The 144,179-nt window shown below is 38.5% G+C and overlaps 3 protein-coding genes and 1 non-coding gene across 11 annotated transcripts in view; 2 read left to right on the top strand and 2 right to left on the bottom strand.

Annotated features, from left to right (window-relative positions):
• SPAST (spastin) overlaps positions 1-33,490 on the bottom strand; it is a 46,898-nt gene extending 13,408 nt beyond the window's left edge. The window contains exons 1-13 of one of the 4 annotated variants that reach the window (XM_070428954.1): positions 32,811-33,490; positions 22,086-22,172; positions 17,669-17,752; positions 14,470-14,565; positions 12,132-12,319; positions 11,176-11,309; positions 10,800-10,893; positions 8,495-8,569; positions 7,317-7,388; positions 4,586-4,661; positions 4,250-4,341; positions 4,015-4,094; positions 1,038-1,080 (exon numbers count right to left, since the gene is read on the bottom strand). In XM_070428954.1, coding sequence (XP_070285055.1) covers positions 1,038-1,080; positions 4,015-4,094; positions 4,250-4,341; positions 4,586-4,661; positions 7,317-7,388; positions 8,495-8,569; positions 10,800-10,893; positions 11,176-11,309; positions 12,132-12,319; positions 14,470-14,565; positions 17,669-17,752; positions 22,086-22,172; positions 32,811-33,225 — 1,536 coding nt within the window. In that variant the 5' untranslated portion in view covers positions 33,226-33,490. The remainder of the gene's footprint in view (positions 1-1,037; positions 1,081-4,014; positions 4,095-4,249; positions 4,342-4,585; positions 4,662-7,316; positions 7,389-8,494; positions 8,570-10,799; positions 10,894-11,175; positions 11,310-12,131; positions 12,320-14,469; positions 14,566-17,668; positions 17,753-22,085; positions 22,173-32,810) is intronic. The other 3 variants (XM_070428955.1, XM_070428956.1, XM_070428957.1) reach the window with 3 other exon arrangements.
• A 7,229-nt stretch (positions 33,491-40,719) lies between these two features.
• On the top strand, positions 40,720-53,478 carry DPY30 (dpy-30 histone methyltransferase complex regulatory subunit). 2 transcript variants are annotated; one of them, XM_070428406.1, is made up of 5 exons: positions 40,720-40,815; positions 41,051-41,121; positions 41,199-41,246; positions 48,687-48,829; positions 53,137-53,478. In XM_070428406.1, exons 2-5 carry the CDS (start codon positions 41,086-41,088, stop codon positions 53,207-53,209), a joined length of 300 nt encoding a protein of 99 aa, XP_070284507.1. In that variant the 5' UTR covers positions 40,720-40,815; positions 41,051-41,085; the 3' UTR covers positions 53,210-53,478. The 2 variants fall into 2 exon arrangements, with proteins under 2 accessions (XP_070284507.1, XP_070284508.1); XM_070428407.1 differs by lacking the exon at positions 40,720-40,815 and adding an exon at positions 40,853-40,951.
• A 2,506-nt stretch (positions 53,479-55,984) lies between these two features.
• Positions 55,985-140,739, top strand: MEMO1 (mediator of cell motility 1). 4 transcript variants are annotated; one of them, XM_070428950.1, is made up of 9 exons: positions 55,985-56,140; positions 89,210-89,291; positions 99,915-99,983; positions 108,402-108,514; positions 110,849-110,960; positions 119,075-119,217; positions 128,017-128,093; positions 138,525-138,629; positions 140,078-140,739. In XM_070428950.1, exons 1-9 carry the CDS (start codon positions 56,080-56,082, stop codon positions 140,207-140,209), a joined length of 894 nt encoding a protein of 297 aa, XP_070285051.1. In that variant the 5' UTR covers positions 55,985-56,079; the 3' UTR covers positions 140,210-140,739. The 4 variants fall into 4 exon arrangements, with proteins under 4 accessions (XP_070285051.1, XP_070285053.1, XP_070285052.1 ...); XM_070428951.1 differs by lacking the exons at positions 55,985-56,140; positions 89,210-89,291 and adding an exon at positions 89,894-89,985; XM_070428952.1 differs by lacking the exons at positions 55,985-56,140; positions 119,075-119,217 and having other exon boundaries at positions 89,212-89,291.
• LOC139020304 (U6 spliceosomal RNA) lies at positions 139,452-139,562 on the bottom strand. The gene has a single exon (XR_011473295.1). It is a non-coding gene; the product is annotated as a U6 spliceosomal RNA (small nuclear RNA).
• Positions 140,740-144,179: the final 3,440 nt, after the last annotated feature.

The raw sequence follows: 144,179 nt of genomic DNA, 5'->3' as shown, positions 1-144,179 counted from the left end.
GCAGGAGCTGCCCCTGGTGGTCAGTGCGCTCCCACAGGGGGAGCACCGCTCAGCCAGAAGCCAGTCACATGGCTAGCAAGCGCAGCGGGGGTGGCAGGAGCCTCTCTCGCCTCTGAGGCAATGCTAAGGACCCTTTGGAAGATGTCTGACTGCTGGACCTAAGCAGGCAGTTAGACATCCCCTGAGGGGTGCTGGACTCTGAGAGGGCGCAGGCCAGGCTGAGGGGACCTCCCCGCCCCACAGTGCACAAATGTCATGCACTGGGCCTCTAGTTTCATATAAATGGAATCATGATGTGTAATATTTTACATCCGGTGTCTTTCACTTAGTGTAATGTGTTTGAGGTTCATCCACATTATCCTATATAATAAAAGCCTAATATGCAAATCGACCTAATGGCGGAACTACGGGCAGAACGACTGGTTGCTATGACACGCACTGACCACCAGGGTTCAGACACTCAATGCAGGAGCTACCCCGTGGTGGTCAGTGCGCTCAGCCAGAAGCAGGGCTCACGTTGGTGAGTGCAGCTGCTGTGGAGGGAGCTTCTCCCACTTCCATGGCAGCGCTAAGGAGCAACGAGCCAAGTGGTAAGGAGCGAGGGGTCCCGGGCTGTGAGAGGGTGCAGGCCGGGCTGAGGGACTGGGCCTCTAATATTGTGCACTGGGCCTCTAATAGCACATAAAAGTAGCTCATTCCTTTTGTTACTAAATATTATTCCATTAAGTAGATATACCTCATTTATCTACCTATTCACCAATTGATAAACATCTTAGATTCTTTGCAGTTCCTGGCTATTATTTATAATGCTGCCATAAAAATTCTTGCACATGTCTTTTTATAGATATATGTTTTAATTTATCTTGGGTAGATTGGTGGATCTTATGATAAGTTTATGTTTATCTTTTTAAGAAACTGCCAAACTGTTTCCCAAGTGGTTGTACCATGGGTTGGAAGACTCAATGTTGTCAAGGTGGTAGTTCTTGCTTCTGCTTAAAAAAAAAAAAAAATCAAAAAAAAAAATCACAGATACATACCTCCTCATTTGGCAAAGACACATATACCCGTTTGGTGAAACGCCTAAAAGAAGGATTCAGAAATAGAATTTTGAATTTAAAGGTACCTCAGTTTAAGTAGTCAATGATAAGAAAAAAGCTTTAAGTATAATGCTCAAGGCATGTGAATGCATTTTAGTCATCAATGTAAAAAATTATTTTTAGAGTTACTCTTTTAAAACTCTCCAGTTAATATTTTAAATATATATTTTGATTGATTTCTGAGAGGGAGGGAGAGGAAGAAAGAGAGAAACATCAATGATGAGAGAGAATCATTGATCGGCTGCCTCCTGCACGCCTCACACTGGGGATTGAGCCCACAACCTGGGCATGTGCCCTTGACCAGAATTGAACCCAGGACCCTTCAGTCCACAGGCCAACTCTCTATCCACTGAACTAAACCAGCTACTGCTCTAGTTAATATTTTAAAGTCCTTAATTCAATACCGTCAGAATCAAGTTAACCATCTAGGTATGTGCATGTTTTTTGGGTTTTTTTAATTTATTTTTTTATTGATTTCAAAGAGGAAGGGAGAGAGAGAGAGACAGAAGCATCAATGATGAGAGAGAATCACTGATCAGCTGCCTCCTGCACGCCCCCTACTGGGGATCAAGCCCACAACCGGGGCATGTGCCCTTGACCGGAATCGAACCCGGGACCCTTCAGTCCACAGGCAGATGCTTTATCCACTAAGCCAAACCAACTAGGGCGGTATGTGCATGTTTTTAACATGCAATATCACTTTAGAAGAAAGTATCTGATATAAGATTTTAATAAAAACATCTTTGCTGTCTTTATGAAAATAAAAACAACTAAAACCAAGGACAACAAAAACAGAAAAGTAAATTTCATCATAAAGAAACTAGGTAACAGGCTGGCTGGTGTGGCTCAATTGGTTGAGCATTGTCCCATGCACCAGGAGGTCACAGGTTCAATTCCCAGTCAGGGCACATGCCCGGATTGTAGGCTCCATCTCCAGAGGGTGGGTGTGCAGGAGGCAGCCGATCAATGTTTCTCTCTCATCATGTTACTATTTGTTTCTTTCCCTTTCCCTTCCTCTCTCTGAAAGAAAAATACATATTCATATATTTTTAAATAGGTAACATTTACATAACTTAAATGTATGAAAAAGGGCTGCATAGGGCAGTGAAAATTACAGTGAGAAAGGAGGATACACACTGCAGATTACAGACAGATGTCAGAGAATAGAGTTTTCCAAAGGAAAGAGACAGAGCATATCCTGAGGGGTAATAAAACCAAACTCCCGACATTTAAAGAAGCATATTAAGACTGGCTCCGTAGATCTTGTGAACCTTGGCCAATAACAGGGCAATGGCAAGGAAGGCGAAGTTGACAAAGAGACTCAAAAACATATCATCTTTGTAAGATATCAGTCTGTCTGGCAAGATGACAAACTGCCTTTATTAGCTGAAGAAGACTAAATCAACCCAATGTCTTATTTACACACAAACACTTGTTTATCAGATATAGCTTTACTACTGAATTAGTGAGACTACCTGTCAGTCCAGGGTATTCATGGGACAACTCAAAATACTTGTTCGGTATCTTAATTTTCTAGCTCTCCTCCTATAATATCCTTCCAAAATTGGGTTTTTTTAAAAAACTCCCCTTATTCAGGGGGAATGAGGACACATTTGTAATTCCTTAACTAATAAAGAATTTAAATATAACAAAAAAGAAAAAAGAAAGAAAAAACTCCCCTTATTCAAACAAAAATAAAGCAAAACAGGCAAAAGACAATTTTTTAAAAAATAATGTCAAAATAGGAGCAAAGAATACAATAAATAAAACACAGATAAAATGGAGAACATGTACAACAGGATTCTGCCATAGAGTGAATTAAAATTGTAACCAAATAGTTTTCCATGAAATATAATAATTTAATGGGAAAAAATCTATGAAACAAGAGTTCACAGAGATACAAGGGCTCATGAAAATGAATATACAAAGGCTCAAGAAAATGAGACAATGGGAGATGAAAAAATGGACCACAAAGATAAGGAAAGCAATAAAAAAGAAAACAAAAACCACCAGAGAAACGAAGGTTACCAAAGTAGTAGCAGAAAGGAGATAAGAAATAAGGACAACAAACTGGAAAACAGACAAATCAAAACAAAAAGACCTAAACGTTTAAAATGATTATGGAAATTACAGAGATGAAAGAAAAAAAGATGCAACATAACGCATAAGTTGTGTGTAGAAAAAAAATTAGTAGAAAAATGAATTAGGAAAAAAAAAAATCAAAGATAGTATTCAAAATAACTTTCCCAAAACAAAGGAGATTCCAAACTATCAATTTAAACGAACATCAAATCCCAGGAAAAATAAACACAGATCAATCAACATATTTTTCAAATAACTAGATTTCAATAGTTGGAAACTGTATCCAGTACGAAGAAAAAAATGAAATTAATCATAAATATTAATAAAAGTAGGCTGGCTTCAGATTTTTATACTGCAACATCCAACCCCAAAAACAATGGGACAATGCTATAGATTCCTCAGGAAAAGAAAGGAAGGCTCAATGATTTCATGCCGAATCAAACTGTCTTCCCAGTACGAAGGGGATAAATTTGTTCTAACACATAAGAACAGAGAACATGACATAACTCCCATGAAACCTGTTTTTATCAGCTTCTCATGAAGCCCAGTAAAAGAAGGTAAGAATCAATTTTGAAGTTGTAGGATAATTTAATCCCACCCAGAAGAAATAAGCAGTTTGCCTAAAGCCATAAAATGAAGAGCAGTTTACCTGATACCCTGCTGGCCCTGTCCTCAAAAACTTCAGCTGATAACAAGAGGCCAGAGGATGAATATAAGGTGGAAAAGACTGAATTTAGTTTTCAAATTGAGAGTGAAGGAAATAAGAAATACGTGAGATGAACACAAGACTAAATATATCTGTCATAAATGTGTGTTTCTACATAAATCTTCCTACCTGAGAACAGCCTCATCAAGCTCTTGTGGTCTATTAGTTGCACCCATTACAAGTACTCTGTCATCTCCAGCAGACTGTACCTATAAGCCAAAAATACTGTTTTCAGGACTTTTAGAGAAAGTAATAACGAAGTAAAACATAATAAAGATATCTGTATCTCTAATTTGGATCATTTAATAGGAAAATATATACATTGAAATGTTACCACATTAAAAATATCATAACTAATACTTACACCATCAAATTCTATTAGAAATTCAGTTTTTAGGCGTCTACTAGCATCATGTTCTCCTTCTCTTCTTTCACACAAAAGGCTATCAACTTCATCTAGAGGAAATACAAGGATAAGACTTGAATTAAAAGCCAACCTATATGAGTTATCTGAGATTTATCTAGTTTACTACTTCAATTATTAATACAGTGGGTCCTACTCAACTCATTAGATAGTCTTTAACGTTGTTTTTCTTGAAAACTTTTTCCTTTTGAATAAGCTTTCCTATAATACCCCTTGTATATGGAGAGGGAAATTTCACAAAGGGTCAACTAACTTAGTAGGTAAACATGTTCTTACCTATAAAAATTATTGAAGGTTGAAGTTCTCGAGCCACAGCAAAAAGAGCTCTCACCAACTTCTCTCCTTCTCCCACCTAAAAGAAAGCATTACACATTATCACATCATACAATGTAACATTATTCCAGCTTTTAAAGTTTCATGATTGAAAGTCTAGAACCTAGGAATTTAATTTCCTTTCTTTACAATAACCAAAGATTTGGTTTAAGGAATTGGGAAAAGGGTACCGGAGTTTACTGAAATATCCCTTATAATTTTACAAAATAGGTCATTTATTTATTATTTAATACAGTCTGGTAAGTACTATAAAAATAAAATATATGTTTTGCTTGAAACTGCATTCCTAAAACTTGAGAATGAAATAGCTTTTAGTCAAAGGTTAAACATGAGGGAAGAAAAAGTAAGAGAGGAGAGAAGATGCTGTACATATTCCTTTAACCCTAGATTGCAGGCCATGCATCTATCTACACATATAAAGAGGAAATATGCAAAATAGGCCAGGACGCCAGGACCCGTCACGACCTGACAGGAGGAGGTTGCGTGTGCAGGTGAGGCCCAGAGCGGAGGCGGAGACAGAGACAGGGTGCCCTGGCTCAGGCGGGCCTCCCGGAGCCGGAGCAGACATGGACAGGGATGGGGGGCCGGCCCGTAGCCTCTGTGGCCGAACGCAGGCACAGAGAGCAGACGGTGGGCCCACCTCACAGGGAAGCAGTGCGGTTCCCTCCCGCCTCCCGCGGAATCGGCGTGGGTCCCTCCCGGCTCCCGCAGTAGCGGCGCGGCTCCTTCCTGGCTCCCATGGGCGCCGGCGGCTCGCTTCCGCCTCCCGTGGAAGCAGCTCAGATCCCGGTGGCGGCCGCGTGCTCTGGTTCCCGCCTGCTCCCGCAGAAGTGGCGGGCGGCCTACTGCGCGCGATATTGCGTGATGGGCTACTGGTATTTATATAAAAGCAGGTAAATTAGAAAGTGCTCTACTGAACAAAACTTGCTCTATTAAGAACATCTTGAAAACTTATTCTCACAATATCACTGTCAATTAGTATCAAAATATTTCTAGGTAGTCCAGGAGGTCTATGTACACCTCTTAAGAAACCATACTAAAACCACTTTATTCACCAAAGCATCTAACAAAAGGATCATGAGATCTGGGGTAATCTGTAAAAACTATCCTGTCCTAGGTGGCATCTATTCTCTTTATTGAAAATTTCATTAAGAAGAAATAGAAAAAAGATCTGGCCCCAGATTGGAATTATCAAAACAAATATTCTTGTCCTGTTCTCAGGTGTAGGGTCTCCGAGGTTCTCCAGGGCTCCCCTGCGGGCCAGGCTTCTTCCTTGAACAGAAGCCTGAATTTTGGGGTCCAGCTGTGTAAGCTATTCTCCTTTGCTAGCAATTGGTGTTGGGGTGTCATGTGATCCGGTTCTGGCTAATAAGACCTATGGGAAGTCTCTCTGGCAAAGTTTCCATTTGTTAAGGGGGAAGAGAACGAGGGGAAATTCCTTCCTGCTTGGGATGCTGTGGTGGAAGGTGTGATACTCGGCACCCAGCAGCCTCGCTGCCACTGAGGGGAGACAGGGTCAACTCTTGAAAGATGACAGTGGAGGTATTGACAGCACCAGGCTTTTCACACACTACTGAGTCACCAAGGGAAGCTTGGGAGTTCCTGTTCCAAGATCTTGTTAAGGTGAAATAATTAATGCTTTAATTAATGGCACTGCCTTTTTTTTTTTTGGCCAAAAGTCACCTAAATGATACACAGACACTTTTATTCTTTCTTGCTCTAGAAATAGTTTTGTTCTTTGTTTTGTTTTGTGTTTTTTTGGGGGGTGGGTGGGCAGGGGGAAGTTGTTGTTTTTTAACAAGGCAAAAATTAGCCAGACTCTACTCATCCTGGTGTTTGTTTTCCAAACATCACTGTGAAGGATTGCTTTTCCTGAGTAACAAAGGTCTCAGCACTCGGTGGCCATGGGTTCCAATCCATTTCCTCCTCCGCTAATCCCAAGGTGTGAAGATGCACTGAAAATGACAGCTATAGTTCTGCTGAGTGATTCCCTGTGCCGGCGAGGGCTGACTGCTCCCACTCACTCCTTATTTGTCAGGCCCCCCTATCAAGTATGTGACATTACTGTCCCCATTTTACAAGAGAAACTGAGGCTCAGAGCTTCAACGGTGCAGGCTGAGAGATCACCTCTTATGACATTAACACTTTATGAATGAAGTAAGGCCTGAAGTGATACTTTAAGGCCTGCTCTGAATGTAAAAGCTAGATTGGAATCCCATTCTTCCAGCTTCCAAGACAGTGTTTATAAGGTGGATAAACCTACGTTAATAACAATTTTACTAACAGAATTTCACATAGGAAACAAAATGTAACCAGGAAAAGAGGTATTGTTTTATAGTTACTTTTAATTACTTTACATAATTGAGAACCCTGCCAATATCTGATCTTGGATTTCTAGCCTCCAAAACTGTAAGACAATAAATTTCTGTTGTTTAAGTCAACCAGTTTATGGTACTTTGTTATACAGCCCTAGTATTTAACAGAACAATTCTAATTTTAAAAGAATTTAATAAAATGTACACGATTTACTACTATGAAGAGTGATATTCATCATCTCTGAATAATAGGTATAAACTCACAGACAAGTATTTTGGTGTATGGTATTACCATTTACATTTAACATTAACATTTAGACAATAACTTAAAACATGAAAATACTGGAAAAAATACTCACATATTTTGAAGTTAAGCTTGCAGCACTTATATTAAAGAAGGTTGCATTCGATTCTGCAGCTACTGCTTTAGCCTTTAAAAATCACAAGGGCAAATATTATATTAGTTCCATAACTTGCTTTAAAATGATAAATACATCTGATCAACTTAAGTACAAGAAAAGAATTTTTAAAAATATAAGGCATGACACAGTCCCCAGTACTAGTATATGGCAATGTGTTCCCTTCTCAACAATGAGCAAAAAAATCTATGAAGGGCTGTGTTTCTTTCCACTCCCTTCTTTTCCTAAGGGAAAACAGATAAGGAGAGGTAAAAAATAAAAAAAATAAAGGGGGTGTTATTCTCTTCCTAGTTATAGAAAGATAACGAGAGAAAGATAAACAGCTAAGAAAAAAGTTACTCTTTCCTTATTTACTTTTTCCCTCTAGAATATCTAGCTATGCAGAAGAAAGAGATATCCACATCCTAGTAACTTTTGGCAAAAGGATATTAGGAAAAAAAAATCTGTTGTGTGTCAATTATACTTCAATTAAAAAAAAGGAAAAAAGTCTATATCATGTTGATTATTTAAATAAAGCTGTTAAGATAAAAAAATCAAGGATTAGGAAGATGCTCAATATAGTAAGCTCTTCTAAGGTAAAAATGTTATTTAAATTGGGAAAATAATAAAAATTACACTGTTAAATTTAATTTGCCCAAACATATTACTGAAAATAATATGTATGGTTTTCCATCTATTTTGTCATTGAAAACTAGTTTAAAATTTAGAAAAGTATATTTTAACAAAAATCAAGTCATAGCCCTAGCCAGTTTGGCTCAGTGGATACAGCGTTGGCCTGTGGACCGAAGGATCCTGGGTTCAATTCTGGCCAAGGACACATGCCCGAGTTGCAGGCTTAATCCCCTGTGGGGGCGTGCAGGAGGCAGTCAATCAATGATTCCCTCTCACCATTGATGTTCTTATCTGTCTCTCCCTCTCCCTTCTTCTCTGAAATCAATAAAAATATATTTTTAAAAAAGCAAGTCATAAATAGTAGACTTGGGTGACATTTATAATACTTCCAATAATAAAGATAAATTTTTAAAAAATCATAATAGATTTAGGGACAATGTAAAATTATTTAAAATTATTAGCCCTAATATCTTAATAGAACATTCAAATTTAAAAAGAATTCTTACCAGCATTGTTTTCCCATTTCCAGGTGGACCAAAGAGTAACAATCCTCTGGCAGGAGCTCTAAGCCCTGTAAACAACTTAAACATATACACACAATTATGATTCTGAAGATACTTTTTTCAGGCATTTTAAAAATTATTTGTCATCTAAAAAGGACTATTTTCAGTAACATCCTCCAAAACAGAGCTGCCCAGAGCTCTAAAGAGAACACAATAAACTAATATAATTATTAAAAACAGAAGAAAACAAAATAAAACCAAATCCTCATTGATCAAAATGAAAGCTAACTTGTTGAACAAGCCATATTATTGAACATAGGTATGCTTCTTTACTTCCTTTAGAAATCTCACCAAAATAATAGTAAATGAGTAAAAAGGAAAAAAAATCTTCAAAAGAAAAAGAATAGAAGGAATAGGAAAGGAGACAACACAGGACACAACAAATGTTAGCAGATGGAAAATTGATAAAGTGTGGTAAGTTATTTAGCAGAGCTGAGAGAGCTAAAATCTAAGTGCCTGCTTATGGAGGGATAGCTAGATACAAGGAGCAAGCTGATCCCATATAATAAAAGCCTAATATGCAAATCGACTGGCAGAATGACAGGTTGCTATGATGCGCACTGACCACCAGGGGGCAGACGCTCAATGCAGGAGCTGCCACCTGGTGGTCAGTGCACTTCCATATGGGGAGTGCCACTCAGCCAGAAGCTGGCTCATGGCTGGCCAGCGCAGAGGTGGTGGCAGGAGCCTCTCCCACCTCCGTGGCAGCACTAAGAATGTCCAACTGCCCTAACTGGTTTGGCTCAGTGGATAGAGCATCGGCCTGTGGACTGAAGGGTCCCAGGTTCGATTCAAGTCAAGAGCATGTACCTTGGTTGTGGGCACATCCCCAGTGGGGGGGGGGGGGGGGGGTGTGCAGGAGGCAGCTGATGGATGTTTCTCTCTCATCGATGTTTCTAACTCTCTATCCCTCTCCCTTCCGCTCTGTAAAAAACCAATAAAATATACATTTAAAAAAAAAAAAGAATGTCCAACTAATGGTTTAGACCCGATCCCTTGGGGGCCTAAGCCTTTAGTTGGACATCCCCCGAGGGCTCCCTGGCTGCCCCCTGGTGGTCAGTGCGCTCCTACAGGGGGAGCGCCACTCAGCCAGAAGCTGGGCTCATGGCTGGTGAGCGCAGCAGCGGTAGTGGGAGCCTCTCCTGCCTCCAGGGTAGCGCTAAGGAGCAGCGAGGAGGCAGGCGGTAAGGAGCGAGGGGTCCCAGACTGCGAGAGGGATCCCAGACTGCGAGAGGGCGCAGGCCTGCCTGAGGGACCACCCCCCACCCCAGTGCATGAATTTCATGCACTGGGCCTCTAGTATGAACAAAAAAACCTGGAAAAGCTCAGGAAGTGGAGGCATCGGGTACCAGAGAAAGCATCAGTAAGGTAGGCAGCCCAAAACAGAAATGATCAAAATTTTGTATGAAGAACTGAACATATGTTCCTGTAAGCCTTTCCCCAGCCCCACCAACAGCACTTAGGCAAGTATTCCTCTTCCATAACCAAAGCAGGTAGAAGTTTTATTCTAGAGAAATTAAACCAGAGTCTCCAGACTCAGGGACATTGGGTTTAGCAAGAGTCAATGGTGAATCACCAGGCTGATAACACTTCAATTAATAGTAAAGGTGTATGAACTCCCCCCCCCCCCCCAAAAAAATGTTTTTATTAATTCTAAAGAGAGAGAGAGAGATAGAAACATTGATGAGAGAGAAACACCATTAGCTGACTCCTACACTCCCCTACTGAGGATCCAGCTGTCAACTGGGGAATGTGCCCTGACCAGCAATCGAACCGGCAACCTCTTTGTGCATGGAATGATGCTCAACCAATATGAGCCATCCCAGCCAGGCAAGGTGTTGAACCATTTGAAGTGGGTGATACTCAACCTTCTTTAAAAATTATATATTTTTTAGAGGTTTTAGGCTTACAGAAAATTGAATGGAAAAGTACAGAGTTCCCATATAACTCCTAACCTCCCATTTCTCCCATTATTAACATCTTGCATTAGTGTGGTACACTTATTTTAAGTAATGAACCAATATTGATTGATACATTATTATTAACTAAAGTCCATAGTTTACATTAGGGTTCACTGTTTGTATCATGTAATCCACTATTACAGTATCATACATAATCATTTCCCTGCCCTAAAAATATCTACTGTGATATGAATTAATCATTCTAGCATAGCCCAAACATTTCTTTAATGCTACTACAGATTCAGTAATAGATGATGTTACAGAAAATAATAATATATAATCCTTACCTCAGGCCTCAGAGAAGGAAGAATGACAATTTCTTGTAATGCTTGTTTTGCTAATTCTTGACCAGCTACATCATCAAATTTAACAGCCGTTCCACTAAGAAACAGAATTTCAATTATCTCCACAATAGAAATATGCTTCAGTTATTATAAAATACAGTTTATGGTCTATGAAACAAGGTCATTTTTATGTTAATGTGAAAACTATAGGTAATCAGTAAAACAATCATTTTCTACATGTACCATATAGTAATTAAAAACCATTATAAGAACTAAATATGTAAATTAGACAAGTATTTATTTCACTCATGACACATTTTATAAATAAGATTCAAAAATAGAAACTGTAAAACAAAATAGTTCAGATTGCAAAACTTACTTGTCTACAATTTCATTCATTATAAGATTAGCGAGGTTACTGTCCACGTTCCTAAAATTCTTCAAGTCTTTCTTTTTACGAGCAGCAGTCGTAGGGGTTGAAGGTTTATTTGTTCGATTTGTTTTTGGTGTACTCTTAAAGGACACAAGTTTTAACGTGAAAATACAACCTAACATTTACACATTTCACAAGTGAATTAACTTTAAAGTTCACAGAGATTCAAAAATATAAAAAATATAAAAAATTTTTAAATGTATATTTACTCCAAGGTAAAATGGTATTCACTAAAGAAGTACATTTGGCATGCAGTAGGTTAATAGAGGATTTTATACAGAGATTTAGTTACTAAAAGGTAAAAAGGCTCTATATCAATGCAATCATGTAATTTTGATCCTTGTTAGAACTGTATGTATGTTTGATGTCACAAAACATTTATATAGGTTTAAATAATTAAAAGAATAACAAAATTAAAATGAACTACATAGCATTATATAAAACTGGAAAAGCAAACTAACTATAAATAAAGCCTAATTAGGATCAAAAGGAGGTAAAATAAGATATGCTTTTTAACAGCAAGTTGCCCTGATTTGTGTTTTTTTAAAGAAAAATTATATTCAATTTTATGGAAACTTATCAATCCTTTAAGGCAGCGGTTCTCAACCTGTGGGTCGCGATCCCTTTGGGGGTCAAACGACCCTTTCCCAGGGGTTGCCTAAGACCATCGGAAAACACATATATAATTACATATTGTTTTGTGATTAATCACTATGCTTTAATTATGTTCAATTTGTAACAATGAAATTGGGGGTCACCACAACATGAGGAACTGTATTAAAGGGTCGCGGCATTAGGAAGGTTGAGAACCACTGCTTTAAGGTATTATAAAGTACTTGTAATAAACTGAAGCAAGCACATCATGTTGAAATTTTTCTATTTGCAATTCTATCTCCAAATACCTTATGAGTGGCAGTTGCAGGACCAGGGCCCTGTCTCACTCCAGAAACCATGGATAAGCCACTGCAACTGGGTGCTCTGTGGTGGCCTGAAAGACCTGTGGATCCAGCTTTCATAACTGTCTTTGAACGAGGCAGCGAATTACTAGGGTGTGTTAAGGGATCTTTTCTTTTTGGAACTGCTCCACTTTCTATTAAGGAAATAGTAAAATCGCTATGGTTAGAAAATTGTGGTTTAACATTATAAAAGTAATAATAAAAACTAAGTAGCTCAGTTGGTTAGAGCATAATACCCATATGCAAAGGTTGTAGGTTCAATCCCTGGTCAGGTCACGAACAAGAATCAAGCAATGGGCCCAGCTGGGAGGTCACGGTTTGATTCCCAGTCAGAGCATATATACTCAGGTTGTGGGCTCTATCTCCAGAGTGGGGCCTGCAGGAGGCAGCAAATCAATGATTCTCTCTAATCACTGATATTTCCATCTCTCTCCCTCTCCAAAACCAATAAAAAACATTTATTTATTTATTTACTTATTTATTTATTTATTAATTAAATATTTTTATTGATTTCAGAGTGGAAGGGAGAGGGATAGAGAGATAGAAACATCAATGATGAGAGAGAATCATTGATTGGTTGCCTCCTGCACGCCCCACACTGGGGATCAAGCCCGCAACCTGGGCATGTGCCCTTGGCTGGAATCTTACCTGGGACACTTTAGTCTGCAGGCCGAAGCTCTATCCACTGAGCCAAACCAGCTGGGGCAAAAAATATTTTTTAAAAAAATCAACCAGCCCTAGCTGGTTTGGCTCAGTGGATAGAGCATCAAACTGCAGACTGAAGGATCTCAGGTTCGATTCTGGTCAAGGGCACATGCCCAGGTTGTGGGCTTGAACCCCAGTAGGGGACGTGCAGGAGGCAGCCAATCAATGATTCTCTCTCATCATTGATGTTTCTATCTTTCTCTCTCTTCTTCTCTAAAATATATGTATATATATATATATATATATATATATATATATACCTATATATACATATATATATATATATATAAAAATATAAGTAATTTATTTAAGAAATAAATAAAAATTTTGCTTGGCAGAAAAATATAAGGGGACCACGCACGTGGAATGAAGTAAAGAGAATCTAGAAACAACGGGAATGCATATAAGCTTTTCAAGGCTAGGAAATTTTTGCCGTTTATCCTGGTAGGATTATTAGGATCTCAAATCTGTACTTTGGAAGCTTAACTATTTATATGTGGTAAATTCTTACATTTCTTTCTTTTCAAAAAGTTCCTTATGAAAATGTCGGCGTTTCACAGCAGTGCTAAGAGAAACAGATAAAATATTTATCTCTATACTTGAAATGTTATTTTAAGTCAGGTACAGGAAGAAATGAGAAGAGAAATATAGCTACTGATGCAGAGCTCTGAACTGGAAACCAAACCTAAGTGAAAAATCTAAGGGATCACTGAAACCACAGGGAAAGATTTCGTTAATGACCAACTGTCTCTTTCATCTATAGAAATCCACTTACACTAACTTTTCTCTATTGAAATCTTGTAAGTTTTGTATTACATATGACTAAAGAAGGCAGTGGTCTTACAGTCTGGACTAAGGGTGTTTCTTCCTTTTTTTTAAAATTTACTACAATTTAAACAAAGCAATATTTACATCAATAAAATTTAAGCTCTGGACATGAAACTAATGTTGAATAAGTCACCAATAAAACTGACCAAGATGTCAGAGAACCTAGGAAAGGAAGATTCTTCCCACCAAAACAAAATTTAAAAAGCATTTAATGTTCTGTAAGAGTTCATACCTGAAAGTTCATGAAAAACAAATTTAACCCATAATAAAAAATAGTACTCCAGTGTTTCTCCTCACTTTGTGAATTCAGCTTCAAATTTTTTCTAGCAGGTATTATGATAAAACATTCATGTATAGCATACATGAAAACTGATTTGTAAGAAAAATAAAAATTTATCTTACAAAAACACCTCTTCATAAAAACCTGGTTTAGCTACCCATGGAAAAAACCACAAAAGCTAAAAATACAATAGAAACAAAAGAATAATTTAAACTTAGAAAAATGAGTCTTTGTATTTTATAATTTCAAAAATTAGAGGTTGCAAAAAAGCACATTGAGAATGGCTATATCTTATTTGTTACATGTTTATATACTATGAATGATAGGGATACTGTATTTTCAACATAGCCCTGTGCAAACAAAAACAATCAAAACTACCACTATAAAATCAAATCAACATTATCAGGTTAAGTGGGACTTTACTTTGCATGCAAACTTTATTATTTTACATGTTAGTTAACCTAAACCCACCTGACTGGAGCTGTCCATTGCGGCATGTCAAGTTAGTACTGTCATTATAGACGTCTGTTTGTGATTTGGAAAATTGCAAAACTGGTTGCAGCTTCTCTATGCAACAGAGGGGGGTAAGAAAGAACAAAATAAACAAAAATAAAAAATACAGAATGAACATAATGATACATGTGAAAATGAAAAATGAGTTAAAAGTGTTACAAGATTGTTACATGATGAAGGGTCTTGCATTTTTATAAAATTCTCCTAAAAATATAATTAGTAAAAACTCAGACATTAAAATAGCAACAGAAATTAACAAATGAATGGCTATGTCAAAAATATGCCTTATTCAGGTTTGGTAACCTGAGGCAGTTCCATATCACTATTGTCACCAGCAAATATTTTCTGAAAATCTAGTATGTCCAAGTCATTGGGTAGAAAGAGCAGCATGGAGATAAATAAATGAATATGGTTTATACCATCCATATATTTATTAAATACTAGAGGCCCGGTGCACAAAATTCATGCACGAGAGGGGGGTTCCTCAGCCCGGGTTCCTGAACCTTCTTGCAATCTGGGACCCCTCGGGGGATGTCCAACTGCCAGTTTAGGCCCGATGGCTTCTAACTGCTTGCCTGCCTGCCTGATTGCCCCTAACGACTGCCAGTTTAGGCTCACTGGCTCCTAACCACTCGCCTGCTTGCCTGATCATCCCTAACTGCTCGCCTGCCTGCCTGATCACCCCTAACCCCTCTGCCTGCCTGCCTGATCACCCCTAACTGCTCGCCTGCCTGCCTGTTCACCCCTAACCACTCTGCCTGCCTGATCGCCCCTAACCACTCGCCTGCCTGCCTGATTGCCCCTTCCTCTTTATAAAATCAATAAAAAGGATACAGAGAGCCAAACCGGATTAAATAAAATCCTATATAATAAAAGCCTAATATGCTAAGTGTCCAGTCGTCCGTTCAACCAATCAAAGCATAATATGCTAATGATATGCTAAGGCTGCTCAACCACTCACTATGACGTGCACTAACCCCCAGGGGGCAGACAGTCGACTGGTAAACCAGTTGCTATGATGTGCACTGACCACCAGGGGGCAGATGCTCCAACTGTTAGGTTAGCCTGCTGCTGGGGCCCGGCTGATCGGTGAGCGAGACTGGCCGGACACGTCCTGGAGCTCTCCTGAGGTCCCTCCCTGGCTGGTCAACCTCCCATATTCCTCCAACGTGCACCGGTGGGGTCCCTTGGCCTGGCTTGCACCCTCTTGCAATCCGCGACCCCATGGGGAATGTCGAAGAGCTGGTTTCAGCCCGATCACACAGGCCAGGCTGAGGGACCCCACTGGTGCATGAATTCACTGAGTATATACATATATACATAAAGTACCTACCCTATGCGTCAGTCACAACAGGGGCTCAATTTTTACATTAATATTGTTGAAACATTCCAAGTTATCATAACTGATATTTTCTTCAATACTAGAAAGTCAATGAATACATGCAAAAATATACCACATATATACTAACTCTCCAAAACTTCCATTTCTATGGTTAGACAAGTAGGCATCATGCTTGGTTTATGGTATACCACACATGCTTTTGGGACAGGTTAAATAGCAGCTACCCTTTTTGCACAAAGTACTGCACAGCTTTTGTATCCTAGAACCGGCTGATAGAATATACCTCAGAGCTGGGGTTTTTGTTGTTCTTGTTAGTTAACAGGTAGGTCATCTGATTTTTCTCAATGATAACACTGTTCAAATCACCATACTGAGAAAGAACCTTTTGTGTTGGCAAAAGATATAAATTAGAGCCTGGCCAGCATGGCTCAGCAGTTGAGGGTCAACTCAGGAATCAAGAGGTCAGAGGTTCAATTTCTGGTGGGCTCAATCCCCAGTAGAGAGCGTGCAGGAGACAGCCAATCGATGATATTCCTCTCTCATCAATGTTTCTCTCTATCCCTCTCCATTCCTCTCTCTAAAAGTCAATTTAAAAAATAATATAAATTAGAAAAAACACTGATTTGTAAATGTCTTCTTTATTAACACTCTCTTCAATGGAATGTAACAAAAGTTCACATAAACATTCATTATACAGTAAAAATAATCAGAAATTAAATCCTTAGCTTTGATAATAACTAGGACGGGGGATATTTTTCCATTACTTTTCAAAGAGACTGGGAGAGAGAGGGAATGACAAAGAGAAACATTGATGTGAGAGAAACACATCAATTGGTTGCCTCCTGCCCAAGCCCCAACCAGGGCCCAGGCCGGGGAGGAGCCTGCAACCAAGGTATGCGCCTTTGACCGGAATCGAATCCAGGACCCTTTAAATGCATGGAAACACACACGTACATAGTAGCAGTACACTGCTAATGTGAACCTGTTCTTATTCATTTTTGTTCAAGAATGTAAACTTAGTTTAATGCTTCTTTTTAGAATGACTAAACATTGTGCAATCAATAATTTAAAATAAAACGGTAATCTTGCTTCTTGATCCTTTCACTTGCAATCCCCATACAATCATCTACTTAAAAGGAAAATTTGCCCTGGCCGGTGTGGCTTAGTTGGTTGATTTCCAGTCAGGGCATATATCTGTATTGCGGGCTTGATCCCCAGTGTGGGACGTGCAGAAGGCAGCCGATCAATGATTCTTTCTCATCATTGATGTTTCTATTTCTCTCTCCCTTAATCTCTGAAATCAATAAAAATATATATTTTTTAAAAAGCTACATCTTGTCTTTGAGAGTCATATGATCTTTGTATCAACTATTTAACTCTGTCACTGTAGCATGAAAGCAGCCAGACAGTGTATAAAGAAATGAGAGTAGCTGTGTGCCAATTCATAAAAATGGGCAGTGAACTGGGATTATTAGCTCATGGGCTGTAATTTACAAGCCTTTGGTATAGATAAATCAAGACTGACTATGGGTTAAACTAAGAAAAACTTTAACTATGTACTTATTAATGCATTGAAAAATAGCAATAAAATACTCATCACGTTAGCAAAACAAAAAAAGACTATGGGCTCATAGTTATTAAAGCTAAGTGATGGATAATTATTATACTCTTCTATTTTGCATGTTAGAACTTTTCTGTAAGAAAAAAGCCTAGATCACATTATCAAGATCATTCATCTATTTCCATCTACATTAAACGTTTCAATGAACACACATTTCAGATACAATTCATTCCAATTATAAAATTCATTGATACCTAGAAGTTGTAAACGGTCCTTGGCCATAACCAAATTAGTCATCATTTTAGCTTGAAGGCGTCTAGCTCTTTCACATTGTTCACCTGAAAGAAAAGAAAAGAAAAAAAAAAGAATGAAAATACCTATGTTTCCTTACTAATATTGCTTCAAGATAAAATATTAGCCCAACTAATCTCATGTGGAGTCAGAGTCTTTATAAAAAGAATTTAGAAAAGTCTGGCCAGTGTGGCTCAGTGGTTGAGCATCCACCCATGAACCAAGAGGTCACTGGTTCGATTCCCAGTCGGGGCACAGGCATAGGTTTAGGGCTTAATCCCCAGTGGGGATGTGCAGGAGAAAAAAACATCAGTGATATTTTTCTCTCATTGATGTTTCTATCTCTCTATCTCTCTCCCTTTCTCTCTCTGTAAAAATCAATAAAAACATATATACTTTTTAATATATTTTTATTGATTTCAAAGAAGAAGTAAGGAGGAGAGGGGGACAGAAACACCCATGATAAGAATCATTGATTGGCTTCCTCCTGCACACCCCCGACTGGGGATCAAGCCTGCAACCCAGGCATGTGCCCTTGACTGGAATTGAACCCGAGACCCTTCAGTCCACAGTCCGATGCTCTATCCACTGAGCCAAACCAGCTAGTAAAAACATATCTTAAAAATTAATAGCTTTCAAAAAATAAGCTACAGTTTCTATATGCTGGTTTCAGATCTACTGTGGTATTCCATGAATTTTGAAACTTATTTCTTACCCTATGTTTTAAAATCTTTGAAATTCGGATGTTTTACCCATACCAACTTTCTACTGCTATCAGCCAGTCATAACATAGTTTGTCACTGCCTGTGCATGACCACTTTGATCACAGATATTAATATTATTGTCATAGCTATGTCTAAATAAGATAGGACAGCAAATTCGATATGGTTTAAAATTCAAATTCTAAGTGATAAGAAGATAATGCGTCAGTTTACTTGACATTGTTTTTTCTCTTAGTGGTAGATTTTAAGGCATTTTTGGTTAAGTGAAATACCATTCTCTTTTTTAGTATGTTTTTATTGATTTCAGAGAGGGAGAGATAAAAACCTCCTGCAGACTCCCTGCTGAGGATCTAGCCCGCAACCTCAGGCATGTGCCCTTGACAAGAATCAAACTTGGGCCCTGACCGGTTTGGCTCAGTGGATAGAGCGTCGGCCTACGGACTGAAGGGTCCCAGGTTCGATTCTGGTCAAGGGCATGTACCTTGGTTGCGGGCACATCCCCAGTAGGGAGTGTGCAGGAAGCAACTGAATCGATGTTTCTCTCTCATCGATGTTTCTAACTCTCTATTCCTCTCTTTCTCCCTTCCTCTCTGTAAAAAATCAATAAAAAAAAGAAAGAATCGAACTCGGAACCCTTCAGTCCGTAGGCCGACACTCTATCCACTGAGCCAAACCAGCTAGGGCTGAAATACCATTCTTATAACCAAATCATTTTCTTCAAACTCTTCTATGCAACTGATAAAGAACAGCAAATATATTTTGTATATAATTCATTGTCATGCTCATAAACTCATGAGTGTCTCAAATGCCCAACCACCTATATTTACTTGTTCTATTCTGCTCTTTTATACAGAAGACCAGTAGCTAGAGAAGTAGTCAAGATAAAAAGGGACAGAAAAAAAAAACAACCATGGCAAATAAAGGATACATTGTAATTACTGGAAGTTAGGTGATATAAGTATTAGCCAGCGACAGAACGAACATCCACTGGGTAGACTGATCCCCTAAAATTCTTAGCTTGCATGGTATAATTATTATTTTTGCTTCTGATTTTATTTTAGTTATGATAAATGGAAGTACTTTACTTATTTAATAGTGGTACCCATGTACTATACAATAGTCACAGTATAGTATTTAAGAATTCAGGCTCTGAAGTCAAGACTGCCTAGATTCAAATCCTGACCCCACCACTTGCTAGCTATGAGGCCTTAAGGAAGTTACTTCTTTGTACTTAAAATTATCCATCTGAAAAATAATGGTAACAGCAAGCAGCCTCAGAGTGTAGGGTTGTGGTGAAAATTAAGAGATCCTACATATGAAGCATGTCAATGATGCTTAGGCACATATTAAATGTGCAATAAATGTTAACTATATATTGAAAGATAATATTAGACTCCAATTTTTTAATTTAGATGATAGGAAAGTAAAGATATGACATAACTACTTTGGTTTTAAAAAGACAAATGTGAATCAAAGTAAAACACTTATAGTGCATATTCTAACATGCAGTCAAGCAATACTCACAAGTGCAAAGGGGAGTCTGTAGATTAACCACTCCCTGCTGCCTCAACAATGTAGAAAGATTTCAAAAATATGACTATAGATTAATATTTTGGGTGGGAAGAAAGGTATCACACTTGGAGGCAGGTTAAGATCAAAGACACCCGGTATATCGTATCAAATTTATTTTAATAAAAAGAAAAAAGAAACACACGTGTGTGTACCTGCACACAGCACCCAGGTATAATTACAGTTAACCCTTTTCTTATTGTAGGAAAGGAAACTGTTATAGTGAGAATTGGTACCAAAAAAAAAAAAATATGGCTAAACATAAGGCTAAAACATCACTAACAGTAGGTCCAAGGACACAAGTAATACACTGTTTTTTTTGCCAGACTACTACAGGCAATCAATCAAGTTTGAGCATTTCTGGTTATAACTTTACTAGAGGCCTGGTGCACAAAAATTTGTGCACTCGGGGGCGGGGGAGGAGGGGTCCCTCAGCCTGGCCTGTGCCCTCTCGCAGTCTGGGACCCCTCGGGAGATAACGACCTGCTGGCTTAGGCCTGCTCCCGGGTGGCAGAGGGCAGGCCCAATTCCTAGATGCAGCCCCTGGTCGGGCTCAGAGCAGGGCCGATTGGTGAGTTGGGGCGCCGCCCCCTGTCATGCACAGAGCAGGGTGGATCGGGAGGTTGCGATGCCACCCCTAGTCACGCTCAGGGTAGGGCCGATTGGGGGGTTGGGGCACCGCCCCATGTCACACTCAAGGCAGGGTCGATAGGGAGGTTGCGGCGCCACCCCCTGTCATGCACAGAGCAGGGCTGATCAGGGGGTTGAGGCGCTGCCCCCTGTCAAGCACAGAGCAGGGCCCATCAGGGGGGTTGGGGCTCCGTACCCTGTCGAGCACAGAGCAGGGTCGATCAGGGGGTTGGGGCACCGCCCCCTGTCACACACAGAGCAGGGCAGATCAGGGGGTTGGGGCGCTGCACCCTGTCACACTCAGGGCAGGGCCGATGGGGAGGTTATGGCTCTACCCCGTCACACACAGAGCAGGGCCCATGGGGGGGGGGGGGGGGGTTGGGGCGCCGCACCCTGTCACACACAGAGCAGGGCCGATCAGCGGGTTGGGGCGCCACACCCTGTCACACACAGAGCCACAGGGCGATCAGGGGGTTGGGGAGCTCCCCCCTATCAGGCACAGAGCAGGGTTGATCAGGGGGTTGGGGCGCCTTCCCCTGTCACGAACAGAGCAGGGTGGATAGGGAGGTTGTGGCCCCGCCCCCTGTCACACACAGAGCCGCAGGGCGATCAGGGGGTTTGGGCGCTGCCCCGTCACACTGATCCCGGTGCCGGGAGGCCTCGCGGCTCCGCTGATTCAGGTGCTGGGAGGCATATTACCCTTTTACTATATAGGATAGAGGCCTGGTGCACTGGTGGGGGCTGGCTGGTTTGCCCTGAAGGGTGTCCTGGATCAGGGTGGGGGTCCCGCTTGGGTGCCTGGCCAGTCTGGGCGAGGGGCTGAGGGCTGTTTTCAGGCTGGCGGGTGACTGAAGCTCCCAACCGCTCCTTTTTTTCTTTTTTTTTATTCTGGGCCAGCTTTAGCTCTGAGGCTTGGCTCCAGCTCTGAGGCCTCGGCTACTGAAAGCAGGTGTCTGGTTTGTTTGGGTTCTATAATCGAAACACTGTTTCAACTCCAGCTCTGAGATCCCGGCTGGCTGAAAGCAGGTTACTGGGGTTTTGTTTAGCTTCTATATTTGTAACAATGTTTCAAACTGCAAGCTCAGAGGCCGGCAGCAGCAGGCGGGGAACGTTGGCTTCCTCTGTCACTGGAGCAAGCAAGCCTCCTGTTAGCTTCAAGCTGCCTGGCTGCCGGCCGCCATCTTGGCTGGCAGTTAATTTGCATATCGCCCTGATTAGCCAATGGGAAGGGTGGCAGAGGTACGGCTAATTACCATGTTTCTCTTTTATTAGATAGGATTTCTGCCTAGATAAAAACACATGAACTTTAAGTCTACACACATTAAAATAGGCTGATTACATTTAAAAATTACATTTTCAAAAACGTTTATATACTTTTATTAAGACAAATGGATCTAAAATCAAGGCAATTGTGAATAAAATCTGGATGGCTCCTAAACAAATGTAAATATAACCTTACCTTGTCCTGTAACTATGACAGCTATTCCTTTTTCTAGTTCTTCAATACCTTTCTTATACCATTCCACAGCTTGCTCCTTTTGTCCTGCTTTAAAAGAGAAATAATTATTTGTATATATCACAAGTATAAAGAATACACTAAGCCCTGACTGGTTTGGCTCAGTGGATAGAGCGTCGGCCTGCGGACTGAAAGGTCCCAGGTTCGATTCCAGTCAAGGGCATGTACCTTGGTTGCGGGCACATCCCCAGTAGGAGGGTGTGCAAGAGGCAGCTGATCGATGTTTCTCTCTCATCGATGTTTCTAACTCTCTATCCCTCTCCCTTCCTCTCTGTAAAAAAATCAATAAAATATATTAAAAAAAAAAAAAGAATACACTAAATATCTCCCAAAGCATGCTGTTATTAGGTATACATGAAAAAGAGGCTTGTGATAAAATAAATTTGAAAACTATTACTATATGACTTCTCAGTATCATTAGCATCTTAACATATTTGTGAATCTACAAGAGGTGGACATAGACTTCAATGAAGGAAGTCTTATGAGGAAAGGAGGCCAATGTAAATGACCTGAATTTAATCTCCCCCACTTTCATCTTTAAAAAAAAAAAAGTATTTTTATTGATTTCAGAGAGGAAAGGAGAAGGAGAGAGAGATAGTATCATCAATGATGAAAGCGAATCATCGATCGGCTGCTTCCTGCACATCCCCTACTAGGGATCAAGCCACAAACCCAGGCATGTGCCCTGATCTGGAATTGAACCATGACCTCCTGGTTCAGAGGTCAATGCAACCTTCTGATGTATGGTATGACACTCAACCAACTAGGCCACACCAGTCGGCGCTGCATTGTTTGAGATCTTATCTGCTATATATAGACTTAATTCATTCTTTTTGACTTCTGTATAGTATCCTATATCATCCTATAATTTATTCAACAACCTAAATAAAAGATACTTAGGTTGTTTCCAGTGTTTCAACATCTCAAATAAGGCTGCAATAAATGTTCTTGTGCCTGTCCCCTTATGCATATGTGCCAGTTTCTCCAGGGTATCTGATTAAGAAATAGAATTGATGGATCACAGCTCATCACTTATTCTCTATTCATGAGAAACCTACAAACTGCTTTTTGAGTGCTTGTACCAATTTATACTTTTTTTTTTTTAAATATATTTTTATTGATTTTTTACAGAGAGAAAGCGGGAGAGACAGAGTCAGAAACATCAATGAGAGAGAAACATCAACCAGCTGTCTCCTGCACACCTCCCACTGGGGATGTGCCTGCAACCGAGGTACATGCCCTTGACCGGAATCGAACCTGGGACCTTTCAGTCCGCAGGCCGACGCTCTATCCACTGAGCCAAACCGGTCTTGGCCCAATTTATACTTCTAATAGCTGCGTATGACAGTTCTCATTGGTTACATCTGAACAAAATGTTCTCAGTTTTAGTGCATTACCATAGGCAAATGAAAGGACTGATTACAAATAAATTCACAGCTCAATAATTATTCAATTACCTAATATTCTTTGGTAACAGGTAGTTGATTACTGCATTATTTAAATCTCATAAGTCAGCACAATATGAAATACATATAGATATTTCTTACCTAAAAGTAGAAGACTACAGGAGAAAGGATAGACATATAGGTCAATTGAACAGAAAAGAATGTCTGACGTACACATATATTATTGGCTGACTCTGACAAAGACAACTATGTAATTCAATGGAGAAAGAACAGCCTTCTCAAAAAATGATGTTGGGGGGAGAACCAAGATAGCGGCATAAGGTATAAACCTGTACATGCTGCCCCCACACAACCACATTAAAACTACAACTAAAAGACAAAACAACTATCATCCAGAACCACGGGAAAGCTGGCCGAGTGGAAGTTCTACAACTAGAGGGAAAGAAAAAAATGCATTGAGACTGGGTAGGAGGTGCAGAGGTGCCAAGAGCAGAGGTACGGAGGCACGAGCGAGGCGGGCTGCACCTGGGTGCATGGTTTTTTTCAATCGGAAGGGGATACAAGCTTTTGAATGCACTGGACTCATTTACGGCGAGACTCTGGGACCCAGACTCCTACGGGGAGAAACTGGACTGTCTTGCACCGGGTAGGAAAGCGAGGGTGGCTTTCTCACAGAGCTACTCGCAGGGATCATTGTTACTGTGAGGGTGCGGGACTCAGGGATGCAGGGACTCGGAGACGTGAGGAGTTGCGGAGAGGGCTGATGACAGCCCTTGCTGTTTGCTCTGCCCCACTCAATTTACATCCCCACCCAAGCAGGGCAAAGGAACCGCCTGCCCTTTTGCAGCCTAACCTAACAAACTGCAGCTGGGTCAGAGAGCTCCAAAACTTCCAAACCCCAAACAAAGAGGAGAAATTTGCTGATATCACTGTAGCTCCTGCTGGGTGAACTCACACAGTGGTTGACTTGGAGATCCAGGAGCCAGGGTACCCAGTGGTCACATACCAGATTTCAACTCCTCACATTCATAACGGACACACTCAAGAGGCAGACTCAGTGAGCACCAAAGCCCCATTGAAGCAAGTCCTACCCCATAAGGGTGTCTCCAGCACAGCAGTTCTTCCACTATAGACACAGCAAGTCCTCGCAGTCAGCCAAAATGTGGAGACAAAGAAACATATCACAAATGAAAGAAATGGAGGAAAGCAAACTACTGGACATAGAGTTCAAAACCACAGTTATAAGGTTACTCAAGAATCTTCTATGAACCTCCGAGGAATTTAGTGAGACCTTCACGGATATTAATGACAATGCCAAAAAAATGGAAAAGGACCAGTCAGAAATTAAATATACACTGACTGAAATTAAGATTAATATACAGAGCCGAAACCGGTTTGGCTCAGTGGATAGAGCGTCGGCCTGTGGACTGGAAGGTCCCAGGTTTGATTCCGGTCAAGGGCATGTGCCTGGGTTGCGGGCACATCCCCAGTAGGAGGTGTGCAGGAGGCGGCTGATCGATGTTTCTCTCTCATCGATGTTTCTGACTCTCTATCTCTCTCCCTTCCTCTCTGTAAAAAATCAATAAAATATATTTTAAAAAAAAAGAATAATATAGAGAGATCCAACAGCTGACTAGAGGATCCCAAGAATCAAGTCAAAGATTTGAAATACGAGAAAGCGAAAAACACCCATCCTGAAAAGCAAAAAGAATCCAAAAATATGAAGAATAGTGTAAGGAGCCTCTGGGACAACTTCAAACGTACCAATATCCGAATTATGGGGGTGCCAGAAGAAGAGAGAGAGCAAGATACTGAAAGCCTATTAGAAGAAATCATGACAGAAAACTTCCCCTACCTGATGAAAGAAATAGATTTACAAGTCCAAGAAGCAAAGAGAACCCCAAATAAGAGGAATTCAAAGAGGACCACATCAAGACACATCATAATTAAAATGCCAAGGGTTAAAGACAAAGAGAGAATCTTAAAAGCAGCAAGAGAAAAACAGTTAGTTACCTACAAGGGAGTACCCATACGACTATCAGCTGATTTCTCAACAGAAACCATGCAGGCCAGAAGGGAGTGGCAAGAAATATTCAAAGTGATGAATGCCAAGAACCTACAACCAAGATTACTCTACCCAGCAAAGCTATCATGTAGAATTGAAGGTCAGATAAAGAGCTTCACAGACAAGAAAAAGCTAAAGGAGTTCATCACCACCAAACCAGGATTATATGAAATGCTGAAGGATATTCTTTAAGAAGAGGAAGAAGAAGAAAAAGGTAAAGATAAAAATTATAAACAACAAAGTGACAACAAATAAATATCTATCAACAAGTGAATCTAAAAATTAAGTCAGAACAAACGGGTGAATATAATAGAAGCAGGGCATAGAAAGGGAGTGGACTGACAATTCTCAGGGGGAAAGGGGTGTGGAGGGTGCGGGAAGAGATTGGACAAAAATCTTACACCTATGGATGAGGACAGTGGCGGGGGGGGGGGGGTGTTAAGGGCATGGGGTGGGGTGGGAACCAGGTGGAGGGGGGCTATGGGGGAAAAAAAGAGGAACATCTGTAATAATCTGAACAATAAAGATTTATTTTTAAAAAAAATGATGTTGGGCCCTGGCTGGTGTGGCTCAGTTTTGCCAGGAGCTGGTCCATCCTTGCTGCTTGACATAGTTGCTGCAGGGAAGAAACATCTGCACAGCGTATGTTTCAAGGGACGTGGCGTATATGGCATACTGTTCTTACTATGTTTGCTCCCCTTAGCGCTATGTGTTTTAACCAAGGTCACCTCTCCGAGAAAGGTTGTTTCCCCAGGTAGGGATTTTTTCCTGAAGTTAGAGAGGAGATAAAACCCCTTAACTAAGAGCCAGGCGGGTAGTTAATCACTTTAACTACAAACAATCATGCTTAAGCTACATAATCTTTACTCCCTGGAATGGAGATAAACACCCTAACCTTTGGAATAGAAGTTGATAGGATTAAAATCAACTGGTATAAATACAGATGTAACAAGACAACAGAACCTAGAAACAGAACCTAGCGAAAGAACCTGGCTGAAGAACCTAGAGACAGAACCTAGAGACAGGACTTGGCTGGAGATCCTAGACAGAAGCTAGATACAGAACCTAGCAAGAGAATATGGCAAAGGGATCCTGGACAGAACCTGGCTACAGAACTTTGCTGGAGAACCTAGACAGAACATGGCAAAAGAACCTGGACAGAACCTGGCTGGAGATCCTGGCTAGAGAACCTGGCTAGGCTGCTGATCAACTGAATGCTACCTTCGTGTCCTTCCTTCTTCGCCGACTCCATCCACACCTTTGGGGACCCCTGGACCTGCTGGGGTTGGACCCCAGCACAGTTTGTTGAGTGTCATCCGTGCACCAAAAGATTGCCAGTTTGATTCCCAGTCAGGGCACATGACCGGATTGCACGGCAGTGGATGTGCAGGAGGCAGCCAATTGATGTTTCATTCTCACACTGATGTTTCTCTCTCTCTCTCTCTTTTCTTCTCCCTTCAAAAAAATTGATAAAAGTTTTTTTTAAAAAAAGATGATGTTGATGCCGAAACCGGTTTGGCTCAGTGGATAGAGCGTCGGGCTGCGGACTGAAGGGTCCCAGGTTCGATTCCAGTCAAGGGCATGTACCTTGGTTGCGGGCATATCCCCAGTAGATGTGCAGGAAGCAGCTGATCGATGTTTCTCTCTCATTGATGTTTCTAACTCTCTCTCTCCCTTCTTCTCTGTAAAAAATCAATAAAATATATTTTTTAAAAAAAAGATGATGTTGAAATAATGGATGTAGATATGAAAAAAAAGCCACTTTCATGTGACATGCAAAAATTAACTTCAAATAGACCTTAATGTAAAACCTAAGAATATAAAATTTATATAAAAGAAAATATAGACAAAATCCTTTGTAATCTTGGCTTAGAAAGAGACTTGTTAAACAGAACATAAAAATCACAAACCTTAGGAGAAAAAAACTAGACTTTCCTAAAATTAAAAGCTCCTGCTCTTCAAAACACAGAGTTAAGATGATGAGAAGCCACAGATTTACTGGGAGAAAATATTTGCAAAACAACATGCCTAATAAAGGACTTATAACCAGGATATATAAAGGTCTCTTAAATACAATGATAAAAACACACAAGTAACCCATTAAAAAAAACAGTGGTCAAAGATCAAAACATACAGTTTACTAAAGAAGAGACATAAATGGCAAAGCACAAGAAAAGATGTGCTCGTTAGTTGTTAGTGAAATACAAATTAAAACCACATGGTACCACTAGGTGCCTAATTAAAAAAATAAATCCTCATCCGAGGAGTGAGGATACTTTTTCTATTGATTTTTAGAGAGATTGGAAGAGAGGGGGAAGGGGAGGAAAGGGGAAAGGGAGATGGAAAAGGAGTGGGAGAAAGAACATCAATATGAAAGAGAAATGTCTATCAGTTGCCTCCCATATGGGATTTGAACCCACAACCAAGGTTATGTAGCCTGACACACAAACAAGATATGGGGCCTGAGGAAATCAAACCAACAACCTTTTTGGTGCACAGTTCAATGCTCAACCAACGGAGCCACCTGCTGGGCTGGAAATTTATTTTTTTTATTTTTATTTGTTTTATTTTTTTAAAATATATTTTATTGATTTTACAGAGAGGGAGAGAGATAGAGAGTTAGAAACATCGATGAGGGAGAAACATCAATCAGCTGCCTCCTGCACATCTCCCACTGGGGATGTGCCCGCAACCCAGGTACATGCCCTTGACCGGAATCGAACCTGGGACCTCTCAGTCCACAGGCCGACGCTCTATCCACTGAGCCAAACCGGTTACGGCTGGAAATTTATTTTTTATAAAACCTGACATATAAGTATATATATTTTTTAGGACACAAAGTTTTCTTTAATTATTCGTTGAGGGGAAGGGATGCCACACCTGCACACAATTAAGAGAAACATTTTCTAAAATATTTTTTTTGTTGATTTCAGAGAGGAAAGGAGAGAGAGAGAGAGAGAAACATTAATGATGAGAGAATCATTGATCAGCTGCCTCCTGCACACCCCCTACTGGGGATGAGCCTGCAACCCGGGCATGTGCCTTTGATTGGAACCTGGGACCCTTCAGTCCGCAGACCGATGCTCTATCCACTGAGCCAAACCAGCTAGGGCAAGAGAAACACTTTTATCAACACAGAAGTCTTTTTTATTTTTTCCCCAGTTATCATGCCATGAATTCATAGGGAATGGGTTCCAGCAGCTCAGGCTCCTTTCCATTGGTTCTCACAGTGTGCTTCTCTGGGAGCAGGCTGACGCTTCAGTTGAACCTTTCTCTTTGGCTTCCTTCTTTTTCTGATCATTTTCCTTCACACGTTTCAGGAAGCTATCTCGACTCATAGAGTGTTTAATATGCTCAATATATAAAATTCTCTTGGCAAGAACCTTGCCCTTAACTTGCTTGTTCACAATAATGCCAAATGCATGCTGGGTGACATTGTAGACGCTTTCAGTTTTGCCATGGTAACATTTCTGGGGCATTCCTTTTTAAACAGTGCCCATTCCCTTGATGTCCACAGTATCACCTTTCTTGTAGATTTGCATGTATGTGGCCAAAGGAACAACTCCATGTTTTCTAAAACGCATATAACGGGTGCCTCTCCTCTTTCCCTTTGTGTTAGTCATTTTGGCGAATTAATTGGAAGATGGCGGTTCCGGCCAAAATTAAAAAACCTGATATTTTTAATACAAACTGACTAGAAATAATTAGAAAAATATTTTATTTAAACAATTTCTGTCCTTGATATTAGATTCTTCAGCCCCACAACATCCTGAGAAACGGGAGTTCTCTCTTTGTTACAACCTTACTGTCAACTCCTACATATTGGAACCACACCTAGACATCCTGCAGCATTGTATTGTCCAGGAAATCTCAGGCTAGTCTACTTGCAGGAGCCATGTGAAACATGATAGGTCATGTTCTGGTTAATCCAAAGAACCACTATTACAACTTCCTCTTTTATCCCAAGTATCCAAGGCGTCCTATATCTATATCTATACCTATACCTATAAAAGGCTAATATGCAAAGTGTCCCCTCGGGAGTTTGACCAGACCAGGAGTTTGACTGCTTGCTATGATGTGCGCTGACCACCAGGGGATGGCACGGAACAAAGAAAGGCCCCAGCCAGCAACCAGCAGCCAGCAGCCAGCAGCTGGGGAAGGAAGGCCTTGGCTGGCAGCCAGAAGAAGACCCTGGCCGGCAGCTGGAAGGCCCCGATCGGCCCTGATCACAGGCCAGGCCTAGGGACCCTACCCATGCACAAATATTGTGCACCGGGCCTCTAGTTACCATTATAAACAGAGCCTCCTTAGAATGAAACAAAACGTATAAAATTATGAATCCGTTCAACTAAACTCTGTTCTTGGTTCTGCTATGGTTAGTTTACTCTTTAAATTTCAGTTTCTCCATATATAGATATCATAGGTTGTCAGTTTTCCAAATTTGTTCAACAATTTAAAAAAAAAGTAATTTAGAAGCTAAGTCAAGTTGCTAAGGGGAATGGCAGTGCATGACATTACAAGCCCCTTAATGGTTTACCACAGAGTTAGAAAACCTTTAAAGACTGCATATTGCACTAGCTGGTTTGGCTCAGTGGGTAGAGCGTTGGCCTGCAGACTGAAGGGTCCCGGGTTTGTGCAGGAGGCAACCAATCGATGTGTTTCTCTCACGTGGATATTTCTCTGTCTTTCCCTCTCTTTCTCTCTCTCTCTAAAAAGCCAATGGAAAGATCCTCTGCTGAGGACTAAAAATAAAAAAAAAGACTGCATATCAAATTCATTTCTATTTGTACATATATATTTTTAATGCAGTGGGGAAAGAGGGAGAATGAAATTCTCTTGGAATTAAGTTTCGTTCTGTCTAGGATAGCTGAGAGGCAAATAGACTTGAAATGTGAACTCTTACAACTACTGGATTATGGCTCAAATACAAAAACTTCCCATATGCAAAGGAAAAACTTTAGATAGAAAAAAAACTATGACAATATAAACTCAGTTTTACTTCATTTTTAAAGGAAAAGGAATATATAACTAGTTTGTTTCAGTTTTAACTAATTTATTTTAGCCTATGATGCATTGGTTGTAGAATTCAAACTAAGGAGTTATCATAGACCATTCTGATGTCCTCTTTAGAAACTAAAGCATAAATAAAGCAAAAATCTTTGAATAGAAACATCATCAGTAGAAAAAAGGTAAACTATGGGGTACATAGATTGCTGAACCTATTTATACTTAAACTATTTAAGATGATTTAAATACAATAGATATATGCATATACATAATACTCAAAGAAAAATCACCAGCATGAAACCCAAGGTCTGAATTCTACTTCTGTCACTTATCCCTCACACAGAAATGATTTCTCTTTAAATCTGAAAGCCCATGTTCCTTTCTTTCATATTTAGGTTTTCGTTGACCTCTCCTCTTATTGTATCTCAAACTCCCATCACCCAGCGTTAAGCTAAAATTTCCTTGTATTTTCTGGCATTCTCCTCCTAAACACAACAACTAACCTACCTTTAAACATATTTCCTCTATTCTACAATATCTTTGGCCTACATTAGTAAACTTCAGAGGACCCTGTAAGAATAGACTACTACAATAAAACAGTGCTTCTCTAGGAAGGATTGATGGTACCCTTCTTCATCCTCCCCAAGAGATCCTTGGATGTTCCTAAGAGGTGGTAAAGAACGAAGCAGTTAACAAAACACTTCCTTCCACAAATAGCTGGCATTCTTTTCTTAAATGTCTCGCCTTTCTTGAACTCTCTTAACCTTTGCTCTGTCCTTACACTCCAAAACGATGAATATCTGTCTCTATCCTTACATCCTACTTCTCACTCTCAGACCCCACAAAGGAAATAGGTTTCAACAAAACAGAAATTCTAGAACAGTTTCTGGAGTTGGCAGTGGAGCGATAGACTATAAATGAAGTGCAGAGTGTTTAAAAAATAAATAAATAAAGGACAGTTCCCCCGTGTGGCTCAGTGGTTGAGTGTCAACCAATGAACCAGGAGGTCATAGGTTGCAAGGCCCAATCCCCAGTGGGGGGCGTCCAGAGGGCAGTTGGTAGATGATTCTCTCTCACCATTGATGTTTCTATATCTTATCCCTTTCCCTTCCTCTCTGAAATCAATAAAAATATATATATATTTTTTTACAAAAAGGACAATGCAAGTGAGTACTTAATTGAGGTGTGGTGGAAAAGTGTTCTTTGGTAGTTAGAGGGAAGAGAAGATCTCAGCATTTATTTATCACTTTCCATAAAAAATTTTACATTACCAATTAGCAAAGGTTTGGAATCACTGAGGTTGGAGCCTCAATCTGTTCATCTGTGAAATGATGACACTAACAGTACCTTCACCTCACAGGGTAATTGAGAGAATTAAAGAGATGACACATGCAAAGAGCTAAGAGCACAGTACCTGGCACACAGAAAGACTAAGATACATTATCTTAAAATCTTCACGTTTTATTGTAAAATGATATGTATAAGTTATCCTACTCATTCACTTAACATTTCAATGTAGAAACTTAGAGCTACCTCGGAATACTGACTTAGATAACATTCAATTAACCAGGGGCAAAAGTTTTATGCTAAAGTAGAACTTTCCTGAAAAATACTCAGTAGTCATTACATTGATACAGTGACCGTCGTTAAACTTTACAAAATGCAAATTCAGCTGTAATCATATGCAGCTGTTCCTTTCAAAATTCAGTCATCATTTGTTCTCTCTCCTCCCCGCCACCCCCCAGTACTACAGTACTCTGCTTTCATTAAAAGCCTTTTAACAAGTCGCAGCTTCTTCGATATCAAAGCCTTTTGGAAACCTGGCTCGGAGGAAGCCGCACGCTGTTTGCAGCGCTAGAAAGGATCCGTGTGGTCACCCTAGGACAACTGTCAGCTGTCACCAGCACGTCTGGATGTCCAATAGGGACTTGGGTCAGGAGGAGCGTAAGAACAGGCAGGTGTCTGAAACAGAGTCGACAGCTAGGGTGCCCCGAAAAGGAAGAGGTTCTAACTGAGAATCGCGGAGGATGCAGGTCTGGCTGCGGGGAGCAGTCTCGCGCGGAGGGAGGATCAATTCTAAGGGGTGCACCGCCGGCACCCGCAGGACAGGGCCGCAGGTGTGGCCCTCCCTCGGCGACCCCAAGGCTTTCTCCCCGGCGCCGCCGCCCCTTCCCCCGGCCCTCCCGTTACCTTTCTCGTCCTCGTCGATGCGCAGGGCGACGGAGATGTACTCGAAGGCCTGTTTGTGGAAGGCTCGGACGAGCTCGGCCTCCGCGCCCGGCACCGGCACCGGCAGCGGGGGCGAGGCCGCGGCCGGCGCGGTCGGGGAGCTCCTCTTGGCGGCCATGAGGGCGCGAGAGAAGCGCTGGCAGAGCCACGCGAAGAGGAGCCCCAGGTGGAAGGCGACTAAACGCAGCAGCGCGAAGCCGACGAACAGCGGGTAGGAGAAGTAGTACAGGTTTCGCTTATGCGGCGACTCCGGCGGAGGGGCCGGCCTGGGGGCGGGCCGGGCGGGGGCCGGGCAGGGGGGCGGAGGCCTGGGAGGCACCGGGCTGCTGGGGCCGCCGGAGCCTTTCTTCTTCCGTCGTCCACCCGGAGAATTCATCCACAGCTCCCACTGCCGCCGCCGCCATAACCCGCCTCCCGCACACCGACGACGACCAAATGACGGCAGCGGCCACTGGGACGGCGAGGGCCGCAGAGCCCCGCGCGCCGGCCGGTCCCGGGAGCTCGGCACCTTCGCGCCCCGCCCGCCGGCCCCGCCCCTTTCTCTGCGTGCGGCCAAGAGCACAACCCCTTCTCCCTTCCTGAGGTCGGTGGCTTCTGCCCCTCCCTCTCTCTGTCCTCTCGGCCGCCTCTAGGAGCTCAGAGCCGCGGCCGCGCGTGCACGCCCGCCCGTCTCTTTCTCCGGCGCGCGCGCGCACGCCGGCGTCTTTGTTGCCCAGAGCTCCTCGTGCGCGTGTGCGGCGTTCTCCCCTCGGTCCTTTCTGCGTGGAACTACAGTTCCCAACGTGCAGTTCGGCTCTACGTCGTCGTCGTCAAGGGCCGCCGCTCGGCCGACTTCGCTGCGCCTGGGAGCTCCTTGGCTGGCGACCTTGTTCCCCGAGTCCCAGAGAAGGACCGCTGAGGTTTGAGGTCGTTCTGCTTGCTCGCAGGGCTCCTTTCTCCGAGTGTTATCGTTTTAATGATTTCTTCCAGTATTGTCTCAAAGGATGATTAATCTGAGTCCCGTCTCAGAAGCAGTGGGTACCAATCTAGGAATTACCTGAAAGGGAAACAATTGCAGAGACGTACAAATTTTAGGGTCACCAAAACGAAAATGCTAGCTCGATGGGATGAAGTCAACGATTCCAGAGGTTTAACTAAATTAATACGTGCTTAGATGAAGAATTAATTTATTTGAGTTAAGGGAGTTACTAATTTTTGCACAGTAATTGTCCCATAGTTTACCAATGAATCCACACTGTTACCCCCTCCACCCCCACCCCCCCTTTTTAATCTACATACTCACCGAACCCTCCTTTGGGGATCTACCTACTCACCTCTGCTGCCTGTATTCTAATGAACTGCAAGCACAGAACCCCAACTCCCAGATCACAGAAATGGAAATGCTAGGTCAGTCAATTATATCTCCTAGGAATCTTGGATGGAGATCCACTAGCATAGAAGATAGTAGGAACTGAGTAAGCGCTGGTCTCTCAGTTGATCTCACCGAGAGCCCCAGAGATGCCAGGTTCCTAAACTGGTCACTTGATGATGTAACCTAGCCAATAAACTATTCAATCTGTTTCTCTATTTCTGTTTCTCTCTGTATCTCGCAATATATTTTTATTGATTTCAGAGGAGAAGGGACAGGGAGAGGAGAAACATCAACGATGAGAGAGTCCCATTGACTGGCTGCCTCCTGCACACCCCACATTGGGGATCGAGCCTGTGCCCTGAACAGGAATCAAAATGTGACCACCTGGGCCCAGGCCGGTTTGGCTCAGTGGATAGAGCGTCGGCCTGCGGACTCAAGGGTTCCGGGCTCGATTCCGGTCAGGGGCATGTACCTTGGTTGTGGGCACATCCCCGGTGGGGAGTGTGCAGGAGGCGGCTGATCAGTGTTCCTCTCTCATTGATGTTTCTAACTCTCTATCCCTCTCCCTTCCTCTCTGTAAAAAATCAATAAAATATATTTTTTTTAAATGTGACCACCTGGTTCATAGATCAACACTTAACCACTGAGCCATGCCCCGGCTGGGCACCACCATGGGTTCTGAATCCAAACACAAAGATGAGACCTGGTGTAGTCTTACACATTTTGGCTAGTTTTTTCTGGAATTTCTGTCTTGGGTACTATTGCCTTCCGGGATGAAGGACATCAGTGACAATCGGTTTCAGCTGAAGTAGTCTGCTGATCATGGACTTCCTGCTCTGGATAGTTACTGTGTCATTCACGGTAAAGGTTGATCCTCAAGCAGCCAGAGAGGAAAAGAGACGCACTCTTCTCTGGCCAATCATATCAACTCAAACTGGTATTAAGCTTCTTGATTAATCCTTCCCTTATCACCTCCAGCAGACACTATCCTATTTTTTTCCTTTTTATTGAATTGGGAAGGAATTTGAGGCTCTAAAAGTCTGTTACTGCCCAACATAACGTATTAATGACACACACTAGGAATTTTGCACAGTAATTGTCCCATAGTTTAATTTTTCTCTTCAGGGTCTTAAGAGAAAAATCTAGGCTTCCAGAGAAAAACAATTTTATGTGGTCTGTTTATATCTTATTAATTATGACAAATATATTTTTAGCCCCTGACGGATGAGTTATTTTTCATTCCTGGTCATACAGGTGTTGAGTTTCCAGCCTCTGGCTTCCCATTTGCTAACTCTCTGCTAGTTGTGCTTAATATTGACTGCTTTTCTGTACCTTGGCCATTTTTTTTGGTATGGTAAAAGTATGTATTAGAGTCAGGAAGACTGCCCAGCCAGTGTGGCTCAATGGTTGACCATTGACCCATGAACCAGGAGGTCATGCTTCGATTCCCAGTCAGGGAATATGCCTGGGTTGTAGGCTTGATCCCCAGTGGGGGCCATGCAGGAGACAGCCAATCAGTGAGTCTCTGTCATATTGATGTTTCTATCTCTCTCTCTCCCTTCCTCTCTCTAATATCAATAAAAACATTTATTTTTTTCTTTATTGATTAAGGTATTACATATGTGTCCTTATCCCCTCATTACCTCCCCACCCACCCCCCACTCATGCCCTCACCCCCCTGGTGTCTGTGTCCATTGGTTAGGCTTATATGCATGCATACAAGTCCTTTGGTTGATCTCTCCTCTTTACCCCCACCCTCCCCTACCTTCCCTCTGAGGTTTTAAGGTCTGATCGATGCTTCTCTGTCTCTGGATCTGTTTTTGTTCATCAGTTTATGTTGTTCATTAAATAAAAACATTTTTTTAAAAAAAGAGTCAGGGCTTAGCTGGTTTGGCTCAGTGGATAGAGCATTGGCTTCTGGATTGAAGGGTCCAGGGTTTGATTCTGGTCAGGGGCACCTGCCCAGGTTGTGGGCTCGATCCCCAGTAGGGATGTGTAGGAGGCAGCCAATCAGAGTCTCTCTCATCATTGACGTTTCTATCTCTCCCTCTCCCTTCCTCTCTGAAATCAATAAAAATATATGTAAATTAAATAGATAAATAAAAAATAAAGAGTCAGAAAGACTGAGGTTGGTATTCTGGTCCTGTCACTTATTAGTTGCTCAGAGAGAGACATCAATGAAACAGGTTCTTTAACTAGTTAACTCCTTTGTGAAATGGGTGGAATAAAAATTAGATTACAAAATGAAAGAATACATCTAAAACCTCCAGCATAATACCCATAACATAAGAGGGCTCAATAAATTTTGGTTTTGTCTCTTACAACTACAAAGCCATTCCAGAATTCAGACTCTACTGGGGTCTCTATTTTTAGTAATTTCAGTCCAAGTTTTCTGCCTCTTGGAATTGCATCCCAGTCAAACCAATTTTCTTAATTAACATCATCCTAAATTTGTCTCAAGGAAAATAGTGCCTGGATTTTACCCTGGCCTTATAATCTGCCTGGACCGAAGATCCTAACCTTCTCAGCCATTTAACCTACAGTTTGACAGCCTCCCTGTTTTCAGATGGTGAGAACTTAGAGAACACTTAATCTTGAGCGGAATCTGGGCCAGTTTCACCAGAACAAAAAGGAGGAGCAGAGCACTGTGCTAACTAATTCAGGACATTCGGTCACTTTATCACTTTAATCCATTAATCTAATTACAAAGTGACTACCACCAAATAGTTTTTTGGATATTTTAGCTCTTCTTCTCTTCTAAGGCACCCTTTAAACCTTCAGCTTGAAAGATTCTGGATTATTTGAAGTAGATATTAAAGACTTCTTTTAAATTGCCCTAGCCGGTTTGGCTCAGTGGATGGAGCGTCGGCCTGCGGACTCAGGGGTCCCAGGTTCGATTCCGGTCAAGGGCATGTACCTTGGTTGTGAGCACATCCCCAGTAGGAAATGTGCAGGAGGCAGCTGATCGATGTTTCTCTCTCATCGATGTTTCTGACTCTCTATCCCTCTCCCTTCCTCTTTGTAAAAAATCAATAAAATATATTTTTTAAAAAAAATAAAGACTTCTTTTAAATTAAAAGAAGAATAAAATAAAATGGCAAACCTAGAACCAATAGAGGAGATGACTGATCCTGCAAAAAGGCAGAAAACTTGAAAGAAAAACAAATTAAAAGACATAGTTGAAGGCAAGGGATGGGAAGAGTAGAGTAACAATTAGATGATTATTATCCTGTATATGTGTTAATAAGCAAAAAACACAACTATGGACAGTTATTTCCCTGTATTGAGTCTACATTGTGGTGCATATTATTGATTTACTTGTTCAACAAATAGGTATTATGCATCGACAACATGACTGGCAATGAGTAAGGTGCCAGGATTATAATAAGGAATAAAATCAAGTTTATAGTCTATTGCAGTGGCCAAAAAACTCAAATAGGAACTAGCAACAGTGGTCACACATAGCATATGAGTTCCATGTATGGGTGTGAAATTCAAAAATCCAAAAATGATGGGAATGATGAAGCTGAAGGAGTAGCATCTCTGTATTAGATGGGACAGCTATTACTCAGCTCCATCTGATTTTTGCCTTTTAGGGATGTGTGGTCTCCTGTTGCCAGATTTAAAAAAATTTTTTTTTTAATTTTTCAATTACTTTACATTCAACATTATTTGCATTAGTTTCAGGTGTGCAGCCTAATGGTGCTCCTTTCTTAAAGTGTGTTTTAAAACATTTTTAAAACAGATTTTTAAAACATTTCAAGAGAAACCAGAATTCTGATTTTTATGTGAATCTATTGCTTAATTGATATTGGCTCAAAATTTAAAAACAAACAAAACAGACACTAGTTTGAAATTCTCTAGTTACAGAGGATTTGTTACTGGTGAAAGTATGAATGAGCTCATAGTTTTGAAATAGTAGTAGGTGTAAGAGTAGAAATTGTTACTTAACCTGTTCAACTTGATTTTTAAAGTTATGATTCTGTGGAAGCATAAGCAGAGTCAGTTGATACAGAATTATAAATGAATATCCTAAAATGGCAACTTAGATTATCAGAGGCTGTACACTCTAAACAAAGTACTTGGATATATAAATATAATTTTTCAGTTCTATATTTATGGTGGGCATGATTACTCTAGTGCACATGAAAAGCAGAGTAATGGGAACTGTTAGCACAGGGTGAATATTGGAAACATAAAAGGAGTTGTCTGTTTTCAAGCATGGTTTCTATCAGCTGCAGCAGTTTCAGAAAGTTTTCTTTGTCCTTGAGACCCTCCTCCACATCTTAGTTCCTATATTCTGAGACCCTCCTCCACATCTCAGTTCCTATATTCTGGCAAGGAAGCCTGAGTTTCTTAATTTGTCTTCATTACGGTGTCAGTCTATGTTATGTTCACCCTGATCCTCTTAGCTTTGCTTAAATATTTATTCTTTGTGCAACATCACTCTAGATATACCTACTTACATTTTTCTCAATCTCATCTGGACTCCTCCTAACCTTTTAAAAATTATTTATTTTTCACTTTAAATATATTTTTATTGACTTCAGAGAGGAAGGGAGAGGGAGAGATAGAAACATCAATGATGGGAGAGCATCATTAACTGGGTACCTTCTGCACATCCCACACTTGGGATCAAGCCCACAACCAGGGCACATGCCCTGGCCAGGAATTGAACCTCGACCTCCTGGTTCATAGGAGCCACACCATCTTAACCTTTAATAAGTCATTATCTACTATTGTCATTTATACGTATCACTTATATGTCTGATCTTTTTTGAACAAGAGTAAAAATGTATGAGGGTAGGCACTGTAATTTTTATATATCTCCAGGTTTGATTTGCCAGGAGGACTTACAGGATTCAGAATATAGTCATACTCACAGCTTGATTTATTACAGCAAAAAGATATAAAGTGAAATCAGCCAAGGGAAAAACACACGGGGCAAAATCTGGGGGAAATAAAGCACCAGCTTCTGAGTCTTCTCTCACTGGACTCACACAGGACACACTTAATTCCTCCAGCAATAAGTTCTGACAACACATGTGAAATGTTGTCAACCAGGGGCACTCATCAGAAACTCAGTGCCTGGGTTTTTGTTGCGGTTGATCATGTAAGCAACCTCTGCCTAAGACTTACCCAAATTCCAGACTCCTAGAAGGAATATTCAGGTGCTTGGCATAAATCATATTGTTTGCAGAAACAGTTTAGGCACAGTCAGCCACTCATTATTTAGGGAAAGTTTATATCAGTGTAGGGAACTGTTTATTATTCAAATATGAGTTCAGAAGAGCTAAACTATTTGCTTAATTTCACATGGCCAACATGTGAAGGAACCACGTTTTAATATTTATTCCCAAATCAGGTGTTTCTCTACCGAACATATTGTATTCTTCCTAAATAGGTATTGCCTGTCTAATAGGTTAATGTTTTATAAATGGAATTTGCACCAAGTATGTAAAAAGGAGGTCGAGCAGTAGATTTTCTTTATGATTCTATCTAGATCCTAGAATTCTAGTTCTAGAATTTCTAATTTCTAGCTTAAGACCCCAAGAAAGACCGGAAGTCTCAGAGAGTAGAACTTTGGCACCAGTGCTTGCTTTCCGTTTATATTCACTCCTTTTGAAAGTGTATTTATCAAATATAACAAACGAATATAAAAATGATCTTTGCCTCTGAAGAGCTCACAATCTAATTGTGTTTAACTGTAAAGAAAATATAAGGCAGAGTGAGGTAAATACCATAACAGAAGTACATAATAGAAGCAAATGAGAAGAGTCCAGAGCAGTTTGATACAAGTCAAAAGAAGAGTTAAATGATGTTGTCATTCTTTTAATATACTGTTCTCTAGACAGTACATATTGAAAGTTGCATATTGCTAATTTTGATACAAACGTAAGGTAGCATTAACACGGCATATTCATAGATTTAAGGACTGGAATAAAAGCTTACTATACTGCTGCTTCGTTTGGCTTTAGACTCGCGGTGGTTCTCAACCTTCCTAATGCCGCGACCCTTTAATACAGTTCCTCATGTTGTGGTGACCCCCAATTTCATTGTTACAAATTGAACATAATTTAAGCATAGTGATTAATCACAAAAACAATATGTAATTATATGCTTTTCGATGGTCTTAGGCGACCCCTGTGAAAGGGTCTTTCGACCCCCAGGTTGAGAACCGCTGCTTTAGAGTTTAAAAAAATGCTGACATTATTTCGCAGACTGTTGAGCTTGGGTCTGAGATTTCCTAGGAACTACCCAGCAAGTGGTTTCGGTTCCGCGAGGAAAAGCTCGGGCAGAAGCTTTCTGGCAGCACCGAGGGCTGGCCGGCCGAGCCCCTGCCCGCGGGGCTGGCGGGTGGGTCTGCAGGTGGGGCGGTGCTCGCCGCGGCCGGCAGGCTGCGCCCCGGAGGCCAGACCTTGCCCAGGACACTCGGCGGACCCGGGAGCGCAAGGTAGACTCGGGAGCGGGAAGGCAGCTTCCTGGCCCCAGGCCCGCTGGGGAGTTCTGCGCAAGCGCGTTAGTCGTGCGACAACCGTCACTTACGGCCGAAACGGTTTGTGCGGGGAGTTGGCGGCGCGCTGCAGCTCTTAGGGACGGACGGCTCGGGCGCGGGTAATCAGCTCCCTTTCCCCCTTTCTCCACTCCTTGTAGGATCTGGGGATCGTGGAGCTTCCGGACCTGATGCGGGCGCCCGGTCGTGGACTGCCTCTCCCTGCTCCGCTACCGCTCGGGGTGATCCCGCGCCCAGGTGGGGGTGAGGGGCGGGGTCGGGGGCTTGTCTGGACTCCATCCTGGCGTCTCCGCGTTGCGCTCTCCTGGGTAACTCGTGCTTGCTCTTGTTTTCCAGGACTGGTATCCGGGGACTGACTCGCAGGGTCCGCCATGGAGCCAGAGCAGATGCTGGAGGGACAGACGCAGGTACCCGGAGGCCCTGGGTTCATGGTGGCGGTGTGCAAAGGGTGGCCGAGGTCTCTGACCTGTGTTTTGTTTTCTAGGTTGCAGAAAATCCTCACTCCGAGTACGGTCTCACAGATAACGTCGAGGTAACTCGCCCAGTTCCTATGCCATTTCTGTACGTCTCTTAAGAGCTGGAAAATACAAAACAAAAAACACCTTGGGATCTGTTTTTACTAGGTTGCTTTGCACAAGGGAAACTTGATCATCACGAAGCAAATACTGTCACATTATGGGTAGCTTGTTCTATTAGCGGTCCTAACACTTCGTGGTATACAGACATACAAATTAATTTTTAGTCAAGAGGTTGAACTTGTGAAGAAACATGCATACATTGCTAGTGGAGACTTATAATCGTTTGGCTGTCTATTGGGATATTGCTTTGGAAAAACGGCACATTAAAATTAAGAAACCCATTGTCTTTATAGCAGGATTGTGTTGGTGTCGTCAGCATTTAATACATGTTGATTTCTTTGCAGAGTTCAGTAGGCAGGTGCCATTGGAAACTGTAATATACACAGTAGATACTGTTTTTGCTTTACATGGTTAAGTCTGAATTCAGAGAGTACATGTGAAAAAACACACACATGAAAAAGAAGGTAACTTTTATAGAGTTTTCTATATCAGTCCCTGAGAGGTTGTTGTCTAAAAGTAGAAGTTACTTTGTAAATGAATAAGGAAGTGCTGGAACAAATGAATTACCAAGAGCTGGGTGGAATTGGTTAGGAAAACAGAGGCTTCCTTTCCTGTAGGAGATGTGTACGTTTTACTAGGAAAGGAAAGACATTACCGGTGATTAAGTTTGGATAAATGAGGGCAGAAGCATTTCTGAGGAGAATAATAATTGTAACAGCGGCTAATATTTCTTTAGCCCTTTTACTATGGGCCAGGCACACCCTAAATAATGGGCATATATCCTCAGCCCTATAAGACCCACAAGTTGAGTAATTTGTTAAAGGTTACCAAGAGGTAAGTGGAGAGCTGTGCGTTAAACCTAGGCAGGTTGACATTTTAAAAGTACAATTAAATTGTGTTGCTGATCTTGACCAAACTCCTAGAGTTTGCTGGCATGTGGAGTGAGTACTCTGTGCCTATAAAATTGCTAGGCATTTTTATTGCTTTGATATCAATACGGATAGAGAATCTTTTCTTTCTAATGGGTTTTTAGTTGAACTTCTGCCGAATCAGGTGAAGACTCTTTACACCACTTTGTTTTCTAGCTATTTAAGAGACCTTTTTAAGGCATCAGTGGTCTTTTCTTGATGGTGCTTGTATATGATGCTGGAGCCATGCTGCTGTAGAGCAGTGATAACAACATGCTTTTTCCCAAACCCTCAGTCCAATTTCCATGGTAAAATGAGAAAAAAAAGTGGAGTGAGTGTTTAATGATGATACATTACTGTATTTGGTGATTGGTCTTCCTGCTTCTATAATTTTAAACTGCTTGTTCTTTTTTTGAATTAATGGTGATGGTAAACTAATTATGTTTGTAATTTTTTTACTTGGCAAAATAGAATTAACCCTATGTTATTTCTTCATTTATTGTATTAGTTTATTTCTAATTGTTTGCAATATATGAAAGTCTGGAAACCACAGTTCTACAGCTGCTGTTGCCGCTTTTTCTCTTATGGTTTTCTTCTTATTGGTTTGTTAAAATTATTTTTAGGTGTTGGCTTTAGAGTTTATAGTATGCAAATTTAACTTACCACAATTAACCTTCGAAGTGGTAGTATATATTTTCATTTATAGTATAAGAATTTTACAACAGCAGTCTTTCATTCATTTACTCTCTCCTGGACTTTGTACTATTGCTATCATATGTTTTACTTCTACATATGTTATAACTTCTACACTTCATTATTTTTATTTTTTCTTTAAAAATTCAGTGATCTTTAGAGAGATTTAAACAGTAAGAAAAAGGAGTATTTCACGTTTACCTGCACATTTACCATTTCTGGGCTCTTCATTAAAAAAATTATATATATATATAAAATATATATATTTGTATTGATTTCAGATTTCAGGAGAGGGAGAGAGACATAGAAACATCAATGATGAGAGAGAACCATGGATCTCCCCGCCCCCCTCTGCCCCCCACCGCCCCAGACCTCCTCCCAATCCAACCGGGATGGAACTGTGACCTCCTGGTTCATAGATTGAAGCTCAACCTCTGAACCACACCATTTGGGCAGCTCTTCATTCTTTTGTGTAGATCCAGACTTCTGTCTGTTATCATTTTCCTTCCACCTGAAGTGTTTCCTTTAACATTTCTTGTAGTTCAGGTCTGCTGGTAAGGGATTCTTTAAGTTTCAGAATGTGTGAAAATGTCATTTATTTTGACTTCATTTTTTGAGATATCTTTGCTGGGAGTAGATTTATTCCACTGTCTTCTGGCTGATATTGCTTCTGACAAGAAGTCTGCTATCATTCCTATTTTTGCTCCTTCATACTTTTTTTTTTATGATATTAATCCACATTTATTATTGGCTAAATATTAACATTTAAAAACAAAAAGGAAAATCCACCTGAATTATACATTTTGAAGTGTTCAACATTACCAAATTAATATAATTTCTTTCTTTTTTTTTAATTAAATCTTTATTGTTCAGATTACATTTGTTCCTCTTCCCCCCCCCCCCCCCCCCATAACTCCCCTCCTCCCAGTTCCCGCCCCACCCTCCGCCCTCACTCTCCACCCACTGTCCTCATCCATAGGTGCACGACTTTTGTCCAGTCTCTTCCCGCATCTCCCATTCCCCTTTCCCCCCCAAGAATAGTCAGTCCATTCCCTTTCTATGTCCCTGATTCATTATAATCACCAGTTCATTCTGTACATCAGATTATTTATTCACTTGATTCTTAGATTCACTTGTTGATAGATGGATTTTTGTTGTTCACAATTTGTATCTTTACCTTTTTCTTCTTCCTCTTCTTAAAGGATACCTTTCAGCATTCATGGTTTAGTGGTGATGAACTCCTTTAGCTTTTCCTTATCTGTGAAGCTCTTTATCTGACCTTCAATTCTGAATGATAGCTTTGCTGGATAAAGTAGTCTTGGTTGTAGGTTCTTGGTATTCAGCACTTTGAATATTTCTTGCCATTCCCTTCTGGCCTGCAAAGTTTCTGTTGAGAAATCAGCTGATAGTCATATGGGTATTCCCTTGTAGGTAATTGAGTCTCTTTCTCTTGCTGCTTTTAAGATTCTCTCTTTGTCTTTTGCTCTTGGCATTTTGATTATGATGTGTCTTGGTGTGGTCCTCTTTGGATTCTTTTTGTTTGGGGTTCTCTGCACTTCTTGGACCTGTAAGTCCATTTCTTTCACCAGGTGGGGGAAGTTTTCTGCCATTATTTCTTGAAATAGGTTTTCAATATCTTGCTGTCTCTCATCTTCTGGCACCCCAATAATTCTGATATTAGTGCGCTTGAAGCTGTCCCAGAGGCTCCTTACACTATCTTCACATTTTCGGATTCTTTTTTCATTTTGCTTTTCCAATTGGGTGTTTTTTGTCGGATCTTTGGTTTGATTCTTGAGCTCCTCTGGTCTGCTATTGGGTATAATATTCTTTATTTCAGTCCGTGTATGCTTACTTTCTAGTTTCTTTATCGTAGCATCGAGGGTCTCATTAGTTTTCGTGAGGCTCTCCTCAAGTTTATTGCAAGCCCTCAAAATTGCGTTTTTTAGCTCTATATCCTCCATTTCTGTCATGTTTTTTTGTCTCCGCATTTTTTATGCTTTCTTGGTGCACCCCCTTGTGGTCTTTGTGCGCAGTCTTGTTCTAGTTAAGCCTTGATTGTTGTAGTTAATACTAGAGGGATTTGCCCACCAGGCCGACTGGCTGTGAGAATCAGCTGTGTCTGCCCGGAAAACTTCTGTCCTCTGGGGAGGTGCTAATCTAGCCTTTGCCTGAGGCGATCCAGCAAATGGCTCTGCGCAGGGCTTGGGCGGGGCAGGATCAACAGGGCGGGTGGGCGGAGGGAGCAGTTATGGCTGCTCTCAGTCCCATTCCCAGAGGCTCTGCTTCTCAGAACCCTGGCAACCGCTGCAAACCTCGGAGAGAAAGCTGCCCTCACGTTCCAAGTGATGCCAGACAATCCCGCTTCTCCCGTTTGAGTCTGAGTCCCTAGAGACTCGCCCGGATCTGGAGCTCAGTGTCTGAGACTCCCTCCTGATTGAAAACGACAACCACGCCCTCAGCCACCAGCCTGCTTTGCGCGCGCACCTCCGCACCTTTAAATTTTCCACACTGTGCCGCCTCTGAGCCTCGGAATGCTGTTGTCTTTCCTTCTAGTTGAAGAGTCTCTCCTCAGCCAGCCTTCCTGTGGTTCTGGGTGATGTCCGTTCCGTCTTTTAGTTGTATTTTTGAAGTGGTGGTTTGCGGCAGCAGTCTCCGGTGTTTACCTATGCCGCCATCTTGGTGGTCTCCTGCTCCTTCATACTTAATGCCTTTTTTCTTGGGGCTTTTAAAATTTTATTAACAGGCTTTAAATAATTTGATTATGTTGTTTCTTGGTGTACTTTAAAAAAATTTTTGTTTCTTTTTTTATTTTTTATTTTTTTTGTTTCGCCAAAACCGGTTTGGCTCAGTGGATAGAGTGTCGGCCTGCGGACTGAAAGGTCCCAGGTTCGATTCCGGTCAGGGGCATGTACCTGGGTTGCGGGCACATCCCCAGTAGGAGATGTGCAGGAGGCAGCTGATCGATGTTTCTCTCTCATCGATGTTTCTAACTCTCTATCTCTGTCCCTTCCTCTCTGTAAAAAATCAATAAAATATATTAAAAAAAAAATTTTTTTGTTTCTTGTGCTTAGGATTTACTGAGTTTTTTGGATCTGTGTATTTAGAGTTTTCATGAAATTTTAAAACAATTTCAGCTATTATTCAAATTATTTTCAAGTATTTTGTTTAACTTGTGCTTTCCTCTATATTCTTGAACACATGGAAGGGATATCTCATAATAACTTGTTTAATGGCATTGCTTATTTTATCATTTGTATCATTTCTGAGTCTTTCTGTGAGTTCATTTTTCTCCTCATTATGGGTAATATTTTCCTGCTTTGCTGCCTTACAATTTCTTTTTATTAATCCTCATCTGAGGATATATTTATTGATTTTAGAGAGAGAGGAAGGGGGGAGAGAGAGAGAGAGAAAGGAAAACATGGATTGGCTGCCTCCTGCATGTCCCCGGACCAGGGATTGAGCCTGCAACCAGGGCATGTGCCCTGACTGGGACCAGGAATCTAACCGTCACCTCCTGGATCCATAGTTTGAGCCCACCTGGCAAATTTTTATTGGAAGCTGAGTGATGAATTTTACTTTATTGGTATCGGTTATCTTTTTATTCCTTCAAACATTCTTGAGCTTTGTCCTAGGACATAGTTACTTGGAAACAATTTGATCTTTTTGAGGTTTGCTCTTTCCTAAGTAACACCAGACCAGCCTTTAGTTTAGGCTTCATTTCCTCTTCTTTCATATTCTACCCAGTGCTTCATATGTTAAGAGGTTTTGCCAGTCTAGGTCACAGAAACATGAAGTATTCCTGGCTTGTGTGAGTGCTCCTTCCTTGGCCTCCAGTAGTTTCCTCACACCCATGCTCTGATAGGTACTCACCTTTAGGTGTTTTCCTGTGCAACTTTCTCCTTCCCATGTGAATTCTAGATGGCTTTGTCTCCCTGAATTTTCAACTCCCTTCTCAACCCAGGGAGACTGTGGGTTCTGCTTTGATTCCCTTTGATTTCTTGTATTGCATCTTACAAGTTCTCCAGGCAGGAAACAGTAAGTTGGGGCAATCATAGGCTCACCTTATTTTTTTCCTTTTTTTCCAATCACTATTCTAAACTGTTAACAGTTTATTATTTATGTTTTATAGTAGTTTGGAGATACAGGGTTTTTTTTTAGATCAGGATTTTATCTTTACTAAAGTTAAGCATAGAAATTTGGCACATAGTGAAAATTCAGTAAATATTTGAATGAAATAAATGAGAGGACTTGGTTAAGGAGTTTATTATAGTATTTATAGGAATTGGTTAGGCATTGCTGTTTCTTATTGAAGGCATTGGGATGTCATATAACTGACTAATTTTTGTCGTATATAGGTATTATCTGTTGAAATTTACTGACAGGCACTAAGTAATCTATGGGCAAATAAATAGCTCTTTTACTAGGTATAGGAAAATTTCTTATTAAGTCCTAAAATTACATTGAAAAATCATAAGCAAAAGTAGAATAGCTGCCTTACAAATTTGTGGGAACTATCTTTGGAAACAGTGGTATATATTATGTAGATATGCGATTAAAGTTTTTTCTCACTTTTTACAAAATAAAATTAAATCTAAAAATATTAAATATAGAAAAGTGTTTTTTTGTTGTTGATTCATTTATATTCACTTTGAGTATGTTTGGAGCAAAAGTTCATTTAAATGGAAGTGCTCTTAATAGTGTTTTGTATTTTAGATAGCCATTTATTTGTAAATTTCTAAAACGGTAATTTTTCAAAAGGAGGGAAAATTTTTCACTAAAGTAGTTTTTTAAAAAAATATATTTTTATTTCAGAGGAGAGGGAGAGAGAGAGAAACATCAGTGATAAGAGAGAATCATTGATTGGCTGCCTCCTGCACACCCCCTACTGGGGATGGAGCCTGCAACCCAGGCATGTGCCCTTGACGAGAATGGAACCAGAGACCCTTCTGTCTGCAGGACGATGCTCTATCCACTGAGCCAAACCAGCTAGGACTCTAAAGTAGTTTTTGCTGCTCTGGATGTCAGATGAATCTATGTGAAAGGCCCCAGATTTGGGGGTTCTTAGGAGTAGAAAGTCTAAATCATTGTTTCCTAAACATCATTTGAATATCACAATCATCTTTTCCATATTATTCTTTTCCCTGTTTTTTTTAATTGTTATTTTTTACTTACTATTTTTTTCTTTATTCACTTTAAAAAATCATAGATACATTAAAAAAAAACATAAATGGAAAAGTATTCTCATTGTATAGTGGTAATAAATTTTAGCTGCATTTTGTTGCCAGTGGAAGGCTCTGAGCCGAAAGCCTACTCTCTCTCTGAACAGAGTTAAGCAAGTGTTACAGAAGTGTTAAAGACATATTAGCACCAAACTGAAACTTTGTCCTTGATATTATCTGTGATGAAAGAGTTGAAATAGGACTAGCTTTCTCACTGTGATTCAGTGCTACTTAGTTTCATGTCCAGATTTTTTGAAGCACACTGTACGAAGGTAGCCTCATGAAAAAAGGGGGACTTGTATTTACTTCTAAAAAGGCAGAGGAGAGTGACAAAGAGGTAGGATCTGGAGATATGACATTAAAAGAAAGAGATATTCTGGTGCTCTCAGAAGAAACTTGAATGAAATTTAGAGATGGGTCTGATTTTATTTTGGCAAAGAGATTTGCAGTTCAATACCAGTTTTTAGTCAATGACTTGCCTTTTCTATTAGCGTCATGTTTCCATTATTTTTTGTTTAGTACTCACAATAATCTGAGTATTTGTAATATTATGCATATTTTTTGGATTCACTAGAGGATAGTAGAAAATGAGAAGATTAATGCAGAAAAGTCATCAAAACAGAAAGTGGATCTACAGTCTTTGCCAACTCGTGCCTACCTGGATCAGACAGTTGTGCCTATCTTATTACAGGGACTTGCTGTGCTTGCAAAGGAAAGGTAAGATAATAGTGTCAGCAGAAGGAGTTATCAGAGAATGACTTTTCTAATTGAAGTATCACTAGTTATGTATAATTTTTTTCCTATAAAAAGAACTTATGCATGTTAAAAACATTTTAAAAGTCAGCCATAATCTCAGTTCAGACACTAAGTTTTTTCTACAAGTCTTTGATCATATGCATATTTATAAAGACTTGTAATTATGGTATACATGCAGTTTTATATCTCCTTTTTACTTAATATTATAACAAAATTTTTTCCATATCTATGCATAGACTTTATGAACTTATAATTTGTTATAGTACCACAATTAACCATTTTCTCATTGTTGAAAATGTAAGTTCAATTTCCTTTGTTATTATAGATCACTAGGCAGTTTATCTGTTTTCATGCCTCTTTTTTAAAAAATATATTTTATTGATTTTTTACAGAGAGGAAGGGAGAGAGATAGAGAGTTAGAAACATTGATGAGAGAGAAACATCGATCAGCTGCCTCCTGCACATCTCCCACTGGGGATGTGCCCGCAACCCAGGTACATGCCCTTGACCAGAATCAAACCCGGGACCCTGCAGTCCGCAGGCCAACGCTCTATCCACTGAGCCAAACTGGTTTCGGCACCTCTTTTTTTAAAAAAAAATACATTTCATTGATTTTTTACAGAGAGAAAGGGAGAGGGATAGAGAGTTAGAAACATCGATGAGAGAGAAACATCGATCAGCTGCCTCCTGCACACCTCCTACTGGGGATGTGCCCGCAACCAAGGTACATGCCCTTGACCGGAATCAAACCTGGGACCTTGCAGTTCGCAGGCCAACGCTCTATTCACTGAGCCAAACCGGTTTGGCGCCTCTTTTGTTTTTATGTAATTACTTTCACATGCTAAATTCCCACGAGTTGGTTTGCTAGTTCAAAGGATACAATTTTTTTTATGGTGTTTGATACTTAGTATCATATTTATGTCCAAAAATGTATTTTTTGGGGGGGGGTTAATCCTTACCTGAGGATATTTTTCTGTTGATTTTTTTTTTTTTTTTTTAGAGAGGGAAGGAGGGGAAGAGACAGAGAGAGAGAAACATCTATGTGAAATAGACACATCAATTGGTTGCCTCCCACATCTGCCCCAACCAGGGCCAGGGATTGAGCCAGCAACAGAGTTATGTGCCCTTGACTGGAATCGAACATGGGATCCTTTAGTCCGTGGGCTGATGCTCTACCCACTGAGCCAAACTGGCTATGACCAAAAGTTTATTATTAAAATTCTTTCACTATTATCATAGCCTCAACAGCATGAGTGTTACAAACATTTTTTTGCCAATTTTTAAAAATTGATTTTAGAGAGGAAGTGAGAGGAGAGGAGAGAGAGAGAGAGAGAGAGAGAGAGAGAGAAAGAAACAAAGAAAGAAAGAAAGAGATCTCTTTGTTGTTCCACTTATGTATTCATCGGTTGATTCTTGTACGTACCCTGACTGGGGATCAAACCAGCAACCTTGGTGTATCAGGACGATACTCTAACCAGCTAAGCTACCTGGCCAGGGGTTGCAAAATTGTTTTAACTTCTTTATTAACAAGATTATAATTTTTTTTTTTTTTTTTGGTACAGGTTTTACCCCAATAATTCTACCTAAATTATTTTTATGTAAGCAAATCCCATAAAAAATATTTTTTTTCAGTTACATTAGTCATCATTTATTTGGTGCAGATTATGTTTTATTCAAAGAATAATAATGAATACTAGCCCTAGCTGGTCTCACATCGATGTTTCTCTTTCTCTGTCTCTCCCCCTCCCCTTCCACACTCTCTAAAAATCAATTGAAAAAATATCCTTGGGTGACTATTAACAACAACCAAAATGAATACTAGCAAACTGATATAATTTTTTAAAAAATATATTTTATTGATTTTTTTTACAGAGAGGAAAGGAGAGGGATAGAGAGAAACATCGATGAGAGAGAAACATCTATCAGCTGCCTCCTGCACACCCCCTACTGGGGATGTGCCCGCAACCAAGATACATGCCCTTAACCGGAATCAAACCTGAGACCCATCAGTCCTCAGGCCGCCGCTCTATCCACTGAGCCAAACCAGTTAGGGCCAAACTGATATAATTTGATAAGGAACTTGATGTTTTTTTTATCAAGAGAGCTCATCATTGATGTTTCTCTCTCTCTCTCTCTCTCTCTCTCTCCCCCTCTCTCTCCTTCTCTCTCCTTCTCTCTCCCCCTTCTTCTCTGAAATCAATAACAATATATTGAAGAAAAAAAAAAATGAGCCCTAACCGGTTTGGCTCAGTGGATGGAGCGTCCGCCTGCGGACTGAAGGGTCCCAGGTTCGATTCTGGTCAAGGGCATGTACCTTGGTTGCGGGCACATCCCCAGTAGGGGGTGTGCAGGAGGCAGCTGATTGATGTTTCTCTCTCATTGATGTTCGTAACTCGCTATCTCTCTCCCTTCCTCTCTGTAAAAAATCAATAAAATATATTAAAAAAAAAAAAAAAAAGATGAGACTCACTGAGCAGCTGCCTCCTGTACACCCCTGCAATCCGGGCATGTACCCTGACTGGGAATTGGACAGTGACCTCCTGGTTCATGGGTTGACACTCAACCATTGAGCCACTCCAGCTGGGCATGTTTATATAAATTATATGGTAAACATTAAATATTTCCTTTAGATTGTTACATTTATAAAATATGATTTTTTATTTTTTTAAAACATCTTTTAATATTTTTATTGATTTCAGAGAGAAAGGGAGAGGGAGAGAGAGATAGAAACATCAGTGATGAGAGAGGATCATTGATCGGCTGCCTCCTGCATGCCCCCCACTTGGGATTGAGCCTGCAACCCAGGCATGTGCCCTTGACCGGATTTGATCTGGGACCCTTCAGTCCACAGGCTGACGCTCTATCCACTGAGCCAAACTGGCTAGGGCAACTATGATTTATTTTTGGCTCTTTACTGACAGTTGAAGTATGGACATCTTTTATTTTTTTCTTTCTCTAAAAAATTAGAAATTCTAAATATTTATAAGCTAGAAGAAAAAATTTGAAGTAGTCCTAACTAATATGCTATTAGTACATACAATTTTTAAAAAAATATATATTTTATTGATTTTTTACAGAGAGGAAGGGAGAGGGATAGAGAGTTAGAAACATCGATGAGAGAGAAACATCAATCAGCTGCCTCCTGCACACCCCCAACCGGGGATGTGCCCACAATCAAGGTACATGCCCTTGACCGGAATCGAACCTGGGACCCTTCAGACCGCAGGCCGACGCTGTATCCACTGAGCCAAACCGGTCAGGGCAGTAAATACAATTTTTAAGTAAGAAGTCTGGTAAATTGATTTATCAAATTAATCTTGAAAAATGTTGTCTATGTCTAGCTAGTTAAAAGATTGTTTAAAGTGCTAAGGGAATATTTTGAGATCATTATTAAATATTCTCTATGCCTTTTCCTAGTAGGGTTTAAATAGGTGTTTACCCCATTTTCATCTTTGGACTTGTTTTCTCAGCAAGAATTATTTATATAAAAGTGATAAATATGAAATAATACCCATTAACTTTAAAATATGTTTAACTTATCAGGTGTGTTGTATGGTGGCAGTAGAAATTGCTTTTTAAAAAGAAACAAAACTTGTTCAAATGAATACTACTTCCTTTGATTAATCACTTAGAGAGCTCATCTACCTGTCTTGGTGATGTACAGCCATTTTCCTATGTAGTTTTTGTATTCTTATTGAAGGTTAATATTCATACAGAAAATTAAGAATATCATAGGTGTACTGCTTGCTGAATTTTCTGACACTAAGCATAATTATGTAACCTGCATTCTGACCAAGAAAGGGAACACTGCTGGCACTCCAGCAGTCTCCCTTGTGTCCCCTCAAGTCATTATTCCCCTGGGATAGTTATCATCCCATTGCTAGTACATTTTCCAAACTTGTGTTTTAGAATTGAGTTCATAAGCAGGTTTCAGCCGTACAAAAATTTCAATTTCTTTAAACTACATTGTTGACTAATCTGCTTCCCTGTCTCATTTACTATACAGGATGTTCCCCCAAAATGTATACACACTTTGAATAATTATTAATTCCAATGGGTTAAACCAGAAAAGAAAGAAACATCAATTGAGCTATCAGAAAAAAGTATGTATACATTTTTTGGGGACACCCTGTATTTACTACAAATGGCCTTTGAGTGTAAAAAGAAAGCTAAAATTTAAAAGATGTATTTTTATTATGGAACAATTTATTTCAATGAACACATCTAGAATACAAATTTCTAAATTTTGGATTTCTTTTCCTTTACAGACCACCAAATCCCATTGAATTTCTAGCATCATATCTTTTAAAAAACAAGGCACAGTTTGAAGATCGAAACTGATTGGGAAGAACAGAAAAATTTGGTTTCTACTATAGATTTACATGATTAAGAGGCAGCTTTAAGTGCCATGATTTCCCCCACCCCTTTTTGGAAGTATAAGAACCTTCAGGACAACAACTTGTTCTTGGAGTTGCAGAAGAAAACATATTTCCCTTATTTTGATTTAATCACCATACTTATATTTAAAGAGTGTATTATGTGCAATTTTTTCTCAGATTGTCTTTAACTTTGTTTTTAAAATGACCTTCAAAATAAACTGTTAAATGTCATTATTGTAAAGTAGTTTTTGTTCTATATGCTAAATAATTTACGTGGCTCCATTACTTTTATGACTTTTTTTATCGTAGAATGCTGCAGTTTTTTACAACAGCATGAAAATACATCAGAATCTAATATAATATTAAAAAAACTCAGTTTTTGCCCTGACCGGTTTGGCTCAGTGGTTAGAGCGTCGGCCTGCGGACTCAAGGGTCCCGGGTTCGATTCCAGTCAAGGGCATGTACCTTGGTTGCAGGCACATCCCCAGTGGGGGGTGTGCAGGAGGCAGCTGATCGATGTTTCTCTCTCATCAATGTTTCTAACTCTATCCCTCTCCCTTCCTATCTGTAAAAAATCAATAAAATATATTAAAAAAAAAAAAAAACTCAGTTTTTTTCCACATTTTCCCTGTACCTCATGGAGGGTGGAATCTGGGTATCCACAGTTTTCAACAACTATAATAGATGATTCTAATGCACAATAAAGTTGGGTTACTGGTATAAGTACTGCAGAGGGTGTATAATATCCTCCCATGCTATCAACCTTTATGGTAATAATGTAATAGCTGTCCTTGCAGTTCTACGTGTCAGTCGCAGTGCTATTTTACTTAAATTATTTCTAATATAGCAGCTCTGCAAAGTAGATATTGTTATTCCCATTTTGCAGATGAGGAAACAGATTTGGAGAGGATAAGTGACTTGCTGAAGACCACACTGGTAAGTGCTTGAATGGGCATTGAAACCCACTTTTACCAATATGTTGCTTATAGCTAAGTGAGAAGTATTTGTGCTACTTAACTTCATTGCTTCTTTTTACAATAAAAAACCAGCCAGTCCTTTTTTGTTTTTGTTTTTGTTTTTGGGTCTGCTCACTTTGACCTGTATGAGAGGAAGGGAGAGGGAAAGAGAGAAAAATCTATGTGAGAGTAGAACATCAATAGGCCTTCTGCACATGCCCAACTGGGGGATTGAGCCAGAAATCCAGGCATGTGCACTGACTAGGAATTGAACTGGGATGACACCCAACCAACTGAGCCACGCCGCCAGGGCTTCAAAAATTTTATGTATCAGCCCGTTGTCTGCTTTGAACTATACCAAAGATCTGTTCACTGTGAAATTCTGATGTAACAATTTTATGGTTTTTAACCACAAATCTTTCATTGAGGATACTCAACTTTCTCTGTCTTACCAATTTTGGAATGGTTTACTTCACTTACTGGGAAGTCCAAGATACCTTACTTTGCCGTGATTCTTCCATAATTTTAAAGGAATTCTTTGCGCTTGACCCTGACATGAAATACTGGGGTTGATAAAAGTATGGAGGGTTGGAAATAATGTTTGCTGTTTGCCTACTATGCCATGCTCTGTTTATTAACTCATAATCCTGGGGACATCCGAATATTATCCCCATTGTATAGATGAGGATAACTATACCACACTTTAGCTAGTTAGGGAGTTAAGACACGTACCTACATAAATATAACATGAAACAAGACATGTTTACAGTGTCAAAGCCAAGACTGGGTGGTAAGGGTGGCCCTGTGAAGCAAAAACCAGCGTTTGCAGGACCTCAGGCATCCTCCCGTGTACCTGTACACATAACTTCCCAGCGTGGCTAGACTTGCGGCTCTAGTAGTAAACCTTGGGGGTGCGAATGCACTGAGGATTCCTGTGTCTGATGCGGGGAGGGAGGTGCGAGCTGGACTTTGCAGGTGGAAAGCACCATCTGGCTACCCCCGGTGGCGCTCTTTTAAGGAATTGGCGGGGGGGGGGGGGGGGGGCTTGCCCTGCGGCTGCGTCCGCTCCCGGAGCCCGCCCCTCCCCGCCGCTGCTGCCTCGAAACCCCGGAGAGCGGAGCGCGCACGTTGCGAGTCCCCGGCGGGCCCGGCCGCGGAGCTGGGCATGCTCAGTGGGCAGCACCCGTTAGAGCAGCGAGTAAGGAAGCGCTGGCTCTCCTGCGGTCCGCCCGCCCGGTTCAGGCCCGGCCTGGGCTTTGTGTGCGCGGAGCTGCAGCCTCCGCGGCCTCCTCGCGGGGCCGCCTGACCCCAGATGCCGTCTGGCCTGTCCGGTTTCCGCCTTTAACCTCGCCGCGCGGCCGGAGGAGGGGCGGGGCGGGGCCGGCGGCCGGCGGGGCGGGAGGGCCCGGCCCGGGTGGGGGTGGGGGTGGGTGCTGGGAGTCCCGCGGGGGTGGGGGGTGGGGGCGGTGCGGAGTCACGGGGGTGGGGTCACCGCGGTGGCTCCGGGAGGCCAACCGGGAGGTGAGGGGGGCCGCGGGGGCGGCCTGGCGAGGACCAGCCCCGGCCGGGGAGCAGCGGCGACTCCGGGGCCGGCCCAGGGCTCTCCGGGCGTCGGTGAGGCCGCCGCGGGCCCCATCTTCCGGCGGTCGCCGGAGTTCGTGCTGATTGTGGCTGCCACCGCCCCGGCTGCCATCTCCTCCTCCCGGGCCGCCGCCGCCGCCTCTTCCTCCTCCTCCTGGGCCGGGCCGATCCCCTCCCCGCCGCCGCCTCCTCCTGGGCTGGGCCCGCGGCGTCTCGTCCCCTCGCGGAGCCGCTCCCGCCGCCGCCGCCGCCTCCTCATTCATCCTCGTGCACCATAGGCGGCACAGGCACCAAGATGTCCAACCGAGTGGTCTGCCGGGAAGCCAGCCACGCCGGGAGCTGGTACACAGCCTCAGGTAGGGCCCCGGCCGCCCGCCGCCGCCGACTGGCCCCGCGCCCGCGGCCGAGGTCGGCGGCCCTGCCCCGCGGGGCGGGAGGGACCGGCGCGGACGGCCTCCGCTTGGACCGCGTGGGCAGGGAGCGGACCGGGCCGGCCTCGCCGCCTCCCCCACCGGGCGCCACCCCGCCGGGAGCCCGGCTGGCCGCCCTCGCGCTCACCCCGGAGTTTGGCGAGAGGGAGAGTTGCCCCGGCCGCCCGCGCCGCCCCTCGGGACCGGGCTCGAGGAAGGAACGTGCCCCCGGACCCGAGCTTCCCGTCTCCCCTCGGCTCCCGGGAGCACGGTGTGCCGGCGCCCCAGCCCCGCTTCCTGCGCCCGGAGCCGGCGACCCTCCGGCCTCCCCGCCCTCTCCGGGCCTCCCCGCCGGCGCTCCAGACCCGGCTGCCCCGGGAGCCTCCGTGCGCCCCGGTCTGCTCGCCGGCGCGGAGAGGAAGTGTCCCTGCCCGCGGCCGCGTAGGGGCAGCCTCCCCTGCGCACGGGGTGCTCCGCCGTCCGGAGCGGAGCGCAGGGTGCACTTTCCCACGTCGCCAAACGGGAGAGGCGGCCGCGTGTGAGCTCTGGAGAGGAGCGCTTTGCCGGGGCTGGTACCCTCTGTCGGGGGCAGCGTCGCGGCGCGGAGGCCCGGGGGCCTCCCGTCCTTTGTCAGTTCGCATTGTTCCTGTCACCCAGGAAGGGCCGCTGGAGATGGCCTCCCCGTCTCCAGTCGCTCCCAGCGAGCAGGTGCTGGCGCTGCCGAGCGAATTAGATGAGGTTTGAGCGAATTCAGTCTGCTGGCCGCATTGTCTAAAAACACTTTCCAGCTCTTTAAAAAAGTGTAGGGACTTTCCCTTTAATAAAGCTCTTCTTGGGATGATTGCTTTCTGGGATTACTTTCAGGCTTCACATTTCTGGTAAGTTAACAAAGTTCCACTGTGATTTCGAATAGATTTTAGCCGTTTGGTAGTGGCTTATCAATAACTAGACCTAACTTTTTAAAAAAACTTTATTGTCGAAAGTATTATATATGTCCCCTTTTCTGCGGCCCCCCCCCCCCCCCCCCCCCAGCGCCCTGCCCCAGGCCCCCACCACCCCACGGTCGGTGTTATGCATATTTGCATCCAAGGTCTTTGGTTGTCCCCCCGCCTCCCCCTCCCCCCCCCTTCCCTCCGAGATAGACCTAACATTGAATCGGATCGTGTCTCCCTTTGCAACTAGGTGGGTTGGATAGTGACAGAGTTTGTGAGAAAACAAAGATTTGGAAGAAAATTCATTCCTCTGAGGTTGCTAAACCAGCTCATTAAATACACACACTAAACTGACTCACTGAAGATTTGCTGTGTTAAGAAGACACAAAAGAATTTTATGATTGGATTTGCAAGCCTAACTCTTAGCTACAGTTTTAACTAAATTACATTTAATGGTTACAGTGGCTTTCCTTCTTGGTCCTCGAGTACTTCATAAACATTTAATCAATTCTTACAACCTTAGAATGTCAGTTAAGCTTTTCTTGTTCACCATATGGGGATGTGCCCAAAACTCTACTAAGCCAGTGACAGAACAAAATTGATGAATGGGAGTCCCTGGTTTCTGGGTTTGTTCTCCAGTGAGTGAATTATTAATATTAATTTATCAATGGATAATAGTCTTTTCAGGGTTGTAAATTTATAAACTTTCTTCAATGTGTTTTGAAGAGTAAAAAGTCTCAGTATTCACTTTCATAGCCATCTTTTGGTTAATTTCTTTTGCTTTTGTTTTTGTTTTTTTTAATATTTTATTGATTTTTCACAGAGAAGAAGGGAGAGGGATAGAGCGCTAGAAACATCGATGAGAGAGAAACATCGATCAGCTGCCCCCTGCACGCCCCCCAGTGGGGATGTGCCCGCAACCAAGGTATATGCCCTTGACCGGAATCGAACCCGGGACCCTTCAGTCCGCAGGCCGACGCTCTATCCACCGAGCCAAACCGGTTCGGCTGCTTTTGTTTTTTATACTTTCTATAAATGTTTTAAACGTTTTCTGTACTTGGCATTGGAATGTGGGCAAATGATTCTGGAGGAATTTTTATAGCTTCTTGGACATTCTTTGTGTAGTAAAATAAGGCACAGTTCACACTTTGAATTTGAAAAAGACTTAAGTAATCACAAGTAGAGGAAGAATCCGTTAATCCAGCTCAAAACAGCCTGTGATTATAGCTATTTATCAATAGTAATCCAAAATGGAGTATTTTCTAAAAAATTTAAAATATATTACCTTTCCTAAATTCTGAATGAAATCAATAATGCCATTTTGGTAATGTGAATTGTCAAAGACAACTTTATTTTAAAAAATTCAGACTCTATGTGGCTTTTGTATATGTGTATGTATACATGTATATGTGACTTTAAATTTGAGTAATAATTTAGGGGGAAATTTAAAGCAATTTAGTTGTAAAATCTTTGCATTTTAAAAAATAAATGAAAATGTAGGTAAGTAGTCAAAACCGGTTTGGCTCAGTGGATAGAGCGTCGGCCTGCGGACTGAAGGGTCCCAGGTTCGATTCCGGTCAAGGGCATATACCTTGGTTGCGGGCACATCCCCAGTGGGAGGTGTGCAGGAGGCAGCTGGTTGATGTTTCTCTCTCATCATCGATGTTTCTAACTCTCTATCTCTCTCCTTTCCTCTCTGTAAAAAATCAATAAAAATATATTTTAAAAAAATGTAGGTAAATAAACTTTGACTTGATCTAGTGAGTTCTATATTTAATATTATCCCAGTATATCTATAATGATATCATTGATCATTAGAAAAAATCTACTTGTATTATTTTTGTTTCCCTAATAAACTAGCCCTAAAAATGTGTGATAGGAGAGTAATGTACTTGGGGATTGTCATTCTGTGATTCCTATGGCATTCACATTGCATCTGTGGAGTTAAAAGTGTACAGTTACTGATATAAGGTAAGGGTGAAATCACATTTGCTTCAGTTAATAGCTAGTTTATTTATGTATTTTTAAAAAATATTTTTAATTTCAGAGAGGAAGAGAGAGGGAGAGAGAGATAGAAACTTCAATGATGAGAAGGAATCATTGATTGGCTACCTCCTGCACACCCCTTACTGGGGATAGAGCCTGCAACCCAGGCATGTGCCCTTGACTGGAATCCAACCCGGGAGCCTTCAGTCCGCAGGCCGATGCTCTATCCACTGAGCCAAACCAGCGAGGGCAATAGCTAGTTTAGAAAAAAAGTGCGTGTGTGTATACATAGGTATACTACATACATATACACATATGTCTTCATTTTTATTTAACCCTTGTTATATGCTAGATCCATTGGTAGAGAGAAGTATAAATTATTCCATGCCCCAGGAATATACAGTTTATTTGAAGTATGTAATAGCACAGGATAGCAAGTAAATATCAGAATAATTGAGACAGTGCTCTTGGGAGTTCTGAGGAGGGTGGAATCACTTCAATGAAGGATTTGAATTGTGCTTTGAAGAAGGTATTTGTGCAGGTTTGGAAAGGAGGAAAGAACATGGGGGAACACTACAAAGATACAGAGGCAGGTAAATGTAAGTAGGTCAATTCAATAAGAATGGAAGATTCACTCAGGGGTGAATCTGGTTGGAACTAGAGTATAGATGACTATGAATGCTATGCATCATAGGGATTTGACTTAGTCAGTAGGCAGTCAGGACCTATGGAGAAGTTTCTGAGTAGGGGACTAATAATAGCGTAGCATTTTAGGGAAATTAATCTCTAGGTAGGTTAATCCTCACTTCTTTATGGGTGTACAGCAGGGATCAGCAAACTTACTGCACTCACAAATCCAGCCTGCTGTCTTAAAAAAAAAAAGTCCACTAGCTAAGAATGGTTTTTAATTTTTAAAAGGTTTAAAAACAAAAACCAAGAAGTGCAATAGAGATCATATGTGGCCCCTAAAGCCTAAAATCCTTTTTATTTGGTCCTTTACAGAAAAAACTTGCCAACCCTTATTGTAGGTTAGTGGTGTTCATGGTGTGATCTCTAGACCAGCAGCATAATGTGTCCGTACTCTACATTTTCTCCAGATTCGTTATAGCTTGCATTTCATTATGTCAGGCCCTTTTATCTCCTGCAGGACAGTTATAACTGCCTCCTAACCGGCCTTCTTTCTGCCAATCTTATCCCCCTTAACTCCATCTTCTGCATTGCTCCCTGAATAATCTATCTGACCACATAATTTCTTTACATAAATCTCACTGCCCCATCTAGCCAATTGGTTAAGGTCTAATAACTCCCTTGGTGACTTGGCATCTTTCTGTTTCTTTGGCCACTTCCACCCACCCATCCCAGTTCTTGCCTTTATTACCCTTAAGCAGCAGTTAGCAGCTGTTCTTTGTTTCTTTAAATACACTGTACGGTTTCTTATCACTGTGCTTTTGCCAAGCTGTTCCCTCTGTTGGAATGCACTTTGTCAGGATAACTCCTACTCACCTTTTATTTATTTTTTAAAATTTTTATTTATTGATTTCAGAGAGGGTAAAGAAGGGAGGGAGAGAGGGAGAAACATTGACTTGTTCCATCTGTCCATGCATTCATTGGTTGATTCCTGTATGTTTCCTACCTCTAGGTGGAACCTGCAACCTTGACATGCTCCAATCAATTGAGCTATCTGGTCAGGGCATTCCTATTCACCTTTTAAAGATTCAGGTGCTAACACCTCCAAGAAACTTACTCTAATGCTTTTTCTCTCCCAGTTTATCTTTAAAAAAATTTTTTTTTTAGCCCAGCTGGCGTGGTTCAGTGGTTGAGCATTGACCCATGAATCAGGGGGTCACGGTTGATTCCTGGTCAAGGCACATGCCTGGCTTTTGGGCTCATTCCCCGGTGTGGGATGTGCATGAGGCAGCTGATCAACAATGTTTCTGTCTTTCTATCCCTCTCCCTTCCTCTCTCTGAAATCAGTAAAAATAAGCTATTTACTTTTTCATATTGATTTGTAGTTCTTTCTAGACATATCTAACAAGTCTTGTTAGATATGTCTGTTACAAGTATCTTCTACTTTGTAGTTAGCTCTTGGCATTCCAGAGGGATCCCTTACAACTTATATTTTCTGAAGTTGGTATGTTTATATCTTAAGTGAATATTTAATGTAGGAGGGATTCTCCCCCCCCCCCCCTTGGAAAATGGTTTTTATATTGATGGTATATCTTATAATTGCTGGTGTCATAGAATTGAGGAAATATATCAAAGTCTGATGATTTCAAAGCATTCTTGATGTGTTTGTATGATATATATCTAAATTGAATTTTTACTTTTTTAATTCACTCTGTCATTTCTAAACATATTTAATACAGTTATATCAGGATTCTATAGTTGGAAAAACATGACTTTTTTTTTGGCATGTACCTTGAATTCTAGAGTGTCAAAATATATTTGGTTTTTGAGAAATTGAAAAACTGCTACTAGAATTATTCTCCTTTGAAGAGAAAAAACTATATAATACTTAGTTTTGAAATGAACTTTTTTGGATTACTAAACATGATTTTCTGTATGCTGATATTCTTTTGCATCTCATCCTGTTATTTTATCGTAGAGAAAGGTAAGAAGGAAAGAACAAATTTAATTGGAAAACTATTGAAATTATTGCTTGATTAATTCTAGCTCTTTCTCACTTTCCTTCTTGTCCTTTCACATGAAATTTTCAAGTCAAAGTTAACTTTTCTATCTCAGTGTAGGTTTATATTATCTGCCTTTGGGTTTTTCTCCATTTGAAAGAAGAACAAGACTGCAGCAAATAAAATGTTGTATTCCATAGGTACATTCTATATGTGTGTATATAATCTTTAATCTTCAAAAGGATGCTACAAGGTTAGTTTTATGTCCATTTATGGATGTGGAAACAATGACTCAGAGTGGTTGAGTAACTTGTTTAAAGTACAAGTAAGTGGAAAAGCCAGTCTGATTCCAAAATTAGAGTTTAGTGTTAGGGGCAGGGAGGTATGGTGAGGTATGCTGTCCCAAACACTGAACTTTTCTGTCCCATTTCAGGGTTTTCCAGAATACAGCATGGACATTTAAGTCACACTTGTATATCACTTATAGTTTATAAAGCATTTTCTCATACATTTTTGATTTTCACAATAATATTATGATTAGGTGTAGGATAAGTAAGGCAGGCTGGTCTTTATTTACCCTCCACCTTGGTATTTTACTGATGAAAAACTAAGAGGAGGCTAAATTGTCTGAGACATACTACTGGTAAATGGTGGACCGAGAATTTGAACCTAGGCCTTCTAGCTGAAGCCTTCTGTTCTTTCTATTTATTGTAATGCCAGAGTAAGAGGTTGAACTATTTTGGAAACAGTAAGCAATCTATAATTGTCAGGTAAGTAAGTACTTAGATTAAACAAAAGCATAACTAAAAACATTTGTAAATTTTGAATATTATTCATATACTATAAGTACTGACAAAGGAGTTGGTATATTTGAATTAGATTAGTCCTAGAATTGGAATTGGGCCTAACAAACTCAGCACTTTTGGAGAAGCTTTGTTTCAGTATTGGACCAACAGAGTTCTGTGAAAGGTACTGCTTGCTCTAGGGACTAGGTGTGTATGTGGCAGGAGATGAAACAAACAAAAAAATCTCTAGAGTTTATCTTCTAGGAGACAGACTATACGTAAGGTAAATAAGTAAAATAGGCAGTATGTTTTTTTAAAATATATATTTTATTGATTTTACAGCAAAGAAGGGAGAGGGGTAGAGAGAGACATCGATGAGAGAGAAGCATCGATCAGTTGCCTCCTGCACACCCCCTACTGGGGATGTGCCTGCAACCAAGGTACATGCCCTTGACCGGAATCGAACCTGGGACCCTTCAGTCCCCAGACCGACGCTCTATCCAGTGAGCCAAACCGGCTAGGGCAGAATGTTTGATAGAGGGGAGTGCTATAATTGCATATAGAATTATAAATTAGATAAAGCAGAGCTAGTGCATTAGCAATGTTACAGGATGAGAGAAATTAGCAATTTTAAATAGTATGGAAGGGAATACTTCATTAAGATGACATTTGAACGAAGACTTAAGTAGTTGAAAGAACAGGCTTGCATTCTAGATCATTTTAAGGGCTAGATAATTTTAGGCCACAGCAAATTCAAAGGTCCTAAGACTGGAGCAGGCCTGGAGTATTTGAGAAACTGCAAGTAAGCCATTGAAGCTGGAATGAAGTGACTTGGGGCAGAGTAGTGTGATATGACGTACCTGGAGCAGAGGCATAAAGCTGTGGTCAGATGATACTGGGTCTTGGCCATTGTAAGGATTTTTACTTGAGTGAGAAGATTTAGAGCAGTTGTTGACATGCTCTCATTTAGACTTATTAGGATCTCTTTGACTGCTATGTTGAGAGTAGACTACAGTTAGCGAGTGGTGAGGGCAGTGGCAAGGGCAGAACCAGGGAGACCAGTTAAAAAGAAAGCAGTAATCCTAGTGAGAGATGATATTGCTGATAGCAGTGGGGGTGGGTCAGAAGTGAGTTGTTTACTGGATATAGTCTGATGGTAGAGCTGAAAGCATCTGCTGCCATACTTGAAGTGGGGTGTGAGAGAATGGAGGAGTCTTGGGTATCTCTAAAGGTTTATCCCTGAGCAGTTGTAATAATGGAGTTGATATTATCCGAGGAAAGATTGAAGAGAAACACGTTTGGAGAGGGAAGGTTAGGGAGTTCAATTTTTTTTTCTCTTACGTTTGAGATGTTTACCATGTCAACTGTATGCCTGCATTTAGAGTTTAGGGGAAAGGCCTAGACTGGAGATGTAAATTAAATTATTATTATATAGATGATATTTAAAGCCAAGTGTCTGGATAAAATCACCATAGGAATGAGAGTAGCTAGAAAAAAGAGGGTCAGAGAATGGGCCTTCAAACATTTCCAGCTTGAAGAGCTTGGGGAGGTGAGGGTGATCATGCAAGGAAGACAGATTAAGTATCTCATGAGTAGGAGAATGAGATGTCCTGGGATCCAAGAAAAGAAAATGCTTTAAGGCATCACAACACAATTTATATAGATTTGTCTGGGCCTTTTTTCCTTGACAAACACATTTATGTCTGGTTTAAGCCACTCTGGTCTTAGCCATCTCTTGTGCTCTGGCCAATGGTTCCTAACCAGTTGCTTACTAGTAGTTTCTATTCTGTTCTTTACATGGCAGCCTAAGAGATGCTTAACAATGTAAATAAGATAATATTCTTTTTTCAAAACCCTCCCATCATACTTAGAATTTATTCAAAGTCCTTACCAAGACTTAGCAGGTCTTATATGCTCTGACCTCTGTTTAACTTTCTGATTTCACCTCCTACAACTTACCCTTTACCTTATTCTGTCCCAGTCATTCTGGCCCCCTTGCTGTTCTCTAAATATGTCAAGCTTATTCCTGCTTTAGGACTTGTTTTTTAAAATAGATTTTTTGAATAGCTTATTGATTTTTTTTTTTTAGAGAAAGGGAGAGGGCAATAGAGAATCATTGATCGGCAGCCTCCTGCACACTCCCTACTGTGGTTTCAGCTTACAACCCTGGCATGTGCCCTGACTGGAATTGAATTGTGACCTCCTGGTTCATGGGTCAACACCACTGAGCCACACCAGCTGGGCTGCCTTATGACTTTTGCATTGTACTTCATAAGATTGACTAATTCTGGCTGGGTAGGCAAGGAAAGGATATTTTTATTGGGTCCTTTATTTTGATAGTTACAATTAAGAGGAGAAATAGGAAGAGGTGTTGAAAATGGGTGGCATGGCTCTTCCCATGAGAAACAGTAGTCCTTGGAGAGAAGCCTTTGCGAAAAGCGTTTAAGTTCAGGAAATGTTGCAGCTGGTTTTTTCCTTTGGGTCCAGACAACTAAAATAGACTTGTTTTATGGCTCATTACATGGTCTGCCTTGGTGTGTGTTTGAAAATAATGTATGTTTAAATGTTAATTAGGCTAAGTCAGTGATTCTCAACCTTCTGGCCCTTTATTTTTTATTTTTTTTTATATATATTGTATTGATTTTTTACAGAGCGGAAGGGAGAGGAATAGAGAGTTAGAAACATCGATGAGAGAGAAACATCGATCAGCTGCCTCCCACACACTCCCCACTGGGGATGTGCCCGCAACCAAGGTACATGCCTTTGACCGGAATCGAACCCGGGACCCCTGAGTCCGCAGGCTGACACTCTATCCACTGAGCCAAACTGGTTAGGGCAACCTTCTGGCCCTTTAAATACAGTTCCTCCTGTTGTGACCCAACCATAAAATTATTTTCGTTGCTACTTCATAACTGTAATGTTGCTACTGTTATGAATCGTAATGTAAATATCTGATATGCAGGATGTATTTAGGCGACCCCTGTGAAAGGGTCGTTCGACCGCCAAAGGGGTCTCGGCCCACAGGTTGAGAACCGCTGGGCTAAGTTGTTACTATATTTAAATCTTCTACATTCCTATTGATTATCCATTTATTATTTCTGTCAATTCCTGAGAACAGTGTTGAAATTTCTAAATATGATTCTGAAATTGTCTTTTTTGTCTTAGCTTTGTTAATTTGTTGTTTTATGTTTTTTTTTAAATTGATTTCAGAGAGGAATCAATAAAAGGGATAGAGAGATAGAAACATCAATGATGAGAGAGAATCATTGATTGGCTGCCTCCTGCATACCCCAAACTGGGGATCAAGCCTTTAGTCTGCTGGCCAGCACTCTTTCCACTGAGCCAAACCAGCTAGGGCCGTCTCATGTATTTTGAATGTCTATTATTTGATATGCATGTTTTGGATTACTTTTTTTTTTTTTTTAATGAATTAACTCTATCATTACCTATGTACCTTTTTATTTCTGGTAATATGTTTTGTTCTGAAGTGTTTCTTATTTAATATTAATAAAGCCAATCTAGCTTTCTTTCTTTTTCTTTTTTTAATAAATCTTCATTGATCTCAGAGAATAAGGGAGAGGGAAAGAGAGATAGAAACATTGATGTGAGAGAGACACATTGATTGGTTGCCTCCTGCACACACCCCGACCAGGGCCAGGGATCAAGCCTGCAACCAAGGTACGACGTGCCCTCGACCAGAACCGAACCCAGGACCTTCAGTCTGCAGGCTGACGCTCTATCTACTGAGCCAAACCGGCCAGGGCCAATCTAGCTTTCTTATGGTTAATATTTACATGGTAAATACTTTTTCATCTGTGTCAGGGCTCTCAGAGACCACCTTGCTGTTTGATGTCTGGCTTATTTCACTTAACATGTTTGCAAGGATGATACATGCAGAATGTATCAGAATTTTATTCTTTTTTAAGGCTGAATAATACCAATATATGTATATACCATATTTTATTTATTTCATCTGTTGATGGACATTGTGAGTTGTTTCCACCTTTTGGCTTTAGTATTGATACAGCTATGAGTATTGGTATGCAAGCTTGAGTCTCTGCTATGAACTCTTTTGGGTATCTATCTAGGAGTTGAATTGCTGGGTCACATAATCTATGTTTAACTTTTTGAGGAACCACCAAACTGATTGCCATAGCAGCTGGACCATTTTACATTTCTACTGGCAATGCATGAGGGTTCCACTTTCTTCAAATCTTTACCAACACTTACTAATTTTGATAATAATCATTCTGAGTATGAAGTTGTATCATTATGGCTTTGATTTGCATTTCTGTAATGACTAATGATGTTGAACATCTTTTCATATGCTTATTGGCCATTAGTATATCATCTAAACAGAGATGTCTATCCTTTGTCCATTTTTGAATTGGGTTGTGTTTCTGTTATTGAGTTGTAAGAATTCTTTATATATTCTGGAACTTAATCCCTTAACAGGTATATGAATTGCAAGTCTTTTCTCCCGTTTCTACAGATTGTCTTTTTACTTTCTGGGTAATAATTTCATGCACAAAAGTTTTTAATTTTGATGAAATTAAGTTATATTCGTTTTTTACTCGTGCTTTGGTGTTATATCTAAAAAAAAACCCCCAACCATTGTTAAATCCAAGATAATGGAGATTTGCTTCTGTATTTTCTTTTGAGAGTTTTATTATTTTAGTACTCACATTTAGGTTGTTGATCCATTCTGGGTTAGTTTTGTATGTGGGGTGGGTTGGGGTCCAACTTGATTCTTTTGCATGTGGATATCCAATTGTCTCAGCACCATTTGTTGAAGAGACTTCTTTCCCCATTGAATGTTCAAATCAATTGGACATAAATGTTTGGGTTTATTTCTGCACTCTCAGTTCTATTCCTACCTGCCTGTTTATCCTATACCTTTACAACACAGATTGATAACTATAGTTTTGTGTGTTTTTTTGCCCCATTTTTGAAAGGTAGTTTGGTAGGCATTGAATTCAGTGGGTATGTTGACATTCCTGTGTTTGTTTTTTAGCACTTTCTAAATGTTCTATTTTATTTTGGCTTGCACAACTTCTGAAAATTCTGTGGTTTTTAAAATATTTGTTCTCTTGAATACAGTCTGTCTTTTTTCCTCTGGTTGCTTTATGCTTTTTAAAAAGCTTATTACCATTTTCCTGTTATTTTATTATCATGTGCCTTTGAATAATTTTCTTTGAGTTTATCCTGTTTTGGATTCACCAAGTTTCTTGGATTTGCAGGTTATAGTTTGTGGCAAATTTGGAAAAATATTTAGTATTATTACCTCAGATATTTTTTCTTTTCACCCTCTTTGTTTTCTAGATTCCAGTTGAAAGTGTTACTTTTTAAAAATGTATTTTTATTGATTTCAGATAGGAAGGGAGGGAGAGAGAGATAGAAACAGCAATGATGAGCCCTAGCTGGTTTGGCTCCGTGGATAGAGCATTGGCCCACAGACGGAAGGGTACCAGTTTCCATTCCAGACAAGGGCACATGCCCGGGTTGCGGGCTTGATCCCCAGTAGGGGGTGTGCAGGAGGCAGCTGATCAGTGATTCTCTCTCATCATTGATGTTTCAATCTCTCTCTCTCCCTCTTCCTTCCTCTCTGAAATCAATAAAGAAGAAAAAAAAAAAGAAACATTAGTGAGAGAGAATCATTGATCGGCTTCCTCCTGCACGCCCCCTACTGGGGCTCGAGCCTGCAACCGGGCAAATGCCCTTGACTGGAATTGAACCCAGGACCCTTCCATCTGCATGCCGATGCTCTATCCACTGAGCCAAACTGGCCAGGGTGAGAATTATTTTTTTATTTTATTATTTTTTAAAAAATACATTTTTATTGATTTTAATGAGGAAGGGAGAGAGGAGAGAGAGAGAGAAACATCAGTGATGAGAGAGAATCATTGATTGGCTGCCTCCTGCATGTCCCCTACTTGGGATCGAACCCACAACCCGGGCATGTTCCCTTGACTGGAATTATATCTGGGATCCCGGTGCTCTATCCACCAAGCCAAACCAGCTAGGGCTATTTTTAAAAAATTTTTTTTACTCTCTGCTTCCTTTTGCATATTTCTTTTTCTATCTTTAAGTGCACAGATTTTTTTTCTTGCACAATATCTAATTTTGTTTTTAATTCCATCAGTAACATCTTTTAAGTGTAACAGAGTTAATATTTTCTAAATAGGTTAAATTAGATTTAGATTAAATTAAGAAATAGAATACATTTATGTGTTTTAAAGTTAAAGGTATTCATTGAGAAGTGTCATTCCTATACCATTCCTGAGTATTCCATATTCCCCTTCCCTCATAGGTGGTTGCTTTTTGTCAATTTCTTGAATGCCAGCTTAGTGTTTTTTTATGCATATACAGGCACATATGCATCTGACATCATTTCCTCTCCGGTTTCAGCAAATGGTAGCATATTATATAATTGTTTTATTCCTTGCCTTTTGTACATAACAAATTTAATGATTGAAGATACTTTCATTTTATAACAATCATTATTCTACCTATCACCTCCTTTTGTTTGGTTATTGCTTATTGTACTTCAAAGGAAGATACTCAATAGCTAAGTAATAAAAGTATTATTAGGTTTCTAGCAGTTGTTTTCAAACTTTTTAGCCTCAGAATTCCTTTACATTCTTCAGAATTATTGATAACTCCAAAAAGCTTTTGTTTATGTAGGTTATATCTATCAATATCTATCATTTAAAAATTATAAACCCATTTAAACGCTATTTATGTTAACATAAGTAGCATTTAAAAATCAATCTATCTATCTATCTATCTATCTATATATATTTATTGATTTCAGAGAGGAAGGGAGAGGGAGAGAGAGAGAAACATCAATGATGAGATGTTTCTGCACACCCCCTACTGGGGATTGGGCTTGCAACCCAGGCATGTGCCCTTGAGTGGAATCGAACCCAGGACCCTTCAGTCCTCAGACCAACGCTCTATCCACTGAGCCAAACCAGCTAGGGCGTAAGTAGCGTTTTTAATGAAAGTCACTGTCTCTTCCAAAACAAGGAAAATATGAGATTGACATTTATTACATTTTTTGCAACTGTCTTTATGTCTAGCTTAATAGGAAACAACTGGATTCCCATAGCTATTACTGCGTGCACTCTGTTGTGATAGGTTCTTTCACTAAAGCATATGAAGGAAATCTGGCCTCATACAGATATGTAGTTGGAAAGGGGAAGAGTATTTTAACAGACTTTTCACATAATTGTGGATATCCTTTGATGCTATACTAAAACCCCAGTGGTAGTTAAAAAATAAAACTGTTTTACTGAAATATAGTTGACATAAGTGTTCTCTGTTTAGTCCCTAAAGACAGTGGTTTTCAACGATGGGGCCCTATCCCAAATCTTTTGAGTCTTTTGGATTCCTCTAGGAGTGGGGATTCTGGCTTGTGTGGTTTTCTTAAAAGCACTGCGGATGATTCTGATGAGTACTTTGCTCTAGTGCTTCGCCATTAGGTGATTCAGGATCCGATTCTTCTGAATTTGCGCTGTTGGCTAACTTAACCTGTGAGAAGGGAGGAAACTGGCTGTTTAGGTGAACACAGACTGACTAATTTATCTAGTCTCCCATCTCTGCTTTGTGTAGAGGTCTTTGACTCCTGCAGGGCTGGTGTTGCTCAATGGTTTGAGCATCAACCCATGAATCAAGAGGTCACTGGTTCGATTCCTGGTCAGGGCACATGCTGGGGTTGCGGGCTTGATCCAGGATCATGCAGGAGGCAGCCAGCCGAACAATGATGTTTCTATCTCTCAATGTCTCTTTCTTCCTTCTAAAAATCAATAAAAACATATTTAAAAAAATGAAATAAAAAAGTTCTTACAGTATTTGAAAATTCCATTGCTAATGTGAAATTTAACACTAATGTAATTTAACAATATGTTTGCAGTTTAAAATAATTGTATTTTTAAATAACTGAGTTGAGACATTTGTGTTTTGGACTTAGATACAGTGTGCCTACCATTTGTTCATTATCCTATGTAATAAAAGCCTAATATGCTAAGAGTTTAACCATCTGACCAGTCACTATGATGCACACTGACCACCAGGGGGCAGACGCTCTGACTGGTAGGTCAGCTTGCTGCTGGGATCCAGCCAATGGGGACTGGGCGAGATGGGCTGGACACTCCCTGGAGCCCTCCTGTGATCCCTCCCCGGCCCCCGATCATGCACTGGTGGGCCTGGCATACGTCCTCTCACAATCTGGGACCCCTCGGGGGATTGTCAGAGAGCCGGTTTCAGTCCCATCCCTGTAGGCCAGGCCGAGGGACCCCAACAGTGCATGGATTCGTGCACTGGGCCTCTAGTCTGGTGTAATAAATAAAGATTGGTTTCTACATATCAGTCTACCACAGCGGTTCTCAGCCTGTGGGTCGCGACCCCTTTGGGGGTCAAACGACCCTTTCACAGGGGTCACTAAATATATCCTGCATATCAGATATTTACATTACAATTCATAACAGTAGCAAAATTACAGTTATGAAGTAGCAATGAAAATAATTTTATGGTTGGGGGTCACCACAACATGAGGAACTGTATTAAAGGGTCGCGGCATTAGGAAGGTTGAGAACCACTGGTCTACCAGGAAGTATTTATTAAATACAAGTATGTTTAACTAAGAATTTTGGAAAGTAGAAAATAAGAACATATGGATCCTTACCAAAACTCAGATGAGCCAACAACTACTGTAGGGCATCTGGATTCTATTTAATGATTATTGCCAACATTTATTGAGTCCTTACTATATGTTAGGCATTTGCCCTTACATTTCTTTTAGTATAAAAACCATGTAAAAAAGCTTAGGTTGTTCAAGGTCACAAAGTTTGTGCTGGTGTTCCAACCAGCTGGCTCCACACCTGAAACTAGAAACCACCATTCTACATTGCTTCCCATACAAGGCTTTGCATAAATTATCATTCTAGATTATTAAACATTTATGGTTATTTGAAAATAAGTGTTTGGGAATCATGTGACTTGTAAAACATTTTATTTTGTGAAGTTTCATACTGTCAAATCAATAAAAGCAAGGTAATTTTAAAAATCCAAAATATGTAAAATTAAACTTTTTAGTCATGCATGTTGCATAAACTATACAGTGAACATGTTTCAGTATGTTGGTCTTGTAATTAAAACACCTTTTCAGGCATAAAAACTTTCCGTGGCTCCCCATTGTCTATTTGGAAAAACAAGCAAATTCCTTAACATAGGCTTTAAGAGGTCATTTATTCTAGTTCTCCCCTTTGAACTGTGTTTCTTGCAACTGGAATTGTCATTTCTGCTTCTGTGCTTGTGTTCATAGCTTCCTTCTGTTTGGAAACACCCTGCCATTTTCTGCCTCTCTAGTTCTGCTTTAAGGCGTAATGTAAGTTCATGTTTGTGCTGTTCTTGAGTGCTTGTCTACTTTCAACTCTATTTAAAACTTTTAGTCTTAGCCAGTTTGGCTCAGTGGACAGAGTGTTGGCCTGCAGACCAAAGGGTCCTGGATTCGATTTCGGACAAGGGCACAAAACTTGGTTGCAGGCTCCTCCCCGGCCGAGGGCTCGTGCAGGAGGCAACCAGTCGATGTGTTTCTCTCTCATTGATGTTTCTCTCTGTCTTTCCCTCTCTTTTCCACTCTCTCTAAAAATCAACGAAAATATATCCTTGGGTGAGGATTAACCAAAATAAATAAATAAATAAATAAATAATTTAAATGGAGAATTTGCTTCCTCATTTGCCACCTTATTTCCTCCCATCCAGTTTAGTTGAGGAGCACTAATTTTAATAAAATTAGTGCTCCTCCACTAAATTTGAAATTAGCTATATTAAGAGCCTGGAAGTTAAATACCTTATTCACAATTTATGGGCCACTTGAAGACAAAGTGGGTTGTATATGCACTCCAACTTCTGGACATTGTGGGTTCTTTTAAATTGTCTATATTTTTAATATATGAGTATATATTTTAGTAATTTTTAGAAATGTGACTTGTTAGTGACCACTAATGCTAGGTCATTATAATGTATATTAGAGGCCCGATGCACGAAATTTGTGCAAGGGACTTGGCCCTCGCAGCCGCGGCTGCCTCGGCCCCTTGCAGCCCCCACTTCGTTTGGGAGGTGGTCCAGACGGTCGTTCTGCTGTTTGGTCTGATTAGCATATTAGCTCTTTATTATATAGGATATCTTGACATTATTTTCAGCATTTTAATTTCTGCCATGTGTTTGAGAGTATAGACTCCTTTCTCTGCTCACCATTGCAGTGAATTTGCTTTTTTTCTCTCCTTCCTTTCAGTCTCTCTAGAGATAGTTTGTTTCTAGGCAAAGACACTTTGTTTTTTAGTACTCAGCCCACATGAGGGGTAGGGAAGAAATGCAATAGGATGCTTCTGCCTTTTTCTAGATACCCACCAAAGGATGTAAGCTAAGTACTCTTGAGATCTGGGTGGCATCTCCCAGGTGTCTTGGTGGTGGGGCAAGGGTTTAGGAGTAGTGTAGGCTTTCACTTAACTGGGTTCAATAAGACCCTATTGTATATACATTGTCTGCTGAGTCCTATTATCTGTCACACAGACCTGGAGATGAGAATTTTCCTCAAACCCCAGCTTTGTCCAGTTAAAGCAGCCGTGCCCCATGAGAATGTATAACTTAGGTGTCATACTTGCCAAACTGGTCTTTATTTTTAACATTTTAATTTTTTACATTAGTTTTACTTTCCTATTGCAGACTGTTTAAATGTGAGAAACATTTTTTATGGCATTCCTATTCTGGCTTAAGACAAATCAGTGTACCCCCTAGGACTATAAGACTTCACCACCTATTTCTGTTACCAATGGCCATTGCTTCATTTTTCTGTATGGCATCCAGTTAAAAACACAAGATTGAGCTGATTGAGATTTTGGTACTCTACACCTCTCCATAGATGCTTCAGAAGTTTTTCAGGGTTTTGTAGTTTGAAATGCTGGATTTTCAGATATTGAAGCCATGACAAAACAAACTATGCATGTGCACATCTTTTAATTTTTACTGAGCAGCCAATTTGAGTCATTAGAAAAGTACATAACATCTTAAGTATCCATTCATAAGTCATTGTTAAAAGCGTGGAGTTTGGAATGCAAGGGTATGAAATGGAGGGTAGTTTTGTAATCAAGAAAATGAAAAGTGAAAAAGGAGACCTCCTTTGCAATTAATCTGAGGCACTTCTTCTTAGAGGATTTATCACTCTACAACTGTGATTTTCAACCTTTTTCATCTTATAAAATTCTGTGGCACACCAAAGAATATATTTTTTGCTGATCGGACAAAAATATATGGCTTTGATTTATTCCTATGGGACAGCTATTGTTGTATTTACTGTTGTCATTTTTTAATTTGACAATGTAAGGGAAAAGGGGTCAGGGCCGCTGACTAAGTAGTCAGGTATTACATGCTTTAAAACCTGTGGTGCTCTGGTTGAAAATGGCTGCTCTCAGTTTGGTCACTAACAGAATAGAGGCTGTCTAGTATTAGAAGGTTTGCTATTAGGGGATGCTATACTGCTAATACTGTTAGAGTAATATTGTAGGCAGTGCAAGATCAGAGACTTCCAGGTCAGGAGATCAGCCAAGTTGGTGCTGTAAGGGTAGAAACTGTTTGCAGTCAACCCTGCCTGGGTGTAGGCAGCCCTGGGCCCTAGTTGAAGCCAGAAGGTGCTCAAGTCTGCAGGTGCATTCTGTTGCCAAATGAAGCAGAATCAGGTGACTAGGATTCCTTCACAAGTTGAGATAACTGGAACTGTTTAAATGATGTGTGATGGTTTCATGGTTTGGCTGGGGGAAGATATTTAACATTTACAGGAAGAAATTATAAATCTTTAATAGAATAAAAATATTTAGTCTGGTTCTTTTTCTAAAATTTTCTAGATGACAGTTACTGAAGTTTACATTGAGTAGATTTTACTTTTCATTCTCAAGTATGATATCAAGTATGTTATCCAAAGTAACTTGTTTATACCCATTTTTTGTAATTACTGAGTATTAGTCACAGATGTTTGAAATTATATTTTATGTGTCATCAGGGTAAAATGCAGTCATGTTCATGCTCGTATTCTGCTGCAGCAAACAAGGTAGTTAGAAAAGGCCATAATTAATAGGTGTTTAAAAGTTGCTTTGATGTCCTTAGATGAAAGCTCTGCTACCAATACCAAATACTAGTATTTTTAATTATCACTCTCCTTTATAACATGAAATACTGGCTTGATTTCTATAGCGATGGCGATAGGATTGTTAACCGGTAATACATGTTTACTGTGAATGTGTAGAGGAAAATCTTAGAAACTGTTTATCTTATAAATAATTCACTTTCATATTCAGGTTGTTTGGTATCTGTTTGAATAAAATTCCAAAAATATGCCTACATGTTGACTTTATCTCATGACATTAATAGATAGCTTTCTTTGTTGTGAGATATAAAAATGTGATTGCTAATGCCTAAGATTATATTTTATAAAGTGAGTGAATTTTTAAAAAACTGTATTTTATTGAGAGGAAGGGAGAGGGATAGATAGTTAGAAACATCCATGAGAGAGAAACATCGATCAGCTGCCTCCTGCACACACCCTACTGGGGATGTGCCCACAACCAAGGTACATGCACTTGACTGGAATTGAACCTGGGACCCTTCAGTCCACAGGCCGATGCTCTGTCCACTGAGCCAAACCGGTTAGGGCTAAAGTGAGTGAATTGGTGTGTTTGAAGTTTTGGAGATTTCAAATTGAGAGACCTAGAAATGATGAAAAAGGAGGCAATGCTAGTTGCTTTTAGTTCTTGGACTAGTTTCATTTGTTCTCTCCATTTTCTTGTAACTCATCCTGTCTGCAACTACTTGCAAACTAAATTATTAACTTGTAAACTAAATTATTAGCATTAATCACTAAAAACTAATCACTCTAAGGTTAATGATTTCTCATAATCACCAAATATATGGATTGGCATTTTCTTTTCATTCATTGCAGAGCATCAGATTCTGTTCATCTCAAAGATTTCATCTCTTTGCTTTCTTTGTACTGTATTTCCCCTTTTTCTCTTGCACTGTACCCCTTTTCTTTCTCATTAGTTAAACTTGTTACTATGCCAAGTGTCTGTATCCTAATAAGACTCAATTTTTTAACATTTGTGCTGTCATCATCAATCCGTACACACACACAGTTCTTATCCATCATCTTGTCTTTAACCACCTTAAATGACTCTGAAATCTACATTTCTGTCCTTGATCCCTTTTTTCTGCACTTACCATTAAGGCTCTTTAAAACTGTACATCTTTAACTGCTTTTCTTATTGTCTCCTAAAACTTTTAGTGTGTCCAAGTCAAAGTTTTCATCTTTTTTTAAAATTTATTTATTTATTTTTATTAAGTTATTACATATGTGTTCTTATCCCCACGTTACCCCCTATCCCCCCCCACTCATGCCCTCACCCCCCTGTTGTCTGTGTCCATTGATTAGGCCTATATGCTTGCATATAAGTCCTTTGGTTGATCTTTCTCCCTTACCCCCACCCTCCCCTAACTTCCCTCTGAGGTTTGACGGTCTGATCAATGCTTCTCTGTCTTTGGATCTGTTTTTGTTCATCAGTTTATGTTGTTCATTATCCTACATAATAAAAGAGAAACATGGTAATTAACTGTACCTCCGACACACTTCCCATGGGCTAATCAGGGCGATATGCAAATTAACTGCCAACCAAGATGGCGGCCGGCAGCCAGGCAGCTGAAGCGAAACAGGAGGCTTGCTTGCTCCATGATGGAGGAAGCCAAGGTTCCCCGCCTGCTGCTGCCGGCCTCTGAGCTGCAGTTTAAGAAACATTGTTGCAATTATAGACGCTAAACAAGCTCCAGAAACCTGCTTTCAGCCGTCAGAGCTGAAGCAAGCAGGACCGAAACAATGTTGCAATTATAGAACCCAAACAAACCCAGATCCCTGCTTTCAGCAGCCAAGGTCTCAGAGCTGGAGCCGAGCCTCAGAGCTGGAGCCAGCTCTCAGCTCCAGTGACAGCCATAGAAGGTAAATAAATCCCAGAATAAAAAAAAAAAAAAGAAAGAAAGGAGAGGTTGTAGTCCCATTTGTTTATTTTCTCTTTAGTTTCCATTGCCCCAAAGTTTTAATCTTAAAACAAACTTTATGGTCTTTCTTAGTTCCATCTTTGACACTGGTACTATCGTTCATCTAGCCCCAAGTTTAGTCATCCTTGACTCTTTCACTCACTCCCCTCTCATTAATTTAGGAACAAAGTTCTATTCTAATTTTGCTTAACACCATTTGGGAAATGCTGGCTTATAAAATTACGGTTGTTTGAGTGGTTGTCTGTCTGTCATCTGTCAAATTGGCCTAAGTGTACATAGGTTTGGGAGCGAGTTTTTATGCCTTTAATTGAATTTTTGTGACTGTTGTGGTTCAAAAGAAGGTTCCAGTGCCAGTTGTCTGAAGCTTCTTAAAGGTGCTAGTGCCTGAGCACAGTTGTGGCTCTCAGAACTTTTCTGGTATGATCTTCTGGGAATAAGAAAACCCAAGTGTTTTTCAATTTAGGCAGCTTTTGCATTAACATGTTTGCTTCAGGGTTAGGGAGTTCAGTGAAAACAGTCCAGAGGGATAAGAAAAGGGTTCAGCGGAGTGGATACACACATATTGCTTAACTACCATATTAATTGTAACTCTTAGTCTCCCAACTGTTTCCCCGCTAAATCATCAATCTCAGAACTCCATGGAAAACTTTTTGTGTTGATGTTCGTTATGCCTATTATTTCTTTTCTGCATATCTGATACCTGGCATGCCCATCTTTCAGTCTATGTTAGACATGTTTTCTTGGTTAGTAATCAAGGAAGAACTTGCTGAGATTCTTTTTGTTTACATTTTATGGTTGCAAAATTAGAAACAATTCTTTAGATGGATGAGCTGGCACATGCAGTGTTTAGCGAAAGAAGGAAACAGGCCTCAGACATGCCACAACAAAAGTACAAAACCAAAAAATCGTATTATTGTTAATTGCTTCAAAAAGCAATTCACCTCTCTAGATTATCTGGTAAATGATTGCTGGAGAGGTCAGTGAAGAATAACTGAAGTCCTTGCTAGATCAAAGACAAACAAAACAAAACAACCCCCCCCCCCCCCCCCCCCCGAGAAACACAAACTGTTCAAACTTAAATTTTGTTCATTGGAGAATTACAAAGAAAGATATTAATAAGGTTTTTAATGTCCTCTTTTCTAGATCATTCTTTTCTAGACTGTTTCTGTAGTCTCTAGTTCTATCAGAAATTTGGTGATGGACATCACTTTTAGGGGGAGTGCAGTAAAAAGGGAAATTCCTTCTTGCTCATAGGGAAATCTTGTCACATTGGTCCACATATTTATTATTACTGCAGTGTATATATTATTGGTCAAATAATAGTTCTCAGCAGTTGGGTTTTATTTATTATGACCTACATTATTAAATGTTGTAGGTACTGTCTTAGGTATAGCAATGGTTTGTTGTTAGTTGGATTTAGCATTTACTGGTGTTTTTCCATGTCTGTAGCAGAATTGTTTATGACTTCATTAGAGGCCTAGTGCACAAAATTCATGCACTTGGGGGCGGGATGTCCCTCAGCCCGGCCTGTGCCCTCTTGCAATTTGGGAGCCCTTGGGGGATATCTGACTGACAGCTTAGGGAGCGGGCCTAAGCCATCAGTTGAACATCTTTAGCGCTGCTGTGGAGGCCGAACAAGCTCCCACCACTGCCGCTACACTTGCCAGCCATGAACCCGGCTTCTGGCTGAGCAGCGCTCCTCCTGTGGGAGCGCACTGACCACTAGGGGGCAACTCCTGCATTGAGCGTCTGCCCCCTGGTGGTCAGTGCACATCATAGCGACCGGTCGTTCTGCCATTTTGTTGATTTGCATATTAGCCTTTTATTATATAGGATGGTATGATGTTATGTGACTGCACCATCTTTTTTTTTTACTTAATATTAGAAGCCTGGTGCATGAAATTCGTGCATGGTGGGGGGGGAGTCCCCTCAGCCCAGCCTGCACCCTTCCAATCTGGGATTCCTCGGGGATATCCGACTGCCGGTTTAGGCCCGATCCCCAAGATCGGGCCTAGGGCAGTTGGACATCCCTCTCACAATCCTGGACCGCTGGCTCCTAATTGCTCACTTGCCTGCCTGCCTGGTTGCCCCCAACTGCCCCCCTCTGCTGGCCTGGTCGCCCCTAACTGGCCTCCCCACCCCACCAACCTGGTTGCCCCTCCCAGCCCCCCTGCCAGCCTGGTTGTAGGCAGCCATCTTGTGAGTGTGTGATGGTCAATTTGCATATTACCTCTGTATTATATAGGATTTGATAAGTAGTAGTGTACATAGTGCAAAATGCAAAGGATACAGAAGGGTATACAGTGAAAAGTCAAGTTTTCCTCTCCTCTTAGTTTCCTTGTCAGGATGCAATCACTGGTAGCCTTTTCTTTTGTGTTCGTCTAGAGCAGTGGTTCTCAACCCTCCTAATGCTGCGACCCTTTAATACAGTTCCTCATGTTGTGGTGACCCTCAACCATAAAATTATTTTCATTGCTACTTCATAACTGTAATTTTGCTACTGTTATGAATTGTAATGTAAATATCTGATATGCAGGATGTATTTAGGCGACTCCTGTGAAAGGGTCGTTCAACCTCCAAAGGGGTCACAACCCACAGGTTGAGAACCACTGGTCTAGAGCTATGCTACATAAATACAAACCAGTACATAATCATGTATGATATATGTGCATATAATGAAAATATTTTGTACCTTCTGTTCAGTACCATGCTTTCTTTTTTTCCTTAATTAAGACATCTTCCATAGAGGGTCATAAAATTTTGCCTTATTGTTTTCCTGTTGCTGAATATTTTACTTTATGGATCTAGCAAAATTTATTTAACCAGTTTTGTTTTGTTTTTGTGGATGCTTAGATTGTTTAAGATCTTTTGTTCAATCTGTTCACACACAGTCTACTGGGCCTGTTCCACTTTTTTCTGATCAACCTCTGTAAGTGAAAACTCTTAGAGAAGAAAATCTGTATTACAGAGTAGGGTGAGAATGTGATAATGTCTACAGATCTGTTGTGTGGTGAAAATATATGAAAAATGAAAATTCTAACTCTTCCATTTATCTTAAGAAACTTTTATTTTTTTAGCAATGCTTGAGAAGTGTTACCTTGTGTGGGTAGTGTTATCCTAGTCCTGATTCTTTTCAATAAGACAGACTTGTTTTATTTTTCCACATATTATGTTTTGGATTTGGTGCTACATTATACATATTTACTAGTATCAACTGGCTGATTATAATCCAAAGGGAGAAAAAAAACCAAACTCATGCCAGCTTCAGTTGGAAGAAAATAATCAATCCTGGTTAGATATGCATTAAGGAAGTATTGTGGACCCAACTGTAAGCATTTGACCACTTGAGGTGGTTACCTTCTGTGATCCCTCACTAAAGCACTTGACCCTCTGTTAGACGAATCTTGACACTTCACTTTTTAGTTACAAATAGAATTGTGGGAGTTTTGAAATGATTATAGATGTTGTATTGTTTATCTATGTTCTTATGAATTTTTGGACTAAAACTGAAGGTTTGAAAGAGAATTTGAGTTTGTGTACTACTTAGTTTTTTATGAATCTGAGTTCATTTTCCTTTGTCATCAGGATTGAGAGAAAAAGCTGGGAAGACATTGATAGAAGTGAGAGGCTAGAAACAGTTAAAAATAAACTTATTTAAATTTTAAGCAGTGGCTAACTTATGGCTTCAAAACAGTTTGAAGATAAAAACCCATGCATTTCTATATTGCTAACATAGACATTATGCAATTTATTGATTGTAACGAAAAATCTCAGTTATAAGTCATCTAGGAATCCGTTAGCTGCATTCATTCATACATATAGCATGTGCACATAAACTCATTTATGGCCGTGGGCCTCACATTTTAATGTCTATCAGTCACTTGGAGAGCTTGTTAGAAACTTGTTAAAAACACTTGTTCGCCATACCCAGAGATTGTGCTGCCATAGCCCTGGGGTAAGACTCAGAGATGTGTCTTTTAAATAAATACATGAGAAGATTCTGGTCTGTAGACCACTTTATATCTATTATAGGAGAAAGAGTTATGATTTCTAAAAAGATGAAAATTATACCCCATTAGTTAAAAAGATTTAATTGCAAGAGCACATGAAACGTCTTCAGGATTGTGTGTAATTTAAAACAGCAGCACAATGCAGCATAATCGGCTTGGTTTTAAGTTTGACTTGTCTTCTGTAAAGGCCAACAGGAGTAGTTGTTTGCTAACCATTAGGAATGGATAACTTGTGTTTGGCAAGAACACTGACAATCATATAAAAAATAAATATCTGAGAAATAAAATATTTTTCTTAGAAATGAAAATTGCTTTGATTAAAGTGATAGAATGTTTAACTTATTTTGAAATGCCAAATATGATTAAGGTAGGGCATTACATTTTTATTTTTATCAAATGGGGGCATGGGTTAAGTTTCTAAATCTTTTAAAATATTTTCTTTTTTTTTTTTTAATTAAATCTTTATTGTTCAGATTATTATATTAGTTACTCTTTTTTCCCACCATAACTCCCCTCCACCCAGTTCCAACCCCACCCCCTGCCCTCCCTCCCCACCCACTGTCCTCATCCATAGGTGCACGATTATTGTCTAATCTCTTCACTCACCCCCACACCCCTTTCTCCCCCGCCCCAAGAATAGTCAGTCCATTCTCTTTCTATGTCCCTGATTCTATTACAATCACCAGTTCATCAGATTATTTATTCACTTGATTTTTAGATTCACTTGTTGATGGATGTGTATTTGTTGTTCATAATTTGTATCTTTACCTTTTTCTTCTTCTTCCTCTTCTTAAAGGATACCTTTCAGCATTTCATATAATACTGGTTTGGTGGTGATGAACTCCTTTAGCTTTTTCTTATCTGTGAAGCTCTTTATCTGGCCTTCACTTCTGAATGATAGCTTTGCTGGATAAAGTAGTCTTGGTTGTAGGTTCTTGGTATTCTTCACTTTGAATATTTCTTGCCACTCCCTTCTGGCCTGCAAAGTTTCTGTTGAGATATCAGCTGACAGTCGTATGGGTACTCCCTTGTAGGTAATTGAGTCTCTTTCTCTTGCTGCTTTTAAGATTCTCTCTTTGTCTTTTGCTCTTGGCATTTTAATTATGATGTGTCTTGGTGTGGTCCTCTTTGGATTCCTTTTGTTTGGGGTTCTCTGCGCTTCCTGGACTTGGAAGTCTATTCCTTTCACCAGGTAGGGGAAGTTTTCTGTCATTATTTCTTCAAATAGGTTTTCAATATCTTGCTCTCTGTCTTCTTCTGGCACCCCTATAATTCAGATGTTGGTACGCTTGAAGCTGTCCCAGAGACTCCTTACACTTCGTATTTTTGGATTTTTTCATTTTGCTTTTCCAGTTGGGTGTTTTTTGCTTCTTCGTATTTCAAATCTTTGACTTGATCCTTGCAACCCTCTGGTCTGCTGTTGGGAGTCTGTATAATATTCTTTATTTCAGTCAGTGTATGCTTAATTTCTAGTTGGTCCTTTATCACAACATCGAGGGTCTCATTAGATTTCTTGAGGATCTCACTACATTTATCAGCGGTCTTACCAGTCTTTTCGAGAATCTCACTACATTTTTCGGCGGTCTCACCAGTCTTTTCGAGGGCCTTACTCGATTTATCTGCGGCTTCTAAACAGTTCTTTAAAGACCTTAAAAGTATGGTTTTGAACTCTATATCCAACAGTTTGCTTTCCTCCAATTCTGTCATTTGTGTCCTGTTTCTTTGTCTCGGCATTTATTATGCTTCGCTCTGTTGATAGAGTGCCTTTCTGTGCTAAGTGTCCCAATTACCTGAGGTAGACACTCTTGGTGCCCCCCCCCTTGTGGGCTTTGTGCACAGTCTTGTTGTAGTTAAGCCTTGATTGTTGTACTTATCACTGTGAGGAATTGACCTCCAGGCCAATTGGCTGTGAGAATCAGCTGTGTCTGCGGTGGGAGAACTTCTGTGCTGGAGACACCCCTCTGGGGCTAGACTTGCTTCGATGGGGCTTTGGTGCTCACTGAGTCTGCCCCCTGAGTGTGTCTTTTATGGTTCCACGGAGCTTAAAGCTGGATGGTCCCACTCTGACCTCTGGGCTTCCTGGCTCCTGGATCTCTAGGGAGGTGCTAATCTAGCCTTTGCCTGAGGCTAGCCAGCAAAAGCCTCCCTGCAGGGCTTGGGCGGGGCAGGTCCCCCCCCCCCCCATCAACAGGGCGGGGTTAGCAATTATGGCTACTCTCAGTCTTGCCCTCAGAGGCTCTGCTTCTCAGTGTTCCAGTAATTGCTGCAAGCCCCACGGAGAGAAAGCTGCCCTAGGGTTCTGAGCGATGCCAGACAGTCCTGCTTCTCCTGTATGAGTCTGGGTCCTTAGAGACTCGCCCGGAACTGGAGCTCAGAGCCTGAGCCTCCCTCCCAATTGAAAACGACAACCGCACCCTCAGCCACCAGCCTGCTCCGCATGCACTCCGCACCTTAGTATTTTACTTCAGCACTGCGCCTCCTCTGAGCCTCAGTATGCTTTTCTCTTTCCTCCTAGTTGTAGAACTTCCACTCAGCCAGCCTTCCTGTGGTTCTGGATGATGTCCGTTCCGTCTTTTAGTTGTATTTTTGAAGTGGTTGTTGGAGGCAGCAAACTCCCGTGTTTACCTATGCCGCCATCTTGGTTTCTCCTTTTAAAATATTTTCAATATGTATGGTCATGCATAGTGCATTATGAACGGATGCAATTTTGGATATGGTTTTGAATATGTGTATTGAAATCTTAAAAAGGTCCCATAATGATTTATATAGTAATTCTACTTTTGGGGCTCTCCAAAGGAAGTAATTTTAAATATAGAAATAGATACATATTATATAATTTTTTACAAAAAATGGGAAACAACTAAACATCTTGTTAATATAAGTAATGTTTAAAGAAGCAGTGATCCATTCACATAAAGAAATATTATTTAACCATAAAATTTTCTTTTAAAAAAATGTTTTATTGATTTCAGAGAGGAAGGAGGTGAGATTAGAAACATCAGTGATGAGAGAGATCATTAATTGGCTGCCTTCTGCACTCCCCCTACTGGGGGTCAAGCCCCCAACCCAGGCATGTGTCCTTGACCAGAATCCAACCTGGGACCCTTGAGTCTGCAGGCCGACGCTCTATCCACTGAGCCAAACCAGCTAGAGCAAAATTTTCCTTATAAAGTTCATAATATAGGGAAATGCTTATGCTAAAATATTATGTAGATAAAGCAGGTTACAGAATTTTATATCGTTTTAAAGACTAGAAGGAAATTTGTAAAATATAATTTTGGTGCTTTTTATAACTGGGATTGTTATTTTTTCTTCCTTCTTAATATGTATTCTCCAAATTTTCTATATCGGACATACAATTTTTTTAATAATGAAAAAAATGGCACACAAAAATCAGTATCTTGATCTTTAGATACTATAACCAGACACTATCAAGGGATTTAATGGCATCATTTGATAAGGAATTTGTTTAAAAACAGAGGAGTGGCAACAGATAATCCAAATTAATAGACTGTTAAAGGGATTAATGCTAAACCTATTTTCAGATTACAATTTTGTAAATGACCTGGAGAGAGATGTATCTTGTGGTCCTCCAACTTTGCAGGACTTTTAGGTTGAAATGCCAATGGAATTGGTATTAAGTATATAACAATTTTGAGAAACTGTATACGAGTGAGCAGAAAAGTGTTAAGGGATTTCTAGTTGGTTGGTATGTATTAAAAGATTGCTCATTTTGGATGGTTAATTGTTTCTATGGATTGTATTCTGAACTACAGAGTTTAGCTAAAAATGTAAATGAATTCTTACAGTGTTTAAATAAACGAGTTGGCCTAACTTAGAGGTTTATATCAAGGAGAACAATCAGTGTTCTTCACAGCAAGGGTTTTTGGATTGCTGCAACACTGCTGCTCCAGGTGGGTTTTGGGTCAGATTCAGTGTGACAGTTTTTGTGTTCTTCTTTTCCTAAGGGCATATACCTTTCTGAGTGAGGAGCCCTATTATTGATACATAAAAACAAGCAGCATCCCTTGAGATGTATCTAAAAATAAGATAGTAAGCTTTGTAAATAGCATAGCAATACATTTTAATTTTAAGTATGTGGTCACAGAAGGGCATCAATGAAAGGATTTCAGGAGAACTGCTAAAATGTTATTTATATTTTATAAATCTTTATTGTTGCAAATATTACATATGTCCTCCTTTTTCCCCCATTGTCCTCCCCCAACCCCTTTCCCCATGTTTTATTTATTTATTTACTTATTTTTAAAATTAAATGAGATTCTTGTAGTTGATAAGTCTTCTCAGAAACACTTTTTACTAGCATTGTAGTGAGAAGAAGTGGTTTTCAAATGCTGGTCTTTGATGAGGTTTTCATCTGTTCTGTGTTGAAATAAATATCAGAACATTGTAGTGCATGTGGTTTTCATAGCTCATCGGTTTTATGATGTACATTTCCCCACATTTTGGCACTTCTGAAAATGAGGTGTTTTATAGTCAAAGGTATCTTAAAATCTTTGTTGTGAAATAGTTGTCACTGCCCACACACCTGTGAACTTAATTATTAATCCTGCTGTTATGACTAGACAACTGCAACCCACTGAAGTTTCAATGAACATGCCATTTATGGGAGAGATTACCTACTCTGGGTTGTCTTCTGAACCCTTCTATTAGTTACATCTTCCAGAGATAACTTTTGGTAAGATCAAAAACGGTATGGCATCGAGACTTGGACAATGTGTGTTGGTTGCTTAGGTAACAGTCCCAGAGGCAATAGAGGAACACTTTTAAAAGAAATAATTGCATCACTAATTCTTTAAATGGCACAGAGGGTGATAATATGGAAAAACAAGGATTACTGATGACTCTGACTTAAAAAAATTTAACACAAGAGTGCTATATGAAAAATCATGTCTAAATAAGCTTAAAAGAGCTTTTCGAATAATCTATACTAATAAAAGGGTAATATGCTAATCAGACCAGAAATCTTCTGGACGTCATTCCAGACAAAGCCGCAGTAGCTGCCTGAGCCTCGGCTGCGAGGGCGGGGCTGAGGCTCAGGCAAGCCGTGGATGGTGGTGGCTGCTGCTGCAAGGGCTGGGCCAAGGCTCAGGCAGGGCGTGGATGGCGGCTGCTGCTGCGAGGGCGGGCTAAGGCTCAGGCAGCTGCGGCAGCCGGCAGTGGCAGCAGCAGTGGCGTGATGTGGGCGTCTCCTTCCCTTGATTGGCCTGGTCGCCTCCTGCAGAGGGAGGCCAGAGGCACCAATAGTGAGGGGGTGATGGGGGTGTTGCCTTCCCATGATTGGCCAGTCGCCTCCCACAGAGGGAGGCCAGACTGCAGCTTAGGCTCGCTCCCTCTGGGGAGTGGACCTAAGCCATCAGTAGGACATCCCCTGAGGGCTCCCGGACTGTGAGGGGGCAGGCTGGGCTGAGGGGACCCCCCATCCCCCAGTGCACAAATTTTCGTGCACCGAGCCTCTAGTATTTATATAAAAGGCTAATATGATAAGTGCCCAACTGTCCCACTGGTTGCTATGATGTGCACTGACCACCAGGGGCCAAGACGCTCAACATAGGAGCTGCCGTGACGTGCACTGGTATCACGGACCTGGCACCCACAAAGCAATACTCAGCTTCCCCCAAGTGGGACATAGGCCCTGCCACCACCCGATAGCCCACCAAATTGCAGCCGACGCTGCCATGGCACAAAATGTGGCTGACAGCCCAGCCCAGCCCGAAAATGGTTGCTGTGGGCTGTGGGTGCCGGGTAATGATGTCATGTAGCAATTCCCAGCTTCCTCTCCCTAGCAACGACTAGCTTCCTTGCAGTTTTTTTAGTCCAGGAACATGACTTGCTTTATAGCCAGGTGCAAGCATTTCACATTTTAACCAGATGTCTGTGAAGCATTTTCCCATGCCTCATCTCATTTGGTTCTCACAGAAGTCCTGGAGTAGGTAGATAGGAGACTCGGTGGAATCCTATTTTCTTTTCATTAGCCAGAAAACGAAGATTTAGAAAGTTTAGAAACTTCACCCTACTGAAAAGAAGTAAGAAATGGTGGACCTTGAAAATGACTTTAGGTTTTCTCACTGCGCAGAATATAGTCAGGCACTGCTGCAGTTAAATATTTTAGCCTTTGTTCTCCTCGCGTGATCTACCATAATAATCTGTTTCATGTTGATATTTACTGCTGTGTTGCTGACAATTACCTGAAACTTGGGGTGATTCTTTGGGCTGGAAAAAGTTTAGCTACATCAGAAAGCAGGTCTAATTAAGCAAGTTTATCCTATATATATATAAAAGGCTAAGTTGAATTGCACAAGTGCAATACATATAAAGTTCTCGCTGGCACCAATCGCAGGTGTGTGTTTCGATCTGTCATTGTTGATAGTGAATTTGGTTGACACTTGTATTATATAGAAAGGGCGAATAGTGATATTAAAATATTTCTTCTAATTAATTTCCTTTCAATGTGCACGAATCGTGCACTGGGCCACTAGTTGTAAAATAAAAAGTTGTAAGCAATGAAAAAATGTAAGTCCTAGTTTAATTGGGAGGTTTTGTTTTTTTGTAGCACATACAATAATGTGCACATTAATATTAATGGTATCTTGGAGTCAATGAAATGTGGTGAATTTATTCAGTTTAAGGGATTGAGATTATCTTAAAATTGTGCTCTTACTAATTGGTGTTATATTTGTTTTGTAAGTTAATGGTGATTGTAGGTAAATGGTTGGTGTGTTTTAAATGTCCATTCTTAGTAAAATAAAAAATTGGTGTTCCAAATTTCTCTTGAAATTTTTTTGGCCTGTGAAATTCAGAGATCCATGAGCTTCGTGTTTGTATATTTCTCACAACAGGTTCGAGTTTATTTTTTAGTTTTTTGGTTTAAACAGATTTCACAGAATGATTAATAACAAAATACTAGGTGCTGACAGCCTATTTTGTTTGGATTTATATTTTTTACTTCCGCTTTGTCTTTTTTTACTTTGCTTTAACCAGTCCTGTGGAATTAAGTTTACTGTGCTAATAGGCAGATAACCACTTAAAAAACGAATGGTAAAAAGTTTTTTTTGGTCATTCTTTACCTTATATGTGTGGGATAATTTGAGCAACACTGGAAGGTTCCTCCCCTAACCATGTATGTCTCTCTTGCTGCCCCTGATTGGCCCCCCCACCACCCCAATCGGGTGGGCTGGCTGGACCCCACCCATGCACGAATTTGTGTACCAGGCCTCTAGTATACATAATAAATTGGAGTTTGGCTTTAATTTTAAGATCCCTCTGTAGAAATTGGTCCTTTTCCAGAAGAAATGATAAGAAAGCTTGGTTTAGTGCTTAAAGTCACTGAAATTGGTGTCAGTGGAGTGTCTGAATTGGAAGATATTTTCTTTGCTCTTAAAGATTTTCAACTTCTGTTTCACAAACTTCCTGTAATAGGGAAATATTTAGAGCAATACTTATTTTAAGTTAGTATGAAATTTATTAGGCAGCCAAAAATTTAATTTACTATTTTTCCTTGAGTTAATGGGATTATTTCATATAAGTTTTTTTTGTGATTGTTCTTAAGTTTAAGTTTTAAAAATAAACTACATTGTTTGATTGCCGAGTCGGACTTTTTTTGTATTCTGGCAATTTACAGAATAAATTGGTTGTCATAAATTTGACTTGTTTATGAATATATACAGAAGGATTTCCAAATCACTACACAATTAATCTCAATGGATATTTTGAAAATAAGAATTAACAGAAACAAAGGGATACTATTTCTTATCCATCAAATTGACAAAATTAAAAATTCTGAGACTATCTAATATTGATAAGGATATAGAGAAATGGGAATTTTTAACTATTGCTGATGTTGGAGAAATATAATTTAAGCCAAAGCCTCCTGCCATCTCAGAAAACCTCTCTTCAAAGGTAGAAGAGAAAGAAAACAATTTAATGTTTGAAGAAACATTAATCTAGAATGTGATGCATATCACGGGCAATCTGCTAAGAGATTGCAAAGACCTACAGAGAATTCACCCTTTATGTAGTTACATACACACTCTCATGAGAAACTATAATAGCGCTCAAGTAAGAAGACTGATGGCAACATTTGTCACACATAGTTTAAACTAAATTCACTTGGTTGTTGGGGTGATCATATATATTGTCTTTAGCTAATTGGCTTTATCCAAAGGAAAAAATAAACATTTTTTATGTTTTGGTGTTCTAAAAAATATTTACTCAATTATTTTCTTTCATATACTAACCGTTTTCTGTTTCTTCTTTTATTTTGTTTAAATAACCCCTCAAATTGTAGAGCATATTGTTCTGGAATGAAGACTGTTGTAAATAAATAAGCAGATGGATAAAAGCAAGTTTGGTTTAATCAGTATGTGAGCTTACCAGATTGCTTGCTAGAGACGTTGTATGTAGCTGGTTCAGTTGCAAATATTAACATCCAAACTGATGATCCCACTGCCCATTAAGCTATTTTAGGCCGTATAGGTTTAATGAGGGTTTTGTGTCTTGTGTGATTGTCTGTAGTACATTGCTTTGCTGACTCCAGTTTCCCTTTCTCTTTATATAGGACCGCAGCTGAATGCACAGCTGGAAGGTTGGCTTTCACAAGTACAGTCTACAAAAAGACCTGCTAGAGCCATAATTGCACCGTAAGTTTTAAGGGTCTTTACCCAGAATATTTTATATGTTAATTGTTAATAAAGAATGAGTATCTGCAGGTTGAGCTATAAACTAAAACCCAAAAGACATATTGAGCTGTCAAAATTATATTCAGTAAATTTCATGATTCCCGTGGTTTTCACTTTAACTCAAGGGTAAAGGAAATTGGCTACTTTATTTTCTCAGATGCAGTAATTTCAAAATTTATGTTTGGTAATAAAACTGCTTTTTAAAACAGATGGGCTGTTTACATTAGGTAAACTTGGAGATTTTGGTATTAATTGGTATAAATGAGTAAGTTCTATTTTAAACATTAAAAAGATCTACTTTAATCAAGATAATTTTTAACTTATAATGAAAAATATGCTTTAACCATAATACAGTGCAATATGGAATAGCAACCAAAGTTTTGTTGGAGGGGTAGATTTTTTTATAATGGAAATCTGTGACTCTTTTGTCTTTGAATGTTAGAGGGCTTTTTAAAAGAACTGACAGCAAATATGCAGTTAATGATGTGTCTGTGTATGATATGAATTCAGTTAATTTTGATTTGGTTTCCAGTGCTAATATTGAAAACACATTGTTTTTTAAGCACATGTTAACATTTTTCTGAGAAGAGTAAAAGTTGGAGTTTGTGGAGTTTCTTCTCACAGCAGCATCTTTTATGACTTCTATTGAGTTAAGGTTGGTACCCTGATAAATAATAAATAGTGAAAATAATAATAGCAACCATTCATTAAACAGTAGGAGAATTAAATGATTAAATATACATAAAGAGCCTACATTAATGTTTGGCATGTAATAAGTATTCCAGAAATGTTAGGTATTTTATGTGCCAAACATTTTGTCAAGTACTCCATTTGTATGTTCTAACTTGATCTCATTTGATAGATACAGGAAAGCTTTGTGACATACAAGTTATTTAATCTCTTGTGCCTTTGTCTCATTAGTATAATTGGAATAATAATAGTAATTCCATATTCTTTTTTTGATGATTAAATGAGCTAATCTTTATAAAACTTTTAGCATAATGACTTGTAATTATTTATTTAGTCATTCAGCAAATATGTACCAGGCTAACTGCCAAGTACTCTTCTTTGTGATGCTTTTTGAATAAGTCAAAATCACTTCTCTCATAGTGCTTACATTTTAGTGTCCAGGGAAGACAGACAGAAAACAAATGATTATATTCAGTGTCAGGTGCTAATGGGTGCTAAGAAGAAAAAGCAGAAAAGAGGATTGAGAGTCACATGTGGGCAGGGAGTTGCTAGTTTTTATATGATAGTAAGAATAGGTCTCCCTGAGAGAGAAGTTACACAGATAGCCAGGAAAAGAGGGTTTCAGGATGGGGAACAGCAAGCACAAAGGGTCTAAAGCAGGATATGCTTAGTGTACTTGAGAAAAAGCAAGAAGGCCAGTGTAGCTGGAGAGGCTGAAAAGGTAATGGATGCCAGGCAGCAGGGACTAGATCATGGAGAAGCTTTGTAGACTATCATAAAAACTTTGGTTTTTATTCCAAGTGAAATGGCTAGGAGGAGAACCAAGGGTGAGTGCTGTTTCTGGGAGGCAAAAGGATGAAAAACGTGTCAGGGAAGATAAAGGATCAACTGTATCTGATTCTGCCAATTGGTCAAATAATATAAGGATTCAGATTTGGTCATTGGATTTTGCAGTGTGGACTTTGCTGGTTACCTTGATAAGAACAATATTTGTGGCCCGGCCAGTATGGCTCAGTATTGAGCGTTGACCTATGAACTGAGAGGTAACTGGTTCGATTCCCAACCAGGGCACATGCCTTGGTTGTGGGCTCGATCCCCCCAGTAAGAGAGCGTGCAGGAGGCAGCTGATAGATATTTCTCTCTCATTGATGTTTCTATTTCTCTATCTCTTAAAAAAAAAAGCAATTTTTGTGGAGTGATGGGGATAAAAGTATGATTGGTGTGGATTCAAGAAAGAATCTGATAGTGAAATGAAAATTGTGAATGTAGATTTTTTTTTTTTTGAGGAATTTTGCTATAAACTAAGGAAATAGGGTAATGAGAATATAGTGTCAGGGGAGAGAAAAGAGGGGAAGTTGGTATAAGTGAGATCCTTGATTGGGTGACAAACAGTGGATCTCTTTTCAGTAACGTATGAGCTATGTTGTATTGTCTTGCCCGTTACTTTGCTGGTATTTGACTATTATGGTATGCTACCTTCCTAGTTAAAACTTGTTCTAAATGTGGGAGCTGAGCTGAATCAACATATAATTAAGTCGAGGTTAGTTATTCATGAAAAATAGCTGGATTTATTTCCTTCTTGTAGCTAGTTTAAAATTGAAATCATTGGCAGTGACCTGGGAAATGAATTGTTTGAGCCTGTTACAAATATATTGATTTATAAAAGATTTCCAAGTTACCAATAGAAATTTGAAAATAGTTTTGACTTTGGGTGCATGTTTTTGCTGCATAGTGACTTTGTAATGTTACTGCATATATGGGCAATATCCATTTTGTTAACATATGAAAACTAAGTAGTCATGTATCTTATTATATAGTTTCCAGAAGTAATTATTTTTCCTTTGCAGAGTAACTTTTTTTTTTTTTTTTTTTGGTAGAAAAGTAACAACAGATACTTTATTGTTATATAGGCAAAAATGTTTTTTGTTAAGAATATGTTATATAGTAATTTAGGACACTTACAAATTTAAAATTTCTGCTTTTATTTCAAATCAAGCCTATAAAAAACATACTTTAAATTTTATAAATTCTAGCTCTCTGGAACCAATTGTTCTTAGATATTGCTTTATAGGCATAAATCATGTAAGGGGGAACCTAAAAAGAAAACAAACTCAGAACCTAGATAGCACACTTTTGAAAGTGCTTAAATCAGATTGCTCATTTTTATATTGATGTAGATGAAATAGAATGATGTCATTTAAGAATAAATATTGACCCGTAAATCACTGTTGATCAAGCTTAATGAATTCTAGCCTATATGACATATAGGCAGGCACATTTGAGGGATTCAAAATAATTTGATTTAAAAAAAATCCTTTGTTTGAACTAAAAACTACCTTACTTATCTTGAGGCACAGGAGACAATATATGTCCCAGGGATATATACTGAAATGAAATCATGAACTAGGAGTTCCAAAAACCTTTCTGCTATGACTGCCAAAATTGTTGTTTGTCTTGAAGTATGCAGGAATATCTCAGCAATCCTTAGAATGGAGCTGTACAGGTATGCATCACTTAAGAAACCTCTTATTGAATATAAAAATATAATCAGATAATTGGTAAGGGGCTTATTTTTTACTCTATACCAGGTATTATGAATATTGAAGCCCCCCTCATATATGAAAAATGAAGTTTTCCATGTTAGCAGTTAACCTAGTAGGAGTAGTTTCATTTTTCATTGTTTATCCTTCTCTGTTTGACTTTTTTACTATATACCTGTATTACTTCTAATATAAAAATTAGTTTTAAAAAGTTAAAAGGTAAAAAACATTTATATAGAACACTAGGTTGTGTACAGTGAAGCATACCTGTAGAGCTGTTATCAGTGTGTATCATGAGACAATGAATCTTCATAAATTACTTAGTTGATTTAAGTTACTAGAAGTATGCAACTTGTTTATTTCTCACCCTTGTTTATATTAAGCAATAGGTTATTCATGCCAATATCTGAAATCCTATCCAAAAAATCTAGATATGCAACATTATGGTTATTCTTGTTTGACTTGAATAACTTTAATAACATTCTTTAGCTCATAGCTTACTTAATTTTTGTGAGATTCCATTTTGTAAAAATAAAATATTCTGAATAATGACTATCTAACCTGGACATTTTGGGGAGATATAATCATCTATTAATATGTCTTATTGAAGCAGGAATCTTGAGGGCCATTGAGCAATGCCTGTGAAAGAAAATAATGAAAGGCTAGGCTCAGCAAAATAAAATTGAGAGAGGCATTGTGGAGGCTGCAAATAGTTTAGGGCCACTTGTCATTCAAGTTGGTCCCATATGATCACAAGTGTTTTTAAATTTAGTTTCTATCTTGCCAGAGCATACTTTAGCTTAAGTAGATCTTAGAAACTTTTCTTATCACTAGAATCTTTTTATTTCACCTGGTCCACTGTTCTCATTTCATCTAGTCCAATCTTTTTAATTTGCTTTTTTGCTGCTATTAAGTAGAACTAGTAGTATGAGAAACTGATTTTGTTGAATCCAAATAAGCATTCTTTACTATTCCCTATATCCTCTTTGATAAAAAACCTCTTATAGAAGAGGTGGTGGCCGACAGCCATGCACTGAAGAGGTTACCAAGAGGTAACCTCTTGGCATTACAGTTTATACTATTTACCTATAATCTTGGCAGTCTGAGACTGAACAGGGAAAGTCGGTGTCATGTAGTATTGGGTAATTTTCCTGACATAGGAATTTAAATTACACCATGCTGCAAGGTTGCTGAGTGGGAACCTGTCACTTAACCAGTGAATGATCATGGACAGTGGCTTGTATCCTCATTTGACTGCAGCTCTCTGGGGGCACAGAGATTCTGGACAGTTAGGAGCTGGACTTGCTAGTGTAAAGGGTCTATTGTGTAGGATGAAGGGAAAAGCAAAAGTACTCTCTGTTAAAAGAAGACCCCATTTTTAGAGGCATGGTTTAGCGCCCGTGGTCGGCAAACTGCGGCTCGCGAGCCACATGCGGCTCTTTGGCCCATTGAGTGTGGCTCTTCCTAAGCCTTAGGAGTACCCTAATTAAGTTAATAACAATGTACCTACCTATATAGTTTAAGTTTAAAAATTTGGCTCTCAAAAGAAATTTTAATCGTTGTACTGTTGATATTTGGCTCTGTTGACTAATGAGTTTGCCGACTACTGGTTTAGCCTAATGATAAATTGTAGGTATCCTGTCTAATAAAAGAGAAACATGGTAATTAGCCGTACGGCCGCTACTCTTCCCATTGGCTAATCAGGGCGATATGCAAATTAACTGACAACCAAGATGGCGGCCGACAGCCATGCACTGAAGCGAACAGGGAGGCTTGCTTGCTCCAGTGACTGGCAGACTCCAACGTTCCCCGCCTGACTTGCCAGCCTCTCAGCTGCAACTCTAAGCAACTATGTTGCAAATATAGAAGCTAAACAAAACCCCAGAAACCTGTTTTAGTCAGCCGGGCTTCATCCAGCCGGACTGCAACATTGTATCAAATACAGAAGGTAAACAAAGGCCAGAAAACTGCTTTCAGCAGCTGAGGCCTCAGAGCTAAAGCTGGCCCAGAATAAAAAAAGAAAAAAGAAAAAAAGGAGCTGTTGGGAGCTTCAGTCACCCGCCAGCCTGAAAATGGCCCTCAGCCCCTCAGCCAGGCTGGCCAGGCACCCCAGTGGGGACCCCTACCCTGATCCAGGACACCCTTCAGGACAAACCAGCCGGTCACCAGGCCTTTATTCTAAATAGTAAAAGGGTAATATGCCTCCCAGCACTGGGATCAGCGGAGCCGAGAGGCCTCCCGGCACCGGGATCAGCGTGAAAGGGGGTAGCGCCCAAACCCCCTGATCGCCCTGCGGCTCTGTGTGTGATGGGGCGGGGCCACAACCTCCCTATCCGCCCTGCTCTGTTCGTGACAGGGGAAGGTGCCCCAACTCCCTGATCAGCCCTGCTCTGTGCCTGATAGGGGGGAGCTCCCCAACCCCCTGATCGCCCTGCGGCTCTGTGTGTGACAGGGTGCAGAGCCCTAACCCCCTGATTGGCCCTGCTCTGTGTGTGACAGGATGCAGCGCCCCAACCCCCTGATCGGCCCTGCTCTGTGGGTGATAGAGGGTGGCGCCCCAACCCCCCGCCCCCCACGGGCCCTGCTCTGTGTGTGACGAGGTAGAGCCATAACCTCCCCATTGGCCCTGCCCTGAGTGTGACAGTGGTGGCGCCCCAACCCCCTGATCGGCCCTGCTCTGTGTGTGACAGGGTGCGGTGCCCCAACTACCCCCCCCCCCCCCCATGGGCCCTGCTCTGTGTGTGACAGGGTAGAGCCATAACCTCCCCATCGGCCCTGCCCTGAGTGTGACAGTGGTGGCGCCCCAACCCCCTGATCGGCCCTGCTCTGTGGGTGATAGAGGGCGGCGCCCCAACCCCCTGATCTGCCCTGCTCTGTGTGTGACAGGGGCCGGTGCCCCCAACTCCCCTATCGGCCCTACTCTGTGAGTGACAGGGGGGAGCTCCTCAACCTCCCGATCTGCCCTGCTCTGTGCGTGACAGGGGGGAGCTCCTCAACCCCCTGATTGCCCTGCAGCTCTGTGTTGACAGGGTACGGAGCCCCAACCCCCCTGATGGGCCCTGCTCTGTGCATGAAAGGGGGTGGTGCCGCAACTTCCCTATCGACCCTGCCTTGAGTGTGACAGGGGGCGGTGCCCCAACCCCCCAATCGGCTGTACCCTGAGCGTGACTAGGGGTGGCATTGCAACCTCCCGATCCGCCCTGCTCTGTGCATGACAGGGGGCAGCGCCTCAACTCCCCAATCGGCCCTGCTCTGAGCCCGACCAGGGGCTGCACCTAGGGATTGGGCCTGCCCTCTGCCACCCGGGAGCAGGCCTAAGCCAGCAGGTCATTATCTCCTGAGGGGTCCCAGACTGCGAGAGGGCACAGGATGGGCTGAGGGACCCCCTCTCCCCCCCGAGTGCACAAATTTTTGTGCACCAGGCCTCTAGTTAAAGTATAATTTTGTATTTGCTTTCATGGAAAGTTACACTGGGAGCTAGGGTGACCGGGAAAAGCTAGCATGGATGGCTTTGTATTTAGGATTTTAATAGCTTTTAAAAGACTGACTGGACATGCTTTTATGATGCATACTCAAAATTATAAAGCTCAGATTTTTATTGGTCTTCTGGCTATTAAGCACAAAAGAAAAAACACTTAGATATTCCCTAGTGAAGCCTCCTTTAATAGGAGTGATCCCTTAATGAAACCTTGTTTCCACATAAATGTAGAATCATAGATTCTATTAGCAAGAGAAGTGGGCAGAAACAGAGGATCAGTGGTGAGATTTGATAATTATTACTGTGACTTTTTTCATTATCATATATCTGGGCCAGGGTAAAGGAAAGTATTAGAAATTCTTTTTGACAATGAATGAATTAGAGTTTCTCATGATGAGGGCTTAGGAGGGTGATATATTTAATGATTTGTTTTTTGGTAATTGATTTCAAAGAGGAAGGGAGAGGGAAAGAGAGGTAGAAACATCAATGATGAGAGAATCATTGATCGGCTGTCTCCTGCATGCCCTACACTGGGGAGTGAGCTCACAACCCAGGACACTCCAACCAACTGAGCCACACTGGCCAGGGCAGATGAGGATCATTTAAAAAAAATAGAGCTTCATTGTGGTATGATTACTATCTACATATATGTAAAGTGTACTATTTGATAATGCTGAGATATGTGTACACCTATGAAACTGTTACCACTATTAAGATAATGAACATATTCACCATCCTCAAAAGTTTCCTTGTGCACTTTTGTATTTTTTCACGTCCACTGATACATTTTCTGTCACTATACAGGGTGGGGCAAAAGTAGATTTACAGTTGTGAGTATGTGAAACATGGAGTTCATTCTTACATTATTTATTTTTAAAATATATTTTTTAATTAATTTCAAGAGAAAGGAAGAGGTAGAGAGAGATAGAAACATCAGTGATGAGACAGAACCATTAATTGGCTGCCTCCTGCATGCTCCCCAATGGGGATCAAGCCCGCAACCTGGGCATGTGCCCTTGACTGGAATCGAACCCTGGGACCCTTGAGTCTGCAGGTTGGCACTCTATCCACTCAGCCAAACCGGCTAGAGCTATTTATTAATTATTGTCTTTTTTTGAAAAAAAATATTTTATTGATTTTTTAAAGAGAGAAAGGGAGAGGGATAGAGAGTTAGAAACATTGATGAGAGAGGAACATCAATTCAGCTGCCTCCTGTACACTCCGTACTGGGGATGTGCCTGCAACCAAGGTACATGCCCTTGACCGGAATCGAACCTGGGACCCTTCAGTCCACAGGCCGATGCTCTATCCACTGAGCCAAACCAGTCAGGGCTATTAATTATTGTCTTATTTTCCATACAAACAACTAGAAACCTACTTTTGCCCCACCTTATAGATTAATTTTTATTTTCTAGAGTTATTTAAAGGGAATCATATAGTATGAACTTTTCTGTCTGACTTTTTTCACTTAGCATATTTGTTTATTGATTTTTACCACTTTTAAGCATAATTATTTTAAGTGTATCAGTAGTTCCTTCCTTTCTATTGCTGAAGAGTATTTTATTGTATGGATACACCTCAATTTATCCATTCACCTTTTGAGGGTCATTTAGTTGTTTCCAGTTTTTGGCTATTGAAATTATCAATAAAACTAGGATGTAGAAATGTTTGTGTGGACACTTTTTTTTTTAAAGAATGGAATGGTTTAGGTCATAGTGCAGGAATATGTTTAACTTTTTAAGAAATTGCCAACTGTTTTCCACATTAGTTGTACTGTTTTACATTTCCACAAGTACAGACTGAGTTTCAGTTCTACATCCTTGCCATACTTGGTGTGGTCACTTTTTTAATTGTAGCCATTCTAGTGGGTGTTTAGTGGTAGCTCATTTTAGTTTTAATTTGCCTTTCCTTAATGCCTAAATGATGTTGAGCATTCTTTTATGTGCTTCTTTGCCATCCCAGTATATTCTTGGATGAAGTATCTGTTCACATACTTTCTTATTATAATTTTTTTAATTGTGGAAAAATAAACATAACAAAATTTGCCATCTTAACCATTTTCAACCAGTTAGTGAACAGTTCAGTACAGTGGTAAGTACATTCACATTGTTGTGCAACCGATCTTTGGAACTCTTCGACTTATAAAAGCAGTTACCTATTTTTTTTTAAGTATTGCTTTGTTTTGACTTTTTTAACGTATTCAGATATAAATTCATTATCAGATATATGCTTTATAAATATTTTCTTCAAGACAAGTGTTTTGTCTTTTCAGGTTACTAGGCATCTTGAAATTGGTCATGGAGGGGAATGATTTACTCCACATTAATTAGCAAAGTGCTACAAATCAGGGCTTTTATTTTTTGTTGATTTTCTATCTTTTTAAAAAAATTTTATATCACTTCATTTTATTTTATTTGAGAGAGAGAGGAAGAAAGAGACCCTAGATTTGTTGTTTCATTTATTTATACATTCATTGGTTGATATTTGTATGTACCCTGACTGTGGATCGAACCTGCAACCTTGGGGTATCAGGACAATGCTCTAACCAATTGAGCTACCAAGCCAGGGCTTGATTTTCTAGCTTAAGAAAGTAATGGGGAAAGGTTAATAATGCAAATTAAACTTAAAATTATGTTGTGTCTGTAGCCTTTACATTATAAATAGCACAAAAAAGTGAGGAAGGAAATATTCTTTCTAGTATTTGCAAACTATTTTCTAACCTGTAAAGAAGTTATTCAAGTCATTGTTGAATGAGTGATGTGTTCATTGTTTCACTCTTGTCAGTTGCAGCCTTCCCTTGGCTATGAATAAGAGTCAAGCTAAAAATCAGTGGAAACATTCTTTATAATCAGTTGGCTACATGGAATTTGCAATAAAGAGTATTACAAATATTTCAATTGTTTGTTGGGTTCTATTTAGGAAGTAGCGAGATTTGTGTGGTACATATCTTTTTAATTAAGTAAAATTTATAATAAACTTATTTACATATGTGTGTATCCCCCTCCTCTACCTGCAGAACCAGTTGTTAAAATTTTACCAATATACCACTGGCCACACATTAATGAGAAACACTAAGGGAAATGTTTCTAGACACGTAACTTGAATTAGTCAAGAAAGAAAATGAGTTTCAGAAACATTCAATAGGTGATGAGACCTAATCTGATGTTGAGACCAGAGGATAAGAGGGTTGTGTAATGGAGAGAGAAGGCCAAGTCAATTCTCTTTATTTAAAAAAATATATATATATTTTATTGATTTCAGACAGGAAGGGAAAGGGAGAGAGAACCATCAATGATGAGAGAAAATCATTGATATTGATAGGCTGCCTCCTGCATGCCCCCTACTGAGGATCTAGCAACCTGGGCATGTGCCCTTAACTAGAGTCGAACCCAGGACCCTTCCTGAAGCTCTATCCACTGAGCCAAACCAGCTAGGGCCCAAGTCAATTCTCAACACTGAAGACACAGCAGGAAGTGAGTTGTTAGTTGTAGGTTATTTGTTTTGGTCTGATTTGACTTGTTCTTGGTTTTATTGTTATGTAATACTCTGTTAATGGTATTGAAGAGGAATGTTAAAATCTCATACAGCATTAGTTTACTTTAGCCACTTCAAGTAAGCCTTGGTTATCTCCAAATCGAACTTTTCTTCTGACCTAAAAAATTACTCGATACTTTTTAGAATTTAAAGTTGGAACAGAGAACAATTATGTGTTTCCTATTATGGTCTAGAAGTTGCATTATTAGTTACATTGATTTTTAAACTATACATTTGTTATGTTTATCATAATTATTATATTTCTTTCAAAAGTTTTTTTTTTCCAGAGTATCTTGATTTTTGAATCTGATGATTAAGTTTAAAAAATATTTTGTTTTGTAGCCATGCAGGATATACATACTGTGGGTCTTGTGCTGCTCATGCTTACAAACAAGTGGACCCATCTATTACGTAAGTAATATAGAGACGATTTTGTTATGGGTTAATGTTGGGAAGTATAATTGCTTTGTCACTGGAGTAATTTGTTTTGCATACTTATTGTTATTTTATACTCTATTTCATCAGGAATTTGACTTTTTATGAGTTTGATTATATCTTTTATAGGTTATAGATAGCTTTAATACTATTTCCACTGTCGGAACCTTTAGCTTTTACCTTCCCTTTGGTTGGTAAAATGTTAAGTTCTGGAAATGTTAGAAGGTCAATGTGATATTGTGATTTATAAGAAATATATATTTGGTCATTCAATGACCACAGTGTATTTCTCATGTGTGTTTGGTCTTACCCTTAGTCCACAGTTCCTGACGCACACACAGGGCCCAAACACTTGGAATTACCTAAGTGTTGAATATGATAGAAGTATCTCTTGTTCTAGAGGTATAATGAGGTGACTTTTGGATCCCAACTAAGGATAGGGGTGGTTGCCAGGAGAAGCAGTTATGATTAGAGGGTGGGAACTTTCCAGTCCCACTCCTGACCTCTGGGGAGTGAGGAGGACCTGGAGGTTGAATCAGTCGCCAGTGCCCAGTGATTCAATCAGTCACAGCTATGTAGTGAAGCCTCCATAAATCCCCGAAGGACAGGGTCCAGGTTGGTGCGATCCAGGGTAGAGCGGCACTCTACTCCCTTTCCCCATACCTCACCCTGTGCATCTCTTCTAACTGGCTGTTCCTGATTATGTCTGCTTATAATAAACCAGTGATTTTTGTAACTACAATGTTTATCTGAGTTCTGTGAGCTGCTCTAGCAAATTAATCGAAGCTAAGGAGGGGGTCATGTGAATAGATAAAATCAGTCATCTTAATTGTTTCATGTTGATTGTTAGTAGTAATACTAGTAATAGCAATACATCTCTACTAGTAGAGATGAAGCATAATCATTCAAAAGAAGTAACTCACAGCAGCCGTGAGTTTAAGAAGCAAGTCTCACCCATAGCCTACTCTTTTTTCCTTTGAGCAATTTTTTCAGTTTTTTAAAACAAAATTGCCCTTTTTTGTTTCTGTATAGTGTGCTCTGCACATTGTACTGTACCTTTGTTGAAAATTATTTTTACTAAGTTTTAAATAATAAATAAAATGATGTTGCCAAACTGATGAGGTTTTGGTTAGCCCTGCTTCATTTTGATGTGTTGAGGGACTTCTTTAATAAATATTTCTTGATACATGTTTAATATGCAATTTTAACTAAATTATTTCATGAATAAGAGCAAATAGAAGTTAGATTGTAAAGATTTTCAGAAGTTTCCTTTATTTGACCCTGGATCTGTGAACCAGCTACCATCAAGGTTAGTTTATGTAAGAGCTTTTTCCAAATGTTTTTCTATTTGGCAGAATCTTAATTGATGATGATATGTGCTGAATTAAATTTGGCCTTAGAATACATTAGAGAGATATGGAGCCAGTATTGGTAGTAGTGGAAAGCTTGTGTTAAATAGTTTGATGGAAAATGAGAGTGGAAGGAAAAAGATAAAGAATAAAAAAGAATGAGAACGAAGGACTAAGAAGATGATGGAGATCACTAAAAAGTGAGGCAAATGGTGGATGGTGATGTAATCAGCTTATTTTTCTGTAATTAATACATAATTGAATCTGAATAAATAAATGTGAAGGTCTGAGTGTTAAAAATAATAATGGATAGCCATATTTGAATTCTCTTAAAAAAGCCCCTCTCTGAGATTTGCAATGTCTTCAGAGTCCTTTGAGAAAACAGGAAAAACATCATTTGGGAACTATGTGAAGTACAGAGGAATAATAAAGAACAGTTCAAGAGCGAAGGTTAAATTCTATACCATTAGCTTCCATTCTTTTCACACTAGTCCATTTTCTACATGTCAGTCAGATCATCTTTGTACTCTCTTGCCCTTTGAAGGGATTTTTTACCTTTTTATGATTTTTTTGTAACATCTTGCATAGAATATGTGTTTATTGAGTTATGTAGATCTTTCAAATGTTGACATTTATCATTCAGTGTCAAAAAAATCACATTTGTTCATGTCACCACCAGTTTCATCCAAAAAATCTTTAACTATTGGGAAACTGTCAATTTCACAGGGATGGAAGTTTTGCAGAAGTCTAATTTTCACTTAAAAGCTTCAGTTTTATTATTGGCAACAAACATGTCAGATTTTTTCTTTGAAGTTGCAAGCTCATTTTGATCATCATCTTAGAAAATTTCTGCCAACTTTCTACATTGGAATAACCATAATTTGTCTGCAGTCATTTTGATAGCTCACAACTCAGTCACACTAATGCTTTTCCCTGAGACATACTCTGTATGCAGCAGCAGTGCTTTAAGCATTTAGCATCACAAATTGAATGCATTTTGTCATACAGAATATTTTTATAAAATTGTATTCAAATTTCAAAACTTAATGAAATTAAGTGAAACTGGCCTTAAGAAAAACCCCCCACAAAACTTGGTGTGGGTGAAGAACACATGACTCCTAGTACATTTTGGTTCCATTACCTCGATCGTAATTCTGTTGTGCCAGCGGCTTACCCAGCCTCACTTTTGTACCTTATGTGCAGATGTCATCTCAGTGAAGAAGGCACACAGCTTCCTTGTGTTATTATGAAAATAGTTTTGATTTTGTGGGTCACGATGAATTCACAGTTCACACTTTGAGAACTGCTGTGATGCAGGGTGATTGGATTTAGGTTGTGGTTAAGGTCTGCTGATTAGGTTTCGGGGAAGGTAAGGTGTCTCTGAGGAAATGATTTTTAAGCCAAGCAAAAGAAATGTGTGAAGGCTTTGAAGTAGGCAAGGTTGTTTGTGTCATCAAGGAACTTCAAGAAGACCAGTATACATAAAGTATTGTGATCAAAGGGAAGAGTAATACAAAAAGGGGCCAGTTTATTTGAGACTTTAGAACCCATTTTAAAGATTTTTGTATTTTACTAGTATCCTCTGGCCATGGAAAGACTTTTTTTTTTTTGTAGCAGGAGAGTGATAGGACCCAATTTATGTTTCAAAAATAGCACTCTGGCTGACTGTTTTAAGAAATTTAAAAAATGATACATTTAGTTAGGTTCTTTCCATATTTATAGTTGCAAAGTCTTTTCCTTTTACTAAGACTTTAATTAAAAATAAACTCAGGACATACTTAGTAACTTGATTCAGATCTTTCAGAAAGTTTTGCATGGCAGAAAAAGAGCAAAAAGGAATCTTATTTGGGGCCACACACATTTTATTCTTTAGATAAAATATCTGCACTTGCCATGAAACATCTTTCAAAAATTACTTTTGTTACATTATTTAGAATAAGTAGATGAATATTTATGAGGGCAGACACTCAGGTAACTTACGTATTGGGTGCACAGATGACAATCATAGAAAATAACTCCACAAAGTCAATTCTCTGGAGGTACTATATGTGAAAAACATTTATTTCTCAGAGAATGCTTACTGATTCCCTTTACCCCCCATTTATTCAAATTAAAGGTGTCTTTTATGTGTCACAACTGTGATGACATGGTAATATTGAAAAGTTACTTCTTCTTCTTTTTTTTTTTTTTTAAATTAAATCTTTATTGTTCAGATTACATTTGTTCCTCTTTTTTTTTTTAATTAAATCTTTATTGTTCAGATTATTACATTAGTTACTCTTTTTTCCCACCATAACTCCCCTCCACCCAGTTCCAACCCCACCCTCTGCCCTCACTCCCCACCCACTGTCCTCATCCATAGGTGCACGATTGTTGTCTAATCTCTTCACTCACCCCCACACCCCTTTCTCCCCCCCCCCCCCCCAAGAATAGTCAGTCCATTCCCTTTCTATGTCCCTGATTCTATTACAATCACCAGTTCATCAGATTATTTATTCACTTGATTTTTAGATTCACTTGTTGATAGATGTGTCTTTGTTGTTCATAATTTGTATCTTTACCTTTTTCTTCTTCTTCCTCTTCTTACAGGATACCTTTCAGCATTTCATATAATACTGGTTTGGTGGTGATGAACTCCTTTAGCTTTTTCTTATCTGTGAAGCTCTTTATCTGGCCTTCACTTCTGAATGATAGCTTTGCTGGATAAAGTAGTCTTGGTTGTAGGTTCTTGGTATTCATCACTTTGAATATTTCTTGCCATTCCCTTCTGGCCTGCAAAGTTTCTGTTGAGAAATCAGCTGACAGTCGTATGGGTACTCCCTTGTAGGTAACTGATTTTCTTTCTCTTGCTGCTTTTAGGATTCTCTCTTTGTCTTTTGCTCTTGGCATTTTAATTATGATGTGTCTTGGTGTGGTCCTCTTTGGATTCCTTTTGTTTGGGGTTCTCTGCGCTTCCTGGACTTGGAAGTCTATTCCTTTCACCAGGTAGGGGAAGTTTTCTGTCATTATTTCTTCAAATAGGTTTTCAATATCTTGCTCTCTCTCATCTTCTGGCACCCCTATAATTCGGATGTTGGTACGCTTGAAGCTGTCCCAGAGGCTCCTTACACTATCTTCATATTTTCGGATTCTTTTTTCATTTTGCTTTTCCGGTTGGGTGTTTTTTGCTTCTTCGTATTTCAAATCTTTGACTTGATCCTTGCGACCCTCTGGTCTGCTGTTGGGGGTCTGTATAATATTCTTTATTTCAGTCAGTGTATGCTTAATTTCTAGTTGGTCCTTTATCACAACATCGAGGGTCTCATTAGATTTCTTGAGGATCTCACTACATTTATCGGCGGTCTTACCAGTCTTTTCGAGGGCTTCTAAACAGTTCTTTAAAGACCTTAAAAGTGTGGTTTTGAACTCTATATCCAACAGTTTGCTTTCCTCCAATTCTGTCGTTTGTGTCCTGTTTCTTTGTCTCGGCATTTTTTTATGCTTCGCTGTGTCGATAGAGTGCCTTTCTGTGCTAAGTGTCTCAATTACCTAAGGTAGACACTCTTGGTGCACCCCCTTGTGGGCTTTGTGCACAGTCTTGTTGTGGTTAAGCCTTGATTGTTGTAGTTATCACTGTGAGGAATTGACCTCCAGGTCAATTGGCTGTGAGAATCAGCTGTGTCTGCGGTGGGAGAACTTCTGTGCTGGAGACACCCCTCTGGGGCTAGACTTGCTTCGATGGGGCTTTGGTGCTCACTGAGTCTGCCTCCTGAGTGTGTCTTTTATGGTTCCACGGAGCTTAAAGCTGGATGGTCCCACTCTGACCTCTGGGCTTCCTGGCTCCTGGATCTCTAGGGAGGTGCTAATCTAGCCTTTGCCTGAGGCTAGCCAGCAAAAGCCTCCCTGCAGGGCTTGGGCGGGGCGGGTCCCACGGGATCAACAGGGCGGGGTTAGCAATTATGGCTGCTCTCAGTCTTGCCCTCAGAGGCTCTGCTTCTCAGTGTCCCAGTAGTCGCTGCAAGCCCCACGGAGAGAAAGCTGCCCTAGGGTTCTGAGCGATGCCAGACAGTCCCACTTCTCCCGTATGAGTCTGGGTCCTTAGAGACTCGCCCGGAACTGGAGCTCAGAGCCTGAGACTCCCTCCCGATTGAAAACAACCGCGCCCTCAGCCTCCAGCCCGCTCCACATGCACTCCGAACCTTAGTATTTTACTTCAGCACTGCGCCTCCTCTGAGCCTCGGTATGCTTTTCTCTTTCCTCCTAGTTGTAGAACATCCACTCAGCCAGCTTTCCTGGGGTTCTGGATGATGTCCGTTCCGTCTTTTAGTTGTATTTTTGAAGTGGTTGTTGGAGGCAGCAAACTCCCGTGTTTACCTATGCCGCCATCTTGGTTTCTCCGAAAAGTTACTTCTTTAAAGACAAAGCACCTTACAGTTTATTAAATGGAGAGTAAGTGACATTGCTTTTAATGCATTACTCATTTCTCTCCAAAATATTTTTATGGCCTTAGTGTTCCTGGATCTTGCAATCTAGCAAGAAAAAAAAAGAAAAGAAAATGCATTATCTTTTACTTACCCTATTAATATTCTTTTTGTTAGCATATGGCTAACAGAGACCCATTTTGCGATTACTACCAGTTTAATGTGCATTGTTTTTTTCTTCAGTAATACCTAGCCTCTTTTGGTTTGTTTTCGGATATATCACTTTTAAGGGTTTTATGTTGATGGAACCTCAGCCTCTTTTTTCCTATTACCTCTCTTAACCAAATGTGGAACTTCACATTTGGGTGTTTCTGCCAAACTGGAAAGAATCTGTTGGGTACACAGTTGGTTAATTCAGACTGGAGGAAGTTCTTCCCCCAGCAGGCTTAATCTTTTCAGCGAGTGGGTGTCTGACAGAAAGGCGAACAAGGTGAGCAGTCAGTCTTAGAGGAGCAGCTAGGCTTTCCCAGCTGACCTGGGGCCTTTATTTCTGGTGTGCTCATCTTTTGGCCACTGTGAGAACCTTATTACACTTACTTATGAAATGTTTTTATACCTTGAGTTTAGATTGATATTTTAAAAGTCTTGTCATATTTTATTTTATTTTATTTTATTTTTTAAATATATTTTATTGATTTTTCTACAGGGAGGAAGGGAGAGAGATAGAGAGCCAGAAACATCGATGAGAGAGAAACATCGATCAGCCGCCTCCTGCACATCTCCCACTGGGGATGTGCCCGCAACCAAAGTACATGCCCTTGACCGGAATCAAACCTGGGACCCTTGAGTCCGCAGGCCGACGCTCTATCCACTGAGCCAAACCGGTCTCGGCAAGTCTTGTCATATTTTAATTATCCTGGATTTCCCAGGATTGTTCTGATTTTAAATATTCTGTCCCTCCCCTCTCTCTTTTCATCTAAATGTATTCCTCAAACAAAAAAATGCCTTTTTTTCATACTTGATTCCTGTTAATATAAATACTTGTCATTAGGCAAGTAAGTCACTGAAATACTCAGTTATCATTGTCTATGTCGAACATTAGCTGTAAAAGAAATCATGGTGATATTTATGTGCTGTTAAGATAGGAGAACATAGTGGTATTTCTTTTCTTCAATTAGGAATCAGTAGATTTGATCTTTTTTTCTGACATGGTTATTGAGTTGATCATAATGGTGATGACAAGAAGCATTATCAGTGGGGGCATTCTTTGGCCTGCAACTTTTTGACATGAAAGAATTAGCTTCTGTGTCATTCTTTGTCCATTAATTGAGCAGTGAGTAGTCCTTAATTTTCTAAGTATTTAGGCAATCATATATTATTCCCTTCTTTCTCAGAATTTTTTTTTTTGGGGTCTGTAAGTTTGTGTGTGAGTGTGGTGTGTTTGTGTAAGTTTTGTTCATATGAGTCTAGGAGAAAAGAGAAAATGGATAGTTTTGGAATTTAGATTGTAGGGATGTTGGAAATAAAACGAAAGGAAGTTAATTTTACTACTGATGTCAAGATAAAAGAATTGTAAAGACTTAAGTTACATTTTAGCACAGTTCTTTTCTTTAGCCTACAGTGCAAATAACACATAATCAAGTTTCTTTGTTTTTGAGAATGACTTCTACTTAAATGGGATCAGAGAAAGCTTATTATACAGAATTTTTCTCAACAAGATGTCTTTTTTTTCTCTCCATGGGAGACATGTGAAAATAGCTTTATCAAAATGCTTCTTTGTAATGATATTTTTCATGAGTTTTTAGAATCTATACTATTAGGTATTTTTATTAAAATTGTAGTAGATCTTAGAAGGCAAATTTAGAATGCATTAGAATTTTGAGATTTTAGTTAATAGCTGAAACGTTTAAAATTCAGTTACTATAGTTATTGAAAACTTTCTAGCCATTGTAAATACAGAGATAATTTTAAGCATAGCAGGTTGGTTTACTGTAGATAATTAGTAACTGGTATTTCCAGGTGTTGAAGGCCTTCCAACAACAAGAACAAGAACAACAAAAAAAATAAAGGCCTTCCAACAGAAAGACAGACAAAATATTAGCTTAATTAACTGAGGAGCAGATTATTCGTAGGTATATCAGTTTGCCAGGGCTGCCATAACAACATGCCACAAACTGGGCAGTTGAAACAACAGAAATTTATTTACCCACAGTTCTGGAGGCTGGAAGTTTGAGATCGAGGTACTGGCAAGATGGTTTCTCCTTGGCTTGCAGATGGGTGCCCTCTTGACACCTCTCCACGTGGTCACCTCTCTGCGCATGTGTACCCCTACTGTCTCTTCCTCTCCTTATAAGGACAGCAGTCATATTGGATTCAGGCCTCACCCTAATGGTTTTATTTTAACTTAATCACCCCTTAAATACCTTATTTTCAAATACCGTTACATGTTGAGGTACTTGGGGGGTGAGATTTCAACATACGAATTTTAGGGGAACACAATTTAGTGCATAAGAGTAGGCAATGAAATCAATTAAGGAAAACAGTACTACATGTAATTTTAAAAATTTACTCATTTTTCCCCCCTTTTATTTAATAAGGTTTGTGTAGAAGTGCAATTGTTCTGTTTTTTCTTGTATATATCCTAGCCGGAGAATTTTCATCCTTGGGCCTTCTCATCATGTGCCCCTCTCTCGATGTGCACTTTCCAGTGTGGATATATATAGAACACCTCTGTATGACCTTCGTATTGACCAAAAGAGTAAGTATAAAGAAATCATAAAGCTTATAAACAGCTAACGGTTTTTAAATAGGAATTATAAAATGTGAATATCATAGTAATATCTCAAAAAATAAAATTTGTTGTAATTAATCTACAAAAAATAAAAACAAAGAAAGAAAAATCTTCTATGTGCTTAAAAGACAACCACAGTTTTTCTGCCAGCCACAAAAATCTGTCAGATCTGCTAATCTCCAGACTGTAGGAAAGTACTCTGTACTCATTGTACTGTGAGACAAGAAAGTGGTTCCCCCTCACAACTTGGTGAAAAATTCTGGGCGGGTTAGTCTACCTCTATGTATATCACTTTCCTCACTGTAAATAGATAATGGTGATAATGCCTTTTTTCCTCCCAAATTATTTTTATGAGAAAAAATGAGCCTGTAGTTGTGAAACTCGGCAAGAAAGGTGCTACGTAAATCTTAAGTGCATTTTATTTTTAAGATGTTGATTAGTTTGATTTATTTTTTCCATAGGCTTTCAGAAGTCACATTTTTAATTTACTTGGGCATTATTTTAAATATTGGATGTGTAAAGTAAAACTTACTGACTTTGAATAGTAGTTTTGGAGAATGGGAGCATAATTTAGAAAATACAGAATAGTACAGAAAATAGTGTTACAAATACTCATCATCCAATATTTACTCAGAATTTCCCCCTCATCTGAACTCAATTTTTATTTCCATTAGTATCTACCTTTATGGACTTGGTATGTATCTTTACAGTTCATTAAATTATATTTTAAGTATGTTGAGTGTTTATTTCAAGAAATTTTACAAAATATACTAATGTAGAGTGAAAGAAACCATTTATAAAGGAAAATGATCACCTCTTTTTTTCCATAGTTCTCTAGTCCTAAATTTCCGTAATTTGGGCTTTTAAGAATCATGGAGTATTAGCAATTTGTTAGAATATATCTTATTAATAAAGCTGGAATATTGCTAGCATTATTCCCTAGGTTTTTAGGGGACATACTTTATTTTTAAAACTTTGTTGTGGCATTCAGAAAATTTTGGTATTGGATAGCCTGCCAAAGAAGGAATGGAATGTTTTTAATCATATATATTTTTGTAGAAAAAAATCTTAGCACCATTTGTAGTTCTCTTTTTGATATTGGTAAACCCATTTTTCTGATGTAGTTATAAAAATGTTGGTTCAGGCGCTAGCTGATAGTGCAGCGGTTCTCAACCTGTGGGTCGCGACCCCTTTGGGGGTCGAATGACCCTTTCACAGGGGTCACCTAAGACCATTGGAAAACACATATATAATTACATAGTTTTGTGATTAATCACTATGCTTTAATTATGTTCGATTTGTAACAATGAAATTGGGGGGTCATCACAACATGAGGAACTGTATTAAAGGGTTGCGGCATTAGGAAGGTTGAGAACCACTGCGATAGTGCATTTGCCTGTGGACTGAAAGGTCCCTGTTTTGATTCCGGACAAGAGCACATGCCCAGATTGTGGGCTCAATCCCCAATAGGGAGTGTGCAAGAGGCAGCCGATCAGTGATTCTCTCTCATCATTGATGTTTCTCTCTCTCTTCCTCTCCCTCTCCCTCCCTCTCTGAAATCAATAATAATTATAAAAAAAATGTTGGTTCAGTTCTATAAGACAAAAACACTCATTTTTTTACGTATTAATTAAATTTCATCATTTTGCTGTACAATATTCAGTTTTAAGTATAATTCATCACAAGGGTCTGAATTACTAGATCATTTTAATATTATTTATGGCATGGTACTGTGGTAAATTTATGTTCTGGTCTATCCCATAAGCTTTATTTTTAAGTTTGAGGAAAATAGCATTCTTAGTGGGAATTTTCTATTCTTAACTATGGCCAGAACCTGAGATGTGAAATAATAATCCTATACATTTTATTAAAAAACAAAGCAAAACACAGAAACTATATTATTAACTTCATAAGTAGACCAGTGATTTTTCCGTATTTCAGTAGGAGTTCTAGTCAGCTATGCTTTTGTTAGCATGTACTCATTAAAGTTAAGGAAAGGCTTATACCTGGAGGTGATTTTTGTTATAATGAAAGGAACTGATGAAAAATTTAAATTATTACTTATATAACTATGTATCATAGAAAGGCTGAGTAAGTTATTACATGTATTATTGTTTTTTCCGATATGTAAAAAGCAAGCCTCTTCTTTTTTAAAAATAAAAATGGAGGAAAGAAAGGAGAATATTATGTGGTACTTCTACCTCTTGCCAAAGCATGTAGTTTTGTATTACTGGGTGGAGTCTCACAGGATAAGGATATACATTAATATATTTGTTTTATTATATTTTGAAATCTCTTTAGTTTACGGAGAACTGTGGAAGACAGGAATGTTTGAACGCATGTCTCTGCAGACAGATGAAGATGAACACAGTATTGAAATGCATTTGCCTTATACAGCTAAAGCCATGGAAAGGTATATTGATTAATATAAGAAATCCCAGAGAAATCATAGATATTAATTTCTTTGGAATTATTTTAACTACAGTAAGATAATCATTAGGGTAAAGAGATTAAAAAATGTTGGGTGGGGCTTAAAACAATACAAATGTATTCTCTCATAGTTCTAAAAAATATTTTTTATTTGAAATGAAATAAAAATTTGAGGTTGGATTTTCTTAATGTGGATTGAAGTTGGTTTTTGAATAGTTTGCCTATGAGAGCTGAACATGTGAATCGAATTGTTTGTTTTATTAGGGGGAAATATAAAAAAAAAACCACCCGTGTGTGTGTGTGTGTGTGTGTGTGTGTGTGTGTGTTTGTATTTATTGGTTTGCCTATTGGTTTACTCATTAGACATTTATATATCTTAAAATAGCAATTGCATTCTTTTATGGTATGATGCTATTAGTAATAACAACCTTTTAGATTTGGGATCAATATTGGAGGTCATTTATTTCAGCTTTACACAAAGTACATGAATCTCTTTCATAATATGCTTGTTAGATTATTATTTGGTGTCTGCTAAAGGTCTTCCAGTGATAAGGGTACTCAGTAAACTGTAAGTATGTTGAGGATATGGACAATATCTATTTTATTCTCCAATTATACCTCAGTACCTAGCACAATGCCAGTCAGAACAGTCATTAATTTGTTTTGGTACAATGAAATAATTATTTTAAGAGCTTTCTTTTAGGTCAGCATTCAAATAAGAAAGTCTTCCTTTTGTAGGTCACATTTCTCTCATTTTCAACCATTTTCTTTATATGGACTTAATATTCCATGTATAGTTTGACTAGTTTTAAATATAGTGAGATTATTCCTTCTTGGCTTGCCATCACTGTATTCTCTTAGTAAAGTATGTGGTGCAGTTTAGGTTCTCAGAAAATATTTGTTAGTTAATTGCATTATTGACGCTTGAGATTGCATTAACATTTTTTTGTGCTATTGTGGCAAATGTACTGTGGTCAGCCAAAACCCAAGGTTTTTTCATATTGTTAAACTGGATTATTTTATCCTCTTGTATTGTTAAACTGGATTATTTTATCCTCTTGTACTGTTGTGGTTGATTTCTTTTTAACCATATATATAATCTCCTTATTACTTATGTGTAATTTTGTCTTGTTGGTTTTAGTCCATTATTGCAGTCTTTCTGGATCATTTCCACTCTTAATTTTGTTATCAGAGTATTACTTACTTCTCTCGGTCTTATGTTATTGATAATCTGTTCACAAGGATAACTATGAGGACCTTCATAAATCTGGAGAAGTTTCTAAAAATCATTGTGATTAAATTATAAGCAGTTTAATTTTAGGTTAATTGTGTTTTAATACATTATAATTCTTCAGAAATTGTTAAAGCAATATGTGATGTTTATTTCTTGGAATGTTAGTATAATTGAAATGTTCCATTCTTCAACTATATAGGATAATAGAAATTTTTTGTTATTTGCTGAAATGTTTGCACATTTTGTCATTAGAAAACAGATATTTTAAACTTAATAGATTTTAATACAATAGAACCAATAAGCTGCCAGTAATATCCTTAAGGAGGTTTTTTAACAAAATAGCATTTTTATTATTTCAAAAGTAAAATGTGCATTGTGTAAAATTTAGAAAAATAGGAACTTAAAACCAACAAGCAAAATTTTTGTTCATAATTTCCCCTCTATTAAATAATACTACATCACCACTGTTAAGTATCACTTCTTAAGAAAACCTTCCCTGTCTCGCAGATTATATTAGGATCCCTAAGATTGACTCTTAGAAAGTACCCACTTTCTAAGTACTTCAAAATGTAATTTCCCTTTGTAGCCTTTCCCATACTCACCACCTGTATCAGCTGTCCATTACTAAGTAACAAATTACTCCAAAACTTAGTGGCTTGAAATCACAACTATGTTATTGCTCACAATTTTTGGGTCAGGAGGTTTGGCAGGGAACACCTTGCTGTAAAATGTTGACTAAGGTGGCTGGAATAGACTAGAAAATTCAAGATAGCCTTAGTGCTAGTTACAGACATAGTTAAAGTTTCTTAGTAAAGGGAGGAGGGAGATGATTAGAACCTATTACTACTTGATGGTGTGAAGGATGGAATAGAGTTGGAAGAGATGGATAGAAATAGTTTAGTAAAGAAACCACGGTTGCTTTGAACTAAGGAAGATGTGAATGGGGTAGGGGTAGGAAAGTGAGCAGGTTATGGGAGACATTTAAAGGTTAGAACCAATAAAACTTGGTAAATGTTTATATGTGGGGGAGTAAGATGATTTTAAGAAAATGCAAAAGTTTAAAGTTTAATAGCATGCCATTATCAGAGAAAGTAAAGCCAGCAAGCAGTAGGTATACATTTAAGAGAACATAAGATATGGAAATATTGACTTGCTTCTAACAAAATACTGAATTTCTCTAATAAACTTGGCCAATTCATGATAGGGTATTTTTTGTGTGTGTTTTGTTTTGTTTTTGACTTCAAATAGTTGAGTTTACAAAATAGAGTTTAGTATGGCTCTCAAGCACCTGAAATAAGTCTGCCCTTGTAAAATCTTTATCAGTATTCCTACTCAAATGAAAATTCAGAAAGATACAGCCTTTGAGATTAATTTTGAGAGTCTCAATAGGTTCACTTAACTGATCAAACAGTAAAGATTTTTTAATAATTTAAATGTTAACTTTAGTTGTCATTGACAGCCAGCTTACCTTATCCCCTTTCTTCTCTCTCCCCAGTTCTTTTGCTCTGCCTGATGTTTAATAGATCTTTTTAGTTTGTTCTTTGACAGTGAAAGTATTCTGCATAAAATCTGGATGTATGTAACTGTGGTTTAAAAGTGAATTTGATTGAGAAAAAAATGAGAGAAATTCTTTTTATAGGGCTCCCTAAAATGCTTGTCATTATGATTCCTTTATTTCATTTTGCCTTTAACACCTGTTTCGAGAGTTCTACAACAGCCTCACATTTGAAGACTCACTAGACCGATTAGCAGTTGTATTCCTGACTATGGTTTATTAGAAAAGATACACACAGCAGGACCAGCAAGGGAAAAAGACGCATTAGGCAGAATCTGGAGGAAGCCAGGTGCAGGCTTCCAAAGTTCCTCCCTTTCATAGGGGTGGGCCAAATGGAATGTGCTTTCTCCTGCGGTGTAACACGTGTATAATGTTTCTGGCCAGGCAAGCTGCTTTTAAGATTCAAAACCATTCCTGGCTGATGTGGCTCAGTAGGTTGGGCCTTGTCCCATGCACCAAGAGGTTGCAGGTTCGATTTCTAGTCAGAGCCCATGCCCCAGTTGCAGGCTCGATCCCCTGTGGTGGGCCTGCAGGAAGCAGCCGATTGATGTTTCTCTGTCTCCCACTCCCTTTCTCTGTCTCTTTAAAACATTCAATAATATTTTGGTAAAAAGATTTAAAATCAGGTTTCATTTTATTTTTAAATCCAGGTTTTTTATCAGGAGCTGGTTATGTAGACACTCACTGCCAGCATAACTAGGCACAACTACTGAAATTCCAGTCTCCCAGAAGGAAAGCAGGTGTTAGCTATAATGACATTTTTATAAACAATCTAGGCAGTCTGGTACAGTGTCCCATGGGGATAAAGCAGCCATAATCACATAAGGAACATTGTAAAAGTCAAGTTCCCAGATGTCACCAAGGACAGTCTTATAAGCAGGCCCTTCTGAAGATTGCACAGCAGACCTGCAGAATTCCCACTCCTCTTTCCCAATTCCAGGCTGCCATATTGCTATTCCAACTTTCTGATTTTTTGATTCACTTACATGCCACCCTAACCCTTATTATAGCTTAGGTTTGTACTAGGTCTAAAGATTTTACTTTCCTTTTTGATTATGGCCTCAATTAAGTGTTCAGATATTGGAAATGCCAGAGAAAAGTAAGATGTGTTCTTGAATAGGTCATCTTTGACAGAGGGGAAATGGCTTGTCTCTGGTCATAGAAAGAAGTCTGAGATTTTTCTACCTCAGTGCCATTTTCAAATGTGTTCTTACTCTTACTTTTATTTTTTTTAGATATATTTCTTTATTGATTTCAGAGAGGAAGGGAAAAGGAGAGATAGAAACATCAATGATGAGAGAGAATCATTGATTGGCTGCCTCCTGCACATCCCCTACTGGGGATCGAGCCCACAACCCAGGCATGTGCCCTTGGCCGGAATCGAACCTGGGACCCTTCAGTCTGCAGGCTGATCTATCCACTGAGCCAAGCCAGCTAGGGCTCTTACTCTGACTTTTATACTCATGGTTATTTGTGTATTTCTGCATATGTCTTGCAGTTAAGTATTTTTTGTTGTTATTTACTGAGATTTTAGAACAAATGTGGATTTTCTTTATGTTTCTGAGTTTTCCTTTTTTATATATGTTTTGAGTATTATCTGCACATCAGTAAGAGATTATTTAGAATTATAGGGCATAGAGGATCTCTAGAATATAGCTAAAACATTTTTGTTTGTTGTAATGGAACAGTTTCAGTTTCTATGACCATGAATAGGATGAATAAAAGTTAGTGTAAGGCATTTATTTTTTATCTCCATATGTTTTATCCTTTTTCCCCCCTCTATGATTATTTTCTATCTAAAAGAGGAAAGGAGAATAAATAATATAATCGTACTATTATAATGTTACAGAAAAACCGGAGAAGAACCAAGCAACACTTAGAGAGATGGAGTTACATTTATTATTATTACACTCGGGCCCAGAGGAAAATGTCTCTCAAATTCTGGGCGAAATCACATAGGAAGTTTCCTATATTTTTAACATCTTACCCTCTTTGCCTCCCAAATATGGGGTTCTGTTCCGGTCCCCTTTGCAAATTCTTAAAGAGCCCCTATGTGCTGGCCTTTGTGACCTCGACCAAAGGCTTGGCCTGACGCCAGCACTGATAACTTCATCTGGAGAAGGTTTAATGACCTCTCTGAAATGGGAGTAGTTTTATTTTCCTTATTATTTAACCCAGCAAGCATTTACAGAAGCCAGAAATAAGCAGGGTTAAAATTTCAAACAGCAGTTTTTATATAAGATGGATGCTTCAGTAGCAACAGCTTTAGCACCTTTAGGAATAAGGATAAATTGTCTTCTTCCTGGATTTGTTATGATTTGTTTAATTCTCTGGACTGCTTCTAAAATCTTTAGGAAATTGGAAGAATTTGTATAGAGGAAAAAATTCTCATAATAATGTTTTTCAGGGGACAAATATCCAAATTCCAGAGGAAGAATAAGCAAATAACTATTTGAGTACAGTACTTCATCTAGTTAAAAATGTCATCACTTTTAAGATTTAAATTATGTACCGCTAATTAAATAAAAACACTGGCTACCTCCCCCCCCCCCCCCCCCCCCCTCCCAGGCATGCTACCTTTTCCCTTTTCTCTCCTAAGTTCCAAGGGCCCTTCTTTTGTCTCTGTAACTTGTTTCCTGAGCCCATTTCCTCTACGGCTCACTTCTACCTCTGTGACTTTCTAAATAAACTTTCTCTTACAGTTTGAGTCTTGGCTTTGAATTCTTTTCCTAGCCAGAACTCAAGTACCAGTGAGGTTGCTGAACTGACGAGGTTGGTAGAGCCCATATAGGGTTGACATTTTACTTTTCTAACAAGGCAGGGATATCGAGGTCTTTATTTGGAAGCATTTTTTAAGGCTTTATTTAGGTATATTTATAACTGACATGCAACAAAATGCACTTTTCTAATGTGTACTATTTGGTGAGCATGGACATACTGCTCAAGCTGTAAAATGATCACACTTAAAATAAACTTATCTCTCACCCATATACAGGTTAGGGTAAAAGTAGGCTTACAGATGTAAGTATGCAAAACAGTTTATTTTCTTTTTAAAAAAATACATATTTTATATATTGAAAAATACTTTTATTGACTCTTTCCACCGGCCTAACACCACTACCAGTTCTCACTGCCAACAGAACTGCCATGTTTGTGGAGTAGAGCAGAGGGATGGGGACTGCTCCTCCTAAGGTGCCAGGCTTCCACTATTCTTCTCAAGAAATTCAGTTTGTTTTTTTTAATGAATAAACTCTAATCTTGTTTCTTGCCTTTGTTTGATCTCTAGAGCACAAAATGGTTGTCTTTGGCAGTTTATTCAGTTTTATATTACAAGTTGTTTTTTGTACTCCTTTACTAGGGAAGACCAACTTCACAAACTGATTCTAAAACCTGGGAATATTATATATCAAAGACAAATGCTCTTTCCTCTAATTCATGCTTGGGGGAATAGAGAACAACATATAGTTGTTTAAAAAGGGAAAGAACAAAGAGAGGTGGATGGATGAATCTTGATTCAAGGCTTAGATTTCTAAGTAGCATGAGTCTTTTACCTCTATAGATAGGTTTGTGAGCTCAAACTGGTTAATTGAATGTTTTGGTGGCTCTTGTGGAAGGTAGACATGTGTTGTTTCTGCAGAGTGAGCCAACTGTTGTTGACACAGCACTTTTATAGTATTCCTCACTTTGTCACAGTTTTATGAAATTAGTATTATAATTATGATCATTTTAGAGATAAGGACATTTTTAGGTTAGTAATTTGGCCACGCTCTCAACATTTGCATGCGATATAGATAATACTTGAACTCATTTCTTCTGACTTCTTGTTTTTTATAGTCTATATAACTGCTTTCCTACCATGTTGTAATTACTTGCAAACTCTTTGATTTTCTTGGTATATTTATTTATGTAGGTGATACTTGAAGTTAGAACAGAGCAAGTTATAATAATCTTCTTGAATTTTCACTAGAGCTCAGTTCTTTTCTTTGAAATGATAATTCTTAACTTATTGAAGAGGCCCTGTTCACTCACGCAGTTTTTAAGCAAATTGGTAATAGAGAAAGAGCCCATGGCAGCTTCCTCTGCCAGCTTCCTCTTTTTTCTTACTCCATAGATGCAGATTCTGCCAAAGAAGCCCCTGCATTGCAGAGGGACTGGAGATCTGTATGATCTGTTTATTTCGCAATTGACAAGGGTAAGGGGGCCTTTATGATGGGGGAGGACCTTGGGTGCCCTGAATTTAGCTTTATGAAGCTGGAATAACATTTATTTTGGGAATACTTAAACTTAGTATTTTAAAGAGCTTTTATGAATTTTATTTGTCCTACATCAGTAAAGTGTCAGACTATTCATATTAAAGAGCATTATTATAATGGTGATCCCCCACCCTCTTAAATCCTGTTCAGAACAAGTCAGACAAACATGATTTCATGCTTCTAAAATTCCAAATCTGGGATCATTTAGAATATAAATAATAATGAATATATGTAAGTAAAATTTCACTATAATGAACATTTTAAAAGGTTTTGGATAAACATCTATTTCTATAGCCTATTATAGTTCTTCTTTATTAATCTGCTCTGTTCCTTTTCCATGAATCTGTCAATCTGTGGAGTGAAAAGGGGATTTGTGGTTGTGCTGTAAACACTGTGAGTGGGTGGTGTTTTATTATCGCTGTTAGAAATTAAAACCTGCTTCTTGGAATCTGTGGTCACCCTAGATGCCAGTAGAATTGAGTTGTATTTTCAGACTGTCTTGTTTCTGTTTATAAGTATAGGTATAAGTGTAATTGGGGAATCGTATGGGAGCCAATATTAAGTGTTGTAGGCCTCACTTGACAGGTTTATGGAACAAATGTTAGAAATGGTGGTATTAATAATAGGAAAGGACTAAAATAGGTGAGGAAGAGTTTAATGTTCTTTTAAAGTTGTGGAAGTATTGGGCAGATGATTCCAGCTTTGATGGGTAGTTGAGAAGACTTGACTTGGTGATGGTCTGATGGGCTTATTTTTATTTTTAAGGATGGTATTCTACCTGGTAGTAAAATAGCTTTGGTTACCCAAAGAAGTGTTGTACGTTTCTGTAATTTAAATGGATATTTTGAGTATTCTGTACCTCATTTTTTGTACCTCTCATTTTTAAATGGTCTTCTTTAAACATTTAATTTATAGATTTTAAGAATTCAACAATACGTTTATTATCTTTACTACTATTAATATATGTTCCACTTTTTAGTGCAAACACATTGGAAACTATTTTTATTCTTATTCTTATACTTCTCAAGTGACTTTTTTTTTCTGTTTTCTTTAAGCCATAAGGATGAGTTTACCATTATTCCTGTACTGGTTGGAGCTCTGAGTGAGTCAAAAGAACAGGAATTCGGAAAACTCTTCAGTAAATATCTAGCGGATCCTAGTAATCTCTTTGTGGTTTCTTCTGATTTCTGCCATTGGGGTAAGTTCTAGATTTTAACCTATGATAGCTATTATATACTGTGGTTAAAGGTATCTTTTCATTCTAAGCTCTGATTTTCAGTTCTTTATCACTTTCCTTGGAAAGTTTTACCTTTTGCAGCAATGTTTAAAAGTGAATAAAAAATCTGTTGGTCATTTAAAAAGGATCAGATTATAATAGTGGATTATGGATACATTTCCAAAGGCGACTGGTATAATTGGATTCACAGTGTGAGGGCATCCTTGCTTAGACACTTAACATTAGTGGGAGTTAAGATCTTTTAACCCCATTTCCAGGTAGAGTTGTGTGGTAGATGCCCGAAATTGCTGTTTTGGTGGATAAAACTAATTTTCTTTTTTAGAATATAGAAGAGCACTGTGTGCGCTGGCAGTCCTTTTCCACATTTCCTGTTTTGTAATTGGTCTTTTTTCTTTCTTTTTCTCCTTTGATGCTTAATTTTTGCCCATAATTGCCATCAGTTTAGAGCTAACCTCCAACGATTGTAACACGTTGGCTATTAGCACTGTGGTCTTCATTGGTAAGGACTCCTATGTGATTTTTGTTATGATTGCCACTTAAAAGAATAAGGAAGCTTCACAGTGAATAGATCATAAAGAAAGTGAGACATTTGTAGGTGCCTCTTTCAGTAAATGTTGATTTTTCACATTCTTGGGACAACATTTGCTCTCATTTACTGTTCCAGAATGTCTCTGAATTCTGTTCCTGTAGGACATCTCTTAGCTTATGTGTTCATTGGTTTAAGGGTGCCAGTATCTGTTCATCCTTCAGTTATTTCTTTGGTTATAGAGAAAACATAAGGCACATGACCAGAAATTTTAAGGTAGACTGCTAGAATGGCTAGAAAAACATCCTCAATGAGATACAGGGAGCCCTGGCTTTTCACATCTTAGCCATTGATTGCCAGTGTTGATTGAACATTTATCTGGCCTATTTAGGCTGGTATTTTCTTCTCTTACTTTGTGCTATGAATGGCCTTGAGATTTCAGTTCAAGAGAACCATTCTTCCTAATGGTATTTTTGTTTAAGGCGTTAATTTCTCAACTGGGGATTACTCCTGGGGGCATTTGGAAATGTCTAGAGACATTTTTTTTGATCATCACAACTGGGGTCGGGTGGGAGCTGGGGATGCTATTGACATCTAGTGAAAATAGTTCAGGGAAGCTTCTAAATAAACATCCTATAATGCACAGGAAAGCTCCCTACCCCAAAGAATTATCCTGCCCACAATATTAGTAGTGCTGAGGTTGAAAGCCCTGGTTTAGGGCATGCAGGTAGCTGTGCTACTTTACAAACTTCTTCAGAAGCTCTCAGGGTTCTTTAATAACAACTTCCTTTGGCTACCTTTGGCAGACGTTATTTTTATGGATATATTAGTTACATCTGAGGACTAGGGAAATGTTTCAAAAGAGTTTCTTGAGAATTCTGAACTTTAGTAATAGTTTATCTTAAAAAGTAAGGTATGTCATATTGAAAAAAGGGCTATTTTTCTTTAGTATTGTAAATTTGCATTGGTAATAATGTTTTAAGATTCTTGAAGCATGTGCTCCCTCTTCCTTCACTTTTAAGGCTCTTGTGATTCACTTCAAATCACTCTATGATTTAAATTATTGGTTCTCGTGATACAGTTTTTCAGTCTAAGCTCTTCTAGGTTGGCACCATGTGCAACTGCAATAAAATGCACATAAACATCAGTGAACACCTTCATGTTTGCTTTTCTGTGGCATCATCCTTTTTACCTCATTAATGCATTAGAAAGTAAACAAACCCTACTGCAGTACTGTATTTAAGTACAGTGTTGAGAGAAAAATGAACTTTGTTTTACATTGTACCTATATCTTAGAAAATTATTTAGGTCATTTGATCTCCTTATTTCTTGAAAACTTTGGTATTTAAATTGTAAGATAGGATTTTCTGGTGATGTGTTAGCTATGGAAAACTAAACAGAGACTAAAATACACTTATATTTACATCTGGTGGTTAAGTAAAAATAACTTTTCCAGTTGTTTGTTTTTTCAGTGTTACTATCACTAACTATATTCATTAAGTGCTTACTGTGTGCTTAGGGAGAACACTGTACTAACTCTAATTAGGAAATTTGATTGAGGTTTGGGGTTAAGTTGAAGGTGTTGCATGGATACTGTTCCAAAATTGGTAGTCTCCTTTCTACAATAGTAATAGTAACTGTTATTCTTGTAAAGTAAGATTTATTTTATATTTAACATGCCTGTTGAAGTAATAGGAATCATTGGCTGGTTGTGGGTCAAACTGTCTTAGAAATGGTTTCATATTTTTCAAATACATGCTTTAGTGGCATAGTCATTTTTACTAAATTAATGAGTGCTATAGTCCCACCTCAAAAATTTAGCTTTTCTCATGAAGATAATACATAGTGATTTCTTCTTCTTTTTAAAAATATACTATACAGTTTGATTTTAACATGTCAATGCAATGTCAACAGGAAGCATTCAGTCCCTCAAGTACTTAGAGATTTAAAAATTTTTCTTGTTAGGCTCTTGACACATTCCACATTTCTAGATAGCTGTGTTTTGTGTTTTTAAACAAAAATAACTTAATTGATTATGGTACAGTTAATAAAATTACTCATATATAGCAGATTTTTTGTTTTGTTTTTGTAGAATAATATGTTAAAGTACTGACAATGACATTTTTCATTTCTAATCACTTTTCTTTATATATTGTCCAGTTTCTGTGAAGAATAAAGTGAGAAACTTGGTGATAGAGACAGTTGGGAGACTTAGATATAGTTGGAAGAATTTTGCCTTGAATTTTTTTGTTAGCCAGTGTCCATTTACATGAATGACTTTCTTTAAAAAAATTTTTTTTAAATTGATTTCAAAGAGGAAGGGAGAGGGAGAGAGAGAGGGAAATATCAATGATGGGAGAGAATCATTGATCGGCTGCCTTCTGCACAGTCCCTACTGGGGATCAAGCCCACAACCTAGGCATGTGCCCTGACCGGGAATCGAGCCGTAGCCTCCTGGTTCATAGGTCGATGCTCAACCACTGAGCCACACTGACTGGGGTGACTGCCTTTTTTTAAAGTGTATTTTGCTTTAAAGATGCTCATATTTCAGATCCCATTTAGCTTTATTCAGACTTGAAAGAGATATTAGAGAGATAAAAAGTACAAAGACTAAAATACTCTTAAGTTTTCTTCTTGGGTGAGATGAGCTAAAGAGAGAGGGGGAACCTAGATTTTGTTGTGCCCCTTCTTTCTGTGCCCTCATTTGAATTCCCCTGAAAAACCCCTGCATTTCAACTCCTGTCTTTTTTCTTATTAGCCCAATAGAATGATGTTTTCTCCATAATGCTTATAAAGTCCCACCCCTTTTCATCTTTCCTGTTAACTTTCAGGAAGAGTGACATAAGTGAAAGGACATTTGCTACCAGTATTTGGTTAAATGATGTTGTCCCCATACATTGTGTACTTACTAAGTTCCACATTCTATAGGATGGCTCCATATAAAAAGAATTTTGCCTGAACCAATTTTAGTTTATATAATTAGTAGAATTTTCATTTCATTTTCCTAAGTTTCATTTTTACTCTTCCCCATATATACTGTTAATATTTGTGTTTTCCTGACCTTCCTGAAATTTATTTTTCCAATTTTATTTATTTGTTTGTTTGTTTATTTATAAATATTTTTTATTGATTTTAGGGAGGGAGGGGGAGAGAGAGAGAGAGAAAGAGAGAGAGAGAGAGAATATGAATCATTGATTGGTTGCCTCCTACACCCCCCCCACCCCCCCCCCACCCCCGGGGATGGAGCTCCAACCTGAGCATGTGCCCTGACCAGGAATCGAACCATAACCTCCCAGTTCATAGGTCAACACTCAACCACTGAGACACTCTGGTCCGGCATCTATTTCCACATTTAGATTATTACCAGCTTTCATTAACAAAATTTTCAGTTAACGTTATTTTTAAAAAAATATATTTTATTGATTTTTTACAGAGAGGAAGGAAGAGGGATAGAGAGTTAGGAACATCGATGAGAGAGAAACATTGATCGGCTGCCTTTTGCACACCCCCCCACTGGGGATGTGCCCGCAACCAAGGTACATGCCCTTGACTGGAATCAAACCTGGGACCCTTCAGTCCACAGGCCGACGCTCTATCCACTGAGCCAAACCGGTTAGGGCAGCTCTTCAGTTAACTTTAAAGAAGTTTCTAAGTGAAACTGGAACTAAGAAAAATGGATTATTTAAAAGTGGATCCATGCTTTTATTTAATTTTCCTTTAATGATTGTTTTAAATACAAATCATTTTCAATAGATTTATTTGTTAAATATTACTGATAAATTATATTATTTTGTTAAAGTATGAATAAAGTTTACTTCTCTCACTTTAGCAATTTTGGATTTTTATTTGTCTACGTTTATATAATTTCTTATATTTGTCTAGGTTTACATAATTTCTTTTTCATAAATATGTGACACCTATTAAAAATGGTATTCTCCTAAATATGTATATCTTTATTCAGATTTCTACATTAATATGTATAAAAAGTGATTATTTATGCATACTCTTCTTCCTTTCTGTTAGTCTCTTGGGTTATGAGGGCATTACTATTTTATAAATATTTTATTTAGTTTGGGTGTAAGTTAGCTAATTCCTGACGTACCTACTCTAGCTTTGATATTTATACATAACTGATTTCACATATTTAGGTTTTTGATCTTTTGCAAGTTTGAGAGAAGGTTAATACTTTTACATAATAACTAAGATTTCAGAATGAAAGGACTAAGTATTTTGTTTATAAAAATGATTATCTTATTTGATGCTACTCAGAATATAATTCCTTTGTGAAATACATTTTTTCTTTGATAATGATTTCGATTATGAATGTCCCCAGTTTTAGGTCCTTATCTACCACACAGGTTCTGAGGGTTAACTAAAATATTTTAAGACATTTTAACATATAAACATAAAGTGATTAAGTGAATGTATAACAGTATAATTTTTACTAGACATATGTCTGAAAGTTTCTTATTGACTGATCTTTTGAGGGCTTTTAGATCATCTTTACAAGCTCATTGTTTAATTCCACAATCCAGTTTATAGTTTAATGTTGAGGTATTCGATACTTTTTAATTTTTTGTTTTGAAGTACTTAAAAAGTAGTATTGATTTTTGTACCATTCATTGTTCTGTTTGTCCTCATTAGTTGATTGTTGTGTGTTAAACAGACATCCCTGGAGCTTATTCTCCACACTCTGTGAATCCACTCATTAATCACCAGTCACCTTTGGAGATGGGAAAATTACTTACCTGTATTTCTTTTTCTCAGAAAGCGTGCTCTGGAATGGATTCACAAATGAGCTACCCTCCTTCTCTCAAAGAGTAAGGTTTCTGCTTTACAGGATTTTTTTCTTGGGTTATTTTTTCTCTCATCTTTTGAATTTGAAAAGAACTGAGGGAAGGCACCTGAAGAAACTACTGACATACTCACTAGGGGAGTTGCAAAGCTTGTGCTGTCCTAGGGGCAGTGCCAATGGCTCTTAAAGCTAGAAAGCTCATACTTGGAGGTGAAACAGGGGCTCAAAGAATCCATTTTCCCAGTGTACCTTCTGAAAGGATAAGTTTCAGGTAAGTAATTTTCTCTTACTATGTGATATGCTTTATTCATACTGATAAAAGTACACAAGTCCAGTCCTCCAGGTGCATAGGCATCTGTGTTTGTGCAAGTTAGGGGGATAAGCTTTATTGAATGTTAGCAGAATTATAAAAACAAAATATGTCTGCTCATGAGGTACATGAAATGATAATGTATTACAAGTCAACAATAAATATTTAATTAAAGGTACATTTATGATCAGGGTATTGTGCTAGTGTTGTCATTTCTTTTATTTCTTATTAAATAAAATCTTGATAAACTTATTTTTTAATAATTAGAAACAAAAAATACCTTTTGAACTCAAGTTCCAAGTGATGTTTAACTAAAATTGAGTGTGTATGAGCATGTGCATGCTCATACACACACACACACACACAGGCTAGGATAATGGCAATTACTTACGTTATTTTATGTTTTTATTGATTTTAGAGAAAGAGGATGGGAGAGGGAGAGAGAGAAATATGGATCAGCTGCCTCCTGCATGCCCCTTATTGGGCATGTGCCCTGACCAGGAATGGAACCAGGGACATCTTGGTGCATGGGATATAGTGCTCAACCAACTAAGCCACACTGACCAGGGCCAGTTATTCACTTTAAATTAGATGATGTCTGTATGTATATTGACCAGAATGAATCGCTGAAATAATATTTAAATATTATACAATTAACATGTTAAACGCCATGGCAGTTACCGGTGACTGAAACGGAAAGGAAGACAAAACAGGCTTGGTGCCTAACGTGTTAAAAAAATTATTGTGAGATAGTTTGAGCTATCATAAGTAAGCGTTTTTCCATATAGTAGCTATGTAGTGTGGATTTAGCTCCTTAACACATATATTCGTTAGAGCTCATCAAGTATTTCTAATCAGTTCTTCAACTACTAAATGCAAGGTGGCTACTAAAGAGTAGCAAAATATTAAACATTTACTCATTGATTTTCTGTGTATTTTGTCTTATTAAATTACATGTTGATTTAATATTTTAAAGTTTCAAACATTTTATATACTTTTACTTCAGAAGAAGTTTTTAAGTGAAACTTACCTTTGAAATGATAAAATGGACAAGATAGTATTTTAAAATACAGTTATACTTTTCACTTAGGATTAAGGCAAGTTTGGCCACCTTCTTCCATTTGAAACAGTATCTCTGAACTTGGAAATAAGCAAAACAGACTTTTGAATAGCAAATGGCAATTACAAAGTTTGTGAATTTTTCTCTGGTTTTCAGAAAAGGCAGTTATGTCCTAGTCACGGGGATTATTGACTGCTAAAACTAGTAGCTATCTCCAGAAGCAAGAAAAAAGAACACATTAGTGTATACCTGAAGCGATTTAGCTTCCAAGAGTATTCATCTTAATTTCTTACAAGGATATTACTACAGTGATAATTGAGTCAGAATTTCCTTGTCTAAAACTGTTCATTTAATTGTTCACTCAAAGATTTTGGGCAGCTTTGTCAAAATAACTTGAAATTGAAGTGGATGTTTAATACCACTGATTTGAATCAATAAATTATTATGGCAGATTGTAGATTTGTCTTTGAATCTTCTGACAGTCACCTGGCAAAGAGGAAAAATGGGGTAAATTATATAATTTTCATTATTCATAGAAGGAAATACATAAATTCTTTAAAGACAAAAAAATCTATACTTTTAAATTTTGATAGGAATGTCTGATGAATTACTTAATATAGGTGCATTGAGTGATGAACTGTCACTGTCTAAGAACTTTTTCAGTGCAAGATCTATAGTGGATCTGTGCTTACAAATAGGTTTTTATATTCAGAAAGCAGACAATTGTCTCAGAACCTGTTGCTTGATTCTAGGATATCATGTAAGATGCAATATTGATTTAATAATGGCTCTTGGGGGAAAATAAACTGCCACATTGAATACTTGTAAATAGCAATGTATATGAAAAGTTAAAATGTGACAGTTAAGGAAATATATATAGTGTAGAGATGTGACCATTAAAGATGATCAGCATCAGCAATTAAGTTTTAAGAAATGTGATGTCTGGCTTTTCAAAAAAATACATCAAAAGGGTTTTATAATTTTGCACCGTTCATTATTTATAACATGATATTTTTTAGCAAGATAAACAGGAAACTTAAAAATCTTAATTATCCAGTCTAAGAAATCTATCTTCTCAGGTGTGAGAATAATAATTGGATATGTGAACTTGATCTGAAAATGAAGCACAAGACACATAGTGTGTGCATACATGATTGGTGTGCTGTGATATTTTCCAAAATGCATTTCGGTAAATCTTTTAAAATAAAGAAATAGAAAAGTAATGAGTTCTTGGAAATAAGAGTGTTGCTGAAATAAAGATTTAGATGCAACATAATCAGTATAATAATACTCCACAATTATGTGGGTTTAGAACACATTGTTTTAGGTTTTCTTCTGACTTTAGTAGGAAGCAAAGTTTATCTCCTCAGTCTTTCGTTTTCTGTCTTCTTTTTGAGCTTCTTCTATTTTACCCTCTGGAGAATGGCTAAACATCGAATGTTCTGTGCTTGCACCCTTATTGAGATCTTATTGTCAGATTAGGACTGTTGTGTTGTGAATTCTATTTTAAGGCACTTGTATTGGTCCTTTTTCAAGTAGAAAGTTTTTCGAAAATGAGATAAAATTTTTTGAGGTAATAAAAATCACACAAACCACATGTATCTCTGATCTACACTTTATTTATTTTTTTTCTGTAATAGAGATCAAATCTTTCATTTGTACAGCAAAAGCTAAGCTTTCATTGACTTGTTACATTGAGAGTTTTCTTAAACCAAAATTTCTTGCATCATACTCTTTGGGTTTACTCTCCATTTTAGACTGATATAATATATTTAACAATGCTTCTAACTTTTAAGCTGTTTTGTTTCCTTAGTCTTTTGTATTGCTATAAGGTTTTACAATTTGAAATAGTTTTAACATTATAAAACACTGGTGATATATAATTTCTTTACTACCTTCCCAAATATGCCTTTTATTTTTATATACCACGGGCTCTTGGGAATGATTTTCTCAGAGGCTTAAGCTGTGCTTTGCCTTCTTTGAGAACTGAAATTATTTGGTAAGCGATTGCGTTCTTTTTAGCTTCTAATTTTTCCCTATTTTATTTTGTACATGATATTTGTTTCAAGGTCAAAGGTTCCGTTACAGTTACTATGATGAATCCCAGGGGGAGATTTATAGATCCATTGAACATCTAGATAAAATGGTAAGTCTTTCAGGTGTGGGGTTTTAATGCTCTAAGATTTTTTTCTTTAATTAATTTCAGATTAGTGATTCAAGACTTAATATGTTGAAACAATGGACTAATAATTCTTTATCTTTAAGTGTGCAAATTATAGTTTGTAATCATATCAGTATTGATTATAAAAAAATCCCTGTCCTATTAGTGGAAATTTCCTTCATCTTAATTTTATTTGATTAATGAGACAACTTAAGAATAATTAGATACGGATTTTTGATATTATTTGGGGGAATGTGTTAGTTTTAGGGACACCAGGAACTAATGCCAATATTTACTGTTAAGTGGAAAAAAACCCAGCAAATTCTTAGTTTTTTTTATTATTAACTAGAGGCTCAGTGCACGAATTCGTGCTCGGGTGGGGTCCCGCCAGCCTGCCCTGATTGGAGCCTATGGGGGCTGGGCCGGTGGGGGGAGGGGATGTGGAAGTTTGGGGGGGGGGTTGAGGGTGGGGCTGGCCAGGGGCGGGGAGGGTCCGTGGCCAGCTAGGGGGAGGGGCTGTGGGCAGTTGGTCGGCTGGCCCCGCCCCTGATTAGGGTGGGGGGGCTGATCAGGGCGCAGTTCGCATCAAAGCAACTGGTCGTTCCAGTCGTTCCGGCATTCAGGTTGCTTGGTGTGTATATATATTTTATTTTTGGCCATTTAGATTTTTCTTAAATGGAATTTCAATTTTTTTTAATTTTTAAAAATATTTTTTATTGATTTTAGAGAGAGGAAGGGAGAGGGAGAGACAGATAGAAACATCAGTGATGAGAGAGAATCATTGATTGGCAGCCTCCTGCATGCCCCACATTGGGAATTGAGCCCGTTATCCCGGCATGTAACCTGACCGGGAATTGAACTGTGACCTCCTGGTTCATGGGTCGATGCTCAGGCTGGCTATTATTTTAAATACAGAATATAAAAATGATTTTATTTTTACCTAGCCCAGAAATACAGTAGACATTGATCCTGTCATTTTCCTTGAAGTACTATGGTAGTCATAGTACTTCTTTTAATGTTTAAAAAGTCATATAAATCATTTTGGTATCTACTCATAACAGAATCTTAAACCTAGCAAGTATATCACTAATGTGCTTTGAACTTTGGATAGATCCTTTCAGTTCTCTAGTCCTCAACTTGTCATCTCTGAGATGAGATACTTGGAGTAGGTAGTCTCTAAATTGTCTTTAAACTCTATCAGCCTTGAAGTCTGATTTGTTAAAATCAACTTTACCACTGTGTTAGTAGCTTTATGCATATGTTTTAGTACAAGAATATTTAGTCTATAGCAGATAAAGCGTTTTAGTAAGAAATCTGGATCTGAACCTACAAGTAGATTATATTGCATAATATACTTTATTAAAAGCCAGATGGAATGAATGCAAATTTAGTTACTTACGAGATTTTTATTATATTTAAATTTATTTTGTTACTTTAAATACAACTATAGCTTAATATTTTTACCTTTGGGCTTTTTCTAGATTTCAATTTAGTTTTCTTTTGACTTTATTATGCTATCATTTCAGTCATTTAATTCTTTTCTGGCTTCTAGTTCTAATCTTATTTTTCTGAGCTTCAGGTATCAGTTGCCTCATCACTTATTTTCTTCATACAGCTAGTAGGTGTCTGCTGTGTATCTGGTACTCTGTGTAGCTTTGATGATGTTAAGAGGAGAAAACATGGTCTCTGACTTAGTGGAATTTATAGTCTAGTCTTTGAACAGACTTAAACAGAAGTTATTACAATACAGAAATAGAAGAGATATTTAGGAAGTAGTATGGACACACTGGTCTCCTTAATGTTCCTCAGTAGTGCCATATATGTGCCTAGCTTAAGACCTTTGCCCTTTTTGCACTTTACTGTCTAATTTACCTCAGGGCTTTGCTTACCTTTCACCTTCCCAATGAGGACTAGTGGCCACCCTTTTTTTTTTTTAAAAAAATATATTTTATTTATTTTTTTACAGAGAGGAAGGGAGAGAGATAGAGAGTTAGAAACATAGATGAGAGAGAAACATCGATCAGCTGCCTCCTGCACACCCCCTACTGGGGATGTGCCCACAGCCCAGGTACATGCCCTTGACTGGAACCGAACCCAGGACCCTTCAGTCCGCAGGCTGACGCTCTATCCACTGAGCCAAACCGGTCCTGGCAACCACCCTTTTTAATTTTGCATCCTATACACTCACTCTATTCAGTATTCCCAACCCATCTTACCTAGTCTACTTTTTCTTCTAACAGACTAAAACATTTACTTATTTATTACAATTATGTTAGGATATTTTTTTTCACCAATGTATCTAATGTACTTAGAATAGTGATTAGAACATAATAAGTAGGTGCTCAATAAATATTTTTCAAATGAATGAATTAGTGCATATTACCATCCAATATGTATAATTAAATTAAATTAATACCCTAATTGTAAATGACAAAGAAATAAGTGAAAGTAATTTATAATAAATCAATATATATTTAATGTGAATGCCCAGGCACAACTCTATTAATAAAGATATACTGAAGGAGTTAGATGCTTACACACATAGTATCATTAATGGGACAACTAAAAATGCAGACTTAGTAAAGTTGTAAACTAAACAAAGTATATAGTCTTCCCTCACTTTATAAGATAGTTCCATTCCTGGGAAATCTGTATATTAAAATCACATGAAACTTCTTTATGTTTGTATGTAAAATAGACTTAGGATGTAGATAATTATAAGCAGGTTTTCACCTACATGGAAATTGGAAAGTGTCGTGGGATGAGAACAGCACTTTGTGTGTGGGACTGTCCTGGATTGCAGGACAGTTAGCATCCCTGGACTCCACCCACTAAGTCCCCCAGTAGCATCTTCTCATTATTGAGACAACCCAAAACTGTGTCCACAGTTTTTTATTATGCTCTATGGTGAACAGTTATTGTATGAATGTACCCTGCTTTATTCTTCATTTTAGTACTTACTACTATGTGATTATAACTTAGTATTTGTTGATTTGTTTGATGATAACCTCCCCTATTAGATTATAAGCTTCATGAAATCAGGATCTTTGTCCATTTTGTATCAGCCTGTCAGTGGGTACTAAGTATATATTTATTGAATGAATCGATGCACGATTGGATGGGGAAGTGGTGAGAAATGGAGCCAGAGAATCTAGAACAGGCTATTTAAAGAATATTAATAGGAAAGTGATAAAATCAGATTGTATTTGAATAGATCATATAGCTGCAGTGGAGCAAATGGATTGGAGGGATGCCAGAGGAGAAATGAGTAGACTAGTTGGGTAATTCAGGTGAAAAATGGTAATTTAGACAGTGGATGGGGTAGTGATGTTGGAAGAGGGGGACAGAGTGGATGTGTTCAGTATATATAAAAGACAAATTTACAATAGGACTTGGAAAAGGAAGTATCATGGATGGCCCCTAAATATCTGGTTTATGCTACTATGGGGTATTGCTATTCACTTACGTCAGAACCATAAGCTGATAGGTCCAGATATTTTAGGAGGTATGGAGATCGTAAATTCTATTAGGGGATATATGCAGTTGCCTTTAAGACATTCAGGTGGAGATGTCAATCAAGTAGGCATTTGGATTACAGTGTAGGCACTTGTGGAGCTATGGCAGTAAACAAGCAGACTTGATCTCACAGAAATTTTATTCTAATGAAAGGGAGATACACATTATTTTTAAAAAGGTAACGATGTCCCCAGTGGTTAGAGCATTGGGTGTGGACTGAAGGGTCACGGGTTTGATTGCCGGTTAACGGCACGTACCTGGGTTGCAGGTTTGATCCCTGGCCCCTGGTCAGGGCACATGTGGGAGACAACCAGTTGATGTGTCTCACATCGATGTTTCTCTCTCTCTCCCTCTCTCTCTCCCTCCCCCACCCTCCCACTCTCCCTCCCTTCTCTGCTTCCCTCCCTTCTACTCTCTCTGAAAAATCAATGGAAAAAAATCCTCTGGAGAGGATTAACAAAAAATAAATAAATAAATAAGTAAAAGGTAAGGATGTGTGTAAATTAGTTTCCAATAGTGATGTGTGCTATTTAGAAAATATTTAAATGGTTTTGAGATAGTAAATGATTCTAGGCTGATTGGAGAAAGACTTCCTTGAGGAGGAACATTAAACTGAAATATAAGTGATAAGGAGGAGCAAACCAAGTAATGATCAGAGGGAAGATCTACACTGAAGGAATTGCCAGTGCAAAGACTTTAAGATGGGAAAGATGCTGGTGTGTTAGGAGAAAAGAAAAAAGTCCAGTGTTGCAGTAGTAGAGTAGGTAAGGGTAAGAATGGTTCGAACTTTGGTAAGAGAGGCAGGGGTCAGATAGTGCAGGGCTTTATATTCCAGGGTAAGAAGTTTATGTAAGTGCAGTGGGAAGTGAGGTGATCTAATTTACATTATTTTAAAGGTTACTCTGGCTGTTTTAGAGGATGGGTTTTATACCAGGGTCAGAAGTAGTAACAGTGGGTATTGGTAGTAAGTTAGGGAGAGATGACAGATGGTAAATAAAGCCAGGGCAAAGATGAGATTTTCTACAGTAGTAGTAATCAATTCTGGTTTTACAATTGAAATAATCTGTGAAACTTTTTCAAATAGACTGGCCTGTACCTGCCTCTGGAGATCCTCTTCGGTAGTATAGAGTCACAACATCTTTATTCCTAAAATAGCTTGGTAGTAAATTTGAACTGGCCCACTATGGTTCTTGATCTGTTGAAGTTTTCTTACCTTCTTTTCTCTTTATATTATTTGTGAACTTTAATCAGGCAACATTTAATTTTGCAAATGTAAGAATTTGCAAATCAATGAATGATGTTTTTTTGTTTGTTTGTTTTTTAAATACATCTTATTGATTCTTTACAGAGAGGAAGGGAGAGGGATAGAGAGTTAGAAACATCGAGGAGAGAGAAACATCAATCAGCTGCCTCCTGCACACTCCCCACTGGGTATGTGCCCGCAACCAAGGTACATGCCCTTGACTGGAATCGAACCTGGGACCCTGAGTCCGCAGGCCGACACTCTATCCACTGAGCCAAACCCGTTAGGGCTATGAATGATGTTTTTAACATATGGAAAATGTTTTCCCCCAAACATTGGCTTACCTGTTGCTCTCAAGTGAGTGAACATAATTGCATCCTTTGGAACTCTCTAGAACTGTGTTCATATCTAAGTACTTTAATAGTCTTTGTTATTCTGTGTTTGTGTTATATATAAACACCCATAGTTAATTCTTTTAACCTTTCTACTAACTGTTGTTAGTTTATATTAAGAGTGCTAGCTTAATTTGTCTTTTGAGACAAATTGATCAGTTAAATAGATAGACCTTGGTTTCTTACTTTGAGGCAGAGCAGAAAAGAGTATCATTTACCCATTGGCATGATTATCATATATTTCCTGAAATCATTGCTTTTATGCTAGCTTTAAAGTCTTTGAAACTTCAAAAGTATAAGTAGAACCAGTGAGCTTTAGGTGACTTCTAAATCTGCATCTGACTTACCTTACTTTAGATGTCCAAAGAAGCATAATTTAAAAATTTTTATTTAAATAGCCTGAAATATAATTTCTGAATAAATATCGAGTATTTGCTTCATATTAATATGATTGATTTTAATATTTGATATAACATTTGACTTGGAGTTGACTTTTGCAGTCCATTTATTTTTTTTTTTTTTTTTTTTTTTTTTTTTTTTTTTTTTTTTTTTTTTTTTTTAAATATATTTTATTGATTTTTTACAGAGAGGAAGGGAGAGAGAGATAGAGAGTTAGAAACATCGATGAGAGAGGAACATCGACCAGCTGCCTCCTGCACATCTCCTACTGGGGATGTGCCCGCAACCCAGGTACATGCCCTTGACCGGAATCGAACCTGGGACCCTTCAGTCCGCAGGCTGACGCTCTATCCACTGAGCCAAACCGGTTTCGGCTGCAGTCCATTTATTGAAGCATTTCTATTTATGTATAGATTTTTAAATGACTCAAGTGTTCTGTTCTTGTATTAGCATGCTGTTAATTCAAGTTATAAATCAATTCTGGGAGTTAGAATAAATGGATTAAAGTAATAAGAATGGTTTAGCTCTGTTTGAATACTCATGTATGTATGTTTTTATACATATGTGTGTATGTGTACTCTCACTGTTAGGCAGACTTTCTTATAATATAGTGTTTTCTTAATTGATTTATATAACCAAATGGTGAATATCCCTCTGTATATTTCTTATATATTTATTTCTTAAAGTATCATTTTATGTTATAAATAATCTCATTCGAGAACCAATATCTTAGTTTCTATATTCAGTTTTTTCAGAGCAAATACAGTGAAATTGGCGGTTCTCTTTGAAAGTATTACAAAAATGTTAGTAATTCTGAATTATAAATAATTATACATTTTGAAAGTTTGATAGAGTGAAATTATTTTTAAGTATAAAATTTTAGATTTAACCTGTTTAAAATTTGTGTGTTAACTAGTTTTGGTCCTTTTTGATTACCAGAAAAGTCTTGTTAAATGTAGTTATTAAAAAGCTAGGAAACAAACAAAAGTAGGTTCTAGTTTCCAAAGCAAAAGAAAAATAGCTGTTTTTATTACAAAATGTTTATATCTCTAGTATTTGAGTATCTTGGAAATTAATTATGTGAAAAAATACATACATAAAGAAAAAATATATAAGAAAACAAAGTGGATCTTCCAAAAGTTGTATTTGAGGGAGCGAGGTAACTGGTTATAAGATTCTGAAAGTCATAGTATTATTAGCTACTGACCATGGTTTTTTGGTAATTAGTACTTTGTAATTTCAGTAACTACCAAAGCAGAACATATTTTAAGACATTGATTTTTGTTAACTTCTTAGATCACATACTTGAAACATTAGCCATACTTATACATATTTTACATGATTATTTTTCTGTACCACTTTTGATATAGACCAATATTCCAATATGGACATTGGCAAATTACTTATAATTTGGCAGAGAGAATCCAAAAATGTCATTGTAGTCATCCTTACACATTTATTAGTAAACACTTCATTTTCTTTGAACTTCAGCTACTTTTCTTCCTTCTTACTCTTTGGAAATTGAAATTATTTATATTTGTCTATTCATACCTTTCTCTTGACTTAGACCAATAGTTTCTTTAGTAGTCTTTAGCAGTTGTAAAACATCATTTTAAAGATAGCTAGCTATTTAAGATAATGATTTAAGATAGCTATATAATATCATCTTTAAGGTAGTACATTGCTTCTTAACACAATGGTCTTTAGGGTGATGTTTTTTTCCTATAAAATTTTTTTCACTATATGATTTTATCTTGATGCCTCTTACAGAAACCAGAATATTTTCTGTTCTCCTCTTACCTTCCTAAATGTGTACTCATCTTTCCAACATAAATGTATATACTCACTTAAAAAGAGTCCTAATGATTTGATAGTATGATTAATTATGTGTTCATAATTAGAAGACATGATTCTAGTTTTTATTTCTTAAAGACCTCTTAAAAAGTTTAGCTACTCTTTTGTGTTTGTTATTTTAGAGGGAGATTACTTCTGGGAGATAATAATTAAATAAAATTTAAGTATTTTATTATATTTAGATAAACTTTTTTCAAAGGGGAGTGTTTTGTTATTTTACCAGAGTCTTGAATCTGCAGTTCTGTCCGTTAAAACTGCCTGTTTAGGTTAGGACTGCCATTGGAATTTGATTGCAAGCTTTCACCCTTTACTGGGAGAGTGAGGACAATGATTGATACCCTCTGCCCTTCTCCCCCTCAAAGTAGAGACTTAGCTTTCAATCTGAGGATTTCTTGCTGAAGGTACTGACTTCCTCAGAAATCCAGTCTTGATGGATATACTTTTGGTGTTTATAACATCTGGTTTGTATCTTAGAACTGAATGGGTAGTGACCCACTTTACTACTCCATATTAGATTCAATTCATGTGAACAAATACTCGGTTTACTAGGCTATAGGCAAGCTTTCCAGTGCCTCGACCTTAGATTCACTGATCATATCTTCCAGTATTTTAAGAAATGGAAAAGTTAATTAGGTATATTTGAGAAGCATTTTATTTTTCATCATCTTGGAATTTTGGTAATAGTCATTTCAAAATTGTTAGCATCAAAACATAAACATATACTAAAGCATATTTGCCAGTGTTCTGTATTAGTTAATGGATGTCCCATTTTGCAATGTTATCATTATTGCTGTTGTTTGTGAACTTCATGAATTTTTCAATTGTAAAGCCTTAACTTTTCTCTCTGTCCCTCTTTTATTAAAAGGCATACCTCTTAACTATCATATTCATCAGAGAATTGAATGTAATGAAATTGATTCTTGCCCTAGTAGGTACATAACACACTTTTGGGAATTAAAATTTTAAATTTAATCCCTTATATTCCATCATCAGGGTTTTTTTTATTGTTGTAATTTAACCAGTATCTTCATTTTGAACATTTTATTTAGTAACGTCTTCTACATTTATAACTTTATCTCTTTCTATATGAAATTTCTTGGTCAGTTTCACTGAATTATTTTCTTCTAAAGTGGGATCATTATTTTCCTTCTCTTTGAATCCCTCATATCAATATATACATTTCATATGTTTATTCAAAAATGTGCTTTGAGATTTTAATATTAAAACATACATTGGAACCTCAATGCCACATAATTTATTAATGATTGGAATTCTATTTAAGGTAAGCTGTCCTAGACTTCATCCAAGAGCATTAAAATTCTCATATAACATGTATACCATATTATTTAAAGAGATTATTTAAAGAATTGTTGGTATGTCTTTGTTATACGAGGTAAGGCAGAGTAGTCAATGAGAAAGAGCCTAGGATTAGAAAGTTAGAGGCAAGCTTTTAACCTTCTTCATGTCTGTTTCTTCATCTTTAGGGAGTTATATCTTGATTATCTGTATTTATGGAAAAGATTTGTTACTTCATCTCTGCTTGGTTTAGAAATATATTGTGTGATTTTTCTTTGCACCAGAATTAAAATACTAATTGTTTATCTTAACTTCTAAGGTAGTTCATCTGCCTCTGAGCTTACACCAAAGTCAGTGGAGGCTGTTGATGTGGTAGCCTTGTAGTTGGCAGGGGAAACCAACTTAGCATTAATCACTGGTTGTGGATAAGTCTTGAGAGTGGCTAATTGATATGCAGATAATTGAAAGTTGATTATACATGCATATGCCTGTCTTTTTAGCTATAGTTGCAGCAGAATGTAATAATGTTTATGAAGGACTTAAATATTGTGTAAAAAGATCTTTATTAATTAAATTTTGGTGCTGCCACTGCAATATTTGTATATCATCTATGATTACTATCATTTTTCAGATGACTGTTCATCTGATTACTCCAGGTGCTTTTTACACAATACTTGTTTTGTTGAAACATAATTTTAAAACCACACAAAATATATTAGTTAATTCCCTAGTTAAACTACCATTTACATTTCTCCTGAAGGATATTAATCCAGTTTGTTGAACACAAATGTGTTTTACCAGAATAAGAAAATAAGGTAAGGTAATGAGTTAGAATCATTAATTTATTTGCCTGATTCAGATGTGTTAAAGTTGCCCTTATGTATTTATTAATGTATTATGAACACATTATTTGAATGCATTTGCAGAATACAGAATTTAGTGTAAACAAGTGTCCAAGTCATAGTGATTGTTCTAATAATGGTCTACTAGTAAACGTTGATTCTGAACGAAAATCTTGAAAATAAAGCATCCTAGTTTAAAGTATTAAAGAAATAAAAAGCTTTTCTTTTTAAAAATTTGTTCTTAAATGACCTACTTTGTTAACCTTTTATTAATCTTTTATGCACTTTAAATTAATTAAAAATATGCAAACTATTTTTTTCTTTAGTTTGTAGTATCTTCTTTATCACATACCCAGAATACTGATGATTTAAAATGTCTTTAAGTTTAGTTATGGAAATAGTTAAGTTACAACCAACTCTTGATTATGACAATGGTAGGAGAAATATAGTGGATATCGGGAAAAACAGGTGTATATCAAATTTAATTTTATGAAAATTTTCACAATAGATTTACTTAAAAATATATAAAAATATAAAATTATGAAATGCTCGACGATTATCAGCTAAGTAGCAACTGGTGAAGATGGTGTAGAAACATGAGATCAGAGAAAACTAAATGGGGGTTAAAAGTTTTGTATTAATAAAGTGTATGTATTATTGAGAGTTGACTATGAGATTAGCTTTGGACAGATGAGTTTGGTATTTTACAAGGTTTATTTAATGTAGTCTATTTACTTCTCTTTAATTAAAAAATTACAGTGTTTAGCTCTAAGTAACAGTTTGTTTTAAATGTAACTGGGAAATAATAGTGTCCTTTTTTCCTTTTTCTTTCATTTTCTTTGTCTCTTTCTTTCCCCCTCTCACTTACTTTTAGGGTATGAGTATTATAGAACAATTAGATCCTGTATCTTTTAGTAATTACTTGAAGAAATACCATAATACTATATGTGGAAGACATCCCATCGGAGTGTTATTAAATGTGAGTATCCTTAAGAAGCCTTGATTTTTAATATTTGATTCTATGATGTTTTAAAATATCTTCAATTCTTAAAGTAACGTAGTAGCATAGGTTTTCGGTCCATATAGTCAATTTTCTTTTAGTACATTTAAGATAATTTGGATTTCCATAGTTTTGGTTACCTGAATAAAGTTATATGTCACTGGAAGACAGGCTGATATTTTCTTTTAAATGCAGAAAGTTATTTAGAATGCAGACCCATTTTCTCTAGATTCTCAGCCAATTCCAGTATGCTCTTTATAAATATAAACCAAAGTAATCTTTTTTTTTTTTTTTTTTTTTTTTTTTTTTAAACAAATTCACATTTTATTTACGTCGAAATAAACTGTACAAAATTGAGTTTCTTCACCAGAAATAACAGCAATATTTTCTGTATTATTCCTAGATAAACTACAAAATACATTTTTGTAGGTTGTCTAGGTTTTGCTTATAAATCAAGACGAGGCAGTAGATATAATCATGGGAAAAGACAGAATAAAACAGACCAATCTGTTGTCAGTATCCATAGCCTCTGATCCTGTCTTGACCATGAAACAGAAGTGTTCGACATATACTTGCTAAAAAGCTAACCAAAGTAATCTTTCAAGAGATGTTCTTATTGATTTCTTGGTTTTATTTAGTGTCCTAGACTATATAAAAATAAATAGAAGATTTTGCTCTTGAACTTTAGAAATATGTAAGTTAATAAAGCAAGACAGATGACATGTATATACTTTTCTCTTTATAAGAAAAACAGTAGTAATTTATTTAAGGAATGGAGGTAATAGGTGGAAATCTTTTTTCTAAAATATGGAACGCTTCACGAATTTTTGTGTCACCCTTGCGCAGGGGCCATGCTAATTAATCTTCTCTGTATTGTTCCAATTTTAGTATATGGGCTGCCGAAGTGAGCACCAGAAGTCTTGGTTAGCTGGAATTTTGAAAGAGAGAATAATATTTTCCCTAATAAATAAAACAGTATGGATTTTCTGAAATAAAATGCAAGACTTTTTAAGAAAGAAGGGTGTGTATACTCAGGAATGGGAGGAGGAGGAAGTACTAATAGGTTCAATTAAAGTAAAAATCCTGGTATACCTCTTGAAACTTAATTTATATACATTTTAACCTTAGCCAGAGTCAGACAAAGAAAAGACTGCAACAATTCAAGATAGTAGAGTAGCTAAGATTTGGTTTAGAGAAAAGAGAGAAAGAAGCTATGAATTAATTTGTTTTTTTTAAATGATCTTATCAAAGAAGTACTTTGATAGAATTAAATAAGGAATTATCATTTATTCCTATTTAACATGAGTTGAAGAGAAATTAAAGAAACAAGTGATGAGTGAAAGAGATCTAGGCACCAGCTGTGAAGTGGGCCAAGTTAGGCCACCAACGCATTCAAAGAGTGCTAATCACATCTTTCTTTTTTTTAGGCTATTACAGAGCTCCAGAAGAATGGAATGAATATGAGCTTTTCCTTTTTGAATTATGCTCAGTCAAGCCAGTGCAGAAACTGGCAAGACAGTTCAGTGAGTTATGCTGCTGGAGCACTCACGGTCCACTGACGCTCTGAATCCTCAGGGATGCCACCTGCACATACTCATACTCTGTTCGGGGTCCCAGCCTAGCCCTTACCAAGACCCAGATCCTGGTTTGGGGGGATTCTGAAACCTCAAACAAATAGAACTTTCTTCTCTTCTTTTCTAGTAGGTGTAGTCCTTCCTTAATTTCAACTCATTAAAAAATGCTTTATAGTTTAGGGCAGTGGAAGGAAGGCTGGCATCAAATATTTTGATCAAAGAAGATGGCAATGTAATGGCCCAGTTGTGGCAGTGTTTTGAAAGTAACTTGTAAAGCATTTACCATATCCTAAATTTGCACTCTTTGCAGACTTGTGCACATATATTCCGCTTTCAGAATAGTTTTGCAAATTGTACACAGACAAAAAAGGTGGAAGCTTTTTAATAAAGAAATTGCATTTATAAATGATCTGTATTAGAATATAATAATTCTCCAGTTATAGTCAATTACTACCCGTGTTGTACAACAGATACCTTCTATTTTAGTTGCTAATAAAGGGCTACACAACTCAAAATAGTCTGATTTAAACTTATTGCTCTGTGGTATATATGAAAATTGTTTTTTATTCATCTCAATTTTTATGTTAAAAGTGGTAAACTTCAGTTCTTATATAAAAATATGTTAGGATGTATTTTATATTTTGCATATATATGTGATTTTTTATCACAGATATTAGAATCATATTTTAATGCTAGCTTTTTAAATTACATAGTTTTTTTTGTGTGTGTGACATCACTTTGTGTCATTACTATATTGTATATTCAAGATTGATAAAAGAACATAGATGTAGTCCTTTCCTCTAAAGATAGTGTTTGATAGGCAGTAGTCTGCAAATGAGGAAACATTGAAGAGTATTCTTAGAGTTTTTTAAATCATTGCAGACCATAGACTGCTGCTATGCTTTTTAAGTGCTTTAAGCACTTTGACTTGAATTTTTAGCAAGACATCATTAACAATAACAACAAAAAGCCACTGGATTTTTTTATAGTTCTAAAATATTTTTTCATGACTTTTGGTGCGGCTCTTCCAACTAAAATAATGGTATGGTGTTGTATTTCTTTCTTTAGCATAGACCAATTCTAGTGACATTGGAAAAAAATGTATTCAGTTAGGTAATTATTGGCCACCATGCATGTACTAGATTATACCTATTTTAATCTAACAGTGGGTATCTTCATTACATTGGAGAACATTTATATCTTCAATGTTTTACCAGAATAGCACAATTTTTAGATGCCTTGCACCAATTTTATTTAAAAATTGCATTTCTTATTTACTAAATATCAACTTTCTATACACAAAAATTGAGATAAAATAATGCTGCTTTTGGATTAAAAATTACCCACCTAAACATATGTGGAAATTATACTCTAACATATTACTGATTTATTTCCCATAATTTAGATACATTTTTAAGTGCTATAAATATTTATTCCTTATTTACTATATAGAATGTAAAATTTTCAAAATTGACTATGGAATGAATTTTTAATGTTTTCTGAGTATAAAACTAATACATGACTATTATGGAAAATTTAGAAAATACTGAAAAGTATAAAGTAGAGAAAAAATTGTCTGCAATTTTACTATCCAGAGATAATACTGTTAATTTTTTTTGTATTTTCTTTGTCTTTGTCTATGCTATTTATATGTATGAGTGTGTACATGTGATTGTGTGTGTGCATAATAACAATATTGAGATTATACTGACCATATAGTTGTATCCTACTTTTATAACTTAAGATTATAAGTCCTTCCCCATATCTTTAAAAATGTGATTTTTAAAAAATGACTGCCTAATATTCTGTTATATGAATATACCATAATCGAACCCATTCTCTCCTTGAATATTAGATTGTTTCTAATATTTCAAAATTATAAATAATAGCAGATGGACATCTTTGTATGTGAAATTTGAACTCTGTACTAGACTAGTTCTTTAGGGTATATTCATGGAAATGGGATAATTGGTTTAGATGCTGAGAACTTTTTAGGCTCTTTAAAATATGACCAAATTACCCTTCAGAAAGTTTGTGCCAAATTAGCAATATAGGAATACTCATACTGCTCTTCTTGACTATTGATTTTTATTTTTTAAATCTTTGACAGTTTGTTAAGCAAATATTTGTTTGTTCTTTTGATCATTCTAATTAATGAATGGTTTTACAATGAATCAGTTTTTTCCTTCTGTAATGTTATAGTTGATTGTTTAATAAAAAACACAAGAGGGTTGCTAGGTTGAGTGGGCAGTAGCCTTATTAGTATGTTTACTGTACATTTAAAACTCTAGAATATTTCAACATCATCCCTTTCCTAGAATATGAGCTTGTCTTTCATGCTCAGTCATTAACTAGAAAGAGTCCCAAGCCGATAGTTGAGTGTTGGGTTCTAGCTCTGCCTCTGCTACCAATTAATTCTCTCACTATAGATATTTCATGTTGTATCAAAACTTTCTCACTTGTAAAACGTGGAAGTAATCTCTTAAGCACTTTCCAGTTTCAAAGTACTTTAATGTGAGTTTACTCTTTAGAGATTCTGGTGTCACATATGTTTAAAGCTACATGATTGAATTAGTTTAGAAGTATTTTTTTTCTTCTAACTCTACATACATGAAAATGAAAGTCATTTTTAATAGAAAAGAAAAATTAATATGGTTAAGATGACCTGAATTGTTGAACTTAAGCTTTTCTACTTTAAGTGCCTTTAGCAGTGTTTTGTATTTGCAAATCTAAAATGTAAATGAAATTATTATGTAGTTTTATATAGTTTCTTTTTTATTTTTACTTTGAGTTATTTGCAACTTTTTTTTAAACCTTAGATTACACAGAGCAGTGTACTCATGGATTCTTCACTATTTCACTAGTGAGTTCTTGAGAAATGTATGTTAAAGATTAGCTCAGTGAGCAGGTAAGTAAATTCTTCATTTTGGGTGGGCAACAAGTCTTTATACAGAGTAGGATAAAGGACTATTCAGATAGTCCAGTGATTATATTTAGATATTTTAATATGAATGGTACAGGCACCCGGAGTTGATTAATGGTTATTGTTGTAGGTCTCAAAAATTTTCTTTGGTAGCAAATAGTTCATTACCCTAGAGTAGAGGTTGGCAAATGCTTTTGGTAAAGGGTTACATAGTAAATATTTTGGATTTGCAGGCCAAATGATCTCTGTTTTATTTATTTACCTTTGTTATTGTAGTACAAAAGCAGCCATAGACAATGTGTTCCACTAAACCCAAAAGACACTGAGCTGGATTTGGTCCATGGCTGGTAGTTTGCTGTCCCCTGCCCTAGATGGTGTAGTTCACTTGTAGTTCAAATTATTGGCTAGTAATTTAAACTGCAACAAATGGTTGTATCATCCCAACCCTCTCTTAATTTGATGTAGTTTAGTTTGCTGGATTTGAGTGTTATTTAGGATTATAAAGGTAAGTGGGAAGTGGGTAAGGGAAAATAGGAACTCGTGTTAAAAACACTTTGAAGCCCTTTTATTTGCTGGAGCCCACTGGAGGTTTGCTTAGCTGCCATAAATTGTGTCATGAGTGGGGGTTGTGATTGGTTGTTGCAAATTATATAAGTTTTTCAAGCACTTAACTACCTAAATGGTAGTAAAGAATGGATTTAAAAAAAAAAGAATGGATCAGATGGACCTTTTTACCTGAGTATTTTAGGACACTAGACCAATAATTTAAGAGAGATTGTGAAATGTGAGACTTTGTTTTTGCCATGTAAAGACTTCTATCACCATCACTTTACACCTTTCCCTTTCCCCAATATTTAGGAAGGACGTAAACTCAGAATTAAAGTTATTTAACCTGAAAAATTTTAAGTCTATGGAAGAATTATTACACTGTTCTTTTCTCATTTACTCTAGATCACTGAAAACTTCAAGTATCAGTCCATAGATTGGCATTTGGGAAGTGCGGTGATATAGTTGCTGAAAGACCTAATGTAG

Source organism: Myotis yumanensis, unplaced genomic scaffold, assembly GCF_028538775.1.
Source record: "Myotis yumanensis isolate MYYU_CA2020_CCGP unplaced genomic scaffold, mMyoYum1.0.hap1 SCAF_11, whole genome shotgun sequence".
Taxonomy (NCBI): domain Eukaryota; kingdom Metazoa; phylum Chordata; class Mammalia; order Chiroptera; family Vespertilionidae; genus Myotis; species Myotis yumanensis.
This window is presented reverse-complemented; position numbering and strand designations above follow the sequence as displayed.

What these genes read in the sequence shown, in the direction of transcription:
- DPY30 (XM_070428406.1), top strand. Translation starts at nt 41,086, where the DNA reads ATGGAGCCAGAGCAGATGCTGGAGGGACAGACGCAG. An exon ending in TGCTGGAGGGACAGACGCAG is followed by an intron (nt 41,122 to 41,198) that starts GTACCCGGAGGC and finishes TTTGTTTTCTAG; the next exon opens with GTTGCAGAAAATCCTCACTC. An exon ending in GTCTCACAGATAACGTCGAG is followed by an intron (nt 41,247 to 48,686) that starts GTAACTCGCCCA and finishes TGGATTCACTAG; the next exon opens with AGGATAGTAGAAAATGAGAA.
- MEMO1 (XM_070428950.1), top strand. Translation starts at nt 56,080, where the DNA reads ATGTCCAACCGAGTGGTCTGCCGGGAAGCCAGCCACGCCGGGAGCTGG. An exon ending in ACAGCTAAAGCCATGGAAAG is followed by an intron (nt 110,961 to 119,074) that starts GTATATTGATTA and finishes GTTTTCTTTAAG; the next exon opens with CCATAAGGATGAGTTTACCA. An exon ending in CCATCGGAGTGTTATTAAAT is followed by an intron (nt 138,630 to 140,077) that starts GTGAGTATCCTT and finishes TCTTTTTTTTAG; the next exon opens with GCTATTACAGAGCTCCAGAA.